Source organism: Tripterygium wilfordii, chromosome 18 (genome assembly GCF_013401445.1).
Source record: "Tripterygium wilfordii isolate XIE 37 chromosome 18, ASM1340144v1, whole genome shotgun sequence".
Taxonomy (NCBI): domain Eukaryota; kingdom Viridiplantae; phylum Streptophyta; class Magnoliopsida; order Celastrales; family Celastraceae; genus Tripterygium; species Tripterygium wilfordii.
The window spans coordinates 3,954,347-4,096,826 of record NC_052249.1 but is presented as its reverse complement, the minus strand read 5'-3'; the positions used below and the strand labels follow the sequence as shown (position 1 = coordinate 4,096,826).

The following is a 142,480-nucleotide window of genomic DNA, read 5'->3' as shown; positions in this document are numbered from 1 at the left end:
CTCCTCCAATGATGGTTTCTTAGATTCAGTTGGGACTTGTTGCGCATTCTGATTATATTGCTTGTTCTGATTCTGATTCTGATTCTGTCCTCCCCAACTGAAATTCGGGTGATTTCTCCATCCCGGATTATAAGTATTCGAGAATGGATTATTATTGGGATGGAAACCACCTTGCCCCGCATAGTTAACATGTTCCTGCTCTGAAAAAGAAGACATGGGGCACATTTCTGTAGTATGACTAGTCTGAGAACAAATTGCACATACCTCAACCGGGATTGTTTGTTGGATGGGTCCAATGTTCTGAGTTGAGAATGCTTTTACCAACATATCAATCTTTTTCTCCATGGACAGCAACTGAGGCTGCTTTTCTGCGTTAGTGTGGACTTCATAAATGCCTCTTGGAAGTTTCAGTCCTTGTTTCCCTCTAGATGAAAATTGTTGAGAATTTTCACTGAGAATCTCGAATAAGTCGAAAGCTTCTTCACTACTCTTTTCCATAAGTACACCTCCACAGGCTGAATCTACAATGTTTGTGTTGTTTGCATCCAATCCTTCATAAAAAGCCTGAACTTGATCATCTTGGGATAAATTATGATGCGGGCACTTGAGAAGCAATTGCTTAAAATCATCCCAGGCTTCATAGAACAAATCACCATCTTTTTGTTGCCAAGTTTGAATTTCTCTTCTCAATTTCTTCGTTTTCTGCGCTGGGAAAAACTTTTTTAGAAATTTTGTGGCCATCTGTTCCCATGTAGTGATTGATCCCGGGGCTAAAGAATTGAACCACAGCTTGGCATTGTCCTTGAGTGAAAAAGGAAATAGTAGAAGCCGAACTTCTTCTGGAGTTAACCCCTGAACATGCTGAGTCTTGCAGAGCTCAAAGAATTCTCTAATGTGTAGATATGGATCATCAGATGATGTGCCTCTAAAGTGAGGTACTGCATTCAGCAAATTGGGAGGGAATGTGACATTGCCCTGAAAGTTTGGTTGAAATGCAATACTGGATGGTTGTTCCAAATTCTGCGGCACAAAGGAGTTCTTCATTGGCCTTCTAACTGGGTCAATAGCAAGAGCAGCTGCAACTCTAGCAAGAGCATTCTCACCATGCTCAATCTCTGGATTCTCTAAATTCGCCATAGTTCCTCTCGCTTTTGCTTCCCTTCTCAATTGTGCAAGAGTCTTCTCAATTTCCAGATCGTAGTCAATTAAATTTCGACCTTGAGATCGACGTCCGAGCATACACTGTAAGACCAAGTTAATGAGGATAATTAATTAACAAATAAAAATCGAGAATAAGAAAGGAAAGATCGAAACTAAATATAAACCAATAATTTCAGTCCCCGGCAACGGCGCCAAAAACTTGATGTGAGATTTCGAACCACTAAATTTATAGCGATTCAAAACTCAGCTTATTACTCGCAAGTGCACGAATCAATAGTAGTATAGCTTAGCAAATACGAGTGTCGAATCCACGAGGACTGAGTATTAGTTTAACTTAATTCCAATGTTCACTAAAAAAAATACCAATTATGTCGCAAGCAACAAATCAAAAGTTGAATGAAAAATCAACGTGATAAAAGGACTAGGGGTTCGATTTCACCATCTCCATTATACTCAACTCTCTCGGTTGTTAACTGCCAATTCAGCCATACTTGTTGACGATCAGGTCCCGTAATTCATGTAGTAGTCATGGCGTCTAACTTACTACATCTATCCTTACTTTGCAACTACCTATGGCGTCTAGATTAGTTTAACAAACAAGGATGCATTCGAATCAATGGTAACCTTTAACACGATCACATAAATCTTAGCATATGGCGTCTATGTCTAGGCAGTTATGATGTTGAATTGCAAGAAGCTAATCTCAAATTGAGCATGGCGTCTACTACAATTTGCATCAAAATAATCAAATCCCAATGGTGATCAATCATCAAGATTCAAATATCGTTCAAGTATAGCAATTAACACTCAACAAAGCATGAATGAATTAACAATCAAACCAAAATCCTTGAGCATAATAGAGTGGCTACATCATTCCCCTAGCAGGAGGATTAGTTCCTCATGCTAGATTCAAACAAAGAAAGCAAAGAAATTGATTCCATCAGGGTTGAGAAAAGCCAACACAATTGCATAAAGTCTTCGACCAAGCTCCTCCTTGCTGCCGATTAGTTTTCCTCCTAGAGAGATAAGTCTCTCCCGTTTTTTTTTCCAACCCTTTTAGGTCTACAGCCTTTTTTGAAGAAATGAAATTGCTGCCCTTGTAATGGGCTGAGCTGATTGGCCTTGAAAAAGTTTTAAAAGAATAGCACAATGATTTGGGCCTAAATCATCTGTGAAATTCCAGCTTGGTATACCAACTTTGTAACTCTATAACTTCGTTAATTGTGAACGAAATTCAATGAACTTGATATCAATACGAAGCTTAAGAAGTCGACCCTTCACCGTCGCTGAAAAATTCCAGATTCGGAGCTTTCTAGCGGAAATTTTGGACATCCGAATATCAGCCTGCCAATTGTCCTATTTTGAACCCATGTTGAAAATATTTGCTCTCGCACCTACAAACGCGCAAAATAGACCAAAATCATAGAGAAAGATCCGAATAGTCATGCAAAAGTCCCTATGAAAACACAATTATATCTATATATTATTTGACTTATCATCCATTCAAGAAAAGAGGCTGTGAAAATTATTTGAACCTTGACATAATTTTTAACATTGGAACAGCCACTGGAGTTTTACATTATGCTTCAACCATGAGTCCTCCGAACATTGATGAAGAGAAGTAGTTGGAGGCTCAATTTAGGCAAACAAGGTTGCACATTAATGTGGATGCTGAGGATGATGAAGACCACTTCCATGCTGGAAAATTGGATCCCAAGACGCGTAGTGGCAAAAGACCGGCCCCGTTGCCCACCAAAAGGTCGAGGAAGGAATCGAAGATGAGTGTTGTAAGCGAAGCACTACACACATTTATCAATGTTAAAATGCAACGGCTGAGAGGTTGAAGACCTCAAGTTGTATGCTTATTCTAAATGACATACAATTCTCAGTGGAGTACCGTGTGAAGGCCATGTCAATGTTCATAAGTTTAGAGTGGAGGAAGATGTTCATGGAGATCTCGGATGAGCTCAGAGAAGCTTGGCTTTTGAGCCTGTAACAAAGGGATTTTGGCTGTGCTATGGGGTCGGCTATGTTGTTGTACATCCACTTGTGATGAAGTTTGATTGTTGTTGTGATCGAATCCAATGTCTTGGCTGCCATGCCAATGTGTTTACTGTTATGTAGGATTTTCCTTGGACTACTAGGTATTAGGTTACTTTGAAATTTTTTTCATGTTTGCTTGAACCATGCCCTTTTTATTTGAACTATCCCTATGTATTTTGTTTGAATTATGTCTGTGAACTATCGATTTGTACTTTGTTTTAATGAAGTTTATGAAGCATGGGTTTGTATTTTGTTTACCTGGGTCTCATCACTCATGTTCTTGATGGAGCATGGCAAGTTGGTTTTGGCACATGATGTCTTTAATCAAAAGGAGCAAGCAACGTCATTAATTCTTCGGTGGATTTGATCTGTTTGTAGTTTTTTTTGTAGTCATTAATTATTCTGTTTTTCTGTAGGAGAGAACATGAAAATATTACCTAGTATAATTTATGTGCAGCTTGCTACAACTGCAATGACAGATTGTAGAATAAACAAGTTTCATCTGAGCATGCCGTCACGTTTAGATTTGCTTAGACTCATCTCATCCCCAAGTACTGCTCATCTCATACCCGTGAACTATGTACACAAGATCATTGCAAAATTGAAATACAAGTGAATATATAGGTGAAGAAATGGACCCATACATGCATCGAATATATGTATATGTAGAGTGCTCGTGATAACTTGCACAGTATTGAAGCTCGTGAGGTATGGTCAGTATTAGCAAATGTGTGAACAAAACTTATTGGTTGCTTTTATCACTAGTAAGTACATGATGATAGATAAGAAAAATTATAATGGGACAAGAAAATACTAGTCATGAAACAATGAATTCCTGACATATTGTAAATAATACAAACACGTCAATATACGACCATGAAGGGTACTTACTCATGCATTATTTTCCCCTGCATATAAATTCGGTAGTGTTTGCATCAAAACCATCATAGAAGTGAATATTGTCCAAGCCCATTCTTTTGCAATTTAATGGGCGACCACGTGGACTCAAGTGACTCAGATGATGAAGACTTACTACAGTTACCTGTTCTTCTTGATATTGTTGAGCAAGAAGATCAGCGTCTTAGTAGAACTCCTATGCGGACTTCATCGTTATCAGGCTGTGAATATGTGTTCGAACTGCTAAATGGATCATCAGTTGTTTGCTACCAACTCTTTCGCTTGTATAAGGTAAATTTCCTACACTTATGTGAGGAACTAAGGTCACGTAATCTTTTGAAAGATTCGAGGGATGTGTTTCTAGAAGAAAATGTGGCTATATTCCTTTAAATAATTGGACATAATGTTCGGTATAGAGTTGCAGGTGATAGATTCCAACATTCTACGGAGACTATATCTACTCATTTCCGTAAAACTTTGAAGGTGGTTTGTAGATACGGGAAGGAACTCATAAAGCAAGGGTCAAACTTTGAAGGTGGTTTGTAGTTGCCTGCTGTGCAATTCATTATTTCTTACGTATACAAACACAACAAGATCTACTTTTTAATATGTGAGAAAATATGGGTCCTTTAGATATCCAACCATCAACTTCAACGGGACAAGCTCAAACAACAATAATAATATGCTCGATTTAACTTATCAAGGAGCTGCAACCATGTTCGCATATCGTGACTATATGGCTAATTTGATGTGGTTGGATCATTGTAACGCACCAAATGTTTAATAAAGCACTCCTTGATATTAATGTTTTAATATATTATGTTTTGTGTTTTAACAAATCATCTATCCAAATAAATTTTCTGCTCTCTTTTTTTGAAATAAGCATCTGCCAAATGAATTTTTTTACTTTTTGTTTCAGAAAATAGTTTTTGAGAAACACAAACCAAATGAATTTTAAAACAGTTTTCTATTAATTAAAACTGTTTTCAAATTCTAAATTCAAAATCGTTTTTAGGAACTAAAAAATAGAGGACTTTCCAAACACATTCTTAAATTATAAGAATTATAAAAAGGATCAAACCTTAGATTTCGATTGTAGGAGTTCATCATATTTTCTTGTTCTTGCAAAAACTCCTAGAACTCTACTCCTTGAGGCATGTCATGGTAGCATGACTAGGAACATGGCATAAGACACATAGCTCTTGTTGAATTACATGCCCATTCATTGCTAGAAGCATGTCCAACTTGCTAGAGATATCATCAACCTGCGATTTTGGTGCAAAAGAATCAGAATCGAAAATTTCATAGACATGAAGTCGCTTACCTCTCGCTTCCGAGTTTTAGGTCTCAATAGCAAGGTTGTCAAACAAAGTTTGACATTCCGCTAGAGTCTTGTTCTTAATTGATCCATCTGCATAATTATTAACTACAACTTTACTAGAAACTGTCAGTGTCTTATAGAAAATACGCATCAACACTAAAATAGCTAAAGAATGACAAGGTCGTTAAGTTAAGAGATTATTAAACCTTTCCCACGGCTCGGAGAATGACTCATCAGTTTGTTAATTGGTCAAATTAAATATTTTGTCTCTTAAAGCGTCAATCTTCTGAGTCGAGAAAAATTTCTCCAAGAACTTGTTCTGAACCTCAGTCCAAGTAATAAGTGATCCTGGTCTCAAACCGTTCAGTCGCATCTTTGCTTTATCCTTCATTGTGTGTGGAAAGACCTTTAATATTAAGTGCTCTTCGTTGACCCCTATAGCTAAAGGTGTAATATCCTGACCCGATTATACACTGTTCATAGTATTTTGACATGTTGATCGAGGTGGAGTGAACCTTGGTGATAGTGAACCAGGATTTGGGGAGAATAAAAAATTAAATTAAGATAAAAATATAAAAATATTCTTAATGAATGGGGGATTTAAAAAAAAATTTTGGCACAAGAATCACTCAAATCGGATTTCAATTGGATTTATTATGAATTTTTGAAGTTAATCGGAATATTTTATTAAGGGGTATTTTTGAAAGATGGGTGTTTTTGAAAGTAAAAGATTGTATAAAAGAAAAATAAAAAAAATTTGCAAAAATACGCTCTCTCTCACACGGGATTCTCTCTCTCTCATATTTCTCTCTCTTACACTGGTTCAACGGCAATCTCTCGTTTTCGGTGACGTCGACCTTGCTACCAAAAGGAGCGTATGGACGAGACAAGCATAATCCAACATGAATAAGGTTGAACGGAGCTTCGGTTTGGGAGAAATCGGGGATTGAAGTTCCGGCCACCGTGAATTTCCATTGGTCGATCCGGTCGATTCCGGCTACGGTTTGGCTTGTTTCAGGTACCTATGAGTTCATCTCTTCGAGCTCTTCAATTTGGTGTAAGATTTGGTAGGTTTGGTTGGTCGGATCACCGGCGATGATGTTGGCTGGGTTTGGGCCGAGTTGACCCGGTTTGACCCATTTGACTCGATTTATCCCGATTTAACCCATTTGACTCGATTTGACCCATTTGACTCGGTTTAACCCAGTTTGACCCATTTGACTTGGTTTGACCCATTTGACTCAGTTTGACCCGGTTTAACCTTGTTTGACACTATTTGACCCTGGTTGACCCTGTTTACCTAATCGTTGACCATAGTTGACTGAAGTATATCATGTTTTTCATATATCGTGTTTTGAAGTTAATCGTATATCGTGTTTTTCGATGTAGACGGTGATTCCGGCTGAGGTTCGGAGCGAGTTGACTTCCAGAGTCAGGGGTTAGTCGGGGACGCGTGCTTGATATTTGCATTCTGATTTCCAGGTAGGGGTTTCCATGTCTCTCGCGTGTGGTTCTAGAGTTCCGGTTTCACGGACTCTTATTATATTGTGGTTTTGACGGTTTTCGGGGGTGGAAATGCGAGTTGTTTGTATGTTTTATACGTATTCTCTCTTGATTATCATTGTTGGTATGTTTTTAGGAGTGAGGTGATTGGAGGTGATTGATGTAGACTGTAGGGCCCATATAGGAGCCCAATATATTGGATTATGATGGATTATACAATAAATCAGGTACGTAGCTGTAGACCGTCTGAGGTGAGGTGCATCACAGGGGACGCTCTCTGATGTAGGCTATGCTATCAGGATATCCGATCCTCATCCAGTTTTGGTGTCGACCTGGACTGGGAGACACCCTACGGGGATTAGGGTGGGTCTAGGGGTGGATTATGGATTTTTGATTATGGATTATCGGAGACTGGTGTTCGTGGTTATGGTGTTGTATAGCCTTATCAGCTGTCATGTTACTTGGTTGGATTACTGATAGTTACATATTTATTATACTTCATATTATGCATCATATTCCTTGATTTCTTATTTTTTGGATATCGCTGTTCCCTTTCTATGCCCTACTGAGCTTCTTGGCTCACCCTTCTTCTTATTTTCCTTTCAGGTGAGTTGGATAGAGGAGACGAAGGTCAGCAGCTGGACGCATGAGCTGGTGTGTAGTCTCGAGCTGTTCTTTAGCTGAGTGTGAGGACTTTGGGTATTGTATTTTGTATATATTACCTATTTACTCAGTCTGAACTCGGGTAGATATGTTTTCTTATTTTCGCTGTTGTATAGATACTCCGATGGTTTCGGTGGGTGTATATATGGTATTTTGGAGGGACTGTTTCCACATCATGTTTCAGGAGTTGTATCACTTTATATGTTTATTTAGATTTATATATTGGATTAAGGGTTGGTACGGGGGATGGAGTCTCCTGCCGGTCACGTTCTTGTGGGTATAGGTACACTTCGGTATACTTTAGGAGAGGGGGGCGTGATAGTTTAGTATCGGAGCTGTAGGTACTTACAGTGATTAGACTACCTAGGTTATTTCTTTGGCTACACATCATGCGCCTCCCAGCTGACCTGGTGAGTTTTTATTTTTGTGTTTCTTACTTTTAGATTTATGTATACGTGTGTTACATTTTATAGATATGGTTGATACACGTAATACTCGGGTGCGAGGACAGGGACAAGGACAGGGCAGGAGACGACACTAGACAGATGAGCCTCAGGGAGTAGTGTGCCCAAGGTGGCTGGCTCCATTAGAGCGTGGGCGAGGACGGAGAGCTAGGGGTGTGAGACGTGGGAGGGGCAGGGGCAGGGGCAGGCGAGGAGCTTATGTAGCTCCAGTAGATGATATTGGGGAGGACCAAGAGGTACCACCGGTACAGCCAGCACCACATGGGGTAGAGGCGGTAGTGACTATTTTACGACAAGAGGTCTGGGATGTTATTGAGTTTATGCGAGCTCTTGGGCAGACTGTTACAAGACTTGTGACACAGATTTTTGCTCCCGCCCCAGCTGCACTACAGGCTCCTGCTGAGGTTCTAGCATAGGTTTCGGCTTTGGGTGGGTTATAGGAGGGTGCAGGACAAATTGTGTAGGCGTAGGTAGCTCCTTTGGCGACTGATACTTCGATCAAGGAGCTAGCTGAGTTATGGAAGACGAATCCTCCGGTTTATAGAGGAGTCATAGATCCGGTGGCAGTAGAGGAGTGGCTTCGCCAGCTACGCAGGAAGATAACTTCCTTGCGGATTCCTAAGGAGAAGAGGACTTTGTTAGCTGCAGAGTTCTTAGAGGGGGATGCTTTTACATGGTGGGAGGTGATGACAGTTAGTTGGGGTAGGAAGGGTATGCCATGGGTAGAGTTTGAGACAGTTTTTCTAGCGCAGTATGTACCACAGACAGTGCGGGTAGCTAAAGCTAAGGAGTTCCTTGAGTTGATTCAGTCCCCGAACATGACAGTGACTCAGTATCAGGCTCGCTTTGAGGAGATAGGGCGATACGGGGAGGAATATATTTCAACAGAGGAGAAGAAGATACTGAGATTTCAGAGAGGATTGTCGCCAAAGATTTCACCTCATTTGGCGGCTTAGGCTATCACCACCTATCGCGAGTGTATTGATAAGGCACTTGGAGTTGAGAAGACATTAGTGGAGATTAAGGATTATTGAGAGATTCATAAGAGAAAGCTTGAGAGTTCTACATCTGCTACTATTGAGAGTAGTCAGTACAGACGGAGGACTGATATCCCGGGGCAGCAGCAGAGTCAGGGGCAGAGTTCTCAAAGTTAGAGATAGAGTTATCGGGGACCTAGGCAGGGACAGTAGGGTCAACAGGGGCAGAGACAGGGTCAACAGGGGTAGAGATTAGACCAGCAGGGACATACTCGGATAGATTACCCACAAGGTGGAGGACCTGCTCCGCCTGCACCTCGAGGTCAGAGAGCTCCAGCTCCAACTCCAGCTCTAGTTTCAACACCAGCACCAGTACCGATTCCAGTACCGAGAGGTCCTGCAGGATGGGGTAGACCATTAGCTCAGTAGCAGCAGCAGGTTTAGAGAGGTGGAGAGTATGAACTCCGCCTTGATGCAGTACCAGCAGAGCGAGATCATTTGGGAGGTAGATTTCTCTTATTCAGTTCTTGGGCACATGTTTTGTTTGGTACTGGTGCTACCATTTATTTATTTCTACATCATTTGCTAAGGCATTGGGTTTAGGGATTATGGGAGTGGCCAGAAGATTTATAATTGATTCGCCCTTAGGATCAAGTACCGTGATTAGTGGTATCTGTAGGGACTGTGTATTTAGTTTCGCAAATAATGAGTTTAGAGCAGATTTGTTTGTGATGTCATTTATTGATTTTGATGTTATTCTCGGATTGGATTGGTTGACTGAGTATGAGGCGATTATAGAGTGTGCTGAGAGGAGGATTACACTAACCACAGGGGAGGGTTAGATTTCGTGGGATGAGACTTCTTCCGTGTCCACAATTTCTAGATAATCCTTAGTACATCGATTGTGTTGTAGTGGGTTTGCTCACTTTAGTGTCTAGGAAGGAGTCTTTGACTCCTATACCTATTGTGGAGCATTATATGGATGTTTTTCCTGATGATTTACCGGGATTGCCACCGTAGAGGGAGATTGACTTTGTGATCTAATTGTATCCGGGTATAGATCCTATTTCTATGCCACCATACAGGATGGCACCAGCAGAGCTGAAGGAGTTAGATACCCAGTTGACAGCTTTATAGAAGTTGGGTTTTATTAGACCGAGCACTTCACTTGGGGAGCACCTGTTCTGTTTGTGAAAAAGAAGGATGCTACGATGCGGATGTGTGTGGACTATCGGCAGTTGAATCGGGTGACAGTGAAGAATAAATATCCGTTGCCGAGGATTAATGATCTGTTTGATCAGTTGAGGGGTAGTCATTATTACTCCAAGATTGATCTCAGATCGGGGTATCACCAATTACGGATCCGGAAGGATGATATACCGAAGACAGCATTTTGCACACGATTTGGTCATTATGAGTATTTGATTATGCCATTTGGGCTAACCAATGCACCTACAGTGTTTATGGATTTGATGCGTAGGGTATTCAGGCCGTATCTGGATCAGTTTGTGATTGTGTTCATTGATGACATATTGATTTATTCAGCCACTAAGGAGGAGCACGTTAGACATTTGGAGATTGTGTTGCAGACGCTCAGAGACCATAGATTGTATGCCAAGCTGAGAAGTGTGAGTTTTGGGTGACTCAGGTGAAATTTTTTGGGCATGCGATTTCCCGTAGCAGTGGATCCAGTTAACGTGGAGGCGGTGATAGCGTGGAGAAGGCCAAAGAATGTAGGAGAGATTCGTAGTTTCCTGGAATTAGCAGGGTACTACCGACGTTTTATTGAGGGGTTCTCACGGATTGCAGCGCCGATGACACAGTTGACTCGAAAGGATGTTCTGTTTGTATGGTCAGACGAGTGTGAGCAGGCTTTTCTGGAGTTAAAAACTCGACTCATGTCGCCACCAGTATTGGTGATACCTGACAGAGAGGTATTGGTTATCAGGTATATTGTGATGCCTCAGGAGTTGGATTGGGTTATGTGTTGATGCAACAGGACAGAGTGGTTAAGTATACTTCACCTCTACTGAAGCCGCATGAGAGGAATTATCCGGTGCATGATTTGGAGTTAGTTGTTGTAGTGTCCACACTTAAGTAGTGGAGATACTATCTTTATGGAGAGAGATTCGAGGTATTCTCAGATCATAGGAGTCTCCGGTATTTGTTTACTCAGAGAGATCTGAACCAGAGACAGCGTAGATGGATGGAGTACCTTGAGGACTTTGATTTTACCCTACAGTATCATCCAGGCAAGGTCAATGTGGTGGCTGACGCCTTGAGTAGGAGATTGGTTGCAGCTCGGTTGGCCATCCATGAATTTGAGTTAGTGGATACTCTTAGTCAGTACCGACTAGATGTTGTGAAATTATTCGCAAGCGGACAAATCGCACAAGTAATAAAGGATGAGTAGAGTATCGTTCCCACGAGGATATTTTGGCAAATTCAAATTCAAAGTCAATTCAAACAACTATTACACTAATTGGCAATGCGAATTGTTGATTATAGTTTATGTAATGCTAACAAGTACTTAAAAGATGACTAAGTAAGTAACAATTTTTAACAATTAACCAACCACAAATAACAATTTAATTTCCAAGAAGGTTAAGCACTAGGGTTCCTAATTTCACCACCTCTCATCCAATTGAACTCCATTGATTCATTAACTCTCAATTCTCAAATTAGTTGTTGACAATCAATTTCCCACTCTATTCAATGTTCTATTCCTAGATACATCGAATGTGTTTTCAACATAAATCCGGGTTATTCCTAACACTCGGATTAGTACATTGTAAACCCATTAAGATCAATGGAAATCACTTAACAATTGCATAAGTCATAAACCTATATTTCTATGGTTCATTCAACTTATGTTTTCTATGGATTCTTGCAACCTTAGGCCTATCCTTCCGGTCTCAACCCAAGCTAAAAATCATTCAAATGGTGATCAAGCATTTGAAAGCAATAAGTGTATCCATAGAAAATCAACAACAATAAGAGAGATTAAAGACTAACAATCTAGTTCATTCAACATTCAAAGAGGGGTTCCATTAGGACCCCTAGTTAGAGGATTAGTTCCTCATAATCATGAAATACAACTTGAAATCCATACTAGCAGTCATTTAATACAAGAAATGAGAAGAAATTAGATGAAACCCCTGAAATTCCAGCTTGAGCTCCCAAATGCTGCCGTCCAAGCTTGAGAGAATTTCCTCCAAAGTTCCAACTCCCCCAAAACCTAGCAACTTATTCCTTTTATACTCCCCACGACCCAGAGTCGTTTATCTCACAAGATTATGTCGTTTTGAGCTGGTCTTCCTTGACTTTAGGTTAATTTCGGACAATTGAAGGCCTAAAAATTCGCGAGACTACTCTGGCCGATCGATCGGTTTTTGGCCCGATCGATCGGAATTTTCCACTGTCCAATTCAGCTCAGTTAATGTCCGATCGATCGGAAATTTGGGCCGATCGATCGGATTTTGCCTCCAAGTCCAATTTCTTGCTCATTCCTATCCATTAAGCTGCTTTTCTTCCATTTATGCTCCGGAACCTGAAATGTGCAAATAACACTCTTTAAGCAGCATATAATTCGAATTAACTCTTTAAACAATGCAAGATTTCATGTAAAAAGATGCACACTTATATGAATATAATTGGCATATCACTAGACATGGAGGAGCATGGAGATTTATTGAGTTTACGGAGTTTGATAGCTTGTCCGACACTTGTACAACAGGTGCTGGATGCACAGTTGGGGGACGCATTATTTGATGACGTTGAGGATATGGAAGGATGGATCAGAGGCACCGATGGTGGAGTTAGTGGTCCCAGAGGATACCGAGTTACTGGAGGAGATACTTCGGAAGGCACATTACTCGCAGTTTGTGATGGATCCTAGTGCTACCAAGATGTATCGAGATTTACAGAGACAGTATTGGTGGAGTGGCATGAAGAGAGATGTTGCACAGACCGCGACTTTATGTCTTACCAGTCAGCAAGTAAAGGCATAGCATCGACGACCAGTAGGATTGTTACAGTCGCTTCCATTATCGGAGTGGAAGTGGGAGCATCTTACTATGGATTTTGTGATGGGTTTACCTATGACTCCTCGAAGACATGATGTAGTTTGGGTTGCTGTAGATCGGTTGACAAAGACAGCTCATTTTATGCCTATTCGTCAGACAAATCCGATAGAGTCGTTGACCAAATTGTATGTACGAGAGATAGTCCGACTGCATGGTGCACCATTGAGTATTATGTCTGATCGGGATCCCAGATTTACTTCACAATTTTGGGGTACTTTTCAAGATGTTCTGGGGATGAAACTGAACTTCGGCACAACTTTTCATCCTCAGACTGTTAGGCAGAGTGAGCATACCACTCAAATTCTAGAGGATATGTTTTGAACTTGTGTGGTGGACTTCCGAGGTGATTGGGAGACTCATATTCCTTTGGTGGAGTTTGTGTACCATAATAGCTACCAGAGTAATATACAGATGACACCATATGAGGCATTATATAGGAGACCTTGTAGATCACCATTGTGCTGGTCAGAGGTTGGTGACAGACCACTATTAGGTTCAGAGATGGTGCAGCAGACTATTGAGGTACTGGCAGTGATACGGCGATGGCTTTTGACATCCCAATCATGTCAGAAGAGTTATGCGGATAAGAGACGTAGACCTCTAGAGTTTCAAGTGGGGGGATCACGTGTTTCAAGTGGGGACAGTAGCTTATCGATTAGCTTTACCCCCACAATTGTCAGGGGTACATGGTGTGTTTCATATGTCTATGTTAAGGAGATACCATAGAGATCCTTCTCATATATTTGATTGGTCTACCTTGGAGATTGGTGAGGACGCTACTTTTGAGACACGTCCTATCAAGATTGCGGATAGACAGGAGAGGCGGTTACGATCGAAGACCATACCCTTAGTCAAGGTGATATGGCAGCACTATGGAGCTGAGGAGGAGACCTTTGACATGCGAGCTAGATATCCAGGGTTATTCACTACCTAGGTATGATTTTAATTTCGGTGACGAAATTTTCTTAAGGGGGAGGATGTAATATCCTGACCCGATTATACACTTTTCATAGTATTTTGACATGTTGATCGAGGTGGCGTGAACCTTGATGATCGTGAATCGAGATTTAGGGAGAATAAAAAATTAATTAAGATAAAAATATGAAAATATTTTTAATAAATGGGGGATTTAAAAAGAAAATTTTTGGCACAAGAATCACTCAAATCGGATTTATTATGAATTTTGGAAGTTAATCGGAACATTTTATTAAAGGGTGTTTTTGAAAGATAGGTGTTTTTGAAAGTAAAAGATTGTATAAAAGAAAAGTAAAAAAATTTTGCAAAAATACCCTCTGTCTCACACGGGATTCTCTCTCTCCCTCCTATTTCTCTCTCTTACACGGGTTCAACGGAGATCTCTCGTTTTCGACGACGGTGACGATCGAGCTTGGTACCAAAAGAAGCATATGGACGAGACTAGCATAACCCAACTTGAATCAGGTTGAACATAGCTCCGGTTTGGTAGAAATCAGGGATTGAAGTTTCGGTCATCGTGAACTTCTTTTGGTCGATCCGGCCGATTTCAACGACGGTTTGGCTTGTTTCAGGTACCTATGAATTCATCGCTTCGAGTTCTTTAATTTGGTGTAGGTTTGGGTGGCCGGATCGCTAGCGGTGATGTTGGCTGGGTTTGGGTCGAGTCTGGCCGAGTTGACCCGGTTTAACCTGGTTTGACACATTTTACTCTGTTTGACCCTGTTTAACCCAGTTTGACTCTGTTTAACCCGGTTTGACCCATTTGATTCGGTTTAACCCTGTTTAACCCGGTTTGACCCATTTGACTCAGTTTGACATTGTTTGACCCTGATTGACCCGGTTTACCACTGTTAACCGTTGACCATAGTTGACCGAATGTATTTTGTGTTTTTCGTATATCGTGCTTTGAAGTTAATTGTATATCATGTTTTTCGATGTAGACGGTGATCCCGACTGAGGTTCGGAGCGGGTTGACTTTCAAAGTCAGGGGTTAGTCGGGGACGCGTGCTTGATATTTGCATCCTGATTTTCAGGTAGGGGTTTCTATGTCTCTCGCGTGTGGTTCTAGAATTCCGATTTCACGGACTCTTATTATATTATGGTTTTGTCGATTTTCGGTGGGAAATGCGACCTGTTTGTATATTTTATACGTATTCTCTGTTGATTATCATTGTTGGTATGTTTTTAGGAGTGAGGTGATTGATGTAGACTGTGGGGCCCATATAGAAGCCCAATATATTGGATTATGATGGATTATACAATAAATCGGGTACTTACCTGTAGACCATCTGAGGTGAGGTGCATCAGAGGGGACGCTATCTAGTGTAGGCTATGCTATCGGGATATCCGATCCTCATCCAGTTTCAGTGTGGATCTGGATTGGGAGACACCCTACGGGAATTAGGGTGGGTCCAGGGGTGGATTATGGATTATCAGAGACTGGTGTTTGTGGTTACGGTGTTGTATAGCCTTATCGGCTGTCATGTTACTTGGTTGGATTACTGATAGTTACATATTTATTGTATTTCATATTATGCATCATATTCTTTGATTTCTTATTTTTTGGATATCGGTGTTCCCTTTCTATGCCCTACTGAGCTTCTTGGCTCACCCCTCTTCTTATTTCCCTTTCAGGTGAGTTGGATAGAGGTGACGACGGTCAGCTGCGGGACGCATGAGCTGGTGTGTAGTCTCGAGCTGTTCTTTAGCTGAGTGTGAGGAGTTTGGGTATTGTATTTTGTATATATTACCTATTTACTCAGTCTGAACTCGGGTAGATATGTTTTCTTATTTCCGTAATTGTATAAATACTCCGATGGTTTCGATGGGTGTATATATGGTATTTTGGAGGGACTGTTTCCACATCATGTTTCAGGAGTTGTATCACTTTATATGTTTATTTAGATTTATATATTGGATTAAGGGTTGGTACGGGGGATGGGATCCCCTATCGGTCACGTTCTTGTGGGTATAGGTACATTTCGATATACCTTAGGAGAGAGGGGCGTGACAAAAGGCATACTAGCATCCATGTTAAAAATCTCACGAATATGATTCCAGGGATCTTTAGAACTTAGACCATGAAAAGGAGGCATCATATTGAAATGGATGGTCTTAAGCTTATAGTTCCTAGATGCCATCGAAAGTGTGATGCATGAGGGAGTTTGCGGAATGGTGGGGATGTGAATATCACCTATTGTCTCAGCTTGCATAATCACCACCATTTCTTACAACCTAATTTTTTTAAAAAAATAAACTATGTACACAATTAAACTAAAACTCGTCCCTGGTAACGACGCCAAAAACTTGATGTAATCATTCTCGCAAATGCATAAGAGTCTATAAATAGCACAATGTATGCAAGTACAAGGTTGGTTTCACAGAGACTAGTCTAATCTAATTATTATACCAAACATGATGGATGATTGAGAATTGGTGAAAGAAGTGAAGTTTGAATAATGAAATCAAAGAGAACTAACAAGAATTAATATTCAGAATTTTGTGTAATCAATATGAGAAAATAACAACTTTCAATTCTGACATGCCAAACTTATCCACGATCCTCCGAAAATAACTACAACGAGACACAAAAAATCTTTTATTGCTTCCTTTCTCGGTCACTTTCCATCCTTCAAATCTTCTGTGTTGTCCCCAAATCCTTCATCTCAAACTCACTACCTTCCTGTGCCTTAAGCTTTCGAATTTCCCCCTTGTCCTTTGTTGCTATCAATATATCGTCAACATACAACAATAGAAAAACTCTCAAGCCTTCTGTAATCCACTTGACACACACGCAACTATTTGGTGGATATCACTATATTGTTAAGGACAATCTTAGAGTGTGAGTGTTCTCTTGCACTCTTGATCTTGTACACTGTCTGAAAATTATAGTAGACTAAAAGCATCATTGTTGGATATAGGATCTCGTATTGAGCCTAAACCAAGATAAATTTTGTGTTATTTTTCTTCCCTTTTTCTCTATTTTGTTTCTATGTTTATTTGGATTCTTGTTTTTTCTTGATCTATTTGGTGGATATCACTACAGTAGATATATACAGAAGAATAGCAACGTGAAGGCCATGGTCAAGCACAATAGTGCCTCCAATAATCTCTCAGTGGGTCCAAACTTTTTTACAAAATCACAGCTTTCTTTATACTCTCTTGCAAACAAATTACAATGAACCAAGTCAATTAGCTTTTAAAGAAGTGATATTGTTCTATGCAATTTGACATAGCGAAGACCCTAAACCGTTAATGACTGTAGACAAACTTTGTAGGCATTGTTGACTAGGGATCAAAAGGGGCTAATATGGTGTTTATGTTGTCCTATACCGGATTACAACAAGAGCTACATTTGGCAAGTTAACAATCCAATGCTAAATTGCATTGTAGTCAATATAGTTTTTCTTTTTTTTTTCCTTGTCCGTTGGAGGAGCTACTTTCTCAATACAAAACCCACAAAAAAGAGTCCACTTTGCTTCATTGAGGGGTTAAGTAAATGTTTGGTCACTGAAAGATACCTAAGATTTCATTTTGGTCATTCAAAGATCAAATGTTTCATGTCAATCACCCAAAAAAAATTTTGCTATGTTTTGGCCACTTAGACAGATTTTGGAGATTCCAGACAGTTAGCTAGCTTAGGTGGCAGATTGACCAGACGAAAATCATTAATATTTGCAAACATGGCATGATGATGATGACAACTTAATTAACGATGCTAAGTGGCCTAAATTATTGTTTAGTATATAATTTGTAATAATAAAAACAACTTAACAAAAATTAAAAAAAAAAAAAAAAAAAAACTCAGACGTCTTCCATCATCGTCTCCTAAGCCAGATCTATGTAAAATGGATGGTGACTAAACCCTTTAGACTTGAGAAATAGAGCTTAAGGGTAACAAGAAGAGCGCAAGCACTTTTTGGATATTTTCAAATTTCGGCAAGTGGATTTTCTTGGGATTGAGTGGGCAAAGTGTAGCAAAAAAATTTTTAGGTGACTAACTTGGAACATTTGATCTTTGGGTAACTATAATGAAATCTTGAGTATCTTTCAGTAACCAAAAGTTTACTTAATCCTTTCATTGAGACATTTAATCAAACATGTGATGGACACTGTATAGTTGAACCAAGTCCGTCCAAACAAAGCTCCTCGACACAATATTCATTCCAATACAGGACTTGCTTTAGAATTTTTGGCAAACAAAATACTATTAAATAAGTCCACTAAATTTTATTTTTTTTCACGTAAGTGCACTAAATTAGCTCTTACAAAAGTATCATCCCAATTGCTGAGGATTTTAAACCATCGATGGCTCTGGACAAACTTTCTTGACATTGCTCCAGCTAGGGAACCAGGGATTCTTGTACCTAATAAGTTGTTATAGTAAACATCAATTAGCTCAACTCGCGGTAGCTTTCCCAGCTCCTTTGGTATAGGCCCATGGAAATTATTGATTGAGATGCTTGGAGAGATTAGGAATGAGAGATTTCCAAGGGTGGAGAGTAGCATTTTCGGTTATGGAAGCCAGATGATTAATGCTTCCGTTTGCACTTAGTAGTTGTTTGTTGACAAAAACAAGACATGCTTAGTCGCTTAAATCTTCTTAAGTCTACAACTTTAGTGGGAGAATGACTTGTATGCTTCTTAATGAATTGCAGTTTGTTCTTAAAATTAGTTTTCTTATCATATAGAAGAAACTTGATGCCATAGTTTAAACATTCTACATATTGTACTCCAACACAACCAATTTCGGAGTTGACGGAGTTCATTGAGGCATTTAATCAAACATGCCATGAACATAACAAAAACAAAAAAAAAAAGTCACAGTAAATTTCACTTTACATAACATTAGCACTACTGGCCAAAGAAACAACTCCTGAAAAGAACATCTCTACCCTAATTGAAGGGGAGCCCATTTCTCAGAAGCTATGACTTATTAATTTAAGAGTCTATGTCCACCCAATGCCCATTGCAGCTATGACTGCCTCCTCATTCTAGCTGCATAAAATAGAAGAATCATGGTTAGAATATTCTTTTCTCCCAAAATGTAGAAGATGCAGCCATTCCATGGTAGTTGGGAGGGGGGATATAAAAGTTGCATATCTAAGATGAAGAAAATTAAAGAAAAGGAACCTCACATCTTGTGTTACACTTTGCTCCAATATCCTTCAACATTTTGTTCTTGATCTTTTTGAGCATAACCAAAGCATCACTCACGATTATCCGATCTTCTGGTGAATCTTCTATGCAAGCCAAAGCCAATTCCATAACAGATGACAGACAATTCAATTTAGCAACAAAATGTTTGTCCTCTCTCTTCAGCAAATTGGAATCAACAACTTTAGTTAATGCATGTACTAGTGACTCTTTCACCCAACTTTTCAAATTCAATTCCCCAACAAACATTTCATCAGTAGGCTTCATTCTCGTGAAGATCTCCATCAGTAGGATACCAAAAGCATAGACATCGCATCTAGTAGAAATAATTCCCTCCGATCCATACTCTGAAAATATTGAAATTATTAGTCTTCTCAAGATTATACCACAATACTCTATATTATGAAGGAATCAAGTTACATAAAATTAGATGAATCATGAACTAAAAAAAAGCCATGCTAAACTCAACCTAAATGATGAATTGAGTGAGTATTATCACTTGGAGCCATATATCCTATGGTTGCCAATGTCATTGTTTGTCTCATATCTTCTCCTTCCCCCAAGAGTTTGGCAATGCCAAAGTCACCAACATGTGCCACCATATCTTCATCCAGTAGGATGTTGCTGGGTTTTAGATCACAATGAACAATTGGTGTTGAATAGCCTTGGTGTAGATATTCCAATGCAGAGGCAATATCTTGCATTATGTTTACCCTTTGGACTATATCCAAGAAATAGTTGTGAGAATACAACCATTTTTGTAGGCTTCCATTGGGCATGAGCTCCAATACCAAGGCTTTGAAATCCATGTTGTTTGTGCAACTGCTAATAATCTTCACAAGATTTCGATGTCGAATGTTATGCATAACTTCACATTCGGCTTCAAAGCTCCCTCTAATTGCAAATTGAACACCTTTATCGCAATTTTCTTTCCATCCGAAAGTATTCCCTCGTATACAGAGCCAAAACTACCAGTGCCTAGAAAGTTGCCTTCACTAAATCCATTTGTTGCCTGTTGAAGTTCCAGATATGAAATTCTTCGCAACGTTGCAAGAGGTATTAGATTATCTTGTATTGGCAAATTTTGTTTCCTTTTTCGGCATCTTAGAAGAATAACTATAACAAGCACCACCATTATTGCACATGCAAATATTGAAGGCAAAATGTATTTCAATAAATGTGTCAAAACTGGCTTGGATCTTTCTGTTCCGATAGCTTTGCATGGTGGGACTTGAAATCGGGGTAAGCCACAAAGCCCATTGTTAGACACAAACCATTGAGCTGAGAAGTTTGCAAACGGTCCAGACCTTGGAATTTCTCCTTGTAACTTGTTGAAAGAGACATTAAAATAATTAAGATATGAAAGTTTCTCCAATGACTATGGAATCGCTCCAGAGAGATTATTGCTAGAGAGATCCAATTTCTCCAAGCTTGTCAAGCCACCAAATGATTCTGGAATTGGACCTTCAAAATCATTTTCAGCAAGTAACAGATACTTCAGATCTTTTGGGACTCCAATGCTATTGGAAATATTACCTGACAGTCGATTTCTTGACAAATCAATTGAGATGAGGACCTTCAAACGTTCAATTTCTAAAGAAAGGGAGCCACTCAAAGAGTTTGAATTTAGGTAAACTTCCAAGATATAAGTAAGGCTCCACAAGGTTGTTGGAATTGCATAACTGAGCCTGTTGGAGCTCAAGTAGAGATATCTAAGACTTGACAGATTGCCAATACATGCAGGTATTGATCTACTTAGCATATTGTCGTCAAATGACAAAATCTCAGTCCTCTGCAATTGACAAAGCTCTGTTGGAATTTGTCCTTGTAATTTATCACTATTCAAATACAACCCCTGGATGTTCTGTAATCCATTGATTGAAATTGGAACTGACCCAGTTAGTTCATTCTCTGAAAGGCTTATAAGTAGTACGCTACTCAAGTTACCAATTTCCATGGGAATGCTCCCTTTAAGCCCGCAACGTTCTAGAAAAACGTTTTCAAGTGCCAAAGAGAAATTGCCAATAGAACTTGGAAGAATACCATTCAATGGATTGTCTGATAAGTCAATATTTCTCAAATTCAAACAATTCGTCAAGGATGAGAGAAACGTCAATACTTGGGAAGATGGTTCACCATCCAAGTCATTAGATGCAAGGCTAATTACTCGGAGGGATCTCAAGTTGCCTAGACTGGTGAGAATATTTCCAGTGAAAGAGTTATTTTCCAATGCTAGTATTGCGAGTTTAGAAGCATTTAAGATAGAGCTTGGGATTGGTCCCCTAAGTTGATTGTTCCAGAGGTAAATTTCCTCAAGATTTGGAAGAGTGTGGCCTATGCTTGATGGAAGATTTCCTCTGAGTTGGTTGTTCGACAGTGAGAGGACTATTAGTGATGAAACATTGAAAATGCTATATGGGATGTCGCCGGTGAGGTTGTTGAACGCAACATTTAGTCTCTCCAAGTTTTGTAGGTGCCCAACCTCAAGGGGGATTGTACGTGTCAGAGATGTGAATCGATATTTCTCCATTCGTCCACAAACTTTTTAAAACGTGAAAAAGTCTAGATGATTAAAATTGTAAGAAAAATATAGAACTTGATAAAAATAAAGTAAGTGGTTACCTTTCAAGTAATTATGATCAACTCGTAACTTCTCAAGTAGAGTACAATTTTCAATACTTTTGGGTATTCCTCCTGTAAGCTTGTTGTCACCAAGATAAAGCGACTGAAGGAGAGGAATATGGTGGCATATATCCACTGGAAGACTCCCAACTAAGTGATTTCTAAACAGATTGGTCTTTCTCAGAGAAGAGGTGTTGAAGATAAAAAATGGAATTGGACCTCCGACTCCCATATTCCTCATGTCAACTATCTCCAATTCAATAAGATTACCCAATTCTTGCAGAATGTCACCTTTAATTTTTATGAACACGAATATTATTTTATTTTAAATTGCCACGAAACAAAATAAATATGCTTTGAGATGAAGTCATGCATACCTCTTAAATAGTTGAAACTTAGATATAACTCCTTGAGCTTAGTCAGGTTCCCGATGCTGCTTGGTATGGATCCAACAAACGTGTTATTTGCAAATGAGAACTTCTCTAGTCTTGGAAGACTTTTATACATATCATCTGGTAAAGATCCTGAAAGCTTGTTGCCTTCCACAGATAGTACTTTCAAGCTGGGAAGTTGGCCTCTCTCAAATGGGATACCCCCTTCAATAAGGTTGTAGCTTAAATCCATGATCTCCAGCTTTGACATGTTGAACAGGGAATGATGGATGATCCCAGAGAAGCTATTATTATTAACAATAATTCGCTTAAGTCGGGGCAGCTTTCCCAACTCCTTTGGTAGAGGGCCATGGAAATTGTTGATTGAGATGTTTAGAGAGATTAGGAAGGAGAGATTTCCAAGGTGTGGAGAGATCGTTCCTTGGAGTGTCATGTTTGAAAGATTCAAGGCGGTGACCCTTCCATGGCGTGCACTGCAAGAGATGCCAACCCATTGACACATGGGAGTGGAGCTCGACCAATATTGTGCTAGGATGTCAGAAGTTATATGGGCTTTGAAATCAAGAAGAGCATATTGATCAGTGGTGATGTTAGTCACAACCTTAGCAGTACTAATCACCATGAACTGAACCAATGATGTGCCAAATATATACATACATTTGTGCATCATTTACACATAAGTTCATTGCATTTTGAGTTGATTAAGAGTTAATATTGCCTAAGAAAGTTATATTTGCATATTGTAGGTGTCAAGGCAAGAAATGGAGGAAAAGAGTGCAAAAGGAAGATTTGGAGCCCAGGACTGATTTCCGATCGATCGGCCATATTCCCGATCGATCGGACCTGCCAAAACACCTAAAAATATCATCGAGACAGATTGTATTTCCGATTGATCGGAGTACTATTCACAACACTGCGCAGTTTCGCGGAAAAGACCCGAATTCACGTGTTTCTAAGCCAAAACGACCCCAACTTGTTTTGGAAACGACATAAGAGTTTGGAGAAGTATAAAAGGGCATAAGATAGGGTTTTGGTGGAGAGCTTGGAGGCTGGGGAGCTGGATTTCGTGCTACCTCCATTGGGAGCTTGGAGGCCACCTTGGAGCTTGGAGAAGAAGAGGATCTACAAGGGGGTTTCCTCTCTCCTTTTCTATCCTAGTTTCTATGGTTGATTTCCTTTGTTTAATGATGTATTTTGCTTCCATGAGTGGCTAGATTTCCTACTAGGGTATTAATGTAACCAAACCTTGAAGATTCAATAAACTTGATTTCCTTATTTCTTAATTTCTCTCTCTCTTGATTGTCTATGGGTGTGATTAATGCTTTTGAGTGTTTGGCCATCATTCAATTGATTTGCTGCCTAGATTGAGACCGGAAGGAGATATCTAGGGTTTGCCTCAAGCCATAGATGACATAGGGTGCATGAACCATAGGAATATAGGTTTGTGACTTATGCAATCGCTAAATGATTTCCATAGTTCGTAATGGGTTTTTGATATATTAATCCGATTGTTAGGAATAACAGGGATTTATATTGAAAATACGTTTGATGCATCTAGGAATAGAACTTGAATAGGTTGGGAAATCGATTGTCATTATTGAGAGATGAATTAGGGATTAAGGAATCAAGGGAATTGAATTGGATAGGTGAGGTGAAGTTAAGTACCCTAGTGCTTTCCATCCTTGATTTCATATTTGTGTTTGATTTGTTTTTGTTCTTTTTAATTAGTTTAGTAAAAATCAAAAACCAATCGCTAATCCTTTTCTCCAATTTACATAATTGTAGCTTGTTTGACATTGATTTCTTTTGCCAACACATCCCTAGTGGAAACGATAATTTACTCATCTTTATATTACTTGTGCGATTTGTGCGCTTGCAATTAAATCCATATCAAGTTTTTGGCGCCGTTGCCGGGGATTGAGGCAATTGTTTTTTGTGTCAAATTAGGTTTTCAATTGTGTTAATTGGTTTTTATTTTTCTGCAGAATTTTTGTTTTCTTCTTGTATGAGCTTGAGAAGACGTTCTATTAATCCGGAATTTGTGCTATTGATTGGAGATTGAAAGGACTCTTCACAATCTTAGACGGGAGCTTATTAATAATCAAATGGAAGGCATGGGAGACAATCAAGGAAGGGGGAATGTTGGTGGAGCTTTAAATGTGAATAATGGTAATGGTGGAGGCGCTAATCGAAGAAATGGTGGTGATGAAGTTGAAGGCCCTCCTAGGCAATTTGACCCTCGCTCTCTTGAGGATTGTGCTAGGCCTACTTGGGACACAAATCCTTCAAGCATCCGCTATCCTCCTATCAATGCTACTAATTTTGAGATCAAGCTGGCTATCATCAACATTATCTCCAATTCGGTTGTTTTCTATGGTCTTCCTAATGAAGAGCCCAATGTTCATCTTCGCTCTTTCTTGCATGTGTGCACTACTTTTGGGATTAACGGAGCTTCTAAGGATGCTATCTTGTTGAGGTTATTCCCATTTTCTTTGAGGGACAAGGCTAAGAGATGGTTGATGTCCTTGCCTCCCAATTCTATCACCACTTGGGATGAGATGGCGGAGCAATTCTTGACGAAATTCTTTCCTCCGGGCAAGGCGGTGCAAATTAGGACGGATATCATGTCTTTTGCCCAAAAGGATTTTGAATCATTTTATGAGGCTTGGGAGCGCTTTAAAGGAATTATTCGAAGTTGTCCAAATCATGGCCTTCCGGAATGGGTAGTGTACCAAGCTTTTTATAATGGGTTGAGCATGCATACTAAGGAGACTATTAATGCGGCTGCAGGTGGTTCATTCATGACCAAGAATCAAGAGGAGGCTAGGGAATTACTGGATAAAGTGGCCAAAACCACTAACTCTTGGTCTTCGGTGAGGGGGAATCCAAGGCAAGGAGGAAGTTTTAGAGATGATGAAGTTATGTCTACCTTGGCTATTATGGCAAAGAAGATTGATGCATTGACACTAAATCAAGCTCAAGGAGTACATGCTATGCAAAGCACACCTTCTCATATGTCTTGTGCTTATTGTTGTGGACGCCATCCTACGAGGGAGTGTCTTATTGCTTCTTCATCTAATCCTAGTGAGCAAGTGAATGTCATTGGTGGAGGTAATTTCAATAAACCCCGCAATGATCCTTATTCCAACTTCTACAATCCAGGATTTAGGAATCACCCCAACTTCTCTTGGAGCAATACTCAAAATGTGCAAAATCCTCAACATCTAGTGCAGCCCCAAGAGAAGAAGAAGGATATTGATGAGATGTTCTCAAAGCTTGCAGGAGGTCTTGATACGCTTACAACGTATACCTCCCAATTTATGACAAGGACGGAGCAATTCATGAGCAAAACCGATGCTACTCTTCAAGCCCAAGCAACTTTAATGCAAGATTATGGAGCTTCCATCCGGAATCTTGAGGTACAATTGGGGCAAATAGCTAACAATTTGTCATCTAGAGAAAGAGGTACCTTGCCAAGCCAACCGGAATTGAATCCAAGAGGGAAGGATAAAGAGCAATGCATGGCAATCACTCTTCGAACTGGTAAGGTAGCTCAAAATGCTGCTGATCTTGATGCCGAAAAGGCAAAAATTTTGCAGGAAAAGGGGGAGTGCAGCAGAACCAGGGAAAACGAAAAGTGTTCAGGGGCTATTTTCGATCGATTGGACCCCATCCCGATCGATCGGCCAGCTGCAGTACATAATGAAAAATGCAGAAATGAGAAAGATATGCGGACTCGGTATGCTGTGGAATTGGATTGGCCTGATAGTTCTCTTCTTGCATCTCCAATCAAACCTTATGTGCCTCCAATTCCATTTCCTCAAAGATTGAAGTGCACTAAGAAGAATAATGATCAATTTTTTAAATTTTTGGAGGTATTCAAGAAGCTTCAAGTGAACATCCCCTTTGCCAAAGCTTTAGAGCAAATTCCTTGCTATGCCAAATTCATGAAGGAGATTTTATCCAAGAAGCGGAGATTGAAGGAGCATGAAAAGATACAATTAACCGAAGAGTGTAGTGCCATTGTGCAAAGGAAGCTCCCAATTAAGCAAGATGATCCGGGAAATTTCACAATCCCGTGTACTATAGGAAACACCTTGATTGAGAGATCTTTGTGTGATCTTGGTGCTAGCATAAATTTGATGCCATTTTCGGTTGCTAAGCAAATTGGAGTGAAAGAGATTAGTCCAACCACGGTGTCCTTGCAAATGGCGGATAGATCTATAAAGTACCCTCTTGGCATAGTGGAGGATGTATTAGTAAAGGTGGGTGAGCTCATGTTCCCGGTTGATTTTCTTATTTTGGATATGGAGGCCAACCCTACTACTCCCATAATCTTGGGAAGGCCATTCTTGAACACCGGGAGAGCTTTGATAGATGTTGAAAAAGGGAAGCTTACTTTAAGAGGTGCGGGAGGTGACCAAATCACTTTTAAAGTGTTTGGAACTAGGAGGCAAGAGGAGATCTCTCAACAATGCCTCCAAGTAGAGCATATTGACATGATCATCCCCGACACTCTTGAGAAGGAAATTCCATATATTCCGGTGGAAGTTCTTTTAGGCAAAAATTCCAAAGTTGAGCATGAAGTTCCTAAGACAGCCTCCCAAGCTGCAATTGAAGTTCAAAAGCCTCAAATTGAAGATCCCAAGGAGAAGAAAAAGAAGAGCAAGAAAAAGAAGAAGAGGAAGACCAAGAAAATGAAGAAAAATGTCTATCCTAAAGAAATGGTGGTGATGAAAGCTTATTCTCCTTGTATGGAACCTAAGCAATCAAATGTCAATCTTAAGAAGCCATCAAGGGGAATCTACACCACAAACTTCAAGGATCCCGGTTGAATTCACAAAGGGAAGTCGGGCTGAAGACTTTAAACCAAGCGCTTTTGGGAGGCAACCCAGGTTTTATTGTTCTATCTCTATCTTTTTATTTCTATTTCCACCTATTCCATGCATTGAGGACATTGCATATTTTAAGTGTGGGGGTGGGAATTTAGGTTTCTAGTTTTTGTTAAATAATAAAATTTTTTACTTCAAATGCCTTATGTCATGTCACTCTTGAGTGTATTTGGATGAATTTTGTGATCCTTGAAGCATTGATGGATCTTGCTATGGACATTCTTTCCAATTGAGTTTTCCTATCTTGAAAATTGTTTTGTCCATTGTGCTTTTGTGAATATGGAACACTTGATTGTGGGGTATGAAATATGACTTGACTTTGGCATTTGTGGTTGTTTGAGATCAATTTGATTCTCAATAGCACTACTTGAGCAATGAAAAATGAAAAGAAAAAAAATAGAAAAGAAAAAAAAAATTTGTTTATGAATAAATGGTTTCTTTCATAAGTTTTCTGCTGAGTAACCGGGCCTCTTGCCTAGCAAGCAATGAGTTTCGCGTAAAAAGGTAGGAAATGAATGTTAGAGTACCTTGGTGACTAGTTTAACCTCGTAGCCTTTTTGACTCGGGTAATTAGATCCGTTGGGGTGTCTTAACACCTAGTGCCCTAAGCCAACTGGATTGGGAGTCATTGGTCGAAAGCTCGTTACATGGGTCATGTAGAAAGCTTAAGGAGGTTGAGCATTGCACAAGTCACCTTTGAGAAGAAAAAGAAAGAAAAAAAATGTGAATAAGAATGAAGTTTGAATAAATGCTCATTGTATTTGCTTTTTGATTCTTATTGTTCTTGGGAGACTTCATGGTCATTGTTTATGTCACTTTGAAGCCAAATATCAAGTGAAATCCATTATGTGCATCATTTCTTGAATTTATAAGCAAAGTGGATGAGATAAGATTCTTGAAGGAATGCTTTTATTGGTTTGAATGCCCTAATGTTTGGTTTGTTAGTATGGAAAGGGTTGCAATTGTGAGTTCATTTTATACTCTTGTTGATGGCGTTAAATTTGGCATTGAAGTTGTTTAGTGTTTGTGGGTATCATTCTGGTAAACCCTCAGGAGACACAACTCCTCCTACTAGGGGCACCTAGGGGTTTAAAGGCTTGTGGCACATGCTAAGTGTCATCGTGAGCCCTACGAAAGTGGCATAGATTAGTTGCTTATTTGGAGTAGGTCTTTGTTGTTTTATTTTTCATTTGAGCTTAACAGAAAATACTCTTTCCCTCCTTTATTCATTCTCAACTTGCTCGAGGACGAGCAAAGGTTAAGTGTGGGGGTGTTTGATGTGCCAAATATATACATACATTTGTGCATCATTTACACATAAGTTCATTGCATTTTGAGTTGATTAAGAGTTAATATTGCCTAAGAAAGTTATATTTGCATATTGTAGGTGTCAAGGCAAGAAAGGGAGGAAAAGAGTGCAAAAGGAAGATTTGGAGCCCAGGACTGATTTTCGATCGATCGGCCATATTCCCGATCGATCGGACCTGCCAAAACACCTAAAAATATCATCGAGACAGATTGTATTTCCGATCGAGACAGATTTGGAGACCCGAATTCACGTGTTTCTAAGCCAAAACGACCCCAACTTGTTTTGGAAACGACATAAGAATTTGGAGAAGTATAAAAGGGCATAAGATAGGGTTTTGGTGGAGAGCTTGGAGGCTGGGGAGCTGGATTTCGTGCTACCTCCATTGGGAGCTTGGAGGCCACCTTGGAGCTTGGAGAAGAAGAGGATCTACAAGGGGGTTTCCTCTCTCCTTTTCTATCATTGTTTCTATGGTTGATTTCCTTTGTTTAATGATGTATTTTGCTTCCATGAGTGGCTAGATTTCCAACTAGGGTCCTAATGTAACCAAACCTTGAAGATTCAATAAACTTGATTTCCTTATTTCTTAATTTCTCTCTCTCTTGATTGTCTATGGGTGTGATTAATGCTTTTGAGTGTTTGGCCATCATTCAATTGATTTGCTGCCTAGATTGAGACCGGAAGGAGATATCTAGGGTTTGCCTCAAGCCATAGATGACATAGGGTGTATGAACCATAGGAATATAGGTTTGTGACTTATGCAATCGCTAAATGATTTCCATAGTTCGTAATGGGTTTTTGATATATTAATCCGATTGTTAGGAATAACAGGGATTTATATTGAAAATACGTTTGATGTATCTAGGAATAGAACATTGAATAGGTTGGGAAATCGATTGTCATTATTGAGAGATAAATTAGGGATTAAGGAATCAAGGGAATTGAATTGGATAGGTGAGGTGAAGTTAAGTACTCTAGTGCTTTCCATCATTGATTTCATATTTGTGTTTGATTTGTTTTTGTTCTTTTTAATTAGTTTAGTAAAAATCAAAAACCAATCGCTAATCCTTTTCTCTAATTTACATAATTGTAGCTTGTTTGACTTTGATTTCTTTTGCCAACACATCCCTAGTGGAAACGATAATTTACTCATCTTTATATTACTTGTGCGATTTGTGCGCTTGCAATTAAATCCATATCAACCAACAACAGTGCAACCAAATGGAAAAGAATACTCTCCATGAATGAAAATTATATATGTCAAGCACAATATATGTAGTAAAGCTAACTATATATAGAAGAATAGGAATAGCAAGGCCAAGGCCAAGCATAACAATGGCTCCATTATTTGCAGTGGTAGACTCATCCACGTTGTACCCACTAAAGATTTCCATAACACGTTTTTCCAAGTTATCATCACCTCAGCTGACTCTAGACAAATGAAGACCTTAAACCGTCAATGACTCTAGACAAACTTTATAGTCATTGTTGACTCGGGGTCAATAGCGGCTAAATGCATGCATCTACTACTCTCTCATACCTTAGCCAGTGTTTAGTGGGGCAGAACCGCAAGCGGCGGCTCCGCCCCACCAAACGTGGTGAATACGCTCACTTTTTTATTTTAAAAAAATAATTTATTAATTCTACAACATTTCTTTATTACTGTTACTTTTAAAAATAATTTATTAATGTATTCTACTTAACCATTTTTACTTAATATTTTTTAATTATTGTACTTAACAATTTTTACTTAATAATTTCTAATTATTGTACTTAATAATTTCTAATTAGTTTTGCATAAAAAATTAAAAATATTTTTAATTTATACTATATTTATTAGATTAAATTTAATAGTATAATACTTTAATTCAATAGCTTTTAGTTCATCGAACATCCTCACAGCATTTTACACAGCTTTAAGCTTAACTTTTTTTCCACAACTTTTCCGTTAACATTAAAAATCAGTCTTTCCACTCTATCAAACGGGCACTTAGTCTCGTAGTACTGAATTGCCGAATGGCACTGCACAAACATGTGAAGAACAACAAATAGCCACAATCAAGTTTACCCCACGGAACGCTACTTGGCAACGAAACCAACCTTACCGCTCCAATCTTACTCTTTTTTTTCGTAAGAGAATATCAAACATTAACAGTGCTGCACAAAACAACACCAAATCAATTCTCGAGAGTACCAAAATGCTACCGATTAAAACTTAACACTTCACTATGATGCTGCTTTGCATCCTTTCAAGTTATGGGTTGGGCCTTTCTTGCTTCCTTACCAACCTTTTTAATTAATTGAGCCTGAGGTTATCATGGGCTGTGACAGAGCTAATATATATATATATATGTTCATATTTTACATGTTTTTATACTATACGTCACTCTATATTAGCTTTCGTCTCTTTTGATTGAATTAAGCATGGTTTCTGCCTATGATCTCATTATTATTATTTTTTTAATTTTCAGGACTTTAGTTGAGAATTGGTGGAAAAGTGTTGTTTGAGTAAAAATGCAGAACGATGCAGAAAAGGATAGCTGATTGAGGGCGCTGGAGCAGAAACACTACTATCCACTGACGAATCTAAGGTGCTGAATTTGTGGAGCACGAGTCTTATTAGAATAGGATTCTATAGGTGCCGAAAATGGTATGGCCCCACATGGTCACATAACGACAAAACAAGCTGGACTGTCTAGATCCACAGGTTAACTATCACAGTTAGGCCCAAACCTAAAAGCCTATCTTTGGGTCCATATACAATCTTTACATCATTGCTAAGTAATATAAACAGTATTATGACACCAAAACTGTCATATTCTCTGACACTTGTCTACAGGATCTTTATAGCTTTATAGACTGGTCACTTTATTATGATCATTCCTTAGCATGATGGAACTAGGTGTTAAGACATCCGCAGGTATTGGCGACCGGGTACAATCGCCAGAACATAGTAATGGCGACAGCACATATGAGCGTCATTACTCGGACTACCTCACTCATAAAGCAGTCCTTATCAGTCTAATCTACAGCTGATATTTATAGGTGTGACTGGCTCACATCCTTAGGTATGACTTTCTTTCATATATGTATCTATTCATTAAATACCGCCTACAATTCTTCCATACTTTCATCGACACCTGTCTTAATCATGACACATTGTTACTTTATCGCTTACCTAGACACAACCAGGATAGTAGACTTTTTATACACCTCTTTCATACAAGTTGGTCTAATGGTATAACTGGAATGTACACACAATTCCCGAGGTCGATCCTTGTTCTCTATAAATACACCCCTCTTTTCATATGCGGGGGATCGAGCATTTTTCTGAACAAACTAGACAATACAAAAAACACTTTCTACCAACTCTACATAATACCCATTCAGACAAAACACCTAAGAGATAGCTGGTCTTCCATCTCCGACAAGTACTAACTTGATCGTCAGAGCCTCCACGACCGGCACCCCTCAAGCCGGTTAAGGAGCTTTCACGGTTTGCCTTGTTGTAAAACTTGCAGGATCGAAAGCTGTAAACGGACCCCACAAGAAGAAAAGTTGACCTTTCAACGATTGTAGAAATCTGCTCCTACAATTTGACGCACCAGATAGGGGGACTTTTGCAAGTATTTGGCAGAAAAGATTTCACGACAACCTCTCATTATGGCTGATACCAGTGAAGTTACTAACAACCAGCTGTTGGAACTCATGCAAGCCATGAGAGAAGACATGTCAACGAACAAACAGCAGACGGATGTGCGGTTAGAATCAATGTCAATCGATAATGCAGCACTCCGTGAAGAGGTTTCGCAGCTGAGAAGCCAAAGCACTTCCCAAGGCCATGATCCTACTTCAGTCCGAATTCCACCTTTTCCTCGCCTTGAACAAACACCACCCCCTAGAGACCCTTTGCCTTATCCTTTAAGTGCCCAGTTTGTCCCCGGGAGCACCCCCGGGGGATATGATACCTCTACTTCGAGGGGTAAGGATCCTGCGACAGAAGAAATTTAGCAAAATGTCAATAGGGATGCCTCTGTAGATTTGACCGGTTCTCCAAGAGGTAGGCTTCCACAGCCACCGCGTTTTCCTGCTGCACCTTTCGCAGGACCCACTATCGCTTCAGTCGCCCAGGCGGCGATGGCCAAGCAGATTCTCGAACTGCGGGGAGATATAGATAAATTGACTAAAGCACCTCCTGCTTTGGCCAAAATTAATGCCAATTGCTATACGGGGTCACCGTTTGTGGACAATATATACCAAACGGATCTGTCGCACAAGTTCAACGTCCCGAGCATGAAGTTATATAATGGGACTGATGACCCCGAGGATCACGTGGCTCACTACAAGTTAAAGATGGGTGCTATCGCCATACCGTACGGCATGCACGAGACGTGCATGTGCAAAGGTTTTGGATCGACTCTTACCGGTCCGGCTCTGCGTTGGTACATCAACTTACCCAACGACAGTATTGCTTCTTTCGAGAAGCTAATCGAGACGTTCATGGTGCAATTCTCGAGTAGTCGAAAGATTCATGAGTGCTCTGATGATTTATACCGACTGCCCCAACGAGTGGGAGAATCCCTCCATGACTTCCTGTCAAGATTCAATGCGGAGAAAGTATCCATACCCTATTGTGACCCAGGAACAACTATTCAAGCGCTCCGGAGTTGTTTACTCCCAGATGGGGAGTTTTATGAAGAACTCACAAAATGTGATGTTAGGAGCTACGAAGAAGCTCTAATGAAAGCTACCGTATTTGTTCGGTGGGAGGAGGATGCGAGGAGAAAGCTAGTTAATCCTCCTAAGGAAGAGAAACGAGAGGACAAACGTCCTAGGAAGGATCAATCCACCTTTGGCGAGCCTAGCAGTAACTGGCGCTCCCGCAAGTCTGGAGCATCAGATTATGCAAAAAACTGTCCAGAGTACCCTTTTAAGATACACCAAGTCGAGGCTGTACAAGTCTTGAAGAAGATGGGCAAAAAGGTGAAGTGGCCGCCTAAGAAAGAGACTGAAGGATGGAAAGACCCCAAGAAGTGGTGTGAGTTTCATCAGGACATTGGCCACACTACTCCTGATTGCAGAGGCTTTAGATACGAAGTGGATTACCTGTTGAAAAGAGGTCACCTCAGAGAGTTGCTCTCTGAGCACGGTAGAGCAATTTGGGAAAAGAGGAAAGTCGATGACCCAGAAGCATTGCCACCGCCGCCACCAGTTACTCAAACTTACTGTGTGATTTCTGGGGGATCAGAGATCAGTGGATTGTCCCACACCTCTGCCAAGAAGCACGAGAAGGAAGCAGCAAACCCCCCCGTTAGAATGGCACGATCCCTGGGAACTTTCACTAACCAGGTGATGGTCTTCACGGACGATGAAGCTACCCAACTGTTACACCCGCACCATGATGCTCTGGTGCTCACGCTTCAGGTTGCAAACATTAACCTGAAGCGAATTTTAATTGACAATGGGAGTTCCGCCAACGTGTTGTTCTTGGCTGCCTACAAAGGAATGGGTCTAGATGAGACCTTGATATTACGAAAGTCAACGGCTCTTATCGGGTTCAATGGTGAGGTGAGCCACTCGGTGGGAGAAGTTGTGTTACCCATATATGCTCCAGGGTTGAACAAGCAGACTCGGTTTTCCATCGTAGATTCACCTTCTGCTTATAATGCTATTTTAGGACGACCTTGGTTGCATGCGATAAGGGCCGTACTTTCCACGTATCATCAAATCCTGCGCTATCCCACCAATAATGGCGTTAGGGAGATCTTGGGAGATCAACACTCTTCTAGGAGTTGTTATAAAACCACCATGAGGAGCAAGGGAGAATCCTCATAGCAGCTACAGAACCAGGCACCCGGTCTGGAGCCAGATGAGCCAGGAATGGAGAAGCTTGACGAAGTGCAGATCCATCCTGACTTTCCAGATCATAAAGCCCTGATTGGAGCGCAGCTGCCTGTTCATCTACGACAGAGACTGATCCAGTTCTTGTCACAACATCATAATTGTTTTGCTTGGAGCCATGTAGATATGACTGGGATAGACCCTGATGTCGTGATGCATCAGCTCCAGGTTAATCCTGAGTATCCTCCTGTCAAGCAGAAGCAGAGGAAGTTTGCTCTTGAACGGAATTTAGTGATTAATGAAGAAGTTCAGAAGCTGATAGATAATGGGTCTGTAGTAGAGGTACAGTACCCTGACTGGTTAGCCAACGTTGTGGTTGTAAAGAAAAAGAATGGCAAGTGGAGAGTCTGTATTGATTTTACGGATTTGAGTAAAGCTTGCCCGAAAGATCCCTTTCCGCTGCCGCACATAGACATGATGGTTGATGCAACAGCTGGCCACGAATTGTTGAGCTTTATGGATGCTTTTTCGGGGTACAATCAGATTTTAATGCATCCGGAAGATCAGGAGAAAACAGCTTTCATAACCGAGAGAGGAATTTATTGCTATAAGGTGATGCCCTTTGGGTTGAAGAATGTCGGAGCCACATACCAGCGATTGGTGAATAAGATGTTCTCAAAGTATTTAGGGGACACCATGGAAGTGTATATTGACGATATGCTGGTAAAATCCTTAGTTGCCGATCAACATCTAGAGCACCTTCAGCAGGCTTTTGATTTGCTGATTAAGTATAATATGAAGTTGAATCCTACTAAGTGTTCCTTTGGAGTGGCATCTGGGAAGTTTCTTGGGTATATGGTCACGAAGTGAGGAATTGAGGCTAATCCCGATCAGATTCGATCCATACTTAACATTCCCTCTCCAACTTGTGTCAAGGATATTCAGAGGCTCAACGGGAGAGTGGCGGCCCTTAGTCGTTTTATCTCCAGATCATCCGACAAGGTCTATCATTTTTTCTCTACCTTGAGGAAGTCTGTTAGCTACAAGTGGACACCTGAGTGTGAAGATGCTTTAAACCAGTTGAAAGCCTATCTTACCTCCCCTCCACTATTGTTCAAGCCCAGCACTGGAGAGCAGCTGTACATGTATTTGGCTGTCTCTGGGGTAGCAGTAAGCGCGGTTCTGGTCAGAGAAGAAGATAAGAGGCAGTTGCCAGTATACTATATGAGTAAGAGTTTACTGGATGCGGAAACCCGGTATAGTTTACTGGAGAAGCTAGCTTTAGCTTTGGTGGTTGCAGCCAGAAAACTGAGGTCGTACTTTCAATGCCATTCGGTTGCTGTGGTGACAAATTTCCCGTTGAGGAGTATACTCCATAGACCCGAGTTGTCGGGAAGGACAATCAAGTGGGCGGTGGAGCTTAGTGAATACGATATTACGTATCAACCTAGAACCGCAATCAAGTCACAAGTCCTGGCTGATTTCATTGATGACTTTGCTCCGTCAATACAGCTAGAGGCAGATAAAGAGTTGCTTTGCATGGTAGATCAAGCCCCAAAGGTATGGACCTTATATGTTGATGGTTCTTGTAACGTCAGAGGCAGTGGTCTGGGAAATGTGTTGATCTCTCCAGAAGGGAGTGTAATTCAACGGGCAGTCCGATGCAGTTTCCATGCAACCAATAATGAAGCGGAGTATGAAGCTTTGATTATTGGTCTAATGCTGGCCAAAGAACTGGGAGTCACAAGTTTGAAGGTTTACTCGGATTCGCAGTTGATAGTAAACCAGTTTATTGGTTCTTATCAGGCCAAAGATCCGAAGATGACTTGTTATCTAGAGCTAGTGAAAGAACTGCAACTGGCTTTCGTGGAGTTTTCCATAACTCAGATTCCACGAGCAGAGAATTCATATGCGGATGCACTGGCCCATCTCGGGTCGTCAATCCAATCTAACCAGGAGCAGACAATTCCTCTGGTACACCTGAAGTGGCCGTCAATCAGCAATCAGAAAGAAGTAGAGAAGCAAAATGACTGTGAGGTTCTTCCTGTTAGTTCAGACCAGACATGGATGACACCGTTTGTTCAATACTTGGTTGATGGTGTTCTGCCAGCAGAAAAGAATGAGTCTAGACGTTTGGTCACCAAAGCTGCTCGGTATACAGTACATGGTGGGCAGCTATATAGAAGATCTTATTCAGGTCCTTTATTGCGATGCGTAAATTTAGAACAAGCCCAGTATGTGTTGGCAGAATTGCATGAAGGAGAGTGTGGTAATCATTCTGGAGGAAGGAGTTTAACTCATCATGCACTAACCACTGGGTATTATTGGCCGACAATGAGATCAGACGCAATTAACTATGTAAGGAGGTGCGATAAATGCCAGAGATTTGCTCAGATTCCACACATGCCACCAGAAAAACTTACTCCTATCGTGGCACCTTGGCCCTTCATGAAATGGGGAATGGATATAGTTGGTCCCTTGCCCAAGGCATCCGGTCAACGACAATACTTTCTGGCCATGACTGATTATTTCACCAAATGGATTGAGGCTGAGTCCTATTCACTGATCAAAGACCTGGATGTGAAGAAGTTCATCTGGAAGAACATTATATGTAGGTTTGGAGTACCTACAGAGATTGTGACAGATAACGGCCCACAGTTTGCAAGTCATAAATTTCAGGAGTTCTGTGCGAATTGGGGAATCAAGGTAGATTTTGCGACGCCAAGACATCCCCAATGTAATGGCCAAGCTGAAGCTTCCAATAAAACCTCGATCAAAACCCTGGAGAAGCGTCTGGAGAAAGCTAAAGGTGCTTGGGCTGATGAATTACCTGGAGTGTTGTGCTCCTACAGGACAACTTCACGAACGCCTATGGGGGAAACTCCTTTCTCTCTTGCATTTGGGTCTGAGGCCGTCATACCAGTTGAAGCTGGACTCCCATCTGCTAGGTTTCAGTGGACAAATGAACAAAGGAATTGGCAGGAGTTGAATGATCAGCTGGATACTATTGATGAACTCAGAGATCAGGCGCTCACACGAACAGCTGCATACCATGATAAAGTCTCAAAGTACTTCAACAAAAATGTTCGAACTCGAGCATTTCAAGAGGGAGATTATGTGCTCAGGAGAGTCTTTGAAAATACCAGAGAGCTGAACGCTGGGAAGCTGGGTCCGAACTGGGAAGACCCATATTTGATCGACAGGGTACTAGGAAACGGCGCCTATAGACTACATAGGGAAAATGGAGAAGCAATCTTGCATCCTTGGAACGCCGTTCATCTAAAGTTGTACCATTTCTAAACACACATGATTTTTTGTCTTTATATTGCTGTAATTGTAGTTTAAATATTTCCTTTAGTATCTTTACATATTTAAACTTCTGTAGTTCATTATGTGTGTCATTATGTGAACTAATTTAAGCTTCGAAGTGTCAATGGGAGTCCCATCGACTACCTTTGATTATTCTTTTGAGCGCAGGGATTGTAAAGTACGGAAAAACTAAAGACAGTCGTCTGTTCGGACGCCAAAGCATGGGGACGCCAGCATACTAGATAAGTTTTCATGCTTTTTCAATTTTTACTGTTTTTACGAGTTTTATTACTTCAGTTTTTGCAATGTACTTTATTTGCAAAGTATTTGAAAACTTTATTAAAGGAAATATTAATTTTATTAATAAAACTCAATACATATAAAACATAAGGTCTTTACGACCAAATGTTTAAACTTTCGCTCATTTTATTTCTCGCTTCCTTAATCAAAACAGAAAGATTAAGGAGCGAGTCTTGAAGCTTGGCTATGTTCTGCTCCATGGCTCGCGTTTCCGCAAGCTCCCCCAGTTGGAGCATGGCACAGCCTGCGGTTTGCAGAGCTTTGGTCAGCTCTGTGATCTGCTCTTCCTGGTCCTTCATGTCCTTTTCCATCTCTTTCATGTCCTTTTCCATCTCTTTCATCGCCTCCTTCAGGTCTATGATGTACTGTGTAGGATTTCGGTAATCGAGGGGAAGGAACGAACTCACATCCCTATTGTCGTCAGAGTCAGATGGAGAGTTTACAGAGCTCTGAGAAGCAGCCATTTTCTGTAAAGACTAGGTGTAGTTATCTTGTCTGTAGGATAATTCCATTGCCAAAAGAGAATTAGCCTTTATATAGTTGTAAACCTTACCTTTTCATCTTCTCGAGAACAGCCAAAATTAACTCTGCAATTAATTCTTTGTGGTAATCAAAGAGTCAAGATAAACTTTACAACCGAAAAAATCTACACGAACATTTAATATAGACAAAGAAGTCTAAACGTATTTAAAATTCTAAAATCTCTAAATTCAATTAATCTTGAAAGACTATAAGAGGTTCTTAGAACTATATTTGCTATAGTCAAAATGGTATTAAATGCCAGTCTAAGTTATTCCAATCAGCGTATGCCATTAAACGCACTTATTATTGGGGGACAAAGGTTCATCCAGTATTAAAAATATAGAAACATTGAGTACATATTATTACCGACGCCAAGACGTGACGACGCCAAGAAGTGCCATCGCCAAAGCGGCGCCAAGACCTTTTGTGTTTCCTGACCAGAACAATGATATAAGGCACGACTGATCAGACTCACCCTCAGTACTAAGCAACCCACATGGGCTTCGCCTGAACTGACAGTGTAGCCTGATCATCGGTACCAATATCACCAAATTCTCTTACCAACTTATCTTCAACCTTTACTTTTCGATTTGTTCTATTCTTCTTATATAGAGTGTAATAGTCTCGTGGATTTAATTCTCTATTAAGTCCACCGATGGTGTTCTGGGACACTTGTTGATTTTTGTAAATTTTTGCCTGCCACTTGGCATACCTATCCAGTTCTTGGAGTTTTCTCAGTCAAGATTTTGTTACTCTGTTCTGAGATTCACCTTGCTATATTCTTTCCAGATGGAAATAATTGAGGCAAAACGTCCCACCTTGTTAGTTTTAGTTTCTTTACACGTAATTCTTCGTAGTTTCAATTGGACTTTTAGAGTTACGTTCTAACAATCCAACTTAAACTGGGGGAGAGAGTAAGGTTACTTACTGTAGATTGCTACCAGAGTAAGGTTACTTACTGTAGATTGCTATGTTAGGGCATTTAAACTAAAAGGAAATTGGAAATACTAAATTGTTCGAACAATTATTACAAATAACCAAAATTCAAAACCAACAAGTTCAAATATTTTCTGTTGTCGCTTCAATCTCGATGGCCTCCGAGGTAATGGGAGGATCCGCACGTGGGATATCCTCATCTGCATTTTCAGGCTCAGAAATTGAAGCTTCAATCCTAGGAGTCGGAGGTACTTCAGCTGGAGGATCTTCTGTGACAGTACCAGGTATTGGCGATTCACTGGCCTCAGTAGGCAGTTGTTCAACAGTGGGGATATCACTCTCTGGAGGCGCCAGGTCTTTTTCGATGTTAGGTTCTCCAATTGTTTCTTCATCCACAACCCATCTTTGATTAGGCTGGTAGTTTTCAAGTACTATCATAACCTTCTTGAGCATCAAGTCCACATCCCATTTCTGATGCTTATTCTTCTTGTACTGGGTTAGCAATCTGAACCTCTCTGCAGCTTGACCAACACCTCCCATGGCCCCTATTTTGATAAGGTAGTTTTCCTCCATTTTCTTGGCCATTTCAACCTTTTCTGCTGTCTTTATTGTCTGCGCCGCCAACGCTTTGTTTAATTGGTCCCTCTCTTTCGAAACATCACCAAGTTGGTTAGCCTTGTGGTGTATTTGGGATTCCAGTGTTTTCACTTTGGCCTCTGCACTCTCCAGTTGTTTGGCGGCTCCCTCCCAACAATCCTTGAAATATTGAGCATCTCTGATTGCTTGATGGATCCTTGACTCGAATTGGGTGGCTTTGTATGCATCGTCATGCATTTTCTTTTCCAATGCACTCAACGATTCAGTTGACTGCAGGAGCTGCTCATCTGCTTCTTTCAATTTCTCTTCCAACCTTGAGATTTGAGCAGACATTTGAGTATTCTTGTTCTTCTCCCCAATTAGTTGATGCTCTAAATCTTTTTGTGTGGACATGACATTGGCCAAGTTGTCTTCCAGCTCCTTAACCACGCCCTCTAGTCTCTCCTTTTCAGTCCTCTCTTTGCTCAAACTGCCAATAGCGTTCTCTCCAGACCTGAGTACCCCTTGCAGTGCCTGTTAAGAACACAACAAAGGTGGTATTAGTCATGTAAACTAATGACAATATACTGATACGTTCCTGAAACACTCACAGTAAAGCAATGAGCCACTGAGTAGTTGAACTGGCTAGGAAGAGGCATAGCATCCAATTTTCTGGCGTCCTCAGGGAAGACCAGTTTCCTAATCCCAACGGGTGGAAGTACGGGAGCAGAAGAGACGGTCAAAGATTTAGGAATTCATATTGATATTTCTTCCATTTCACTTCCCGTGACGTTCAACCTTAGCCTAGGCTGAATATTCTCCCCTCCTTGGGCAGTGTCTTCCACTTCTTGGTTGCCCGCTGTCGCCAACTCAGTCCTAGATCCACTTGCCATAGCTTCACTCCTGGCAACTTCTGATACCACGTTCGCATCAACATAGTTGTCAGTTGTTGGGTCAAACTCTCCACGATCTTCGGTAACCCGTGTCTCCACTGGTTTAGCAGTCTCTATCCTGGCTGTCTTAATGCTTGGTAACCTCCTAGTTAAAGGCATTGTGTCCCCTTCATCGTTGTCTGAATCATCATCCAGAACAATGGCAGCCGACGCACCCGTAGTGGTACTGATGAGACCACCACCCTTACCTCTGGGTCCCGAGGCAATGGCGTCGTGAAGGAGTTTTCTGGGCATTTCTGTCCCTTCGCTGACGTTAGCAGTCGCCTTTTCAGTTGCTTTCTTACCGCTGGTCCCAGTGCTTTTTGATTTTCCTTTACCAGTGGGATCTTCTCTTTGTTTCATCCTTCTTTCAGGTACTTCCTCAGTTGATTTTCGTTTCTCTCCCACTTTCTTGGCCTTGGACGCTTCTGCAGCACGCATGGCTGCCTCGAAACCTCCACCCACTGTTTCCTGGCCTTGTTGATTTCTTTCAGCATCCTGCATCAGAGCCTCATACAGGTCGTCTGCATTGGTTATATCAGCAAACACCTTCTCAAACATTTCGTCACCTACACATATGATAAAGTAAGATGAATACTTTGAGCATGTTTGTTTGTTCGTTTGGGCAGTTAAAATGCACTTACTTATATATCTCCAAAGAGATGTTTTCTCCAATTTGCGTGCTATTAGAATGTTTTTTCTGGATCTTTTATGTGCCCCAAGATTGTAAAACTTTTCTACTCTTTGAAGCACTTCAGGGCTGCTTTTCCACTTGCTTAGCAAATTCTTTGATGCTGCAAAGAAACGGTGCATAAGATTCAGTAACAGGTATAAACAGATAAAGAAGGAACGGAACTTACTATTTCCTTCAACCCAGTTTAAAGGCAGATCCCCATGAAGCCCATATACCAGGGCGCCCCTAGCAAAGATATATCTATCTTTCCAGTCACCAATATGGTCGTTGGAGACGGTGTCAAGAATTAGCTCCTCCCTGTTTCTCCGACGAACCAGGCAATACCTTCCTGGACCACTTTCTTTAGCGTAATAAACCACCGCCAATTCGTTGATCCCGAATTCGAGGTTTTCTAGTTCAGCCAAGCACTGAATGCTCAACAAAATTCTGAGGCTGTTAGGCATCCATTGACTTGGGCATATTTGCCAAACCCTACAAGCATCGGCAAGCAACCTTGGTATGGGGAATCTCAATCCTATGCTGAAAGACAATAGATAAAACGGTGTCCATCCAGGGACTTGAAAATCGACTCCCTCTGTGTCAGCTCCAGGTGTAATCTCAATGGATGAATGGATTCTATATTTCTTTCGGTAGAAGTACATATCACTTGCCGCCAAGGTCGATTTAGGGTTTAACCCTTTCGGTATCAACGGCCCTTCAATATGGCCATTTCTCTCTGATCTTTCTTCTTCATTAACTGGTTCACTAGTTCCGACTCTATCATCACCAGGTTCCTGACTCCCCGACCCAGACCATGAATAGTTTACACTGGGTTCTTGTTCATCTCTGTTCTGGTCGGCGGGAGTTCTACCGCTGCCAGATACTCTTTCATTCTCCGATTCTTGATCATGAGGTCACATCATTCTATTAAATACAAACTCAGGGCAAGAGAAAGTGAGAGTTACCTTCAATTGGTACGGTACGAGCGTCAATCGATGCCTTCCTCTCTTCCGTCTTCAACAAATCTGAGCAATTTCTGTGAATTTCGGTTGAAAGTTTTTCTGAAAAACTAAAACCACGATCTTTGAGTTTTAGTATTGTACGATTGTCCATAATACCCTTGTGTTCATCATGGTGCACGGTTACCGAAACTTGCTCCCCAAGGAATGATAGCGGTAGCAATTCAAAATTTCACTGTGCACGTCAGGTGCATTAAATGCTTGTCGTGTCACGATTGACACGTGTTACGACCTCTATCTGTAACATTTTGATCTTAGCATAGTGGCATTCATACAGTATTACTATCACTATAACTACTGTTCATATAACTGATATTCTTTGGATTTATTACAAATGACAGTTTCAGAATAATAGTTCATGTTCTTTCACTTTCCGTTTACATATACTCTCGTACTACATTGGGTAAAGCTGGTACTCACGAAGTCGCCATCAAGTGTTCTTTTTACAGGTGTTAGTAATCGCCTCTGAATACAAATCGGTTACATCAAATGGCTAACATGCTAGCGCCAATTCAGGCCACGACAATAGCTTCACTTCAGTCATTATGCTAGCGCCAATACAGGCCACAGCTGTGACTCCAAAATAGCTTCTACGCTAACACCCACGCTGGCTATGTGCAACCTCAAACAAACGAGGTTGTATACATTGTCACCCTCAAACAAACAAGGGTGTCCCCCATACAGCTTCGAACAAAGAAGTTGTATCTCACCAGCATCAGTGAATAACATTGTACTAGGTTACACACGCCTCTTCACAACATGCTCCATCAGGATCTTCTCAGAGACCCAGCATCTTGGATCGCCTCTGCTATACATTTCATCTTCAGTTATACTCATTCCTTTGTTTCTTGTTCGTTGTAGGAAATTCATTATGCATACTCTCCAAGATGAATTTGTTTTCATGATTAGAGAGTGGGGGACAATTGTAGGTGCCAAAAATGGTATGGCCCCATCTGGTCACATAACGACAAGACAAGCTGGACTGTCTAGGACCACAGGTTAACTATCACAGTTAGGCCCAAACCTAAAAGCCTATCTTTGGGTCTATATACAATCTTTATATCATTGCTAAGTAATATAAACAGTATTCTGACACCAAAACTGTCATATTCTCTGACACTTGTCTACAGGATCTTTATAGCTTTATAGACTGGTCACTTTATTATGATCCTTCCTTAGCATGATGGAACTAGGTGTCAAGACATCCGCAGGTATTGGCGACCGGGTACAGTCGCCAGAACATAGTAATGGCGACGGCACATATGAGCGCCATTACTCGGACTACCTCACTCATAAAGCAGTCCTTATCAGTCTAATCTACAGCCGATATTTATAGGTGTGACTGGCTCACCTCCTTAGGTATGACTTTCTTTCATATACGTATCTATTCATTAAATACCGCCTACAATTCTTCCATCCTTTCATCGACACCTGTCTTAATCCTGACACATTGTTACTTTATCGCTTACCCTGACACAACCGGGATAGTAGATTTTTTATACACCTCTTTCATACAAGTTGGTCCAATGGTATAACTGGAATGTACACACAATTCCCGAGGTCGATCCTTGTTCTCTATAAATACCCCCCTCTTTTCATATGCGGGGGATCGAGCATTTTTCTGAACAAACTAGACAATACAAAAAACGCTTTCTACCAACTCTACATAATACTCATTCAGACAAAACACCTAAGAGATAGCTGGTCTTCCATCTCCGACAAGTACTAACTTGATTGTCGGAGCCTCCACGATCGGCAACCCCCAAGCCGGTTAAGGAGCTTTCACGGTTTGCCTTGTTGTGAAACTTGCAGGATCCAAAGCTGTAAACAGACCCCACAGGAAGAAAAGTTGACCTTTCAACGATTGTAGAAATCTGCTCCTACAGATTCCTTTTTGATTTAATTGTACTCGATTTAGGAAATAATTTTAATAGGTTTTGATCTAAGGAAACCTAAAAGTGGAGCTACAAGGAGGATAGTCGGAGACATAGACCTAGAAAGATAAGAGTTTCTATTGCTTTTGTTTTTATGAGTTTCGATATATGCTTCTTCTATCTTATTGTTCTTTTGCTGGATCAAACGTCCTACACTTTAATTTTAATGATCCAATGTCATTGTGCTATTTGATTAAATGTTTGATGTGATGAATTTATATATATGCAATAAGATTGAATTTGACGTGGACCATATGTTACTTAATAATTCGGTAACTAGGAATCCTAATTGGCTGCAATTCCTATTTTTCAATAAAATGACATTCGATTGACATAATGATAAATCTAAATCATCATGCATTTAAATTAACTTTTCACATTGAATTTATATTTGACTAGCCCATGTGCAAAGTATGAAACTCCTTTGAGCTTACAAGTTAATATGGTGTAGTACACCATTTATATTTTTCAGGGTTAAACCAAAGAAATGTCGAAGTTGTCTAAAATATACGGTAGCTCAACATTGACGTTTCTATAGTTGAGATGAGATTACATAGAGCTTATCTTATTTACGTCAAGCAAAACCTTGTCAAATACAAAATATAACAACTACATATCGAAGTGAATCAAGAAAGAAACATAAATATTACATCAGATTACAACCTTTTCTGAACTAACCACCATGCAGCGACAATTGGCGTCATGTATGGGAAATGAAGAGTTTCTCTATAAAGCATCAAGTTTCAAGTTCCAAAAGGATCTAGGAGGGAAGAATTACCTCTTGACGATGTTCAAATCCGTAGGGATCAGCATGAAGAAGACGTGGGGAGGCAAGTTCCTTTACGAAGTGGAATTAGAGGAAGCTCTCATTCTGGCAGAAAAAGACATCCAGTGGAAGCAGAAGCATGTTAAGTCCCTGAGGGAGAAGGTTCAATCCATCAGAAGGAAGGGTAAATGCTTGGCAAGTGAAATTCGAAGTGTTGCGCAAGAAGACGAGAATGATATTCTTAAGCGTGTCTGGGAGTGAGAAAGCAAGACTACTGGAAGGTCTCACAGGAGGAGAGGTCTAGCCACAGAAAGAAGAAGATGCACTCCATCCCTTCGGAGCATGAGGCACAGATCCCCATTGCATCTGAGAAGGACAAGGCTTCGAAGCCTTTCCCAAGACCGACTAAGAGCAAATTTGAAGAAAAACGTCGGGGAAGTCCTATGGAGTTCTCAGAAGAAGGTTGAACAAACTCTTAAGAAAATGACCTCTACGTCATAAAGATCCCCCAAGTAAATTCTCTCCTCCGACATTTGCCATTTACGATGGAAAGACATATCCTGTGGCGCATATATCCGCGTACTCGCACAAGATGACTTTGTGGGCAAGTCGAGATGGAGTTATGTGCAAAATGTTCCCATCAAGTCTGAGGACCACAACAATGAAGTGGTTTCATCAGCTTCCAAAAAACTCAGTGTCATCCTGGAAGGAGTTGGCATGGATCTTTGTGGCTAGGTTCATAGCTTACAGTAGGGATCCATAAACTTTGGATACATTGTTTTCCTTGCATCTAAGGAAGGGAGAGTCTCTCAGAGCCTACTTATCAAGGTATTCAGATACCTATACAGACATTGAAGACTGCGATGAGAAAACTGCCATAGTGACCTTTCTTTTGGGGTTGCCTCGAGATCATAAGTTACGGGAGAGCTTGACCATAGCACCACCAAGAAGTATGGCTGCTTTCCAAGATAGAATAAAGTAGTATGTCAAGCTGGAGGAAAATAAGCAAGGAGATCATCAGTTCTCCAACACTCAGGAAGGATCCCAGAGGAAAGATAACAAAAGACTAGAGAAAAATGGACGAGAGAAGAATCGTCCAAGGCTCCTAAACCCAATTCATATGAAGCGGTGAAGACAATATTTAAAGATCCCATATATCGAATCGTTCCTCAGATTGTTGACAAGCCATTCTTTAAGCGACTCAACAAGATGACTAGAGATCCGTCGGTCCAAAATCAATCCAAATGGTGTTCTTACCATAGGGACAAGGGTCATAGAATGGAGGAGTGCAGCGAGTTTAAGAGGTGCTTGAAGGATCTGGTGCGACAAAGGCATCTCAAAGAATTCATTGACAGAGAGAAGATTGTTCGAGAGAAGAAGGCATAACCCAATCCAAAATAGCACATGGTCAATTTCATTGACACATTGATGCCCAAGGTTTATGTCAATGAAGGATTGAAGCGAACGGAGTATAGAAGGGTCCGTCACCAACTGGAGGTCATGTGTAGCACACATCCCTTTCACTGCCCATGCCACCACTTCTCCTTTTGGAATCTTAGAGTTGCATCAAAGTCTGGCTTTCTTGAATCTGGTAATAAATGACTCAATTAGCTCTCCTAAAAATTGAGTGATTCTTGACAAATCCGCTACCGTGACTTCTGGTTCTTTTTTGTAGAATTGTTTATGAAAAACCTCCTCCATTTCTATCCATGTATCAACAGAGTTAGCAGATATCTTGATATACTAAGAGAAGGTTATACCCGTGAGAGAGTTCCCATACAATTTGAGCTTGTAATTGTCCTCCGAGCCAACTTCACCACATTGAATAATAAAGCGAGCTATATGTTCCACAGTTGACTGGGCATCTTTTTTAGATAACAAAGAGAAATCAGGAGGTCAAAATCCCCTAGGAAGTGGAATACGATCTACTCTCTCAGTAAAAGGCCTGCGGTACATGGGTCTCCCTAAGCGCCTAAGGCCTAGCATGTCCTAAACTATTTTCATGACTTAATCCCTGTTCACCGTCTACTGAGGTTGTCGTTGAATCATCTACGGTTGGCGATAATGCTATTGAAAGCCAAACAAACCCTGCCCCCAAGGTCTGCCTGGAGGTAAGATTGGTGTTGCTATTGTTGTGGTTGGAAATGTTGCTCTCTTCAAAGATCTACATGAGGTATCACCTGAGGAGGCATCTGGTTTGTCTCGTTCATATCCATCTGCTCATTCACCATTGTTCCTAATGGAACATCTATTCTGTTAATGATAGGAATGACAGTAAGTGGAGTTAAAGAAGTAGAGCCTAAAGGCATCACTTCAAAACTCTTATCTTGCGTTCTAAGATTCTAAATATTATGTATTGGAGCTAGAGGAATAGCTACAGAAACTAAAGCTAGGTTGGTTACAACAGGGTGACCATTGCTGCTACTACTGAGATTTGATGATGATTGGCTGACCTTCAATATGGTGGTTAGCTTTGTTAGGAATTGTTGTGATCGCTGAGGTAGAGCTGGCTGTTGAATGGTCTGCATCGACTACTAAGGAACAGGTGCTGAAGATGCAACTTGTTGTGAGCCTTGCTGCATTGATTGAAGAACTTGCTGGAACTCCTAGAATTCCATCAAACAGCCTCATGATTTTGTAAGAGTGTCTGCTGACAAGCTTGCTGCATGTTCTTGGCTATCTGCTCCATAGACTATATCAAACTACGATTTGTTGAGGAGATTTCCCAGCTCAGGAATTTGACGAGTACATGACTCACATTACCTTCTTCTTCACCTTTGCCGGAACGAGTAGGCTGGAAGATGTTGTGTGATTCCCTTGGTGAAAGTCATGGAGACAGGTCTCCAACTGTTTCACCTATTGCTACTTGTCTAGTTCTCTTTGTCATAACTGCAAGTTACTGATACTTCAAGTTCTATTGGGTGTGCCAAAAATATGTTTATCGTCTTTTGTGCTGGATAGGAGATCTCTCAATTCTGGCTGTTGGGAACAAAATTTTTATGGATATGGATGTTGGATTTGCATGTGTGTCAGGGCTTACTGTCAGCCCAAAGGATTTGATCGAATTGTTGTAGGATTCTGCACTGAATCTGACCTCTACATCAAACGGATTGCGCGTAGTAAGAGAACACAAGTTGCTGGCTCAAGGTTTGCCTTTTGAGAAAAGGACTTAAAATGCCTAGAGTATCAATTTGGAAAAAAGTAGGAAAATAGAAGACTAATCACCATAATGGAAAGAACTCCTATTGGAATGAAATGAAAAATAACGCATTGCTGGATGCATCAGGATCTTCATTGACAAGGGATACATCATGGGATATAGGCATGGTTTACAAGCTTAAACTAAAACATAGCCGAAGCCATGCTAAATAAAAAGATAAATGGTCGGAGTCATGCCTAAGAAAGCAATAAAGAAATTGAAGACGCTGGGTCTTCTTTTTCTTCTTCTTTTATAGTGCTAAGAAATGAGCACTTCTTCTATTCTTCTTCAAATGTTATGTCATGGAACATCATGGGAATCATGGTAAGACCACTCTCTTGCTGCTTGCTGAAGTGACTGGGTTAGTAGGCTTCATAACCGCAACCTTCTCCTAGATTTGAGAATGATGGCAACATCCCTCTAGTTTTGCTTCTTCTTTATGGAGGTAATAGACTCTCTTTCAAGTCATGATAGTCTCTGCTTCGCGAGTCTTCAAGCTTCATAGCCAAAAATAGGTGAACATGGCTTATGGCGGTCATTTCGTTTCTACTTCTGCACGAAAGATCGTGTAATGTTGTGAACTTCTGAGTTGTGCAACACGTACGTGGTTTGAGCCTCGTGTAGTCGTATTTTAACTGGAAACATGTTTGAGAGAAAACTGGGTTGTTCAGCTAACAGAATTCCATTTCTCCAGGATTCTCTTTGATGTAATCCTACTAAAATCTCGGTAGTTATCCAACAAATCACGTTTGAAAAGAATCTATCCACTAGGACTAAGACTTCTTGAATTGTAGCCTTTTGGATAGCAAATCTTGGACAGTCATGATTTATAGGAACTAATCCCTGGATTTCAAGCTAGCAACCAATTAGAAACCTACAAAATGAACACTGATTAGTAACCAATCCCTGGATTTCTTTTTGCCTTTGCCACTTGTCACCAGGAGATTGACCTCTTTTTGTGCATTGTGGATTTCGTCTCGCCACGTGTCAACTTACTTGTAGGATTTAGTTTTGATACAAACACAAGCTCAAATTTCAAGATTTGGGCCCGGTAAGAATTAAAGTCAAATAAATGCAAACAAATCAAAGTGAAAGACTTTTGATAAATTATAGAAATGGGACAATTCGCCCACCAAAGAAAGATATGGGCCCGGTAAGAATCAAAGTCAAATAAATGCAAACAAATCAAAGTGAAAGACTTTTGATAAATTATAGAAATGGGTCGCCCACCAAAGAAAATAAAGAGAGAAGCAACCGTGTGGGGTACCGGGGAGAAAAGTAAGTGTATGTTTGGATTGAGAGATTTGGGAGAAGGGAAGAAAAAGAACAGAGAATGAAGAAAAGGGAAGAGAATAGAAGGGAGAGTACATTTTCCTCTCTCATGTTTAAATATATAAAAAAGAAGTGAAGGAAAGAAAAGTGGTTTAATTTACTAATTTATCCTTACTTTTTATGTTTAGGTATTATGTACAAGAGTAAAATATGTTTTTAACTTATAAATAACTTAATTAGTCATCCATTCTCTCAAATCCTCCCAAATCCCTCTCCTTAATGTTTATAAACTATCCAAACAAGAGAATTGGAAGGAAACTCTCTTTTCCTTCTCTTCTCTTCCCCCAAAATCCCTCAATCCAAACACACTCTAAGAAAACAAATGAGGGGAGAAGGAGCATCATGAGTGTAGAGAAGATTAATTCTCTGCATTTGTTTTGATTTTCTTAACTCTTATGGATTTAATTACTTCTATTTATTTGTGTAATTCTAGTATGATGAATTAATCATCTTACTAGGGTGATGATGTAGCCACTCTTTGGTTTTGAATCTTTGATTGTTAGTATATTCATGTTTTGTGAAAGTGTTAATTTATGTGTTTGATTGATAGTTAAATCTTGATGATTGATCACCATTAGGGATTTATTATTGTGATGCAAATTGTACTAGACATCATGCTCAATTTGAGATTAGCTTCTTGCAAATTAACATCATAATTGTCTAGACATACACGCCATATAGTAGAACTTATGTGATCGTGAAAAAGTTACGATCGATTTGAATGCATCCTTGTTTGTCAAATAATCTAGAAGTCATGTATAGTTACAAATTAAGGATATACGTAGTAATTTGGACGCCATAACTACTATACGAATTAGGAGATTTGATCTTCGACGTGCATAAATGAATTGATAGTTAAATAACCAAAGGAATTGAGTACAATGGAGTTGGCGAAATCATTACCCTAGTTCCTTGTTATTGTGTTTGAAAATCCTCAACAAGTGTTGAATTTCACTTATTGTCTCGGTTACTTTTCTTGATACATTTCATTTACTTTGCTGGATTTGTTTAGACTAAGTAACACAATTGAACTATACTCGTTTTCGTGGAATTCGATCTTGTAATTGCATTCATTGTATTACTATATTCGATTCGTGCACTTACGAGAAATAACACATCAACTGCTATAACCTAGCTAATTCATGATTTATACTACCACCGTTGAAGTTTCAAGCAAAACAAAAAAACTTCAAAGGAGGTACAGTGAAAAAAGAAATGGAACAAAGATCTAGCAGCTGACTACACAAACTTAACAATGAAAAACAAAATAATTCCTCCGGGACTTTAATCCAAATTTCTACTCGGTGATGATGACCCTACACAACCACCATAGTCTCAATATCCAAAAGGATAAATGGCACCTCCACCCGAACCATCCCAACTCCCCAGTAGAGGGTTGGACAAAGTCAAGCTAGTGTAACCTCGAGGACTAGTGTTAGTATAGATAACCCTAGCACAATTAACACGTACAAGAGACCTAGGAAAAGTTGGGTATGGGATCACTTTGAAGAAGAAACAACATCAAGTAGTAGTGCGGTGATAGAAATTAAAGAAAAGGTGTGCAAATAAAAATATAGTTTTCCCACCGATGGTGGTACCGGTCACTTGGCTAGACATACAAAAAATGTGTACCTAAACACACCGGATCAAGTTTAAGATAAACTACTTACTCTCACAAAATAACGATAGGAGTCTATCATTGTCCAATTATAATCATATAAAAACTAAACGTGGTGGTACCGGTCACTTAGAAATGCTTTAACTTTCATAAAATATTTAAAGGCATTTAAAGTTTAATGTAAATCGCATGGGACTAGGGGAAGAAAATTTATAAAGGATGTATCACATAGGTGGAATTCCACTTATGAAATGTTAGTTGATTGTTTGTAATACAAGGATGAGATTAGTGAATTTATTACAATATATAATGATGGGTGGAGGAGAAATAAGCCTAAACGAACTAGATTGGGCATTGGCTAAAATATTAAAAGGAATTTTTAGGTGTTTTTTTGATGTCACAAACATTCTTCGTGGCACTGGTTATCCTACGTCTTATATAGCAATAAGATAAATTTGTCTAATAAGCATAGCAATTGTTAGGTATAGAGATGTACCACACTTTACAGATTCTGTTGTTGACATGTAGACAAAAATTTAAAAATATTGGGGTACAGTTCCAATGATGTTTTGTTTGACAGGAATCTTTGATTCTATGCTAAAAGCTAATTGTGGTGGAACAATAATTGAGGAATTTGGGAGAAATATAAATATTGATGTTTCAAGCGATATAACTAAAAATATAAACTAATTTAAATTTGATATATAACGAGTATGTAAAATTTAGTGTTTTTAGTCGACAAAATATTATTACTTCTAATACTTCTAGATCTTTTAGAGATCCAATTATGTCACTAATTAATACACATGAATACCTTATTTTTAGCATTTTTTTCCGATTACAAAATACACATGAATTATTGATAAAAAGGTGCTAACCTAGTTGAAATGTTTTCAACCAATAATAATGCAAAAATCAAGAGATCTTTGTCGGTGCTGACCTGGATCTCGGGAGGCAGGCGTTAGCCCCCATACATGGTCTTACGACTTTGTAAAGACCTATGTTTTAGGTAAATAGTCGCCCAGACCTGTCACTACGACCCCTTTTGTGAAAAGACACCTTATAGATGAGGGAAATTTTATCTACACACTACTAATCTACTAAGTCTACATCACTTTTTGAACATAATAAGTTTACACCAAAAACTTATTAGTTTACACATAATTTTGTAGTGAAAATACCAAATTAGCCTTATTTTATACAATATTAGAAATATGTGTTAAGTTTACACACATTTAACTCACAAAAAATCTTTCCTCTCTGTCGTTTTCATCACAATCAAACGACCGGGTCTACCGATTCTACACATCCACCATCTCCTCGCCCCTGCCATGTCTTCATTTTAGTTTCGTCGTCACTTTCCGACCTAGAAAAGGCCAACATCAAGCTCAAACCGTAAATTTAAGCTGGTAAGGCCTTGATTCGAATTTTTCTTAGAATGCCTTATGAAATCTATCAAATCGAACATTATGGGTTTGTTAATTGTTACATAGCATGAGTGGGTGTAGGTAATTGTGAAATGGGGAGTTTTTTGGGTTTGAATCGGTTTGCAAAAAAATGGCAGACCAGATCCATTTTTGTATGTATAAAACGACAGGGTCAGACCTTTTTTTTACCTGGAAAACGACTGAGCTTGCCAATTTCCTTGATGGAAAACGACAAGCCCTGTCATTTTTCTTCAACAAAAACGACAGATTCTATCGTTTTGCATTGAAAAAATGACAGGTTGTGCCGTTTCTCATAAATATAAACGGCATGATATGTTGTTTTTTAAAATGGAAAACGACAAAATCTTCTAATTATGTTGTTTATGCATAAAATGCAGCAATTTATACTAACCTGTATTATTTCCCCTTTTCAGGAATAGAGGTATACACGCGCAAACATAATAGACCTACAGCTTTCGCTCGTAGAGCGCGTTCTCAACAAATTCAAGGAGAGACAAGTGGATCTCATGATGATAATAATCCACCATTAGAGGATGTTGTTACATATGAGCACATATAGATGCCACCTTTGCAGGCTGATGCAAGTCATAGTACGAATGTTCCTGAGCAGTCTACTTTTAAGAACGATCATTAGATATTAGATGTTATCCCGAATTTTAGTCATTACGTTGCGTGTAGAATATCGGAAGGAAATGTAAGTAATATCTTTTAGTATAAAAACTATTTTATTTATTTAAATTTAATGTTTCATTAACTTAATCATCTATTTTAGGAACGTGATTCTATCCTTATGCATTCTCACGGATCTAAGCTATTGGGGTGGAAGATCCTCGTGATAGCCACTCGATTCAGAGCGCTTATTGATAGCAGCGGTCTGAGTGTCCTTGTATCTTGCACGTTTGCATAGTGCAATCGATGGTTGATATCTGCACTTTTGGAGCGTTGGTACCTAGATACCAACACAGTCCACTTCAGCTTTGGTGAGATGACTGTGACTTTAGATGATGTGTCTTCTTTATAACATATAACTGAATTGGAACATCATCTCGCATGTATCGAGCGAGATCATGAGAGAGCATGGAATACCGTATGTGTGTCTACCCACACAATTACACAAGTCTGATGATGCACATGAACTATCTACAAACTTTAATTGCTTATTGATGAGATCAAGTGCAGAGCTGCAAACAAATCCTTGGATTTCTTTGAAAAGTGCTGGTCCGAAAATATGTTGTACTACAATATTGCTCTGTTCGAACGAGGCATATATCTCAGTAAAATGCAATTGAATGAGTGAATGAATCTTCAACCATGAAGATATGAAGCTATCTTGGGAAGAACCCAATTGTCTTTTAAGCTTCGCATGTGCACTTTCAACTCTGCAAAGAAAGATGTAAAACATAGTTAGTTCTAACATAAAATGTATGTAAATGAACAAGATGATAGTTTCATTACCTATTTGTCGTCATATTGGCAAAAAACATATAGTTATTTGTGAATGCAGCAACGAACCTCTCCTTATAAGGATTGAACCATGTATTGAAGACATATTCAACAAGAGTGAGATCCTTATTAAATGTGGTCATGAGATCATTCACTCTACGAACATAGTCAACCTCATTATTTGCCAAAACAACAGTATTCCATCTACTGTCAAACAATTCCCATGAGTCCTTTGGCCACGCCAAATTTTTAGACATGTCTATCAATAACTCTGTTTACTCATATGTCAATCTCCCAACATAACTATGCCCATCAAAATACTCAGCTAAATGATGATTGTGCATTCCATTTACAACTTCCAGAATCCAACTATCCCCTGTTTATTTTTCTTTCCCTTAAGTAAGAATGGACAACAACACTTTTTTGGTACCGGTAGCTAGACGTTAATTGGCATTCTTTGAGTCAACAACCGTGGGTTTATATGAACCAAACCTTTCGCAAGCAAGCAACACTCGCGGCTTCTTACCATTTCCATCGCAATCATAGGCTCTGATCGTAAGGGCATGTCCACTTTGTATAGCAACCCTCGAGCCCAAGAAATCAAATGATCTTTACTTTTGTATATCTGTCAAATAAACACAAAATTAGTGTATAAAAATTAACGAGGAAAATAAATATGAAAAATTATAGTCATACTCACATCATATATGATAAATTTACTGGTATAATCAGCCTTCATTAATTCGTGACTTGTTTTCGTAATCTCTTTCGAAGCCTGGTAGGAAGAAAAATTGATGAGTGGTGGATTTTCTCCTAAACAGTCGACATGACTTTCCATTTTTTGCCAATAAAAATGACATAGACTGTCGTTTTTTCCAACTAAAACGGTACGCCCCGTCGTTTTATGTAAGCAAAAATGACATCTCTTGCCGTTTTGTATAAACTAAAACGGTCATGGGTCCCGATTTTGTGTAATTAAAATGGCGCATTCTGACGTTTATTTAGCATTCAAACAGCATATTATGTCGACAGTATGGTAAAAAAACAACACGATTCTGTGGATCGTACATAAAACTATTACAAACCCTAAAATACTCACCTCTTCACCATGATCATTATTCTTATTGTCGACAATGTTGTTGTCAAGATGTTGTAACTGATTTGAATTTATATAATCTTTATGTAACTTGTCATCTTCCATCTTCTACGATTTCGATCTCCTCTACAACGTTTCTTGGCATGAAAACTAGTTTCTTTTTTTTGGGAATACTGGTGTAAACTTAGTAATCACTAAAGCAACCGACATGAAAGATGATGAAGTCGCCACCAATTGATTTTTAGGATGCAATTGGATACCCGTTCTGGTCTACGAAAAAGAAAATGAGTAAGGGGGTCTATTGAGTATGGGGAAAGTGTTAGGGCACCCCACAACTCTCGAAAACAGTTGCCTTAAAAATGTTTTCCTATTTGGCTCTAATTTGTTTTAAGAAAATGATTGTATGTCCCAATTATTTTATTGAGCTTCTATATTTGCTAGAAGTCAATGTTTCAATTGAGTGGGACTTGACCCATTAATAGTGTGACAATTGGATTTTGAAAAAGTAGTGGTGCACGGGATCATTGGGGTCATTCCTGGCTTGGTCAAAAATGTTTAAGAGTGGATGAAAAATCCCACTTGGAGTAGTTTTTGATAATTTTGAAAAAGGATGCACGGGATCATTGGGGTCATTCCTGGCTTGGCCAAAAATGTTTAAGAGTGGATGAAAAATCCCACTTGGTGTAGTTTTTGATAATTTTGAAAAAGGATGCACGGGATCATTGTGGTCATTCCTAGCTTGGCCAAAAATATTTATGAGTGGATGAAAAATCCTACTTGAAGTGGTTTTTGATAATCTTGAAAAAGGATGCATGAGATCATTGGGGTCATTCCTGACTTGACCAAAAAATGTTTTAGAAATGGATAAAAATCCCACTTGGAGTGGTTTTTAATAATTTTGAAAAAAAAGTATTAACGTGAATTTTGGGGTTTTTGTTGATGCAACAAAGGAATCCACAATCAATGAAGAAATCCGTTTCAAGCCATACTTACAACCATGTTCTTTATGAGAAAATAAAGAATTCATTTAGGACTCATTAGATGGGCCAAATATCTTTAAACCCTCATTTGGGACCCCAAATAAATTCTCCTAATCCCTAAAAACATGTTTGTATTTTGGTTCCACTAAAACCAAGTATTCTGAATGAATCACAGTGGAACCCCAATATCTTAAAGGTTCCTTGGTATTTAAACAGAATACAAGGATTCCATAATTAGTCTTGGTGCATTTATTAGGGTTGAACGGCTTGGATTAATCCTAAAACTAGCACGCTGTATTTTTGTTTTCATGACATACGATAAACAATCCTAACATGCACCTATAAATCATGGCATAATATGAAAATTAAAATCTTAAGCACGCGATCTATGCATTCATCATCCACGAAATCAAACCGTAAATGCCTATATGCTTCTAACACCCTAAAAATATTATGTATGCATTTTGACTATTCTACATCCACTATTATAAAGTTTACCTGGGGTTGAGCCCAATACGTATGAAATATAACAAAAACCCAAAAAGTCCTAAATTAATATACAAAAAGGGTCCAAATACAAAACCCCAATAATATAACAAAGGCCCATAAATATACAACACAAAATCATTGTTGCCCTAAAACACACTTAAACCTAAAGCCCAATATCACTAACACCCGGCCCACTTTCTCCTTCTTCTCCAACAAACCAAAGGCTAAACCATACTTTCTATCCCTGAAGTTTCCCTGAATTATCTATTCTATCCTTAAAGTTTAAATTTTATCGATTCTGTCCTCAAAGTTTGAAAAATATATCCATTTCTGTCCAGACTTGATGTTTCCGGTGAGATGGTGCCAGTTTTTGCTGACATGGTAGCCGGAGTGCTTACATGGCTTTTATAATTAATTTTGAGATTTATATATATTGCCACATCAGAATATGAATTTTCAAAAATATTAAATATAAATCCTTTGTAAAATGTAAACACGAAAGACCACAAAATCCTAACTTTCTAATCTTATTCTAGAACTTTCGTTTGAAACCCATTTGCGAGTGAGCTTAGAAAGATTTGAAGATGAACGAAAGGGATGTGCGCAGCTTTTGTCGTCAAATCGTCTAGTCGGTATATATCTCTTTCTTGATTTCATTTTATTTGTAGTCTGGTGATTTTGTGTTACTATTGATATACTGAGAATGAGTGGCGTCAATGTTGAAGACTTTGTCGTTGATGAGGGTGCCATTGTTGAAGGAGATAATGTAACTGATTTTTCAGACGACAGTGATGCTAAATTTGACGTTGACGAATTGGCAATTGAGGATGTTGATGATGAACTTGAGGCTGATAGATACATCGACGTTTGTGTTGAGGCAGAGCCAATGCCGAATGACAACTCTTTTGATGAAGATGGAGATGTTGAAGGCTGGGATCCTATCATCGATTCAGTTAGAGGATTGAGTGATGATGAATCAGATGAAGATGATTTATATAGTTTACCTTCTGAGAATGAAGATGATGAAGAGGTGGTGGAGAAAGCCCATTCTTTCCTGAATATAGGCCTATGAATGACATGACCAATTTCAATTGGGAAATTGGCATGAAATTTACCACTAGGGAGAAATTTGTTGAAACTGTGTCATCATATGCAGTTTATTGTGGAAGGAAAATGAAGTGGGAGAAGTTGGACCATATTAGGGCCAGAGTAATTTGTCATTCATCATGTAAGTTTATGTTGTATGCTTCGAGGATCACAAATGAGGGAACTTGGCAGTTGAAATCTGTCAATCTTCTGCACAGTTGCACAAGGAGTCAAAAAGTTAGAATGTTGAATGTGAAATGGTTGGCTACTAAATTAGTTCCGAAGTTAAGTGTTGGACCTATGGTCCTATATGTCTAATTTTGATGATATTAAATCATTTATAAATGATAATGAAACATTAAAGCAATATTTGATTTATATGAATTGAATTTAAATGACTATATATTTTTGAGATAGAGCTGAAAATTAAGTTTTGAAAACAAACATACATGGACTAAGTTAGAGCATCAATTTTCCAATTATCATATCTTAACCAACTTAGGTCCAAATGACTTGAAACTTGAACCACATGCACATGAAGGTTTAATATATGTTCTAGGACTATAATCATGAGAAATTAAGTGCATCACATATATATTTGGTCATATGCTTAAATTCCGCCAAAACTAGATTTTACCCAATTTTGTGCATATGTGTTCTTTGTGAACGTGGTGAACTAAATGAACTCCGATTTAAATGAAATTTCGTGTGCATCTTAGTTTCATCACTATGAACATATTTGATTTAGTAAAGTTCAAGAGAAAATGTCATTTACACTGAGTTTGCAAAATGACTTTGAATTTACACTTAGAATTTATCGGTTTCACTATTAGTGATCTAATTGCTTGGTTGAGTGACCAAACGATTTCCGATTGTTATGAAATTTTACATGGACATTCTAATACATATAAAATGATTTATCATGCAGTAATATGAATTTTCTGGGTTGTTTTTCTAATGTAATTAACCTATGCGCTCTATATGAAGCTCTTTGAGCTTACATGCAATTGGGGAGTTCTACCTCCTATTTCCTTGTAGGTTAATCATCATTGTGGTCTCATATGTCTCAGAATTCAGTATGTTCAAGAGTGGTCGAAGTCCTGTTTCTAAGAATGAGCTTGGAACTACTATAAATCGCTGTGTTGATTTCTAAGAATCTAGGTAGTAGACGTAGGAGAATCTAGGTAGTAGACGTAGGAGAAGGGTCTCCGAACTACTATAAATCGCTGTGTTGATTTCTCTGTTTACTTGTTTATATTTACTACTTGTTTCAAACTACAGGATTTTCAAAACCCTAATTTGTCCGAGATTAGCAGACTTACTTAAACTTCGAATTTTGATCTGAAATTTTGATATAGTGTTTATTAAGGTGTTGTGACATTGAATATAAAATTTTGTTGCATTTCGACATCATTTAATAGGTGAAACCTGAGTTGAAAAATCTGTGCGCAGTGTGTTGTTTGAAAATCTGTTTTGTGCAAATCTTGATTATTTGATATTTGGTCATTCACTATATTGTATCACATCTTGCATTGGATTGAATATTGATTAGGATAATCATTAGAGTCCAAATTTGTGTGCTATGTGTTAATTGTCATTAATTTGTTTAAATTTAAAAAGGGATTCCAATTGGAATTTGGGGACACAATTCACCCCCCCTCTTGTGTTAAACTCGATCCGTCAATTGGTATCGGAGCAGGTTAGCTAAAACTAGGAGTCATATCCTATTTGGCATATTTATGGCAAATATTAATTCTTATGGTGAGGCCGAAGGCCTATCCATGAATAGACCACCATTTTTCAATGGCTTGCAATATGGTTTTTGGAAAAATAGGATGAAAATTTTTATAAATTCCATTGATTATGATTTGTGGGAAGTTGTAGAGAATGGTCCTTATGTTCCTAAAAAACTTTTGGGTGATGAGATGGTAGATAAGGAAAAGAGTGAGTTTACTAAGGAAGATAAGAGATTACTTAGCCTAAATAATAAGGCAATCAACACTTTGCACATTGCACTTATTAGGAGTGAGTTTGATTACATAGCTCAATGTAAGAGTGCAAAGGAGATTTGGGATATGTTAGAATTGAAGCATGAAGGAACAAGTCAAGTGAAGGACTCTAAGATAAACATGCTAGTCACCGAGTTTGAGACCTTTAGAATGAAGAAGGGTGAGAGCATTAGGGAGATGTTTTCTAGACGTACTTGCATATGTAATGAATTAGAAGCCTTGAACAAACCATATGAGGAAGTTGATAAGGTCCAAAAGATCCTTAGGAGTTTACCTAGGATTTGGAAAGATAAGGTAGTAGCCATTAAAGAGGCTAAAGACCTTAGGAAGCTTAAGATAGAGGAATTAATAGGAAGTCTAATGACACATGAGTTGGAGATGTCAAGATTAGATGAGGAAGATGCACCACCTAAGAAAAATGGCTTAGCTCTTAGGATCAATAGTGACACTAGTTCGGATTCTAGTGATGATGATAGTGAAATTGGGGCAGCCCTATTAGCTAAGCATTTCAAGAAGTTCTTGAAGATGAACAAACGTGGAGGATTCAAGAATAGAAAGGCTTTTAAAGAAAAGAGAGAGGAGAAAGAGAAAGAAAAGAGTACTTGCTTTAAGTGTGGCAAAGTAGGTCACTTTATGGCCGATTGCCCTAAGCTTCAAAAGAAGAAGCATAAGGAATATAGAGAGAAAGAGAAGAAGAAGGAAAAAGGGAAGAAGGAGAAGAAGGCATTCAAGGCCACTTGGGATGATTCTTCATCATCATCTTCAAGTGATAGTGAAGAGGAACTCCAAGCCAACTTGTGTCTCATGGCAAATGAGGAAGAGGAAGTGTCCTCATCAAATTCGGATGAGATGGTAACATCTTCTAAACCTTCTTATGATGAGCTCTCATGTGTTTATGATGAACTTTATATTGCTTATGAGAAATTGATGCATAAACACAAGCATGCTAAGAAAGAAGTTAGTAGACTTTCTAAAGTAGAAAAAATGCATCTAAATGAGTGTTGTGATTTGAAATCTAAATATGATGATGTATGTTTTTCACTTGATGCATTAGTTCAAGAAAATGAGGATTTAAAAGCTCAATTGAAAACATGTGTTAATTCTAGTAACATTGCATCATCTAGCAATTCACATGACTTAGATGCTTTGCATGCTAGGATTCATGAGCTAGAAGGTGAGTTAGATACATGGGATGATCATGAGTGCATTATTATGCCTAACTCTTCTTCTCTACAAAAAGAGCTTGATATGGCCAATGAGAAATACAATATGCTTGAAAAACAATTTTCAAAATTTTCTATGAGTTCTTCTAAATTAGATGAACTTCTTGCATCTCAAAGACATTATCTTGACAAGAGTGGATTAGGATATGATCCTATGAAACTTAAGGACACCCTAGAGGCTAAGGAGGCCACGGTCAATATTGGAAACGTGAACAAAAATGGTACCTACCCCAAGGGTAAGGCTAATGTTCCTAAGGGAACTACACCTAGGAAGAGGAAAATTTATGTGAAGAAGGTTTGGGTGCCTAAAGGGTTGAATGACTTTGAAAAGAAAGCATATGTGATGAGAACTTTCAAAATTGATGCATATGCCTTTATTGCTACTAACCCCAAAGGATCCAAAGTTTGGATACCTAAGGTATATTAAACATGTGTTTATCTAGGTGTGCTTAAAATCCAAATCCGAGTCATGCAAATGGTATTTGGATAGTGGTTGTTCTAGACACATGACGGGAGATGCTTCATTATTCACATCCTTTGAAGCAAGGAAGAATGGAGGATTTGTGACCTTTGGAGACAAGGTCAAAGGTAAGATCCTAGGCAACTCTTCTTTCTCCCTTAGTGAAGTAAGATTGGTTGAAAATTTATCTTTTAATTTATTGAGTGTTAGTCATTTAGCCGATAAAGACTTTGATATTCTTTTCAAAAATGATAAATGTTATGTGTTTGATGTTTATGGTAATGTTGTGAAATTAGGAAGTAGAAGTGGTGATATGTACATAATGCATTTTGATGCTATGAAAGATTCTAAAATATCTTGCTTGCTTGCTAAGAATGATGATGCTTTGCATTGGCATAGAAGATTAGGTCATATCGGAATGTCTACATTGAAAAAGTTGTGTGCCAATGAACTTATTAGAGGATTGCCTAAGTTAAATTTCAATGTTGAACATGTTTGTGATGTTTGTGTTAGGGGTAAACAAACTAAAGATCTTTTAAGCCTAAACTTGATATTAGTACTTCTAGGCCTCTAGAATTGTTACATATGGATTTATTTGGTCCTAGTAGAGTTAGGAGTCTAGGTGGAAAATACTATGCATTTGTTATTGTGGATGATTATACTAGATTTACATGGTGTTTGTTTCTTGTGCATAAAAGTGGTGCATTACATGCTTTTGAAAACTTACTTAGGAGATTGCAAAATGAGCATAACTTAAAGGTTTCAAAAATTAGAAGTGACCATGGAGGTGAATTTGAAAATGCTAATTTTGATTCTTTGTGTGCTTCTTTTGGTATTAAACACGAGTTTAGTGCTCTTAAGACACCTCAACAAAATGGGGTTGTAGAAAGGAAGAATAGAACTTTACAAGAACTAGGAAGAACCATGCTTCTAAAATATAATCTTCCTAAATATTTTTGGGCCGAAGCTACTAGTAATGCATGTTATGTGAGTAATAGACTTAGCATTAGAAAAGGATTAAAGAAAACTCCTTATGAACTCTTGTATGGCAAGAAACCTAAAGTAGATTACTTTAAGGTTTTTGGTGCTAAATGTTTTATTTTAAATACCAAAGACAATTTGGATAAATTTGATGCAAAGAGTGACATTGAAATATTTTTAGGATATTCATCATCATCTAAAGCATATAGAGTATTTAACTCTAGAACTAAAATTATGGAAGAAAGTGTAAATGTTAAATTCGATGATATGACCACACTTGCTCCAAATGTGCGTGTAGAAAATAAATTTTCAGATTTGGAACATCCTTTGAAGCACAAAAATGAAGGTACACATGGAGTACAATTGCTAGAAGAAGATGAAGATGATGTCCCTTTGGTGGAGAACTTAAGGGAGATGAATATCTCAAATGAAGAAACACCACCAAATGAAGAAAGTGAAGGTGAATCCGAGGGAAATGAAGAACAAAATGAAGCTGAAAATGCTATGGAACAACCGGGTGTTCACAAATACAAGGTGATGAAGTCTCATCCAAAAGAACTAATTATTGGAGACTTGCATCAAGGAATGCAACTAAGAGCCAAAAGGGACTCTACGGTCAATTCTAATCCTTTAAACTCTTTTGCCATGCTTTCTTTAGTAGAGCCTAAAAATGTACGTGATGCTTTGCATGATGATGATTGGGTGTATGCCATGCAAGAGGAGTTAGAACAATTTGAGAGAAGTAAGGTTTGGACTCTTTGTCCTAAACCTAAAGACCACACCATTATAGGAACAAAATGGGTCTATAGGAATAAGATGGATGAAAATGGTAATGTAACTAGGAACAAAGCTAGATTAGTGGCCCAAGGATATTGCCAAGAAGAGGGTGACCGACACCAAAGTGTGTGTGTGTACTTACCCCAAGTGTAGGGTATCGTCAAGTAATAAACCGGTGAGTCCGGTATCGATCCACGAGGAAGCAATGCAAATTTGAAGTGAATGATATGCAAATGACTAGCTAACACTAATAAACACAATGAATATCAAATTAAAGCAAGTAACTGAAATGGGCCGAAAGACTCGGTAGCATGAGCGATTTTGTAATCAAAGTAAGCACAAATTGGATTTAAAACAATTAATTAAAAATCTAGTCTCTAATCCGTCCCGGTGACTACTCGGTTCTCATACTCAAGGTATCATTGCAAACACACACAACCATACACAATGCATTGTGTGATACTATCAATCATGCATATGCAAAGAGAATTGGGTTATAAGACTTCAATTCATACATGTAGGCCATCGGGTCTCTTAATCTACGATGAACGCAAAGGGATAAGCACCTAATATTATGAATTAATATTCCCCCTTGGGGCTTGGCTTGGCTAACACCCTAGTTTCACACTCAAAGATCAATTAACCATAACTCTCCCATGCACATTCCTAATTTAACCCAAAACCCCATCATCAATACACATAATTAATAGCTATGCAATGAAAAACTCAATTAATTAAGGAAATCATGCAATGGGTTTAACAATTCTCAATCGAACGCATTAGATGCAATCCCTAGACTAGACAATCCGAGAATACAAGCAAATATGTCATTCCCATAGATCCAATCACACAACTATCACGAAATTAAAAGAGAGAAATCGAAGCTACGATTCTTTGAGCATACCTTAAGTAATCGAAACCGAGCACCCACCGTTTGGGACTAGAAACTAGAAAGAGAACTTAGCCACTCATCATAATGGACATAAACATCAATTTTATAGATGAAAATCAATGTCTACACACGAAGTCACAAGAAACCAAGAAAAACTTAGAGAGAGAAATAGAGAGAAAAAACAATACTCCTATGGTGGCTTCCTCTTGGAGAAATCAATGAATAAAAAATGGAAGCCAACCAAATCTTAGGGTTTTCTTCTCTTTTTACAATAGAAAATACCTAACTACCCTTATAAAATCGTTTCCCATTGGTTACATACATGATTTACCCCAAATGCCCTTGAAATTTCGGTGCAGAAAATTGCAGATTCGCCGTAGGTGTCCGGACGGGTGTCCGGACGCTTCATGCCTCCAACTTTGTGCGAACAAGGTCTGATTCCAAGCTCTTGTGATTTCCACCATTGGATCTTTTTCCATCTTCAAATCTCGACCTTCAATTACATGTGCAAATCTTGGCCATTGAATGAATAGATCATTAAATCTCAACCTTGCAATATGTAGCCGTTGCACTTGCATTATTTTCCAAGTCTAGCTTTGCAAGATTTGAGTTGTCATGTGCACTTGCAGCCATCTTTGACCATTTGATTAAACTTGCACCAAATCTTGACCTTGGTATCTCCAACAATTTTGTCATCTTTGACCATTTGATCAAACTTGCACCAAATCTTGGCATTGGTATCTCCAACAATTTCCTTTTAAATGTGTAGCAACTTGCAGCCATCTTTGACTCCAAAAATCAAGTAAGATCTTCTTTTAAGTCAAAAATTGCAAGCAAGAATGTTGTCTTATGCACAACCATTGGATTCACCTTTAAATGATCATCTTAACCCTTCAAGTCTTGTTGTAATCTAATCCATTCATAATTCAAAACAATTCAATCTCGGCCATAGATTAGTGTACCGTTGGAGCTTGTAGTCTTCAAGAATATCTTCATAATCTAAGTCCTGACACCTCACAGCAAAAAGTGCCCAAAAAGTGCTCCAACTTGCCCGAACAAGGTCCGATTCCTACAAAACCAAGGGGAAACATTTGTAAGTGTAAAATTAAGCTAAAATGCAATCAAATACATTAACTAAGTGCTAGAACATCCTAATTAAAGGACATTAGAACCTCAAAATAGAGGTCCAATCAGAGGGCATTGACTTTGATGAAACCTTTGCACCGGTTGCAAGGTTAGAGGCTATTAGATTATTGCTTGCATTTGCATGTTACAAAAATATCAAACTTTTTCAAATGGATGTGAAAAGTGCATTTTTAAATGGTGTGATAAATGAGGAAGTTTATGTTAAACAACCTCCCGGATTTGAAAGTAAGAAATTTCCAAACCATGTTTACAAACTAGACAAGGCTTTATATGGTTTAAAACAAGCTCCTAGAGCTTGGTATGAAAGATTGTCTAAGTTCTTGCTTGAAAATGGTTTTCAATGTGGTAGTATTGATGATACTTTGTTTATTAAATACAAAGGTCTTGATATGCTAATTGTGCAAATATATGTTGATGATATTGTGTTTGGTGCTACATTAGAATCTATGTGTGAAGATTTTGCATTATGCATGAAGAATGAATTTGAAATGAGTATGATGGTTGAGTTGACTTACTTTCTAGGTTTACAAATTAAACAAACCCCACTTGGCACTCACATTAGTCAAACTAAGTATACAAATGAGATATTAAAAAGGTTTGGCATGGATATTTCTAAAGGTTCATCCACACCTATGGGAGTGGGAACCAAATTAGAACCCGACCTAGATGGTAATGATGTTGATCAAAAGAGATATAGGTCAATGATTGGTAGTTTACTTTACTTGACCGCATCTAGGCCCGATATTATGTTTAGTGTTTGTATGTGTGCAAGATTTCAATCTAATCCTAAGCAAACACATCTCATGGCCATAAAGAAGATTCTTAGGTACTTAAAGGACACACCTTCCCTAGGGTTGTGGTATGATAAGAAATCTTCATTTGACTTGCATTCATTTGTAGATGCCGACTTTGCGGGTTACAAAATAAATAGGAAAAGTACTAGTCGTACTTGTCAATACCTAGGAAATATGCTCATATCTTGGTTCTCCAAGAAGCAAACATGTGTTGCTTTGAGCACTACCGAAGCCGAATATATGGCTATTGGTAGTTGTACTTGCCAATTGCTTTCGATTAAACAACAAATGCTTGATTTTAATATGGAATTTTCAAACATTCCAATTCTTTGTGATAACATAAGTGCCATACATTTGTCTAAGAATCCTAGATATCATGGTAAAGCTAAGCATATAGACATTAGACATCATTTCATTAGAGATCATGTTGCTAAAAAGAACATTGTGCTTGAACATGTAGAAGGGGAACATAATATTGCCGATTTGTTCACTAAGCCTTTAGCTAAGGATAGATTCATAAAACTAAGAAATGCATTGGGTTTGTGTGAAGCACCTTGAGTGCATATTACTTGAATGCATATCCTTGTTTGATTGATATCCCAAGTTTGAACTTGAATGCTTATTATATTTTCTTGGTGATATGTGCTTATAAGCTAAATGTATAAATTGGTATGCATGATTGAAGGGGGAGTAACTTAGTGTCATTAGGAGGCCATGGGTCACTTAGTGTGATAGGCTCCAAATTGGGTCACTTGGGTTCTATTAGTTCAATTGGTGTGTTGCCATGACTATTTGTTGATGAGAACTAGTTTTGATATTATTTGAAGCATGTTTATGGTCTTAAATCACTTTTGTGATAAAATCTCAAAAATGCTTATAAATCTTTTACAAAACTTGCATCAACCCCTTAGTTCTCCACTTTTTGAATTATTACAAAAAGGGGGAGAGACATGATGATAAATTTGATGATAAATTGCATTAAAATCATTTGCCAAAATGCATATATAGGCATAACTTAAGGGGGAGTGTATATGCCATGATTGGGAGAGAATAGATGTTAAAGTAAGGGGGAGCTAAGCTTACTTAACTAAAGTTGTATATGAGTTTCAAAATTGTTTTAAATTGATATCATTAAACTTTTTAATGCACTTTGAATTGATATTAAATTCAATTACAATCAAATAGACATTTATATCATGCATGTTTTGTAATCATCAAAAAGGGGGAGATTGTTGGACCTATGGTCCTATATGTCTAATTTTGATGATATTAAATCATTTATAAATGATAATGAAACATTAAAGCAATATTTGATTTATATGAATTGAATTTAAATGACTATATATTTTTGAGATAGTGCTGGAAATTAAGTTTTGAAAACAAACATACATGGACTAAGTTAGTGCATCAATTTTCCAATTATCATATCTTAACCAACTTAGGTCCAAATGACTTGAAACTTGAACCACATGCACATGAAGGTTTAATATATGTTCTAGGACTATAATCATGAGAAATTAAGTGCATCACATATATATTTGGTCATATGCTTAAATTCCGCCAAAACTAGGTTTTACCTAATTTTGTGCATATGTGTTCTTTGTGAACGTGGTGAACCAAATGAACTCCGATTTAAATGAAATTTCGTGTGCATCTTAGTTTCATCACTATGAACATATTTGATTTAGTAAAGTTCAAGAGAAAATGTCATTTACACTGAGTTTGCAAAATGACTTTGAATTTACACTTAGAATTTATCGGTTTCACTATTAGTGATCTAATTGCTTGGTTGAGTGACCAAACGATTTCCGATTGTTATGAAATTTTACATGGACATTCTAATACATATAAAATGATTTATCATGCAGTAATATGAATTTTCTGGGTTGTTTTTCTAATGTAATTAACCTATGCGCTCTATATGAAGCTCTTTGAGCTTACATGCAATTGGGGAGTTCTACCTCCTATTTCCTTGTAGGTTAATCATCATTGTGGTCTCATATGGCTCAGAATTCAGTATGTTCAAGAGTGGTCGAAGTCCTGTTTCTAAGAATGAGCTTGGAGCTCTAGGAAACTATGAAAAATCCTATATTTGCCAACTTTCCACTAAGGCATTTAATCAAGTTGAATTAATCCGACATTGAGGCTATTGGTTGTGGTCTTCATGGAGATACAACTCTTTTCAAACATGTGGGACAAACCTTGTCCTCTCTATCATTAGTGATATATTCTTGTTTGACATTTTCACTCAAGACATGTGCTATCAAGAAAGTTAGGTTGGTGCAATCAAACAAGATCCTTGACATTTTCACTCAAGACATGTGCTACCAAGAAAGTTAGGTTGGTGCAATCAAACAAGATCCTTGACTAAGAGATCACTTTTGAAGTCTTTGATTCAAAATGAAGGGACAAGATGGCATAGTACAATCTACATCCATGGTCGAGAATTAAAGAGAGTTTGAATGGTCAAGATTTGAAGACATACATTGATCAAAGGGTTGTGCTTGTGACAACATTTATGGAAGAAAGGTACAACTTGACTTCTCTCAAGCTTCCAACGTCTATATGCTCTATGGTGGAGATTTGTTTGCTCAAATCATCAATGACCAAGATTAGGAGCTACAATGGATGGTAGAGATCAACTCTTGAAGTTTGATCCAATGGCTGCAAGCATAGGAGGGAATTGCCTTTAAAAGAGGATCTTCCCTTTCATACAAACTTGGAGAAGCAAATTGAAAATTATCCTTGAGAGAAACTTCTTGCTATCAAGTTCATCAATCATCAAGCTTTCTTGCTATTTGCTACAACAATCTTCTCCAATACAAGCCTCTACAATCAAGGACTTCTCACTACTCTTGCTTTTACAAAAGGAAAGTTCCTATATCCTTTAGGCTTTGTTTACTTACAATCTAAACCTCTCTTGTTCTTAAAATCCTATCTTTGAGAGTGTTGCTGTAATCTTGAGAGTTCCACACCAAATACCTTTAAGGTAACCTGTGAGAACCTTGGCTGAAAATCCCATTGAGAAATTCCCTTTGTTAGGGGAAATTGTAAACATTGAAGTTTGAGGGAGTTCTTAGAAACCCTTGGTGTAAGGAGTTTTGTGGGTCTCTTAAAACCACACCTTAGTGGAGTTGGGAAAATCCTAGGTTGGTGAATCTAGGTAGTAGACGTAGGAGAAGGGTCTCCGAACTACTATAAATCGCTGTGTTGATTTCTTTGTTTACTTGTTTATATTTACTACTTGTTTCAAACTGCAAGATTTTCAAAACCCTAATCTGTCCGAGATTAGCAAACTTACTTAAACTTTGAATTTTGATCTGAAATTTTGATATAGTGTTTATTAAGGTGTTGTGACATTGCATATAAAATTTTGTTGCATTTCGACATCATTTAATAGGTGAAACCTGAGTTGAAAAATCTGTGCGCAGTGTGTTGTTTGAAAATCTGTTTTGTGCAAATCTTGATTATTTGATATTTGGTCATTCACTATATTGTATCACATCTTGCATTGGATTGAATATTGATTAGGATAATCATTAGAGTCCAAATTTGTGTGCTATGTGTTAATTGTCATTAATTTGTTTAAATTTAAAAAGGGATTCCAATTGGAATTTGGGGACACAATTCACCCCCCCTCTTGTGTTAAACTCGATCCGTCATTAAGAAGGAACCCTAGAATGAAGCTGAGAGAGATAATTCTTGAGGTGCAAGACAAATATGTGGCCACTATTAGTGTTGGTCTTGCTGCTAGAGCCAAAAAAAGGCTATGGAGGTAGTTCAAGGGAGTCATAAACTACAATTCAAGAGGCTGCATGATTTTTGTTTTGAGGTGTTGAGATCAAATCCTGGAAGCAGTTGTAGTGTATCTGCAATCTTACCTTCGTCAGAAGGACCATCAAGAAGTTTGATGCCTGTTTTTGATAATATTTACATATGTCTTGAAGCATGCAAGAAATCATTTGCTACATGTAGACCAATAATTGGAATTGATGGTTACTTTCTCAAAGGAATTTACGGTGGACAACTACTAACAGCAGTAGGAAGGGACCCTAATGACCAAATGCTCCCCATTGCATTCGCTGTTGCTGACAAGGAAACAAGGGCAACATGGAGATGGTTCCTTCAGAGACTCCTCGAAGATATTGGTTCACACAGAGATCATAGATGGACATTTGTTAGTGACCAACAAAAGGTATGTTATTCATTATAATTGCTCATCCTTAGTAGTGTATATATAATTATTTACTGATGCAGTGCTATATAATGCAGGGACTAGGTTTAGTTCTGGATGAAGACTTGCAGGGTGTGGACCATAGATTCTGCGTAAGACATGTATCAAAATTTCAAAAAAGTTTTCCCAGGGATGTAGTTGAAGGAACTAATGTGGAAGGCTGCAAAAGCAACATATCCACAAGAATGGCTAAGGGTAATGAGAGAAATTGAACAGGTCAACACTAGTGCTTTTGCTATACTAATGGGTATTGAACCCAGATTCTGGACTAGGTCCCATTTCAATGGTTATCCTAAATGTGATACATTGGTTAATAACATGTCGGAGACATTCAATAGTGTTATTTTGGGTGCTAGGGAGCTTCCTATAGCTTCAATGTTGGAAGCAATCATAAACTATTTAATGAGCAGATGGGCAGACAACAGAGAAAAGATTCATAAATTTGAAGGCAATGTCCTTCCAAGGAACTAGAAAGGGTTGATAGGAACTGGACAATGAGTGGAAAATGGGTAGCTAGGTGGGTTGGGAACTCTAAGTTTGGGGTTTCATCAATGCAAGACACTTTCACAGTTGATCTCGATGCCAAAGAGTGTAGTTGTAGGCTGTGGGACTTGACTGGTATTCCCTGCAGCCATGCTATTAGTTGTATCAATTTCAAAGAAGAAATTGTCGAGAGTTATATACCTGATTGCTTCAAGAAAGAGGCATATGTTGAATGTTACGCACCACTGGTTTTGCCTATGAATGGTCCAAAGTTGTGGCAAGACACCAGAATGCCTGATATATTGCCTCCACCAATAATCAAGAGACCTAGAAGGCCAAAAAAAAAGAGGAGATTAGCTGAAGATGAAGTCACACCTTTTGGTAGGTTGAGGAGGTTATCTAACCACATGAGGTGTGGTAGATGTGGGATACTTGGGCACAATAGGAGAGGTTGCAGATCAGATTTATCAAAAACAAATGCAATAGGGAATATTGAGGGCACAAGTGCAGGCAGAGATAGGGGAGCTTCAAGTGCAGGCATAAATATGGGAGTTTCAAGTGCAGGTTTAAATATAGGAGTTTCAAGTGCGAGCAGAGATGGAGTGCATGTTCAAAGAACACAAGCAAGTCAAAGAGGCAGAGGTAGGGGTGCAGTAAGAGGAGGAAGGACTACTTTAAGTAGAGGTGGTTCAGGTAGATCACTAAGAGGAGGAAGGGTAAACAGAGGTGGGACTGCCTCGACTAGTGCGACACTACCCAATATGAGTGGTCAATTTAGTGGAGCTTCAAGTGCAGGTGGTTCACATGTTCTCGGGTGTAGTCCAAATCAAGCTAACAATCCAAGAAGATTAAAGGTATATTTTTAGTAATCTCCATTGTCACTTTATGTATCATGCTTTTTCATTGATATATTTTAATGTTCATCAGCTACTTTCAAGAAGAATTCAGCCCCACATGTAGAGTTATCTAGATTCCAACATTAACAATCTATCTGGTGGACCAAATGAGGCTGCAAGTTCAAGTTACAATGATACCAGCAATGTCACTTTTTTCAGAGGTGAAAATAACACTTTTGATGAAGACATTGGTTTCTCTCTGTCATTCCCAGGGGTGGTGGATGTGGACCCTTTTGAGCAAGCAGCGGGACAACCATCCTAACAATCTGTTGTTAGGGATTAGCTGTATCAATACTATATTCAGGATTGTTTAAACTATATTTTGGAATCATTATATCTATCGAGGCATTTGACTATATCTATGTAGCATGCTATGGACATGCATATTTTGGATGTTTAATATTATGCATACCAGTCATGGCATCAACTATTTGTCAATAACGTGTGATAGAAAACAGAGTATATAACTCCTCAAAAGTGTGAAAATCATATATGAACACAAAGGATAGGTAAGTACAAAAGGGTGATACAGAACATGTCTATAACCACCATAACTAAACATACCAAACTAAACATATAAGTTTACCACAAAACAAAGACATTGAGTGATCTAGATTCCTATTTCTTGAATGAGTGGGGTAGTTAAGCACAAAAGGGTGATGTAGAATCCTATTTCTTGGAAACTTCTTTCTTCTCCTTTGCTTTATCAGATTCTCCAGCAGAAAAAGAATCATCATCAATCTCGATAAACTTCATTTTCTCCTTTTTTTCTTCTTCTCCATAACAAACTTATGGTGCTTGTTCATCCTGCCAAACACAAACCCGACATAATATATACCACAATTTACCCATATATACTCAAACATCTATGACCCAATCATATGTCAAATACCCAAATCGTCGATGACAATAGTGAAATAGATAGAGCTTAGTAGCTAATCTAACCTGTTTGACGACTTCTCGTTAACCCTATAACAGTCAAATACTCAAATCGTTGAATCATCGTTCGCTGTAGAAGATTTTCGGTCGCAGCATCGAAGAGGAAGATGAAGTTTGACGCGATAGTGCCCTAATTTGGTGATCTTTCGTGTTTACGTTTTACAAAAGATTTATTTTTAATATTTTTAAAATTTTATTTTCTGATGTGGCAATATATATAAATCTCAAAATTAATTATAAAAGCCATGTAAGCACTCCAGCTGCCATGTCAGCAAAAACCGGCACCATCTCACCAGAAACATCAAGTCTGGACAGAAATGGATATATTTTTCAAACTTTGATGACAGAATCGATAAAATTTAAACTTTGAGGACAAAATCGATAATTCGGGGAAACTTCAGGGATAGAAAGTATGGTTTTGCCACAAACCAAATGAACATCTAAGCTACATTTTTCTCATCATTTTCTTGCTCAAACCCAATGAATCCCTAAGCTACCTTTTTCCTTTTTCTTCAACAATCATCAATTTTCTGCCTTCAAAACCTCGGATAAAAACAATAAGAACACAAGCAAAGAGATATACAATAGAAGAATCTTGAAACAAAACCAAAACTAAATGGAAATTGAAATAAAGTACTTGAACAACTAAACCTAAACCCTAAATCATAGTCAAGCAAAAACAAATGGAAATAAAAGAATAAGTAAAAGTAGAGATGAGGAAGAAGAACAAGAAAATTACCACCTCTTAACAATGGTGTTGAAGACCCAAATATTAAAGCCAAATCTCCTCTTTACTCACTATCTTTTTTCCTCCTTCCCTCTCTCTTTTCCTTATTTTTTCTTCTTCTCCTTCCCTCTCTCTCTCCTTTTCTCCCCTTTTTCTTCTCTGCAGCCTCCCACTCCTTTTTTTTCTTCAGTCACCAAACCGTCCTCTCTTCCTTTTTAAACCAAAAAAACCCCCTTTTTTGTCTTTTTCTTTCCCTTTTACATGCCACACACCACACTTTTTCTTTTTCTTTTTTTATATTATTGTTTATTCCCTAGATATTTTTTAGGGTTTTAACTTTGGTGTATAATTAAGCCCAAGATTTAGGCTTATTTGAATAGAAAAGAGGCTTTGAATTTTGGGTATTAGTGGGCTCATGCATCTTAAACAAAGAAATGAGTTTTTGGGTTTGAGTTTGGTTTTTTTTATTTTTGTTTTTGTATTCTTTTTTTATTTTATATATTTTATTTATTATTATTTTAAAATTCAGTCGGACGAAAACCGGTTACTACAATCACTAATAAAATATATTAAACAATATTTCTTTGAAATTTTTAGGTTAATGGTTTATATGTCATTATTTACTAAGATATTTTTGGAAACTACAAAAATTTGAAAAGTGATGTAGACTTAATAGATTAGTAGTGTATAAATAAAATTTCTCTATAGATAATTATATATTATTGTTATATTGACGGCCAAAGCAGCTCTAGGATCATTGTGGGCCGGCCTCATGTTTTGTTCTTTGGGGATCGGCCCAACATACAAAATTACGCATGGGCCGGCCTGTACCATCAAGGCAGAGGGCCACCAGTGGGCCGTGCCGGCCCACACAGACCTCTACCAAGTACAAACAACTACATATTTTTTTATTCCATTCATGTCCTGCATTTCTTTGTTAATTACCAATTTACCACCGCCCTCTCTGATCTGCTGGAACCGAACATATTCAAATTTTATTTTCCATGGCCGTCCTCTGCTCTTCTTTTGCTCCTGCATTGAACTTTCCCTCTCATTGTTTTTTTTTTTTCCATCAGTTTTTCTCTGTCGCTTGCCTTACAGCCATTTTCTCTCACGGAAAACTAAGGAAATCCAGTAGGCTGCAGCAACCCAGCATCCTCTTTCCTGTGACACTGAAATCGATTTAGGGTTTAGTTGGTTGGGTACTATTTTGTTTGAAATTGAAATAAGCCATTTTGATTCAATACAGGAAGTAGGAGGTGAAGTCAGAGGAAGCTTTGAGAACAGATTTTTCAAGAAAAAATCGATTTAGGGTTTAAGAAATATTGAAGAAGTAGAAGAGAGTGGGAAGTGCAGACATGGGAATCAGCAGATGGAGAATGGCGGGGATAGAAGTCCCAATCAGCGGGAGTGACTCCCTCAAGTGGATAGAAGTGAGTGTTCCAATCCCATACTGTTCTGATGCTGATGGTGATACTGCCATGGAAGTGCCTCCTCTGGGTCTCCCTCAGCTTTCCGCCTCTTGTTTGTCTTCTTGTTCGGTCATTGGAGATTCTCCGCATACTAGCTGCCTCATCTCCAGAATTGACGACTCCCGTCCTCACGCTATCGAGTTACTCCAGCTCTCTGCTTCTCGCCAACAACAAGGACTTCGCATCTCCTTCCCGCACGTCCTCTCCCCTTTTGTGTTCATCTGCAACAATGAGGTTTTTTTTTTCCCTCCTAATATGATTACAACTTATTATAAAGTGATCTGATATAGATATTCAGTGGCAATGCAATGGTTTTAATATGCATAATAACAATCATATATATGTATTTGCAGATTGAATCGTCTTCGAGGACCCCCTACTTGCTTTATGCTGTGACTGTCTCTGGAATTGTGTTCCTTCTGAAACTCGCAGACCTTTCTTCCTATGTATCTCATTCTGTCCTTTCTAGAGATCATTTCGTAGAGTTTAACCTGCATACTCATTCACATTCACATAATATAAATAATGCAACAATTACAAGCATAGCCGCTGCCGCCGGATGTCTTGTTGTTGGCAGAGATGATGGTTCCATTACTTCTTTCCGACTTGGCTCACTCCACCAGAGTGCTCCTGGTAATGCTTTTATCTGCTTGTTTTCTTCATCTTTTCATAATGCTACAAGTTCACAGTGTGTAATGCCACGGCTGATTGTATTTCAACAATGTTCATAACCTCCGTTAGGGTTTTCCCATGAGCTGAGGGATGAATCTGGGATCAATCGTTTGTGGGGCTTCATGTCAAGGTATTTATGTCTCAAATGAGCTTTTGAAACTGTTGTGTGTTCTTCATCCTGTTCTCTTCTCCTCCTATTTCTTTAAAGCTAGGGGTGTAGAATTGATTGCATTTGGAACTTGAATTGTGGCGAGATGCTAGGGGCTGCACAGAATTCTGTGCTACTGTAGATTCTATTGAAATTTTGCTTAAATTAGTGTTTCTGTGAAGTACTTTTGATATAGCTTGGAATTTCATGGTCTGAATTTATGAAGATGATCTCATGCTATATCAACTTCCAAAAAGGTGTTTCTTGTACTTCCAAGGATAAGTAGATCAAAGGGCTTGTCAGTACGGTAAATGTTTGCTTGCGAGTTTACATGCAACCTGCTTTGCCTTCTATGTTCTTTGATGCACTTTGAAACTGCTTCACCTAGCAGAGTTTCAAACTCCTTAATAAACAGAGCAATATTCTTAGAAACTGCTCCTTTCCACTGTTCTATATTTCAAAATGTGTCATTATATTTGTTTATCATTTCTTGTTGCCGTGGAAGATGTACAACAACAACCTAAAATGAGTTTAAGTTGCTCCATTTTTACTATTAAAATCAATACCTATTAACCAAAATAAAACCTAGCCTAGAATAAGAGATATCATTACTGTTGTCGTAAAGGTTGCTCCTAAAAAAATGAAACAAAACAAGGGGAGTATCATTCTATAATTATGTAGATTGTGTATATCAATTAGAATCATATAAATGCCTACACCTCTTTGTACTGTTACAAGATAATATATCTATCAAATAAAGAGAGTACTCTTATTTTTGGTACACTCGCTAAGTTTTTGATCTTTTGAATTCTGAGACATTATATTTAAATTGGTTATGAAAGGTGAAGTCTGATTTCTTTTAATTATTGATGTAATGTATGCTATTTTTTCTTGGCTTTTCTCCTTACACTTGAATGCATGTTTCCTAAACATGCAATGCAGGGGTAAGATTGCAGGGGCTGTTCAGGATTTGGTAATATCGGATATGCAAGGCAAAAAATATTTGTTTGTGCTTCATTCTTGTGGGAACATACGAGTTTGGGATCTTTCTTCTTATAGCAAGATATTTAGTCATTCCACAAGCGCTCCAACATCAGAAGGCAACTTCTTTAACTTCTGGCTTTTTTTATTCTCCCTTTTTCAATTTCTGGACTTGTTTGCAACTGTATATTTGTCTCCATATTTCTGCATCATTAGTAAAACTTTGCTATAGGCTTTGAACCAAAAGTTCTGAGCTGGCTTATCCTGTGAACCTTATACTATTCTTGCTTTTAGGATTGGCTTCTCTTAATCAGTTGACTCAATAAAGTACAATTCAATACTAATAGCCCATATGATTCTTAAGTATTCTGCTATAATAGTATTTCTCTATCTTTTTCCCTCTATCTTAAAGCACCTCTGAACCATTTGATTGTTAACTCCACATAGAAATCTGGAATTCTGGATTAGTTGCTGTCTGGATTCGGTAGCTGGTCTCCACACTTTATGTGGAAATTGTTTGGTGAAAATAATAGAATTAAATGAACAGGTTGGATTAAGTGCAATTTTCTTCTAGATTCCTCCCATGCTACTCTCTTCTGCATGGATTGGCATTCTTATTCACTGGTCGTTTGAAATTTTGTACTCATATTCATTGTTTTCTCGTGTATGGACATTCTGATGTCAAAGCATACTGATCCCATTTCCCAGTCCATTTGACCGGTGTCTATTTATAATCTTGATATTTATTTTTAGTTTCTTATGTGTTTCTTGCCCTATTTTTCTTTTCAGGAGCTACACCTGTAAGGTTCTGGATAGGTGAAACTAATCGTGATTCTGGCTTTATTCCCATGGCTGTCCTTTATAAAATGGCTTCGGTATGTATTCCTGAAAAGTTTGAGTTTTTTATTTTTCTTTTGAAGCATAAAATGCTGCGGTTTTTAATCAGTTCATCTGGTTTCTATTATGGATAGCAATTTATACACAAGTTCTCTTTACTCTCATTTTGTTATTGTAGGGGATCTCAGTAATTGTGATTAAGTTAAGCATGCGACTGGATGTATTATTTTCTCTCGCTGAGAGTACCTAAAAGAGTAGACTTTTTGGTTTTATTACCTTCTTGGCAGGAATTTCCGGTTTATATATTTTCTTTTACATGGGGGAGGGTCGAATAATGAATGCTGTTATTCATCGTGTAAATGGGCAATGAGTCTTTGGAACTTTTTCCATTATAGTTGACATGTCTTGGGCAGTGGCAGGTTGCTTGAGAAGTAATTTGATTGTTTGGAATTCAACTCCTAGGAAGGAGAAAAAAGGATTCTTGATTCCATATCCTTGGGTATTTGTGAATGTTTGGAATGAGGAATTGGGGAGCATTTGAGGGAAAAGAATTACTATTGTGGAGATTAAATTAGCATAGTGGGGTAATAAAATAATGTCGACGAGAGTTTGTTATTGGGCTAATCTACTGTCTTTTAGGTGCTTGTAATTGGGTGGCATCTCTTTGGTACCTTCTTTGGATTGAATTTCTACTTTTATCTCATAAAAAAGTTCAATCTTCATGTAGAGTGAGAAAGTTGTAAATTTGTGGATAATCTTTTTATCTAAGAATGATCCCAGTTGAGTGATGTTTTGATACTCAATTAGTTTGTGCTTAAGCTTTTAAATTTAGTTGATTACATTTGTTGATACTTATCTATATAAAGCTGAAGGAAAAAAGTAGTTTAATCGTGGAACATACAACATGTTGGTAATGATTTTATGTCGTGCTTTTGTAACTCTGTTGGCTATTGCCTATTGATTTCTGATCCTGAATCTGCCTTTTGTTTTTAATTTCCCTATGTGATATGTGGTAATACTTACTAATGTTTTGTCACAACTGTGAAGGACGTTAGCGTGGAGGTTATATATGTCTATAGCTTCTCTTGTGGTTCAGGGGACAGGATCATTATGTCACTTGAGTCATCCGTGCAAAATATCCCTCTTGAGGAGGTAAAGAAACTGATTATCCCTTTCTTTCCCTTCTTGTTTACGTTTATTTGAGGCTCAGATTTTTTTAATTGCCCTGAATTTGTGTCTTTTTTTAAAATTTTAACAGGGGAAATGCATTGATGTACAACTTACCTCAGACAAGATTTGGATATTGAAGGATAATGGATTAGTTTCACAGAACTTACATCATTCAAATAGTAATGTGTAAGACAGAACTTACTTCATTCAAATAGTAATGTGTAAGCTTGTCTATTCTTATAGTTTTTGTTTGACTACCTTCCTTTTAAGGTACAATTTTACCACAGCTCTTTTGCATGCTCAGCCTAAATGCAAGTCACAGAATTGGGAAATGGTTTAATTTATCTGCTTCTCTCTGTCAGACTTTGTTTTTCTTTGCTATCACTTATTAGCACTAGTATGCATTTTCCATTGTTATCCAATACCAGCTGCAGTATTAAGAATGCTATTAGCAGACTTTTGCCCCCTTTTTCAATCTGCTAATGGAAACAAAGCAATTCATTTAAGAATTTTTCATTGTTTGAATATTTTTTTTCGTCTTGTTTCCCTATCTCTGTATTTATTATGTCATGTAGGGGGTTGCATATTTGTTAAAGGCTTATCATACCATTTGTATCGGCAAGGAAAAATTTAAACTACTCATACACATGCTATATTGAATTGGAACCAAAAAGCTTACAGTGAAGATGCTTGTATCGTGTGTATCAATCATTGATAAACTTATGATATACCAACAGTGGTCTGACAGGCTACTAAAATTTGAACAAATACCTAATGAAATGCATTGACATATGTAACCCTTCAAACTACTGGCGTTTTTGTCACAGTACAATACCAAACGATGTGAAAAAATTTAGAATGGGTGTTATATTTGATCAGTAGATGACATTTGCAATTCCTCTTCATCAAGCTTAAACATATATTTCAGGGAAGAACAATGTTATTATGCTCTAGGAGAGGAATTTGTTGCGGAGCAGCTATTTCAGTGTTCTGAACATTCTCCAGATGATCTTCTTTGTATTGCCCATACAGCATTATCGTCTACTAAGGTACTATGCCTACAAATCTAAGTTTCTATATATTGATTTTTTTTTTCTGTAAACCAGGGTAATGAGGGTTCCTCAGATGGTCATATGAAACAGTCATCCATTCATTGGACATTTCCACATTGAGTCGATTACAAGTTACAACAGCTATGAAAAACTCTCTTTTAATTTTAAAATATCAATGGCTATAGAACAGGAAGGGTTAGAAATCAAAAACTTCTGTTTTCCAATTTAATAGTCTGTGTGTTTACTTTATTTTTGAATAGCAAAAATAGTCAAATATATTAAATATGCACCTAGGGGGTACCACCTTGGTACAGCAAAGGGGAGAACTAGTTGCAAGAAATAAGGTCTATGATGTCACACAGGAGATTTCATTTGTATCATGAATGCCATTGATCCAGTTACTTAAAGAATGAGAAAATCTATTCTTGAAGTTTTGATGAGGGATTTCAATGCCTTTGATTAAGGATTGTGATACGATCCCACATTGCTTAGGTGGGATGGTACTGGGCTGTTTATTAGTAACTTGGGCACTATGGGCTAGTATTTTGGTGTAGAATGGGCTTGGGCCTTATCAGATTTATTCTAACTTCTTACTGGCAAATAACCCTCTGCAAAAGCTCATGAACTTAGTTCATCTTATTTCTTGATTCTAACTTTCTAGAGCAATATGTCAAATATGTATTCATAATCATATTTTTTTTCTAAATGACTATAGTTATATAATTAATTATTTTGAACAAGATAATTTTATATGTACTTGCATCTCCATAATCAATATGTTCGCACATATATACTACCTGTATACCTATAGACAAGAATCAAGGACTATAGGATTAGGTAAAAGTGTAGCTTTTGATAGGAATGCATGGCGAAGGAGAATTCATGCAATGACTTTCTCTGGGCCGAAAACAAAAGGACAACTTAATCCGATAGCAATAGTATTTAGCATGACTAATCTCAAATTTTTAGCGAACCTGGAACTTAAGACAATACCTGTACTCCTAAAAGTTAAAAACAACTCAATAAAACAGACCCAACAGTTATCTTAACTTAATCATAAACTAGCGCATAACTCTTGCTAGAAAAGGCTCTATAAAGTTCCAATCAGCTATGGATCTTAAATTTCTTTGATTTTAGCTTTCAATCTTCTCGATAGCTCTGTTACCCACATCAAAATGACACCCCCATACTCATGATGTGGAATTACTCAAGGATAATTTCATAATAGTTGTCGGAAGTGTCTTGACCATAATAATTACCATAGGATTGTTACCAAATGGGATTTGCTTAGAAAATAATAAAATATTAATCTTGGTTCCATTTACTTCACGTCATTTTGGGAGGGCGGACATCCAACTTCAGTTTTGCAAGCTTTCTAAAGGTACATGGATGGTGTTTTAAAAAGGTGCATGGCAGCTCATGCTAAAAAGAGTTGTGGAAATTACTAAGTTAGTGCTCATATTCACTTTTTCCCTTGACAAGTAGCTGTTATTATTTCCAAATTGAGTGATTACTGCCACCATTCTTTTCTGTTTCCAACTTCTTCCATGCTGGCATGTAGTGATTTTCTCTATATCAAACAAGCACTGTGTGAATCAATACTGTTCCATTTTGCATAATTTTTTTTCCATACATCTGGCTTGAAGGCATCTGGCAATCTCCATCCACACATCTAGATAGTTGAAGGTACTCCAGAAAATGGCTGTATTTTAAAAAAGTTACATTGCTTTTTTGTGTTTTTCTTCCTCTCTTTCCTGTTGCTTATGGTTGATGTTGTGAATTGGTGTAGCTTACAATGTTTTTTCTTGATGCAGGATGACATTATGCATTTCGTGTCATCAATTTTCTTACGTAGACTGCTTCATCCCGGGGTTCATCATAATAACGTCTTGCGTGCAGCTTTCCTGGATTTTAACAGGCATTGGACTGATATTGAGTTCCAGTCATTAACTCTTAATGGACTAAAAAAGGAAATCCTTTCACTAATGGAGCATGAGGTTTTGTCACAGTTCTTTTTTTTTGTTTTTTAGTTTGGTAATTTAAGATTTTAAGGAGGCTATCTGAGAATTGCAAGCAAAGCTTAAATACATTGTGTATTTCGTGCTAGGGTGTCAATGACAGTCCAATTTCAATACTTTATCGCTTGAAAAACTTCTGTACCCGATATTTCCATCATTGGTGCAAGCACAATGCAGCATCTGGTTTGCTTGTTCAATCCCCTGCAGGTGCTGTTTGTTTAGTCAGAAAGAATTCGGTGTCACTGTTTCGTGCCTTAGAAAATATTGAGTTGCTCATTGATGGTATGTTGGTTGATTCTTGCTTTTTCTGAAAAGAATTTTGTTTTTGTGCATTTAAGGATCTACTTTTTTCTAGAGTTCCTTCACCCCCCCCCCCCCCCCACCCTTTTGCTTTCCAACTGCTTCTAAATGTCTTTTACATGCTTATTTTGCTAGGTTCTTCTGATGAAGTTGGTGGTCTTGTTAGCTTTGAACACAATTTATCTCACAATGACTCAAAATGCGAGATTCTTTTTGAAGTTCTTAGATGTGTTATTAGTATCAGTCAACAATTGGGCAAAACAGCTTCTTCAATATATTATGAGTCACTAATTACACCAGATATTTCATCTGAAGAGATCATTGCTCGGCTAATTAAGATTCTTGAAATTGGATACAGTTCATCAGTGGCATCATCACTTTCATCAGGCCTGGGTGCTGATATTGTTTGGGATAAGGAGATGGCAGATCACAAAAACCTGAGGAAATTCTCCACCGACATGTTATTATCTCTTCAAGCTTTGTGCAAAAAAGCTACCTCATGGGGAAATGTTTTGAATGTTATTGAGAGCTATCTACAATTTCTTGTCCCTCAAAAGGTCTTTCAGAGCTATGATACAGTGACAGAATTTAACATCAAAGCTTCAATTCTGGTCCAGGCTACTTCTCAAATTGCAAAAGTTATGTTTGAGTCTACTTTTGACATTCTTCTGTTTGTAACCTATTTGGTGAACATCAGTGGCCGGGTAAACAGTTCTCTACCTAATTACCTTTTTCTCGACAAAATGTTATGATTGTAACTACTCAACTCTATTAGTCGTTTGTACACAAGTGTCGTGATTATGTTAGAACTTAGTAGCCACATGTAGAATTTAAATGTGTGCTATATCGCATTTGTATGCTGTATTACATGGTCTTCGTGGAGTCTCTGGTGTCATTCTCTAGAATTTTGGTTCAGATGGAATGCATGATTGACCTGTTCATGTCATTTGCTCGTCTACCACCACATGAAAATTTTGTTTGTTCTTTTACGCTATCTCGTGATGTCATGGTGGATGTGTGGCTGTACTAGAAAAGATAGGATAAGAGAGAAGACTATTTGATGTAGCCTAAACATCTTTCTCAATCTTATATGAGACTTTTAGGTATCAGGTTGTCATTGTTTTAGCTCTGATGCGTTGAGCAATATCCTGGTTACTGAAAATGTTATTTCATATGCCAACTGGAGGAGGATTGGCAAATGGTTTAACTTCTATTACTTGAAGGCATTAGGGTCTCTTTTGCCTCAGTCTGGGATAATATAGCGATCTGCTTGTCGTGTCCACATATGTATTCTTTCGGAGAATTGATCTGTTCTTTTGGTTATGGTGTCTTTTTTCCTTTTTGGGGCAAACTTTTATGGAGTTATCTTCTATTACTTTATTCTCAAAGTCTGGTGCTTGCCTGCAGATTTTTTCTTGATCATTAATATGGCTGATTATTGGGTCCATTAGCCCTAGTCTCTCCTATCTGTGTAGTGGAAGCAAAAAGTTAATGAATTACAACCTTTATTTTTGTTTTTCTTTTGGTTATTGAATAAATAAATCATGTTATTGTCTCTCCAGTTTTCTCATAACTATAATTTGGAAAGTGTTTATGACACAACAGTATTTGGTGCATGTTATGTAAAGGATACAAGGGTCATCTTGGAGCTCGAACTATTACTTGATTGACATTCAAGATTTCTTATTCTTTTACATTGCCTGTATATTTATGTGTGTGCATGCACTCATGCTTGTGTGTGAGTGCCATGTATTTGTGTAAGCTATACCTGGATGGGTAATGTTGTTCCAAGGCACATGAAAATTTTAACATGTAGAACTTTATTGTACTTTGGTATGCAGATCAATATGTTGCGTGATGATATATCCAGAATACAACTTGAATTATTGCCGTTGATTGAAGAGACTGTGTCCCAGTGGCTTATCATTTATTTCTTTGCCACTACACCGTCCGAATCGCCTGCAATTGAAGATTTCAGTTCTCAACTTTCGTCGTTAAAAATTGGTAAGTATGTGCTATTGTTTTTTGACTGAATACATACTGCTAGCCTGATTCTTGCAATTGCTAGAAGGCAGAGGGACATTTCTATGTATTTCATAATTCATAATTTGACGAACCTTTTATTACTTTTTCTAATTTATTATTGTTTGCAATGTTTGAGCTCCACTCCAGAGGAGTATTCATTGCAAATACATTTGTAACCTAACCTTTTGACAAACAAGGAAAGTGTCATCGATTTCATCTTTTATTATTGATCTTGCTCTACAAAGTTCCTGCCGAGAGAGATGCTTTCCCATTGTTATGTAGAAGTTCCTTCTAAAACTATTGTGCCATGGAGATTTTACCCCTAATAGGTAAACAACTTCAGTGCACAAGGCTCCCGCAGTAGGTGGGGTCGGGGACATGGAGGATATACAACAGACATTACTCCCACATATGTGGAGAGACTGTTTCTAGAAATTGAACTTTTGAACTCTATCGAGCCATTGAAGCAGCGCGTCGGGCTAGAGGTTGCACCACTGCAACTCTAGTGTTGGGCCACATGTTCGCGTGTTCAATCTTACCACTGATATTGTTTTAAATTGATGACTATTTTATTTTTGCTGTTTTCCTAGATGGCAAGACTGATAAGAGATCATGGAGTGAAAATCTTGGCAAATGTGATTATACCTTGGGTTTAGTGCTTCTACTTACTGTTCAAAGTAGTTCTAGAGATCCAAGCCACCTTTCTTCAAGATGTCTCCCTTCTCCGCAAGACATTGTTTGTTCAGTGCGAGATTTTACAAGCTGGATTATTTGGGGCAAAACTGGCCAAGAATCTTGTAATTTCTTGAGGCGTGCGACTGAGCTTGCATTGATCCTGCTTAGGCATGGCCAATATAATGCTGTTGAGGTTATTTTTGTTTCTCCCCTTTCCTACAATTATATTTCTTTATTGATAGTTTAAGAAAGGTTAGCTGAAAGTTCTCATTGTTGTTTTCTTTTGTTTAGACAATTCTCAATATTGAGAAGGAAGATCTACGAAGGGAGAAGATATCTAGGAGTATTCAAGATCTTTCTGGCGATTGGTGCGTACTTCAACATCTTTTGGGATGTTGCTTTCTTATTCAGGCGCAATGTAAATTGCGTGGAATGCTGAAAGACAGGAAAGTTTGTGAAGCTATATGCTGTTTCTTCAGGTATTTGATCTACGTTGTTTTTTGTTCGTTAGGTTGTGTACCATATATTGGTCGTCTCGTTGATTGGAAGAAACTTTTAAGCCCCTATGGTGATAACCATGGGAAAGAAGGAGATGACATGAATGAATTTCTTAATCCACGTTCACCAATAATATCCAATTCCCGTCCTGTTGATCGAGTAAGAAGAAAATTCTAATTCACATGGTTGTAAGCTTTCTCCATGTCAAATTTACATTGACTTTTTTTCCCCTTTTTCTTCAATGACCCACTGCCTCATTAGTTATCAAGGAAGTTTACAGATTCTTCTTTCGTCAACCAAGGTATTTTTGAGACATCTGTGCCACTGTCTTAATAAACTTCCTTATGTCAACACCTTTCGGAATCACATTATATGCACCTCCAAAAGGCTTATGACCTAAAATATGGAGGCACCTGGTCCTGGTGCTTTATTTCGTTTGCACTCGCTTGCAACTTGCAAGCATGATTTTATCTTGTTAAAATGTCTATCCAGCCACAATGTTGACTCACTCCACTATCTTCAAAACTGATTCATAAACAAGCGGCCTCCAAGGATTTAGGCTCTTTGCAAGGATTCATGTACCAAACTAGAGGCTTCAGTTTTCATTTTTTCTGAATGAACAAATTTTACCTTTTAATGTCTCACCTATATCAACTATCATCCTATTTAATCTCTACTTTTTTGGAATTGTACCTTCTGTCAAGAATAATATTGCATTTGCATTTCTTTCTTTGGCCACATTGCCCTTTTTCCCGCTCCTGGAGATTTCTTTTATTTAAATGAGTTTTCCTATGCTGATTCAAAAGTGGTTCTGCATTTCCTCACACCATGTCCAAGCCTCCTTTTTCTTTCTTTTATATTATAGAAACTATTGCTAGAATAGAATTGAGATTGATGACATTCTCTGTGAACCATGAGAGGCACGGGGCTCCTAGTGCCATGGGGATTGAGATGAGAAAAGGGATATGGTATAATCTTGTTAATGACTTAAGAAAATAATTTCATAGATTTTTAAGGCTGTGAATTATACAAGGAAAAGAGGAATATTAAAGACTCTTGAATGGTGGAACTTGATATTGTTTGTATGAAGGATACTAATGTGGAAATTTTGAATTAGAGAACAGTTATTATGGTAGAACTGGTTCATTTGCATTCTTTTCAGTGAGGTTGAGATTATCGCTGTTACTGTTCTATTCAGAGCTTCATCTGGACAAGGAGCATCCCAGGCTTTGCAGAGTTTGCCCCGGGAAGCTGGATTGCCGCATCTTGGTTTTGGTAAGTTTTTCCCAGTACCTTATGATTTCCTTCAAAATAAATTGTTTATCTTTTACAAAACAAATAGATGGCTTCAATCTACTAATTTTCCTTCCAGATGGTTGCGTGTCACCCGCTGCATGGAAGCTTCATTATTATCTTTGGGCAATGCAGATATTTGAGCAGTACAACATTAGCATAGGTGCTAGCCAATTCGCTCTTGCTGCACTTGAGCAAGTTGATGATGCTCTTAGCTTGAAAGATGAATCCTGTGATCAAGATCTAATCAATGAATCAGCAACTAGTATAAAAGGAAGACTCTGGGCAAATGTCTTCAAGTTTACTTTAGATCTTAATCTCCTGCATGATGCATATTGTGCCATAATTTCAAATCCAGATGAAGAGAATAAAGACATCTGCTTGAGGCGTTTTATAATAGTTCTTTGTGAGCATGGAGCAGCGAAGGTTTCTGCCAAATCAAAACCTTGCTTTTTCTTTAATGTACTTTCTACCTTAAAACGCATGGTCAAGAAACTTCAAATCTAACATGTGTTTCTTGGGTGGAAGAATATAGGTGTCGGTATACTTGATAGTGAATGAATGTGAACATTGGATCTTTCATAAAATACCTATTTATGATAATTTCTTCTATTATATGCTGCAGAGTCTTTGTGACGGTCAACTACCCTTCATTGGTTTAACAGAGAAGGTAGAGAGAGAGCTTGCCTGGAAGGTAATGTCTGGAGAAGCAAATAGACGACTTTTGTTTTTTTACTATATTTTCTTGCCAAGTAATGTCACTGACACATATTGTACTTAAAATTGTAGGCAGAGCGTTCTGATATCTTGGCCAAGCCAAACTCCTATAAATTACTTTATGCATTTGAAATGCACCGGCATAACTGGAGAAATGCAGCAAGTTACATATACAAATATTCAGCTCGTTTGAGGACTGAAGCAGTTCTGAAGGATTCCCAGGATATGTCACTAGTGCTACAAGAGAGGCTTAATGGCCTTTCTGCTACTATCAATGCTCTGCATCTTGTTAATCCTACATTTGCTTGGATCGATACTCCGCTTGAGGAAAGTCCTCATCACAACGAGCATTATTCAAGTAAAAAGGCTAAAAAGATAACAAACGAACAATGTAATTGTCGAACAGTTCCATCTCTCTTTCTCTTTTGTAAATTATGAATCATGTCCTTGTATGAGGCAATAACATTTTCTGTTTTTGGTGAAGTTTCTCGTGATGATGTTGAGCCTCAGAGGCTGCAATCGTACGTTGACATCAAGACACTTGAAAGTGAGTTTGTATTAACCTCGGCGCAGTATCTGCTCTCTTTGGCAAATTTAAAATGGAAATTTACCGGTAAGGGCATCTTTTTTGTAATATATCCAGAGGCCTTTTTGTTTACTTGATGCTGATGATGCATTGAACATTAGACCAAAATCATGTGTATTCCAATTGAAGGTTGAGTTGAGTGGAACCATTAATTGAATTTTCACAATGTTAAAGTCCGAGTCAATTTTGCACCTTAATAGATTGACCAGGAATACAATTATGGGTGTAAATGAAGTTGTTAATTGGGTTTGAATAAAAATGTTAGATATCCAAACGGTATTTGGTGTGTTCGTAAGTATTAACTTGAAAAGTTTAACTTCTTTCTTTAAGGAACAACTACTGATGGGAGGTAGTATGAAAACTGGGGATGGTATTCGGGGGTAATCTTTCACCCCATCATACCACACCAAACACACCCAGGGAGTTATAAACTATATCATTTGAGAGGAGACGTCACCATTTTAAAATTTTCTGAGGATCCAAACACCACCCCTTTTGAGAATTTTTAGACCTGCCTCTTTTTGATCTAGTTTCAATGGCAAGATTAAGTCAGTTTCTCTTCTTTGTTTGCACTCTCTTTTTTCCCCCCTTCCCTTTGTGATATGCTCATCATTTTGTTTTCTTGTCAGGGATGCATAAAGCTCCATCAGATTTGGTTGAACTTTTGATCCAGGCAAATTTGTATGACATGGCATTTACAGTTCTTTTAAAATTTTGGAAGGGCTCAGCATTGAATAGGTATAATTTTGGCACTTAACTTGTGTATGTGGTAATAAAAAAGCATCCTAGTTCACTTTTTCATTTAACTTGTTTCCACTTTTATTTCAGGGAATTGGAAAGAGTTTTCTCTGCTATGTCACTGAAATGTTGTCCACATAAAGAAAGTTCCACATGGGCTGGGTAAGAAAATTTTGTTATTAATGCATAAGTACGTCAAGTGTTGCTTCTGCTTTTATATTTTCTGTTGCTCAATTCTTTAACTTATAGATATATTATAATCAATTTCCGTTATGGCTGGCTGATCTCATTATAAATGATGTCCCTTGCACTTTCAGGAATGATTCGGGAATGCATGGTCTTTTACTGACATCCTCAATGGATGAATTGATTCTCCATAGTGCCCCTGACTTGGGTCCTACAACTCAGCAACCTAAAGGGAAGACTCACTGGGAAATTCTTGAGCATTATCTGGTCCGTATTTTCTGCACTTTTTTGTTTTAATTGTTATAGTCAATTTTGTTCTTCTCTTGGATATTCTTTGTTTGAAAAGAGATAAAAGGTGGCAAAGAAGAACGGTCTGTATGTTTGGTAAATTGGTATGCATTAGTATTTTATTTCACTGAACTAATTGATAATATTTTGTTGCTTTTTGCAATATTGTCAACCCAAAACTGGACACTGTTGAAGATTGCATTGTTCATACAAAAGAACGTGTTAATCCCAAAATATATGGGTCAACTTTTCTTTTTAAAAAAAATATGGGTCAGTTTTAACGTCATTGGATTGGATACAAGTGTTACGTTGGCTATCAACGTACTGCTGGCTCTTCTACTTTGTCTGGGCTTGGGATAAGTTGGAGTTAATGTTTACTTGTAGAATTCTCATCAGCTATCAAAGTTTAGGTATGCTGTGGGTTTGTTAGTTCAGAGTTTTCAATAAAATCTATGAAATTTTGTTCCTAGCGTCTTTCCTTCATGGGTGGAACATATGAAGTGCAGGGGGTTAATAGGTTCTAGTGATAAAAGCTTGTATACTGTGGGCATAGCAATGGAACCACATTCGAGATTATGGGCCCCGGCTATATGGAGAATGTGTCTTGCTTTTCCCTGCTGAAGGGGCAATAATTAAGATCTTTCCAGTTCCACTGTTTCTACTATGCCTTTGTATATTTATGGGAGGAGCCCGTGTTGTAACAGTATATCAGAGTAGTTTCTCTTAAGAAAACTTAAGAGGTGATGGTTGATATGATGTAAACATTGTTAAAAGAAGTATTAGATTGGGAGGCTCATTATTTGGTTTCATGTAGACATGTACACTGTCAACCAGACTTTGCCAAACATTCCCAAACTTTCCGAACACATTCCCAAATGAGGTTTTATTTGGGCATCCTTTACTTGTGACGTACTGGGGCGCACGGGGAATGATTGGCAACAAAGAATTTATGTGGTAGATTCCCACTGGCTTATTGTATGGATTCATGAAACCAAGTAACCAACTCCATAATTGTTTGGGATAAAGGGAATATGATGATGTGTATTTGAAGGGGAAGGTGGTTAAAGTGCATCTCAACTATAATAACTCATCCCAAAGAAGAGAAAAAAGATCCTTGTGTGGATATTGTATGCATATTTCTGTGTGTCTGTGCTATCATTCTACTTTTCCACATAATATTCTTCTTACCATCTTGTTTCCTCACGGAATATTTCCTTTTTTTTTTTTTTTTTTGCAGGAAAAATACAAAAATTTTCATGCTAGATTACCAGTGACAGTGGCTGAAACGCTTCTTCGTTCTGATCCTCATATTGAATTACCTTTGTGGCTGGTACATATCTTCAAGGTAGTTACTCACATACATCTGGCTGCTCTTATTCATAAAATGAATCCACCTTTCTGTCTGGACTTTTAGTTTGTTGGCCATTACAAGACCTTAATCTCTTGTACTTAGTACTTAACTAATTATATATTAATATCTAATTGTTTATTAATACATAATATATAATTATTACATAATTAGATAGAATATCTTTATTCTTATTTAATTATTCTTTTTAAAATTTTCTTATTCGTTATAAAAAATAAAATAAAAATAAAAAGTTTCTTAAACTTCTGTTTATTATATTGGAATCTATTTATTATATTAGAAAATGATATTCATTAGAGTATCAAAGAATATAAATATTTTATTCTAAAACCAAAAATCAAAAGAATATTTATAACATTATTAATACTAAAATAAAAAGGAATATTAAAAAAAGGATTATTAATATTATATGTATAATAACATATATAGAATACTAAAAATATATAGAATTAGAGTGTTCTATATTTATCATGTTTTCTGGTACAATTTGATAAGAAGATTTCTTGACCCCTCCCTGTAATTTTTGGCCATGAAGCCGTCTCCCAAACCCCCTTCCCCATCCTAAATCGAGGAGAGAAGGTATAAATGTAAAAGAGTCATCATTGAAGCCTTTATCCCAAACTAAGCCGCTATTACTCAGATTAAGCTTTGCATTCTTCTACATATTGTTGTGCAGTTATCTCCCCTAGAGTATAATAATATGTGAGTTTTCATCTGGATAGGATAATTTATCTTCATTTTATTTTTTAAGTACTAAAGTTCCCTCTCCCCCCTCCCTGATGTAGTGTTGTAGCCTGATATTACTTTGCCAATCTGCTTTTATTTTCTTTTCCTGCTGCGTTATTAGTGTTGTGCTTTCCGTTATGCAAAATCCATTATGTTAAAGCCTTTTTTTAACTCTGTATCTCAAAAAATCATTTATTCATATAGATATAAGTATTAAAAGGTCATAATTTCTAAGAAACTATAAAAATTATTACTTAAAAATTAATTCAATAAATTGAAAATGATGCGAAATAGGTCCTGATAAGAATAGTACAATATACTTTATCTGCAACAATTAGTTTCAGTTTTCCTTTTTTTATGAATTACGTTTGCATTGTCAATTTATTTTGTATTAGTTTAAATATTTGCGTTAAGTAGTTAAATAAAATAACATTGGAAATGACAAGGCGGCAGAGATAACAAAGAGAAAACTGGATCACAAAGTAAAAACAACCTATACCACTTTTTTTTTTTTTAAATTTCCCATTTCTCTTATTTTCTCCTTTATGTAGTGTAATAGAAACTGTTGCTCATCCACCTTAATTTTATTGCCATGGGTTGACAGGGTGGTCGAAAAGAAAGGACTTGGGGTATGACGGGCCAAGAATCAAGTCCTGCATCTTTGCTTAAACTCTATGTTGATTATGGTCGGTATACTGAAGCTACAAATTTGTTGCTCGAGTACTTGGAAGCATTTGCATCAGTGGTAAGTTGTAACACGCATTTACTCAACTTCTTTCAAGAACAAGAAACCAGTGGCATTCATACTAGTTTTGTTTGTCCTGAAATATCAACTCTTTGTGACAGAGGCGAAGCCTCTTTATAATGAGTACCCCCCTCAATTTTTTTTAAATAACCCTATAGACATAGTAAATTATAGAAAAGACCCCCCTAAGTATATGGTAAATTACAAAAAAGACCCTAAATTTGTCCCACCCCACTCCACAGCCTTTGGATCCCCAAAGACTATTACTGACCATTGGATTTGTCTACCAAAAATAAGGTTAATTGACCACTTCACAGTCTCCCATTCATATATGAATCTCTCGAGTTTCGAATCATAATACAATCTTTTGTTGTCATTTAGTTTTCTCTTCTTCGAACCCGATTTCTCTAAGAGTCTAAGCTGACCTTTTGCTGAATCTGAGTCAAGCTCAAGGGTATTGCCGGTCTTGCGAAAAAAATGGTTGAAACAAGAAGACATGTGACAATTATTACTTATCCTATTTTATAAATTTTTATTTTTAGTGTTATTTTTGTATTTTAGAATGTATAATTAATAGATAACCCAAAAAAAATTCCGGAGGCAGCCTCCACTTCGTTTTGCTCACCCTGACATAAAATTCTACCTCCACCCCTGCTGACCCTAAATCATCAAAACCTGTGTCCCGAACAGTTTGGGGTAAGCTACATGATTCCAAAAGAGAGCAATTGAAAATTTGAAACCATCAAACAATGGCCTTATCTTCATCTGGAAATTATTTTCTGTCAACATTGGTTGACGCTTAGCAAAAGGGTGAACCTTGGCCTAGTTTTAGATTTTGGCTTAATTGCTACCTAGGATCAGAAGTTCAAATCATACACTCTTTTTTTCCGATGCACAGGTAGAGCTGCATGTGTCCTTTCTTACTGGACTCCGCCACGACTGAGCGAGCCTTGTCCACTGGGTGTTGTTTCTTTTTTACTTTTATTCGTTTATGGTCTGTCATTTGTGTCAGTAGCCTGTTTGATGGTAAACTTGGATCTTCGAATGCTTTTTTTATGGTATTATGCTCCCTGTTTACTGAAAATTCGTGCCACTGTCTTTTTTGCAGAGACCAGCATACCTAATTAATCGGAAAAAGCCATTTTCAGTATGGTTTCCGTACACAATAATAGAGCGTCTATGGTGCCAACTGGAGGAAATGATCAGTTTGGGCCATATGGTTGATCAATATGCTAAGCTCAAAAACTTGTTACACGGAGCTTTGCTGAAACATCTCCAGCTGGTAATGCTGTTTTTGCGCTAGCTCTTTTTTTAAAATCCGAAATTTATTTGCCTACTAAGATACCACTGTCTCTTTTATTCAGCTGAAGGTGGACTCCGACGATGCCATATCTGCTGCTCTCTGTTAAGCAATGCCATCTTCCGGGGCTGGTAAATTATGTTTGTTGGTGTATGATGTCCAGTTAACAAGCTGTTCGGATGAATTGCCAGATGAGAAGATTTGATCTAGTAGTAGTTCCACAGTTACAGGGCAACAATGCCAAGGTGTGGATCTATGATTCACGGAGTCCAAGTTATAGGACACCAGAGAAGGCACTTCCTGGGCATGCTTACATATGGTAGGTTAACGATGCTTGTGCACCAAAAATGATGAACTACAGCGACGATAAGGTGGGAGAAGACAAGTTTCTCAGGAAAGTGGTTTAGAATTAGATTTAATACCTGTGCACCCAAGTTTTTGGCGAGGTTGAATTGTATGAGAAGATATATAAGTATATAACAGTTGTTGTTTGATATATATCAGATATTATTCTCTCATTCCTAGATGTCATATTGCGTCCTATGGTAAACAGAGAATCCAGCCATCCTTGATTGTTCTCTTACATGAGATCTTGGAAACTACGATCCTAAGGTTGGATTACCCGCCGATAAACAGAAACCACATTAGTTGTCGATGTAACTAATAAAACGTTTAATTTGACAATGACATCTATGTAATTCTGAAACATGAAATGACAAGAATGATGCCAATGCAGTGACAGCATATCGTCAGAATCAAAACCATTATGCTCTGGCGATAAAAGCCAGAGGAAGGTACACTCAATCACCATAAAACCATATGGTAATTGTTCTACAGATTCACTAAGCTTTTTTTCCTACAGAACCAGAAGATGAATAACACAACAGCACCCTTTGCTCTGCCTATGAATCTAAACATTGATCAAGCAAGCCCTGTATGGATGAACAAAGGCGACAATGCATGGCAGCTGACAGCGGCAACGTTGGTCGGTCTCCAGAGCGTTCCGGGGCTTATTATCTTATACGGTGGTGCAGTGAAGAAGAAATGGGCAGTGAATTCAGCATTCATGGCCCTTTATGCTTTTGCTTGTGTTCTTGTTTGTTGGGCTATCTGGGGTTATAGAATGTCCTTTGGGAATGAGTTGGTTCCATTCTGGGGAAAGGCCAATATTGCACTTGACCAGAAGTTTCTGCTTGATCCGGCATTCTCTGGAAAGTTTCCCAGTGCTACAATGGTGTATTTTCAGTCTGTTTTTGCAGCAATCACTTTGATTCTGATTGCTGGAGCAGTACTCGGACGGATGAACTTCTACGCCTGGATGATCTTTGTGCCTCTCTGGCTAACCTTCTCATATACTTTTTCTGCCTTTAGTATTTGGTGTCCACAAGGGTTTTTCTTCAAGAAGGGACTTATTGATTATTCTGGAGGATATGTGATCCATTTGTCCTCTGGAGTTGCTGGTTTCACAGCCGCGTTTTGGGTACGTATATAGTGAACTTCTCTCCTCCTTGCCAAATACTATATGACATCCTCCGGACTATCAATTGTTTCAGGTCGGTCCTCGCCTGACCAAGGACAGGGAAAGGTTTCCTCCAAACAATATTCTACTCATGTTAATGGGTGCAGGACTACTTTGGATGGGATGGACAGGATTTAATGGGGGAGACCCTTATGTTGTAAGCACTGATGCTTCCTTGGCAGTCTTGAACACCCACATATGCACTGCTACAAGCTTGCTCACCTGGATTTGTTTGGACATCTTGTTCTTCAAGAAAGCTTCTGTCATTGGTGCAGTCCAAGGCATGATCACTGGCTTGGTTTGCATCACTCCTGCCGCCGGTAACTCTACTTTTATCCATTAATAATACACCCGTAATTGATTAAACTAGTCGTTATGTATCATCCATAGCTACTTCTTGTTTGCTTTCTCGAATCTAAACATAACAAAATAAATTAAGAAACCATGTACAAACTCTAGCTAGGATTTTATTTTTGTCTTAATTGGTGAGAGTCATTATTGATTGAAATTCTGGATGGATTGAAATAGGGGTTGTGCAAGGATGGGCAGCAATAATAATGGGGATATGTTCAGGGTCAATTCCCTGGTTCACCATGATGGTTGTTCACAAGAATTCTGAGATCCTTCAAAAGGTTGATGACACAATGGCTGTTTTCCACACTCATGCCGTTGCAGGTACCCTCGGCGGGATCCTAACCGGACTCTTCGCAGAGCCAAGGCTGAGCTATCTATTTTATGGTTCATATGGTGACTATGTGGGATTGTTTTATGGTATCCAAATGGGGATAGTTCGAAAGGGTCTAAGGCAAATTGGGATTCAAATCCAGGGGATTCTGTTTGTGGTGATGCTCAATATTTTGAGCACAAGCATTATATGTCTTGTGATTAGGATGTTCATTCCTCTAAGGATGTCGGATGCGGATATGGAGATTGGAGATGAAGCTGCTCATGGTGAAGAAGCTTATGCTTTGTGGGGTGAAGATGACAAGATTTGAGAATTTTGACAAGTTGGTTCATAGCAATGTGGAAGGAATTGACTGATAAGTAGGAATTTGTTGTGGGAGATAATGCTTGTGAGGGTTTTGCATTTGCATTTGCATTTGCTTTTGCATGGGAGAAGGAAAAGACAAATTGTTGTGAGAAATAAAAGCTTCTTCACTTTACTTTTCTTTTTTTGCATTGTAAAAATGTAAAAAAAAAAAAATAGAGAAAAAAAGCTATTTATAAATTTCAAGGTAAGAAAAATTAATGATCAATAAATCACTCATGCAAGTTTTACAGACCAATAAAGACTTCACTAAAAGTATTATATCATTCAATCCTTAGGCTAAATATTAAAATTCCATCAGATGACTGGCTACTCTTGCATGTATATTATACGCCGTCTTTTCTTCTATGATTTCATGTTGACATCATCAGCTTACTTTTTCCTTTAAACAAATTTCAAAATATTTTCTCTCAAAATATATGTTGGATTAAAAAAATCATATATTTAGAATCAGCGCAAAAAGTTATTTTTTAAAATCATAAAATAAAATTACAATGAATTATACCATTCTCATTTTTTTTTTTATGTAGATTTTATTTTATCTTTAAACTATACTTAAATAGATTTCTTCAGAGCTTATAAGCTAGTATCAACTATACATTTCACTACATACTTGACAACTTATTTTACAGCTTATAAGGTATAGTTTATTTTTCTCACCTTATAAACTAGCTTATTTTGACAACTAATAAATTCTACCAAATAGAGAAATAACTTATGATTAAGATTAATTAAATTATTTCTATAAACGAAAAGGGCACCGTGATTCTTAAATTTTACTGCTTTTAAGTGATTATTTGTTTAATAAGTTTTGTTTTTGACCGCTAACATATTTTAATTAATATGTGAATGCATTAAAATAAAATATTGACATGGTATTGGAGAAAAATAAAATTTGCCAATAACTTGGTAAATTGAGTTTTGTGTGATAATTATGGATGACATAAATTCATTAACGTTTTACTAATTGGCATTTTTTCTTGAGTAGTATGAAGTTATGAACAAAAAGTTGTAATTAGAGTAAACAACAAGCAAAGGAAAGTCTGGGATTTGAGTATTTTTTCTTACCCTTTCTTTCTTCTTTTTTTCCCTGTTCTTTCCCAACAATTGGAAGGAAAGAATCTGCAAAAGATCATAAGTAATTTTTTTTTTTTTTAAAAAGGAATGTCAAAAGTCTGAATTGCCCTTGAAAATTAATATTCATAGCGGACTTCGGACTTGGTATTGGTAGAGGTATACGGTATACGTCTCTGTATAAATAAAAGCGAGACGAAGAAGTAAAGTCAGTCTACTGTATTTAGTCGCGTTTCTCTCAAAGTTATTTCTCTCCCCTTTTGAGTTCCTCTCTGTATTATTCTAGGGACTTACTTCTGTGGAACTTGGTGCGTCTTCCCCGATGGCATCCGATCTTGAGAAGAAAGCGAAGGAGGCCTTCATTGACGACCACTTCGAGCTCGCTGTCGAAATATACTCTCAGGCCATCGCCATTAACCCTGATAACGCCGAGCTCTTCGCCGACCGTGCTCAGGCCAATATTAAACTCAACAATTTTACTGGTTTTCCTCCTCTACTTTTTTCTTCTTGTTTTTTCTATGATTTTCGTTCTTACTGTTGCTTTCTCTTGGTTTTTTCCTTTTATTGTTTGTTTGTGGAGATATTTGAGTCAGGTAATTGTAAAGGAAAGCATAAATTTTATGAGGATTCGCTTGAATGCCTGTAGGAGAAAAATCTAGTGGAAAAGTAAACAAATTTCACGTATTTAATTGATTTATTCTCATATAATGATCATATGAACTGTTTTCTTGTGAAAAACACTGTCGCTGTGACGGTGATCTAATAGGCTAATTCGGTGTTCTGGAAATTATGTGGGTGCTTTTTGGATATCTTATTATTTGATATGTTTCGACTTCAATTGGACTCTTTGATTGTATTTTTTTTTCCTTTGGTTTTTCTTATGGTTATATGGAAATCGATGCTGACGGTTTTTTTTTTAATATGTAGAGGCTGTTGCTGATACGAACAGAGCCATAGAATTGGACCCTTCAATGTACAAAGCCTACATGCGGAAAGGGTGAGTATAAGGCACTGGTTTTTCTTTCGTTCTGGTTCATAGAAGAAGATGCCTTGGATGTCTTTTTCGTTTTCAATCAACTTTTTCATTTGCGTATGCATACAGCAGCAGCATTGAACTAATGGTTCATCATATCTATCAATTCTGATTGAAATTGTTAATACTGTGTTGTTGTGTTTCCCAATCTCTGCAAGACATCTTATAGTGTTTTTCCGTGTGAACATTATCTCTCCTTTAGTAGAAGGAAGACCTTAACCATGGCTAGCCCTAGAAAGCATGGTTGTGTTATTCCTTGTGACACGAAACCAATTTTGAGAACATTGTTTCTGCAATAGAATGCTATGTTTTCGAAATATTTTTATGTTCCTTGTTAGCAACTGGGCAGAGAAAATTTAGATGCACTGTTGTGATAATCTAAGTGTGGTGTAATGGTTATTGTGCTTTCTGGTGGCTGAATTTTTTCGTTCGAGTCACTGTGCCTAGGCTCTGTGCAGCGTGATTTAATTGTATTAGAAAAGGATTTGTGTGACATAGGTTCTTTTAAGGCTTTGTGTCTTTGCTGTGGATTATGTGTTGCATTGCTATCTTTATTTGAGTAGTGTAACTTTATCAGAAAGCTATTTCTTTTCCAGTTTCCCAAACCATGACATGATCTCTCATGTGTTTGGTTTGCTGCATATTTGTCCCTTATGGTTACAGCAATGCATGCATGAAGCTTGAGGAGTATCAGACTGCTAAAGCTGCATTGGAAGCAGGTGCTACTTTGGCTCCTGGAGATTCAAGATTTACTAATTTGATCAAAGAGTGTGATGAACGCATTGCTGGTATGTATGCAAATTTTGTATGCTTGCCTTCCCATTTTCTTAATAAGGTTGTTATTGAACCCTTTTTAGTGATGGGATGATTTATTTAGTTATTTATCTCCATTGAAGCTGAACTTTGTGTTGTAGATGAATTTTGTACGAAATTTCACCTGTGGTATCATTAATATTGGATTTGGGATATTTGTTCAGATGAAATAGGTTCTTTACCAAACCAGTCACCGGAGAAAGCTGCAACACATGTCGTATCTCCCAAAGATTTTCAGCCAGAAAATGACTTTCCCAATCACTCAGTGGTAGCACCTGTCAAGCCAAAATACAGGTTAGTGGAACTTCTCTGTTTCCAGCTCTTTGAAATTGTGGAATTAGTATTCGTACATGGAGGGTTTGATTTAGTTTTTTGCACTGTAGGTGTTTGGCTGGAGATTTTCCTTCTATGACCTCTTAAGACTTTGTTTTTGAATGTAGAGTATGTCCTTAGCTAGTGGCGGGGGTCTGCTGTAAATGCATTTACAGCGGGGTCTACAGCGGACCCCGCTGTAAATGCATTACACAATGTTATGATTTTTTATAAATTCCAAAAAAATTATGATTGTATTTTGATTGAAATTACGAGTTTAACGGTATATTTTTTGTTTCAAAAAAAATCAAATTGAACGCGAATAGGGAATGAAAATTTTGGACCGTTGAATATAAAACAGAAACATTCAATCTCTTTTTGACATGAATTTGATTTTTGTTTGAAACAAAAAAAAAATATCATTGAACTCGTAATCCCAATCAAAACATAATCATGATTTTTTTGAGATTTATAAAAAATTATCAAGTGATGAAAATGAATTTACAGCGAGGTCCGCTGTAAAAAATTTACAGCAGACCCCCGGCTTCCGTCCTTAGCATGTAACTAATCTGTTGAACAAAAAATGCAGGCATGAATTCTATCAGAAAGCAGAGGAGGTGGTTGTGACCATATTTGCAAAGAAAGTACCTCCAGTCTGTGTCACGATTGACTATGGGGAACAAATAGTATGATGCACACGAATCAAATGCTTTCTTTATCCTTTTGTAATGTTTATTTACTTCAATTGACATACGAATACTTAACTAATACCTTCTTTTATTGGTTGTACTGCAGTTAAGTATTAACATTGAGATTCCTGGTGAAGATGCTTACTATTTTCAACCCCGCTTATTTGGAAAGGTATTGCATGAGATTCTTCTTATTGAATAACTCCTTTTGAAAATATTACAAATTAGGCAATATGGAAATGTAGTATTTATTTATGTCTAGATTTTAAGGGTCAACTTCGCCTAGTGGTGGTGAAGTTGCTTCACTGCACCACAATTTGGAGGTCATAGGTTTAAATCACGGAAGCAGCTTCCGTGCAATGAGAGTGGGCCTGCATATGTACTCTTGGCCCTGGCTCCATTGTTGGAGTCTTTTGCATGGTAATTGTTTAATAATGAAGTTTTAAGTCTTTTTCACAAAAAATAAAAATTATGATTGTGAATTTTGAGTATAAGTATCAATGTCCTTTTGCTTTATCTCTTATCATCCTTTTGTAAAACTATTTGGTCGTGGTTCTTTGATCATGGTAATTAGCTAATAGTGGTGTTTTTTATTTCCCCCTTAGAACACAATGCATAATTGCATATGTTATTCCTTACAGTTTTTGAATTGGTGTTTCCTTGTTTGCAAACAGATAATTCCTGACAAGTGCAGGTTTGAAGTGTTGGCTACCAAAATTGAAATTCGCCTTGCAAAAGCTGAGCCCATACACTGGTCATCACTTGAATTCACCAAGGAAAGTACAGTTGCACGAAAGGTTGATCTATCATCAGGTGGGTTGATGTGTTATTTGTGTGGTATACCAACCTTGGGGTTCTGTTTCTGCCATCCATCGATATCTTCCTCATTCTCCATCTCTCTATGTAATCATTACAAGCAATTGATAGTTGAAATGATTTGCTTAGAAAAAGTAGTTGATTCCTTTGGAGCTACCTAAAAAAGTCATTTAGTTAAATGCACCTATAGGCTGTCTGGGTTGCTTGTCAACTACTTGTCTCAGAGATGGGTGTTTTGGGTACTAGCCGCCATGGTTTAGCTTGAATATTGGATGTACTTTCAGTAATTGATTTGCAGATGTGTTCTGAAACTTTTGGTCTCTGTGCTGTCCAATATTTGTGTATTTGATAGCATAATATGCTCTCGGCATTTTATTTTAGGCAAGAAAAATTATTTTGGGGATATGTGACATTTTGGGATCGTAACATGTAATTCACTAGAAACTAGTTGTATATTGTGGGTATGCACCAGTAATTGGTAGCTTGATCACTACTTATTGAATCATATGGTTTGTTTGCTCCTTTATTTCTTATTTTGATATGGTTGATTCCGGTAATATTTGACAGTTGGTGGATCTCAAAGGCCTACATACCCATCCTCCAAGCCAAAGCACACAGATTGGGACAAACTCGAGGCTGAAGTGAAGAAGGAGGTGCATATCATCTTCCTGATTGTTGTTATTACTGTACTTACATATCCAAGGCATTTAGCTGTTGTTACTTGATTGTTACTTTGAGTTTCAGGAAAAGGAAGAAAAACTTGATGGCGATGCTGCCTTGAACAAATTTTTCCGTGACATATATCAAGATGCTGATGAGGACACCAGAAAAGCAATGAGAAAATCTTTTGTAAGACCTCTGTCATGATCTTGGTGTTAAATGCCTATATGTGATGCTAGGATCCGTATGTGTTTAATTGGGTTTCTAGTCCATACTTCAAAGATCATAATAACGAAAAGATGTCTAGTGCACAAAGTAATTGTGTTATGTATTACAGGTGGAGTCCAACGGAACAGTGCTGTCGACTAATTGGAAAGAAGTTGGGGCAAAGAAGGTGGAGGGAAGTCCTCCGGATGGAATGGAGATGCGGAAATGGGAGTACTAAGCTCCCAAATCAGTCAGTGGATGTATTTCATCTTTAATGAGATGTGCTCCATGGACATTTTGTAATTTATCTTCTGGCTTTTGTGTCGTTTTATGTTGGGTATATCCTCGAGTACTGAAATCACTGGTTTTACATTAATTAGCAAATACATTGTCAGTCTTTATTTTGTTCTGGTGATGTGTATACTTCGGCAGGTTTGGAACAGCTCCGTTCATGTTTTTTCTTGGATTTGAATGCAATGTCCTTATTGGTTTTTAAAATGTTTTGCTATTTGTTTCAAGTGATGAATGCATGTTTGCAGAGTGTTTTTTTCTGGGGTTTGAAAATTATTGTTCTGTTTTAAGAGAGAAAAGGACACGAAGAATGAATGCAGACCAAGTAAACTTGATTTGCATACCATCATTATGTGTTTTGGTCAAACTTTATTTTTAGTACTATTTTTAAAACATTTATTATTATTTATGTGCTAAATATATGTGATACAGGTGGTGGATAAAACTGAATCTAATCGAGTCATTCAAATCATAGTTTAAACCCAGATCGGCCCGCCGATCTGACCGCGAAATCTATGAACTGGTGGCCTGCATGGGCTGATTCATGTAGTTGGACAGTTTATGCATTGAATGGTGGTAACTCGCGATTTATTTCGTCAAAACCGTCTACTTGTTGGACCGTTTATGCATTGAATCGTGACAACCCGTGATTTATTTCGTCAAAACCGTCAACCCGTGAACCGGCGGGTTTGACAAAAAATAGCTGGGTAGTCGTGGGTGACCATGACTCCACGATTTTAGACCCGTTGTTTGACAAGGAGCAGAGACGCAGTCACCTCTCATTCGACAGACAAATTCGATGAATTTATATAGATCCGTCGCCTCTCACAGTTCATTTGATTTGTCTAGAAATCTCTTTCCATTTAAAGTAAGGAGATGTAGCAGGTTTACGAAGAAGAAGATCCGGGAGTCCCGCGTGAAAGAGCTCCACTCTCGCTCAAGAATCTAAGGCTAATGTACTTGACTGATGGCACATCTCTGGACTGATGAACCGATGAACATATGGTCCTATCTAGAAGGTATTAGAAAGTGAGAAACAGTTGAGTGTGCTCAGGTCCATGTTATGGATCACTAGACACCAATTCTCAATTTACCTTTGGAATTCGAACCCATCACAAGTATTCTAGAGTCCTTTTATGGGCTTTTGAGAAAACAATTAGTAACAAATATGAAGCAATTTTTTAAAGCATATCTGGGCTCTTTGGGCCTATTGTTCACCTTATTATTTTTAGCCCATTAGACTAAATCCATTAGTTTAATTTTGTATTTCTAACATTTTACAATTCTACCTAGATATATACTACATAACTAAGTATCTATTAAAAACATGCAGTTCAACCTTCATTGTAACGATTGAATCTCGAAACCTTCCACCTTGACGGGTCGATGCACGGATCGGTTTTAAAAATTATGATTCAAATACTATAGATTTCAAATACTATAGATTCAAATACTATAGATTTCAAGGAAAACCTATTATTGAATTTCAATCATTTAGTGGGATTCTCAATTCTAAACCATTGAATTTCCCTGCGAGAAGCCCATGGGGTGGAGCTTAAGGCTTGGGTTTATTTGGTTGGGATAGGATGTGAGTTTATTTGCCTCTGGTGTCTTTACCTAAACGGAAAATGTCATTTAACTATCCACATGACAAATGTTGGACACATAGATCCAATTAAAATTCGCTTCCATATAAGTACCTCTTTTACAAATTAATAACTACATAATTCGACATTTGTCATTCTTCTTCAATAGGTAGGGATATAAGAAATGTCTAGATCTAAGACACCTACCCTCCATCTCCACCACTGTCACCGTCCGCCTCCATCTCCACCTTTGCCACCGTCGCTCCTCCACCACTGTCGCACCTCCACCATCATCTTCTTCGTTTTCTTATTCTTCTCATTCTTCTTATTTTTATGTTTCTTCGTCTTCGTCTTCGTCTTGTTAGATCTGAGATGTAATATGATATCTGATATCGTAATCTCAAATTTAATATGTAATATTAGTTCAGATATGAGATGTTACTGTTTCAATGTTAATGTTTGAAACAATAACATCATCATGTTGCTGTTTTATAAAAATTAATATTAGACTAATATTTACCTATCTTATAAGGTTAATGTATTGGCATTGTCTTTTTTAAGGTCATTGCTTGGGTAAGAATTATGACATGGGTTTTGTTTATTATGTTACTATTTGAAACAATAACAGGAACATGTATGCATGATTTGGCATAACTTGACGGATTGTTTCAGATCAAACACTCATAAATTCAAGAAAATCCTGAACGAAAATCATGTACTAACATCTACACCTAAATCAAAGTAAAGAATATTAGAAACAATAGATTTAAAGCTTTTTAAGCTTCAAATTATGGAAAAAAAACCAAATCTAGAGAGAGAGAGAGAGAGATGAGAAGAAATCACTTGTGTAGATATTTTTCAGATCCAACAGAGACGAAGAAGAAAGGAGGAAGAAGAAAGAAAAGACGAATGAGATTGGAGGAAGAAGAAAGAGATTTGTGGGAGATAGAATGTTAGGGGGTAGAAAGGTAATTGAACATTTAATGGGTACTTCTATGTCTATGTATTTTGTTATTGGACCTAGATGTCTAAAAGTGCTTGAGTGGGTACCGGCTTGACATTTTTCCTTACATAAAAGAAGAAGAAATAACAAGAAATTCTTGGTATAGTAGTAGCCACAATTTAAGATTTCGAATACATTAAAAGTTTGATTCATCCCACACGCTAAAAACAACTGACATTAGTTATTAAAAAATAAAAAATAAGAAAACAAAGATTAAAAATTAAATGATGTTTAATATAAAACATAAAAACATATGTGAAATAATAATATTTTACATATATACATGTATTTATAGGGGTCAAGTCCTCAAACGTATATATTCAAGTTGATACGCACATTGCCTAATATCCATCGTTTACAGTTAAGACTACTGGAGTATATAATCTCATTCGCTCCCCCAACTTTGGTCTCTTAGTGTCTCGAGAGCATGCATTAAAGCCAGAAGCAAAGTCCGGGTACAAACTCGACTCATTGATAAGCCTAAATTGTTGTGCTTGCCGTTTTTTTAGCATTCGAAGAGTAGGATTTAAAGTTTGACCTTCTTAACAAGTATGTAGCACTTGAGACAAAAACCAAAAATATAAATATAAATTTTGAAATAAGTTTATTAATGCGGTGAACGTGAATCAAACATGTGACCTCTCCTACCTGTTGTTAACAATTATTTTATAAATGTTTTACATAATCGTTATCCACTCTACTTTCAACTATATATATAATTATCGTTGATGCGATTTTCTACACGACCTACATGTCAATAACTCGGGTTTAGGCAGTGACATAGAAGGTGAACATTGGAACCTACTGGAGCAAAGGGAGAGCGGCCCGGGGACACTCCGACACTCAAATCAATTATTTCTTAGGAGTAAATCAAGAATATACGTTTCTTATTTCAGACTCCATGTATATTTAAGACGGAGTATTCTTTTTATAGTGGTTGAGGCATGGGTATTGGGATAATTTTAACGTGAAAAACCTTCTCGGTGTGAGAAGGAAAAACCATGGGACCGTAATCCACCCAAAATCTCCACTATCAATCAAATAATGGGTATACAACAATTCTTTCTAGTAACAACTTGAAGCATACAATCAACAATAATCTCAAGAAACAACTTTCTTGAAAACCCAACAAATCCTAAAGGATTATGGAGAAATCTCATCCAAAAACAACTATTGTTCACGTCACCAGAACACAGCTATAGCTAGCTCCAAATCCAATCTTCATTGTTCAGATTATAGAGCTGTGTGTCTTGAATCTGCCCTCCAAATTTCAACTCAATCGCATGTCGAACACCTGCCGAACGGACTAATTGGCGAAAACTAGACCGTTTGCTCACCACCAAAAGAACTGGTTCTTCTCTCTCTATTTTCAGCAGCTTTTTTTGGAGGTTGAGTTTTCTTGAACTTTTAATGTATTTTTGTAACTCATATGAGTGGAGTGTTAAATGTAGAAGAACATCCTTGACAGAAATTCTTCTGTATAAGTGTGGGAATGGGTCCGCATCTAATGGGAATTTTAGGCAAATTTTCAGAAAGTACTTATGACAGCTGGGATCAGTCTAAGGCCGTAATGTGTTGGCTGTCGAAACCTATGTCTACGCTTGGATTTTAATGTACTTCCTCATAGCAATTATAGTTCAAGTCCGATACCACTATTGGCTCTAGAGTAGAGGTTGCTGGTTTATTAAGTGGAGGTTCAATGCAGAATGACACTTCTATGATGTATAATTATTCTCTCTGTATAGGTCTATTCGTTTCTTTTTATTTAAAATAGGTGAGAGAATGTTGCTATAATTTAATTATAGAGAATAAAAATATATTTGTTAATATAATTGATTGGTTAACATAATCAAATTATTAAATGTAATCTATCAAATCTAATGAGAAACTTAAAATCTCACATTGAATTTGTATTTGTGAATTTGTGTTTTGAAGAACTTTTCATATGATTATCATGTTGATCTTGAGAGATGAAAGTAGACCTTCTTTGATTCGATTGTTTTACCTTTCTAGCCTACCGTTATATATGTGTATCGCTAGTACCCTTTTTGAGCCTAAACGCAAACTTTTTTTTGTTCATATCCAATCAACCTTACCCTATTTGATTTGAAGTTCATTTTACTCAATGAAAACTGAATTCTCTATCTTCTTTTGAGAACCATTGGGTTGAATGAAAAATTAAATGAGGATTGGTTGTTGATGTGCTTTGGTGAGACTAATGGAAGTTGTATTTTGGGGGTGATGAAAGGAAGTTGAATTCGGGGTATGTGAAAGAAAAATAAGAAAGAAAGAAAGAAGAGAATCAACGAAAAGAAAAAGAAAGACCGTGTGTTGGAAAGGGAAAAAAAATGTATCGTTTTGCTCTCTTAATGTTAATGTAAGGCGAAGAGTCTAAAAGTTAAAAAGTGTGAGTTTATTATTGTAAAGTGGTCGGATGTTTAAAATCCAAGAAGTACTTAAATTGTTAAATGAAAACTTGATGGTTATCTTTGAAATTTTATGTTTCCCCTTACCTTCTTTTACCTATATAATACCTTTAACCTTACGTTAGAGTACGTCCAACCTTGTACCCTATTTTGGATACAAAATTTCTCCTATTTTAAGTTATCAATTTTTTAACACCACTTCAACCACATACTCCATTTTAACATCACATCGAATATTTTAATATTTTTCAATATAACTTCTTTTAACTACATTCAACTTTTACTAACGTCATGCCCGCGGTTTGCTGCGGGTAGGTGGGTATGGTGGTCGTTGTCGTTGCTATTTACATGGTAGAGTGCCGACGTCGTTTTACTGAGAATAAAGAACGGGGTTGATTTGATGGTTAAAATTATTGTTTTATTAGGTTTACGTGAAACGATTGAAGAGCATTAAAGGTGAAAATTTTTTGGGCTGATGTCGAACGAAGGAAGGAAATTTTTAGTGGGCCTCAACCCATTATTTGTTTTTAGGCAATGGGCCTGGGTTTAAATTTTTTGGTGTTCCTTAACGGAAATATTAAACCTTGGTTTGTCCTTTTCTAATTTGACTGTTGAGGTAATTGGCGGACATATTCATTTAATAATTCGTGTTATTGCTTTCATTGGGCAGTTATGTTTTTATTGATGTGTTAATTAGGCAGGTTACCTACCTTATTAAATTATAGTCGAGGGTGGAGTAGTTATCTTCTTATTCGGCGTCTTGTTCTTCCGATTTGGCTATTTGTCGATGGTGAGGTTCGTCTGATCGTCATTATTCTGTCAATGTTCTTTTTTGCTCTGATTGTAAAAACTGTGCATAATATTTAATGGTGTTGAACACTGTGAGTTGGTAAAAATGTCGCGTCTTTAATTTGTTGTTTATTTTTTATTGTTTGGTGGGTAAAAGAAATTAAGGAAAATGCGTTGATTTCTTAGCCGATGATTTTACCCATGCACTGGCTATATAGGGTGATTAGATATTTCTTGTCCGACTCAGATCCTGTGTCGTTAAAGAGAATTTCTCTGGTGAAAATGCTTTGATTTTTTTAGCGGATGATTTTACCCATGCATTCGTTATACAGGCTGATCAGATATTTCTTGTCCGACTTAGATCGTGTGTCGTTAAAGGGGTTTTCTGTGGTGAAAATGCGTTGATTTCTTAGACGATGATTTTACCCATGCACTTTGTTATACATGCTGATGAGATATTTGTTGTCCTACTCAGATCCTGTGTGGTTAAAGTAACTTTCTCTGGTGAAATTATGTTTTCCTAATATTTTATTTCTTGACGATTAATACGGAGTTCTCTTTATTTGGTTTGTAGAATGGAGTTTAAGGGCTGTTTCAGGATCAATGTCCACCATGGTGGGATTTTTTCCAATGACTATGGGAAATACGTTGCTGGGACAATCACGGTTCTCGCTAATGTGTCCATTGAAAGTTGGTCTAAGGAACACTGCATTCGTATGCTTAAACATTACTTATCAATTGACGCTGAGTACGTTTATCTTAGATATCTGAGCAATTCATCTTTGTTTTCTAATGGTCTATTGGATGTTAAAGATGAAAAGGATTATATGGAAATGTGAATCACCGGTCTTATGAAAGGGGCTGTTGAGTTATACGTGTCTCATCCTATTGTTGATTTGTCATCGTGTAATGATTCAGAGGAACATGGTTCATATACTGCGGTATATGTTTTTAATTAGTTGATTTAATCTTTCCGTGTTAAATTTTTTTGGTAATTCATTTTAATTAACGATTTTATTTTGCTTGTGGAAGTGTTCTTCGGGAAGTTCAATTTCGGCCTATTTTAGACGTGGAAGTCTAGATCGAGTGAGGCCGAGATTCTCATTGAGGTTGGCTTCACTGAGAGGTAGATCAGGTTTTATATTACATGATTATCCAGGTGCTTGTGACAATACTGGTTTCTACGTATTGCACACAAGGATGTATGAGGTACAGATGTATAATTTTTTGTTACTGACTGGGTAATATTTATGTTTCATAGTTCTAATATTGTGTGGTTTGCAATGTTTGTTGTAGATGAGCCAAATAGTTATTAGTGATGGCAATGGTGGTGGTAGTGATGGATAGTGTTCCACAGTTTGTTGAAGAAATTTCGTCGTGGAGTGTATTACAGTTATCACAGGTATTATATCATGAGATGATATTCCCTTCCATTTGTTTGAAGGAATAGACAATTAAATAGAAACATTTTGTCTAAGGCTCAAAACATATTGCAATGTCCCATGGATTAGTGGAATGTATTGCACATTAAAATGACAACACAGAAACTGCAAGAGTTTTTTGGCATGCTACCTTAAGTGTGACATCTTTGAAGCAAATGCTTGTTCTGTTAATTTTAGTATTTACCAATCTTCTTAATATTATTATTTTGCATTGTTTGTTTTCTATCTTTCTTTTATGGAATATTTTGTATGTTTTATATGATTTGTATTTGTTTTATTATGTTCATGATTTTGTTTGTTTGCATTTATTTAGATTGTTAGATAGTTGATTTGTTGTAGAGGCTGGAAAATGATAATTGTACCATTGCATATTTACATACATATGTTGTCAAGCCATTTACCCTAATATAGTGAAAAACAAAATAAGCTTTTTGCAATTTCCTTTGTTGTACATTGTCCTTTCCTTTGCTCCATTTGTTGCTTCAGCAGTGCTGTCCATCTTCAACGCAACTTTCATGTTTTCATTAATATACACCTTCAAGTTCATAATTTATGTTGATTATTTTCTAAAATATTACGGAGATCTATATAAGGAAATTTTTTTAAGAAATCTGACCTGTCAAAAGTTTCTTCTTCTCAAGTCAAAAGTAGGCAGTGGCATTCCTCACATGTTGATGCTGATGATGTCTTGTTGTTTTTTGCTGTGCGTATGTTCTGACTCTCTATCCTTTGTGCTTCATCTTCTAATGTTGATCTTGTCAAGTCCATGCTACCTGCAATATCATTGACCAAACCTCTGATATCAAAAATCTCAGCTATGAGGGGTATGAATATTTCCCCATTGTAGTTTGTTGGGATAAAAGTTTCATGCTCTGTCTTTTCGTCCACTTCGTTTTTTTGTGTTTCTTCATTTGAAATTTTGGGTGGCTCCTCGTCTATGATCTCAGAATATTTCAGGGTCTCCTTGAGAGTAGTCAATGCATTTAGAGTTATTTTTTCCATCTGAACTCTGCACCAATCCATCTTTGATATTATGTCTATCAGTTGATTTGGGCATTTATGCTGCTTGACAATGCTACATCCTTCTTCCAGATTGTCTGCTGTTTCATACTTCAATCCATTCCTACTGTATTGGAGAATCTTCTTATATAATGTCCATGTCTGGGAGTACAATTCTTTTACAGCAGGCATGAAATACTTCTTCTTCTTATCTTCATCTGTACTTGTGAGGATCTTGAGATGATGCAGTATTATTTTCCTCATCAGTATATCCATTTGTTTTTCCTCGTCGCTCTTTATCAGAACATCGCCTTTGCAAGAGTCAGACAAATTTTTGAAATATTCAGAGTATTGCATTTCCCATTGGAGAGATGTTTGTAACGTGTTTTTTTCCATGCATACTTCCTCGATACTCTGAATCAAGAAGTTCATTTCTTTTTTCGATAAATTTCCCTCATCTGTTGCTACAGATTCTAGCTGGATAACAATCCAATCCAAGGCATCTATTGCTTCCTGATGTTTGGTTCCAGATAAATTTTGAGCTTGTAGCTTTCGTTGCATAGTTGATGTAAACATTTGTGTGAAATCCTGGGATAAAGTTCACGAAAATTAGAGTGAGTTACATATGGAAATGCTCAACTTGAAAGGAAAACAATGATAACTAAATGTTATTCTTATAGTTCATATTTTCAATTTTTTTTATATGCACTGCAGTATATATGATTAATATATGAGAAAAGGAGTTTGTATTTCTCATTTTTTACAAATGTTATTCATCTTAGTAGATTTGATAGAAGAAGCTACGAGGCAGTTCATATAGCAATCATTTCTCATTTGTAGGAAGTTGTAATAATTTTTCATGATACTTGTTTGGCGTAATGGAAATTTTAACTGGTCGACATACCTTATAAAAGGAGCTCAAAGCTGTTGTTTTACTTTTTGCAGGATCTTTACTCCATCGAACGTAGCCCACTCCTGCTAATTTGAGAAATTTTGATATTTTGTTGTGTCTTTGCATAGGAGGATGAGCGATTTTTAAACACTATGATGTTGTACTTTGTTTTTTTCGCTTTAATGTCTTGAAATCCTGACCTTTCATTTTGCACTGGCTTTCGTGAGATGCGTGTAGGTGGTTTGTTCTTTCTGGCGGCGATTGTGTATGAAGCAGTTATTGTGTTTGATGTGTGTGACTATCCGTAGTGGGTTTTAATTAGCAGAGTGGACGTTTGATGATGTTTAGTTGGATAAAGTTGTTTTGCATCCTCTTTAGTTTATCATTTAGTTGAGATTGAGTTGATGTTTATGGTTCATGGTAATGTAATATTTTCGTAGTGTTTTGAATATTATTTGCTCAATGGGGTAATATGGCTCAATACGTATACATACAGTATAACTTATTTTCGGAGCTTAAATGCAACAAAATTATCTCAAATGATATTAAAGGTTAAATGCAGTAATTTTATTATGAAATAGGTGCGTTCGTTATGAAGTTATTTGTCCAACTTTAGGAGAAATTTATAAATAAGTTGTTTTAAAAAAAATCATAAAATGAATTGCAAATGTGACGCTGATAGAAGATTAGAAGTTGAAGCAAAAAATATTATAAATAAGTTGTTTTAAAAAAAAATCATAAAATGAATTGCAAATGTGACGCTGATACAAGATTAGAAGTTGAAGCAAAAAATATTAATATTTGAAAATATATGTTCCTTAAATGAATAATTGATCGATGGAGATATAGATAGAAGAAAATTTAAATAATATGAGGTGGATGCGGTTCTATGTACACTTTATATTTACATAAGCTGATTAAAATGTACATTAGTTTAAGCAAATATTGTGAATCGTGTTTTTTACCAGTGTAGAGGACAGTTGTTATCTATCCCCAACTTTCCTGTTGAGCATTGTTTTTTCTCATTGCATTCTATTTGCTATGTACTTAATTGTAAACAGGTATGAAATAGACGATGATTAGGAAATTATGTAGAGGTAAAGCGATTAATCCACAATGAAAGGGGGTTGTGTTCAGGCATCGATTACATTATTTAGGCGTCAAACACCCACCGAAGATACAAGATTACTTTCACCATGAGGTCTCTTCATATAAACTGGAACGCTTCCTGTGAGCAACTCTAAAACCACAACCATATAGCTTACACATCTGATTTTGTTGTTAGATGCGTAGTTAAAGAATATATGGTGTGCAGTGAAAAAAATGAATCACTCTTCATTCGTTAATCTTTATCACCATCTAAAAAGCACTATATGGTATAGATATACACTTAATGCACGCAACACAATATTTTCTTCAAATGTCAAAAAGATAAAATAAATATTAAGGTTTTAAATATAAATGGAGCATACAGTTAATTCATACTCAGGAGCAACATATCCCTGAGTGCCCAACACTCGAGTTGAAACGGGTCCACCTGCTTTTTCTAATCCAAGCTTTGTCAGTCCAAAATTAGAGATTTTGGCATGGAAGTCTTTGTCCAAGAGGATGCTGTTGTTTTTAAAATCTCTATGAATTAGTGGGGGTTAAGATGTTCATGGAGATATTCCAAACCCTTTGCAGCTTCAAGAGCTACTCGTAACCTTGTTTCCCAGTTGAGTTTTGAAGTGAGCGAATTGGAACTTGCATATTTACAATGAAGATGAAATTCACCTATCTAGCACAGATTGTGTGTAGAACATGATTTATTAAAGTATTCAGCTCTCGGAATGTATAACATAATTTATTAAAGTATTTATCAAAGGAATAAGAAATGAGAAGCTCATTGTGAATGACATACCGCTTACAAGATATAAATGTTCTTGCAAACCACCATTTGTCATGAACTGATATACCAGTAATTTATGATTACTATCTGAACAATACCCAACCAACGCCAAGAAATACAGACAACGCGACCAGTATAGTAGTTCCACCTACAAAGACATATACTGATGACCAAAATTTTAAAAAAAAAAAGTACAAAGTACAAAGCAAGAGCAGTAATGAATAAATTGATTGAGGAACTAAACCACATGATTTAATTTTACATGCAATGAAATATAGCCCAAAACAAAATGTAAAATCAAATGGTGAGATTAGACCTCAATTTTGAATTCCTATTCTCCTTTCTTCCCAGGTTGATGCAAAAGTTTTGAGTGGTTGTTAAGGTGCACAACAAGAGTTTGCAGCAAAGTCGATGTCCAAAACTGAAACATGAAAAGTGTTTGAATTATCGAAAAGGAAATTGTTATCATGAAAGAACTCCAATTTTGAAAATGCAATATAGAATCATCAGTTATAGTGAAAAAAAAGGCTCAATTCTCTGTTGCAAAGCGCAATGAGAATGATAGCTATAGTTTCGATGATGCAACATAGAGAGTTCCACATGAATCCAAAAACTTCAAAAACTTATTTTCGTAGAAAACCCAAAATCACATCTTTCCCCAAGTTTAATCAGTTAATGACAGGGAGAAAATGCTAAAAATAACAGAATGTTCATCAAAATGAATATATTGACTGCCTGGACACTATATTTATTCTTCCTGATATTAAATACACATTATTTGTGACACTAAAACATAAAAGATGATAAAGACATAGAAAAATGGGTGTACCTAGAAATCATGAGACCAGTCATTTGTTGCTAGAAACGATGTTTACGTTTCTGCTTTGGTTGTAATTGAAATAAGGGTGTATAGAAATTTATGAATAAATTATATTAATTTCGTGTTTTAGCAAATAAACCCCATGGCATTTCCAAGTCCTCCTTATTTTTAAAGTCTCCCTGCAATCAAATGAAATTTACAAAATGTTATACCTATATATCTTTATGAACTATAGTGAAGATAATAGTTAGAGTGTGAAACTGCAAAAATGAATTAAGTGAAATGGAAATATGCAAAAGAAACAAATAGATATATTTTCTAATTGTGAGCATGTGAAAAACTAAATGAGGGGAGATTTTAATACCTGTTCGAGGTTGTAGATATAGCCTAAAATCATTTGTAACGTTGTCATGTACAATCATTGATCAATCACTGAAAAAATAGTCCAAGTTTTAGTTTATTGAATTAAATTGTAGTGATAATGCACAAACCTTGTTGAAGATCTTCAAAGATTTCATGATATACAATATTTTTTGTGTACATGAAATTTTCTTCGTCTTCTCCTGCTATCAAAATCTTTAGTCCTTTATAGCATGTAACCCTTGATGCGGCAACGTATAATTGACCATGCGAAAAAACTGGTCTAGGAAGATATAATCCAACTCTCTCTAGAGTTTGTCCTTGGCTTTTGTTTATAGTCATTGCATAGGATAATTGCAAAGGAAATTGCCTACGCCTTATTGTGAAAGGCCATTTATTTTCGGTTGCAGACATTATTATTCTTGGAATACATACTCTGTCACCCACATTACTACCTGTGATAACTGTTGCCTGGATGACCTTTTCTCCCAGTCTTGTAATCATCAGTCTAGTTCCATTACATAAACCGCTGCTTTGATTTAAATTTCGTAATAGCATAACAGGTGTATTAACCTTCAAGTGAAGCTCATGGTTGGGAATGCCATTGAATGAAAGTGAATTTAGAAATTCAGTTGGGTAAAGCAAGTCATCATCATCTGAGGCGCCAGCGAGTTTGTATATTGAGTCAAAACTGAGATAGGTTTTCTGTTCAGTGGGTATCAACTTCAAAACATGTGTGTTTATCATATCAACTGCCTCATTCGTCCCTGTTATGATGGCTCTTTCTTTCAAATACTCAAAGTCATTGTATGAACACAACAAACCATTATATGTTTCTCTAATCAAATCGTCAATGTCCCCTTTTGCAGACTTAACTAATAAGGAGCTGGGTATTTTGATCCAGGTTGGGCATTCTTCGTCGTCCTTCATTTTGATTGCTTGAGCCCTACCTTCGCCAATGTTAATAAGCCACTGATTAAAGTCACTGAGATCTGAATTTTCTTCAATTGTTAAACCCACATCTTTCAGCCTTATATTTTGCTTCAGAACATAGATTTTGCAATATTGCTACAATGATGATTGTGTTATACAAGCTTTGATAGTGTCATTCCTTGAACCCTTGACAACTAGTGGAAGAATTTGCCTAAAATCTCCACCAAGCAGAACTGTTTTTCCTCCAAAACATTGATTAACGTCTGTTTCATCATCATAGTCAAGTATATCACTAAGAGATATGTGTAATGCTTCGAAACAGTGGCGATGGGTCATTGGTGCCTCGTCCCAGACAATAAGACATGCTTTATTTATAAGGTCTGCTAGTTGAGTACCCTTTTTAATGTGACTGCTTGATTCAGCATGTATGTCAATTGGTATTTTGAACCTTGAGTGCGCGGTTCTTCCCCCAGGCAATAGTAGCGATGCTATTCCAGAAGATGCCACAGCAAGGACAATTTACCCTGTGAGCGTAAGTTGGTTATAATTGCATTATAAAGAAATGTTTTTTCGGTTCCCCCATGACCATAAATGAAGAATAACCCTCCCATGTTTTTCTCGACTGCATCTGTAACTGCGTTGTACACTGTCTTTTGATCGTCATTCATCTGCTCTATGAAGTGAAGACTTTGATACCGAAGTTCACCTATGTTATGAGATAGTTCTTCTGTTAATATAGTATTACCCAAATCTTGGACAATTTTATTTGTTGGCTGTGGAAGTCTGTTCTCAGCAAGTGATGAGCCACTTCTCTTTAGCAACTTTTCAACCTCTATAAGCACTGCATCTGTGATATGTTCTTGTGAAACATTTATTTCTGGCATCTGAAATTGTTTTCTAAGCCTGTACAGTATATCTTCTTGCAAGTATGCTACATTATCAGCAAACAACTTTGTGGCATCTGCAACCTCGCAATACAGTAGCATTGTGACAAACAAATCCCTAATTTCATGTGTGGTTGCCCATTCTGCAGCTTCTTTGATAGCTTCGTTCCACTCCCGATCATTGCCAATTAAACCCATTGCATTACAAGCTTCTTTGAAAGTTTCATAAACAGCTCCATTAATTGTTTTAATATCAATAAAGTTTCTGGCTCCTTTTGTGTGGCACAGCAGCATACCTAAATAATAAACCTCTCCCGCTGATGGATGTACATATGAAATTCTGCCTATGCAATGTCCCCTTTTTCTTCGAAACCATATTTTGTCTGTGTTATCCCACCTCCAAAAAGCTGGGAACTCAACATATGTTAGGTGTCTAGCATCTTCAAAATTGGAGTTTATAAACATCCACTCTGTTAACATAGTTTTCTCGATTCCAGGTTGCTGTAATACTCTACCAACTTCAATATTTCCTCTGAAAACTACATTGTTCATCAGAGGCATGTGAATGGTTAAGCTAAGAACATTTGGAAATTTGTGATGTATGTGAAATTCAAAAGCCCTCCACACTGATTCATATGCAGTTAAATACCTACAATCAATATAATTCTTTATCTCGTCAATAACTTCGGTATCAGTAGGTGTATTTTCAGCAGTTTTGTGTGGCCTTTCTTGTAGGAAAGCTCTTGTTCGATCTGGGCCTTTGTTCACGTATTTGAAGAGATACTTTATTGACCTAGAACGATTGCACCATTCAACATTGATATGTGCATCATATTTCAGGAGCAAATTTTTATTGTAGGGCACAACATATCGATTGTCCATTTCTACGCCGCATTTAATAACCACATTGCTATCTGCTCTTCTTCTATAAATGGCAAAACCATCTTCACCAATGGTCGTGTTTGTGTAAGTCTTTCTTGGAAAATGTTTGATACATTTACCATTTTTCATGCATGGTGCTCTAGGGTTCGCATTTACACATGGTCCATGGATCATAAATTTAGAAACAACTCTGTGCAAATCAGGTTCTGTTTCTTTGTTTGGTATCTCTGCACATATAATTTTGTCGATGTCATCTGGTGTTGGATGTTTATTACTTTGGTGCAACCAGATTATTATGTGAACATGAGGTAATCCTCTCTTTTGGAATTCAACAGTGTAAATAGCACCCACAACATTTCCAAAGTGGCTTCCTTTCTGAATATCTTTCATAAACACATCAAGTTTCATATGAAACACTCTTGCAATTATGTCAGGTATGTCTTCTGGTTTTTGACCTGGCATAAGAGCCAATGTATCCTGTATTTCTACCCATTGAACATTGCATGTAAAAGTGATGAATAAATCCGGGTTTCCTCTAGACCTACATATTGCCATCGCATCATGGTAGTTTTGAATCATATAGCGAGGACTTCCAGTAAAACTTGATGGTAAAATGACTCGTTTTCCAACAGAATTTGCTCTGACATCACCTAGAAGAAATGCATCTTGAATACCCTTATATATCTCACATCTATAATGGTCTTGTTGATGCTTAAAATGAATATACCGTAATCTCTCATCTTCTATACACATAAATGCATCAACGATATATTGTTGAAATAATTTTCCCCCATTAATTAATAAGCGACCCCCAACCGTTCTCTGTTGTATCATGTAGGCATAGAATTCACGTCTTGTAACATTTCCTCGTTTCAAATTAGGGGAGCTGGCATTATGTTGATACGGTATATTCAGCATATATCCATCTTCTCCAAAAGGAAACAATAGAGGATATTGCATTGCCATGAAAGAAGGATGCAGATCATTTATACGTTGTAATCCGTGTCCCTGTTGCTCAACAATAATGTCCCGTCCCTCACCTGTACTGCCAATGTCGCCTACTATTAATCCTGCCATTTCTGGTAGTGTTGGAGCATTATACTGTGAGTTGTCTCCATGTCGTCTAGCTGATAAGCACAACGAGAAACCTGCTGTTAAATCTATCTCTGGCCATTCTAAAAGCTTTGACCAACTGATTTACCTCATCAAACATTTGTATCAATTGATTAACAATATCATTCTGTACCCCAACATTGTTACCATAACTTGAAAGAGCTGCTACTCTATTAGAGACTTCATTCTCTGTGTCGTAAACATAAAGTTGAGCAAATTGCTTAACTATCGACATGAAAAATAATTCCTTGCCATTGAAAAGAACAGAATTCTTAAGCTTGGTAATATGTATTTTTTTGTTTGGTAGAGAAAAATATTTTTTATTCTAAATCTATGCAGAAAAATGCAGAATGCCTAGCTACTGTTAGAGAGAGGATTCGATAGACAGCTGTGCCTATATGAATATTGATGGGTTTTTTTGTTGATAACATACAGGGCAAAGATGTAAATAAAAGAAGAGAACGAAAACATTTGCAATTTTAAGATTGTAAATCCTGGGTGAAGAAGAACATAAAAAGGGCAAGCAATGAGGAATAATCGATATACCTATTTGAGCTCACAACAGCCAATGGAAGTAAAATTGAGCTTAAGAGGATGAAGAAATTCATGCCTATTAAAAGGATGTTAACAAAACCCAAGGGATTTTGGAGGGCGTATGAAATCCACTACCATACGAGGATTCTAGAGAATATTGAAGAACGGTAATTGAATTTTATATGACAGCGTCTGCAATGGTTAGGTCGTAATAAGCTCCGTCGATGAACTCCGTAGCTATAGCTTCATATGAAGTCTTGAGATCTGCGTGATCTTTGAGTTGACGATTGTCAAACATTAATTAAGACAAATGGAAGCAGTTGTTGTTTTAATGAAAGGCCAATTTATTAGTTTGCAATTTGCTGGCATTTATAAGCCCAATTAAATTGGCCCATTTTAGATACGGGCTTCAATCAATTACAATAAATAAAGATCATTTAAGAATGAACATTATTAGAAAATGACACAAAGTATTATATTGAAATTTAGAATATGTATTATATACAATTAGCCATATTTAGCGATAATTATTCACGACAAAATAGACTTCATATACTGTAATTCATGAATAATGATTATTTAGTGATAATTATTACAGTCATTAATAATCAAAGTTATTTTGTAAATGATAATTATTAGAATCTGTTTCATGTTATTTTTTAAGTTTGTCTTTAATAATCTTGTTCTCAATGTCTGATTGTGCAGTGAAGAACTACGAACAAAAAGTCTTTCAAATCTACGATGGATAAACTTATTGTAATTGTTATTGATGTTTTTGAAAAAGTTTATTGTATTGACTTGGTTACGTTTGTAAAAAAATTAATAGACAGGAAGGCAAGTTCCATCATCGTGGTGTTCATATTTAAATAATGTCAATTAGCTTGTGTTGGGTCGTTGATCGTGACGTTGAAAAACTAAACTATTAAAAATCCAAGTAGGAAAAGGAAAAACTGTACTTGAGGAACCTTGAATGTTTAGTAGAAACACATACGAAATGTTAGAAAATAAAGGAAATCTTGTGAGACAGTAAATAGAAAGATTAGGGCCCAAGCAGCCATCATAATATCCTAATATTGAACGACATTGATGGTCTATTACAACATCCATAACATAAGTTAGTACCCAAGCTAAGGTAATAAGAATATTTCCAGGATTACATTTAACTTGAAGGATGCCATCGTTTCTTTGATAAGGTAGTTGCTTTTCATGCCTGGAGTACCTCCTCTACAGAGAAAAGAAGTTTTTAATAAATGAATATGAACATCAAGCAAAATGAAAATAAAGTTATTGTAAAATATATAACAGGATGAAAACTTTTTTTCTGACTAATTTTAATTTTTTTAGCAGAACTTACTTTGAATAAGAAATGTTGGTCTCACACCATTGTCAAGCAGTTTCATGACAAAAGAATTTCCTTTTTTCAAGTCATTATCAGCCATGAATCTTGTCCATCCAATTCCGATATAGACAACTGGTCGTGATCTCTTCTTTTTAAGATGTGCGGTCCAATGTTGTCCCTTTTCATTCATCAGAATTACTTCAGTGTTGTCGAATTTTGTCTGCTAGGTTAGTTGATCTTGCAAAAGCTATTGGGATGAGCTGCAGAGAAAGATATTAGGTTTAAAAAAGTAATAATATAATGAAGATGCATAATATATGAGATTAAATGTATTTGCTTTGTATTATTTATTGGTAATGACCAATCTGTTGTCTCTCAGAGTTGAAGGTGTTATAATGGCTTTGAACTTTGGCTTATTCGCTTCTTCTGGGATGTCTTCATCTGCATTGTAAATTTTGTAAGTGTTGTTTGAAATGAAAAGGACTTAAATGTGTCATGCAAATACAAAGTGTTATCCAGAGTTAAAGGAGCAAATATTGTAATGTGATGGACATTGCTTACCTGGTTGTCGAAATTCCTTTGCAAGACCATCTGAATCGAAAACCATTAATTTGAATACCATATTGTCTGTGTATTCGAACATCAGAATGTCATGTAGATGAAGATCATGGTCCACTGCAAATTGTGCCCAATTGTTTTCAATCTTTCTCCCGTCAATCCTGACATAATAGTTCTTTGATGTTGGACTTCTTATCAGTGCAGTTAGATCATTTGTTGGTTCCAAGTGGCGCATGAACTTCAAAGGAATAAGCTATGAGGAAAATATTATATTGTTAAACTATGAGTTTCTATTCGAATAGCATATGTAAAATCAATGAGTTAGATGATCTTACAAATTCTTTCCCAAAATCGTCGTTAATGGGCTTTATGAAATGCGGACGGTCTTGGTTGATCATCCTGACATTAATTTTTTTCTTAGTCTGGGATCGGCAAGTGCAGAAATAAAGGACAACATGGAGTAACTAAACCAAAAAAAAATCATCGAAAATGTAAACCCCGGATAAAGTGAATAGATAACGGATAGGCAACAACATGATACAAAATAAAATTGATAGCAAAAAGTTTGGCACAATACATCATTGTAAGAGAGAAACGAAACGATTCGAAATTCAACTACTAACAACACGAATAACTATGCTGCGTTTTCTATTTGCATTACGAATATTTAAGGAAGGTTTTTAATTTTTCCTTTACCTTCAAAGATTTTATTTTTAGCACTTACGCATACATGTTTATATTGAGTTTTAAGTTTTTATCGATTTTCCATACATTTATCACTTTCTTCCATTTGAACAAAAAAGATGGAAATATACATAAACGGATCTGTGAAATGGATGCGTCGAAATCAAGTAGATTATTGACACTAACTTTATCTAAAAATATAAATGTATATTATCTGGTAAAGAAAGTATAGATGAATAAATCTGACCTGGTATGCCGATGAAGTATCTTAAATTATGCAGTTTTGTCCTTTTTTGGTAGATCTGAAGAAGATAAGAAGTAGATGAAGGAGTTTTGTGGCCAGGGTTTAAAGGTTGGATCATGTTATTTACTATGTGGTTGAGTCTATTTAACCGTGGTTAATTGTTTGGCTTTGAAATCTGTGATTCAGTTGTTTACGTTATTGGATTGGATTGATTTTCATCCAATCGTAATACAGATTGATTGGTCAGCTAGTCAGATGGGTTAGTTTCTTGTTTTGTGTGGCTGGTTACATCCACAAAGCTATTTATTACCATCGTTGCCTAGAGAATAGTTCACTCATAATTATTGTACAGCACCATTTAGGAATGTATTTGCTCAGTTACATATTTTGGAAAATCATACTATTTCAATTTACAAAGCGATTTATTGTGGCATATAAATTATTTTCCATGCTTTTTGTTTTGATATATCTCATATTACAAAGATATAAAAATATAGTATAGTGGTTTTTTCCCAAAAATCATGTAAAAGTAGTCATAGAAAAGGGACCAAGAAATAAAACTTATTTGCACTGGAGAAATGGAAAAGTAGTGGGAAACGTAATCTTTACTAATTGTAATTGGTGTTGCCGTAAAGGGTTTAGGGTGTTGCTATATGTGTGTGTAAGAACAATTGAGGTGCATATATGCAAAGACGCAGATGCAAACATACACACATATGCCTCCAGCTATCAAATATATTAAACTTTGACAATTCCTTAAAATTCAAATTATTTTAAGAAACCAAGTTATTGGAAGGATGGATTATAATTTACAATTCGTTTAAAATTCAGACTATATGAATTATCAGAATGCTTTATAGAAGTTATAACAACTATTATGAACAACTATTATAATAATTGTCAAGTATATACATGGAGAAGTTCATTAAACAAGTTAGAAGTTAATATAACCAAAAACAACTGTCTTTCACAAAAGCTCTGTGCAGAATTCCAGGCAGGACATAGCAATATAAGTTTTTTCTTCAGCAGACCAAATATTTGCCTACTTGGCCATTTTTGGAAGTCTATATACAACAAAAACAAAAGTGGAATCATGGCTTACTAAACATGTTCAATTTTTAAGATTCCCTTTTTGCAGCGATGGTCTTCAAAGATCTGCACGATGTTTATTTTTTGCAAGGAAGTTTTCCTTCTCCTCTTTCACGACATCTTTGTGTTGTGAACAATATTAAGAAATGTTATCACAAATTAAAGTTAGGGAGATCCCTTTTCACAGCATTTAATGTAGAAAAAATCAAGGCAAATACATAGATGAATAGGAAAACATGTAATTGTTCGATAGTGTATAACTTCATTGTATTTTTCTGAGTAAAAAATGCGACTGACCTTTTTCGCTTGTTCTTTGCAGCATTGTGCAAAAAGTTATTCCCCATAGCATTATCCCCATCAGTTTCCAAAATTTGGCACTGTGAAGGTTCCAGAAGTGCCTTCTTTTTCATCGCATCATTTGTCATTAGCTTTTCATCTTCATAAACTTGAGAGACATTAAATGTTAAGATATCAGAGTTGTTGTCCCTCTCATTAATGGATACAGTGAAGTTGTATGTTTTGGCATACAAATTTTGCATGATTTCCGGAACTTCTGTTCTAACAGAAGTTGGAAGTTCAGACAAAGTGGCCGCTGGTATGTTGATTAGTCTCTCAAAATGTTTCCCGAAGAGGAGAAATTTAGCACCATGTATTCCGTCTGTGACATTGACATTTACTTTGTACCTAGTTTCAAAGATCAAATAATGACGTTTTTAAGGTTGAATAAACATTAAATTTGATAATTTATGGTCACAACAATAAATTTTTACCATGGGATTGCCATTTTCTCTGTCGGTCCACACTTGTTGCAGGACAATTTTCCTTGATAGTTGCTGATACCGACCTTACATTTTGGACATGCATTATACCACCAGCCCTTTGATGCGTCTATCTCTACTATCGATGCGACAGTAATGAATTTTTTGCCCTGTCATCAATGAGATATTATATATACTTAGTATGACATTATTAATAACAGAAGTAGTAGTCGATTTAACCATATTTGTTTTTTTATCGAGAGAGAGCAGTTCTGAAATTGTCTTGTGATCATTATGTGTGCTGGGTGTTTCAAAGGCATGTGAATCATCTAGAATTGTTACCTCATTTGGATAAGAAAGACTTCACGAAGAACTTATTGTTAGTTGTTGAAGCAAGTGTGCAAGTCAAATTCTCTATTTTTTTAAATGGATTTTGAATAAATAATGCATTGAACTTACTTGCTGCGGAATTTGTGAACTTCTTCTATATCCAGATTAAGGTAAATTTTGGTGGCTGATGTACTTGACAGTGTTGTGTCACCTGCATTAAGAAACATAGTCATTAGAGTACACATATTTACTCAGTTTATTCAATAGACTGAACACTTAAATATGAAAACTTTTTAAAATTACCTCGAAATGATTTCACAGTCATTCCTGTAAGGACAATTATTATAGGATGTTTTTTAGGGATCTTTCATATATTGTCTTCAATAAATTCATCAGCTACTCTACCCCATAAGGTGACTGGAATAGTCTTGCAGTTGGATTTAGTACTTTATTATCAGTGCATGTAGTGTGTGTCAAATTGTTAGATAAATTAAAACATTTGCAGATATCAAAAATCTTACTTAAGAGTTTGGATAAGTAGGTTTTTTTTACCAACCATCCTTCCATTAGCAAAAGTTGTTGTAAGCCTTAAAACAGAAGTTAAGTGACCCATCACATCTGCAGGTATGCAAAGTTAGTTCAGTCTATTTAGGACAACATTATTTATAATATATGATATATTTTACAGACTCATATCTACTTACCAGTAAGCTCAACATCATTGTATAATCTTGATTCTAATACCTGGTCGTCCACAAAATTAAAACAATTCATTGGAATGTCATCTTTGGTATCAGACATTTCTGATATGATGGTCCATGTTCCAATTCGGATAATGTGCTCGTGCTTTGAAACTTTAAAAGTCTTTCTTGCAGCTCCAACAAAGAAATTTGATATTTTATAGATATGTCCCTCCAGCAAAAATTCCGTTATCCTGTCTGCATATTCTTTTCTAATGGAGCCTTGTATTGTTGTTCCCTAAAGGTATCATAAACATAAAGATGGGAATGATATATTCATAAATGTACATTCCTATTTGCATTTTTGCAAAAAAAAATTAACATTCGTTAATTTTGATAGATACTAACCTGTTCATCAACAAAGAGGAGGTCAACACTCATCAGCTGGTCTTGTTGTGATGGGTTTGTAGAATCCCACATCCTTGCAACACGGACAATTATCGTGCTCCCGCGCTGACCCATTTCCAAGTTTCTTAATGGTGTATAATCCATTGTTGAGGCCTGGTATTCTGCAATAAAATGGGAATAAATGTAGATGACAATGAAGTTTTTTATGATTATTGTGGATAGTCAAAGATGAGATATTGAGTTTAAATCATCACAAGCGAAATATGATAATCACTGGGTTATAGTTTTAGAGCAATAATTGAATCAATGAAGAAATCAATAGGGAAATTTTGCAATAACAATGAAGAAAAGGCGTGAAGAACTTACCTGAGAACAAATTTTTAGACGATCGTATCTGAAGCTGCAAGAGCGACGGAAACAGGGAACAAAAGACTACAACAGAAACTTGAGGACGAAAACTATATAATAAAAATTGGCGAACAAAGTCGGCTAACCTGAGACGATCTATTCTCCAGCTTGAAGAGGAAGAACAACTGCGAACCTAGCATACGCGAGAACCTAAGATTATCAATCGTAGAAAGGAGGTAACAAATGAAGTTGACGAAGAAAAGAGATAACAAACGAAGTTGCCCAAGGCGAGGAAGTGATGCAAACATACAGTAAAAAATAGCTCGCACGGAGAAAATGCAGAAAACGAAGATTGATGAGTCGTAGCCAAGATCGATGAACAAACTGTAATGGAAGGATGGAACTAATGACTGCTTGATGTAGACCCAGCTGACTGTGAAGCAATTAATTGAAGCCATCAGTATAAAATTGATATATTGAGGCGCTCGATGCATCAGATGCATGAACCACAGTGCTTCAAAGGAAATTGTGACAGACGATGTCGTTTTGGCTTCAATGCAATGACAAACGACGTCGTATTGCGAGCGTAGGTGGAAAAGTAGTACCAGCTGCAAAGCAATGTGAAAAGTAGTAGCAGTTGCAAAGACAATCATTGTAACGTGTGCCATGACGCGCGAGTGCAATACAGTCGAACCAACAAACAAAAGAGGCATGGAAAAACGACGCCGTTTTGCGTATCAACTTGCACCACAAAACGAAGAGCAATCGAGAGAGTATAGAAAAGATGCTCAACTCGCCGCGAGAACACGCCAATTCTATGAACTTTATATATAGTAATAGTAATAATAGATTTTAAGAAAGAGAGAGAAATAATGAATAAAAATTTGTTAAAATTGATTTGGGTAGTATGAGCCATACCCTGGTAATTTATTATAGTTCAATGATTTTTTTTCCCTAATTCTTGTGTTTAAAGTTTAATGTTTATTTGATTACTTGATCACCAATTTAATTTTCATATAGATTCATCTAGGTAAGACTAAGAAATATATTTACATGTCTTAGTGGAATTGAAATTTGGAAGATCAATTGTCGAATGCTGAGAACATAGTTTAAGAGATTGATTGGTTGTTATAATTCTTTATATCTTATTAAGTCATTAGCTTTGGGTTAATAACTACGAACGAATATGATTAACTCGTTTATTTAGTGATATTTGTTGGCACCACGAATGAACAAACCAACATAATTGAGAAAGAATTATCCCTTGAATTAGAACTATTAATTGTGTGCTTGTTAATTGACTATTTGTGATAAGATTGTTAGGTGAAATCATCACCACAGTCTTCTTCTCATATTGGTATCCAAAATATCACAAAAATCTGAATTTTACTTCTTTGCTAATTTAGTTTATTCTCATGAATCATTCTTCCATTCCCTTAATTTCATTCATATTAATTGTTAAGTTAGGTACAATAATTAGGCTAAACTTGTCTCCGTGGGATTGACTTTATACTTATATGTACTTGCATACATTGTATTATTCATAGTCAATTGGCACTTGCTAAAATTATTATGTCATCTACCCAGTGAAATAGGATTATGCATTACAGATGATTGCGTGAGTTAATGGTGGAGGCCCATTATGACTGTTACTAGGTGATAAATGTTCAAATATACATTTTAATTGAAAATTTATCATGGATATTTGTCATACAATTAGGGCTTGAAGTGATTATTACATAATTAAAGTACAAATATCGTTTTTAATCACTTTCTATTTATTTCTATATTTTTAGGCCTAAAAACTTATAACCCATTTTTTAGTTCAGGTCTTATTCCATAAACATACCATATGAAGTCTAGTTTTGTTCAACCATGTGTCATCATACTAAGTGTAAAATAAAGCCCTTGCATCATCTGTATATTTACATATCACCATTTCATTTAAGCATTCTATCATATAGATAAATATATATACATATGTATATATGCTTACCTCACATCATTTATAACTATCTACACATGGTACCGAAAGTCCATATATATATATATAGTAGTCTATATATATAGTTGTGTGTACATATATATATATATATATATATATATATATATATATATATATATATATATATATATATATATATATATATATATATATATATATATACACACACACACACACATTGGGCACCAAAAGTCCACGTAATAGTTATATATATATATGTATGTGTGTATATATATATATGTATATGTATATAATTGTCTTACATCAATAAATGTAATCTCACCAATTGCATTGGTTTCACGTATGCATGCAGTTAATATTGCAGTTCATTTTCCTCTAAAGTCTTCAAAATACAGCGCTGAAAGGAATCATATGAAGACTATCATCAGTATTCTCGATCTCATCGGTAGATTTTCACTACTATAAATTGAGACACTGAGACAATTCGAGGAGGATATATTTTTTCTGGAGAAACAAAGAGCAAGAGGAGAAAAAAATCAGAGAGTGAGAGATAAAATCAGAGAACGAGTTCTTAAGTTTTATTCTCTTTTACAGTAATTCTCTCACATATTGTTTCCAGAATTTTGTGAGATTAATTACTGGTTGTGTAAACCTAGTATGAGGAACTAATCTTCTTACTAGGGTGATGATGAATCCACTTTATTATGTTTAAATAAATTTGGTTTGATTAATTGTTAGTTTTTTATGTTATGTCAAGTGTTAATTAACTATTCTTTATTGATAATTAAATCCAGATGTTTAGCTACCATCCAGGGTTGATTACCATGATGCAAAGTGAGGCATATGCCCATGTCCAATTTGAGATCAGCTTCTTGCAGTTAACACCGGAGTTACTTAGACATAAATGTCATATGCTAGGGTCTTTGTGATCGCTATATAAGCTACCATAGGTTCTACTGCGTTCCTGATTGTCCTAACCAATCCATATACCCATGGATGGTTGCAATTGAGAATAGATGTTGTAAGTCAGATGCCCATGACTATTACATAAATTAGAAGACTTGATCTTTGACATGCATGAATGAAATGATAATTGTCGGCTAAATAATTTAAATACAATAGAGTTGGTGAAATCGGATCCCTAGTGTTTGTCTACTCGTGTTAATTCTTATTCATTTTGTTTCCACTGATAATTACGAAAAGTTGGAATTGTAGATATTTAATATTCAGTTCTTGTGGTTACGACACTCATATTTACCACTTCTATACTACAATTGATTTGTGCACTTGCCAGTATAATTTGGGTTTAGAATTACTATATTTTTAACGGGTCTTAAATATCACATCACTAGGTCATTCATTAACACATACATATTCTTTCGACCGTTACAAATGTTTTAGCTCATTACGCATGGAGTTATATGTTGGGTCATTATAATGGAAACTCATCTCATTATGTTATAAATGTTGTGCCGTTACAAATGTTACAACGCGTTACATTTTAACTGCACAAGCCCATTAACTCCAACCCACCTATATAAAGCCCTCTCATCCTATCCACAACACATACTTCACTACACAACGGTTAGCTCTCTTTTTCTCTCAGAATGTCTCCCTAGAATACTCTTAACATAGATAGTTGATGTTTCTTATGGAGTTTCAGATTAACCATCCAACTGCAGGTTCGAATTAACTATATGATTGAGTCATACTGTTGTATCCCAAAAGAGTTGAATCACAAGAATTATGGTGCACCAATTATGAAGAAAAGAAGAACTGTAAAGGGCTTGAATTTCCTTGAATAGAGTGAGAGACTCATGCCTTAATCTACTACGGTAGAATTTTTCTTTGTAATTTCATTGTAATTTTGATATTATTGTACATTCTACACTACCATTTAGTTCCCTAATTTATGTGGATTTAGATTCTTATTATGTTTCTTTATTTATAAATTTACTTAGTCTCTAGGTTTGGCTTTGACTTTGTTTCCCTATATGCGGACTGTCTTTATATTATGCAAGATATTAAATTATTGTTTTCAATATTTTATTTTAGCAAGGTGAACAAATTTCACTTACGGAATATGAGTTCGGTTTACAACAAATTCTTTTATAACTAATATGCCTGCACCAGTCTAATTATCATACCGGTAACGTAGATTGTATTTGATTGTAGTTTTCAAAACACTTTTCTGTTTTTGAAAAGAAAAATGATTGTGAAAATTTGTTTGGCACATGTTTTAAAAAATGATGAAAACTACCTTTTGTTTTAAAAAAGCAAAAAACCAAAACAACAAAATCATGTTTTGTAAATTTTTGGATCAAAGACCAGTGGCATTATTGTAAGTAAGTCAAAGGCTCAGTGATAATTTTGTAAATAAAATGAACTTCCATCATCTCTCTACTCTCTCTCCCCTCGCAACATCACCTCCTCCACACCACATCATTGTCTGTGCACTGGACCACCGAAATGAAGCTATGTACTTCCACCATCCATTTCCGACCAAGCCCAGCCGTCAAAAGTGATCATAGTCGCTGGAAATTCCTTCACAAGGCCACGAAAATTGTAGCTTCAAATGCTCGATCCGGACACTAGATGAGTCATTAATGGTCGTCACCACACTAGAAAGGTTGCTCGGTCAAAGCACTACAGATCCCATGCCTTGATCGGCCGAGACGCCCATCGGAGGCCAAAGATTCAATGTTTGCCCTATTTGGGCCATTTTGACCCAAATTGGTGTGTATCAATGGATCTTTTAGAATGGGCTTGGTCAACATCAATGGACCCTTTTAGAATGGGCTTGATCAACAACAATGGGCTTGGTCATAACAAAATGAGCCTTTTTTGTTTCAAAATTTGTTTAAGAATCCTTTTTAGAAACTAAAAAAGGAAACTAATTTCCAAACACACTTTCACATTCTTGTTTTCAAGTTGCATTCATTTTTAACATCAGGAAAATGTCCTGCAATGAAGTGCCAAATAAATAAGTGGCGAGACTTCAATCATAAATTAAAGAACAAGTGTTTTTAGAAATCAGATTGGACGAGCTGGTTCAACCGGCTACCGGCCAGTCTATCAGTATGATTAGACTAAAGAATCGAGGATACATCAGATCAGTCAAAAATCAGCTTGAACTGGTTTGAAACCGGTATTGGTGTTTACCCAATTTTATATCGATTTTTATACAAACATAATTTTTTAACTAAAATTAATTTATTAGTATTTAGATGCATAAATATAAAAATCATATACATTATATGATTACTGAATAAGAAAATGATTTTGGTGCAGCCACATCAACTTTTAGATAAATTCTACAATTGCCACGTGGATTAATGAAAATGATTAAAAGGCATATTATTATATGATTACTGAATAAGAAAATGATTTTGGTGCAGCCACATCAGCTTTTAGATAAATTCTACAATTGCCACGTGGATTAATGAAAATGATTAAAAGGCATATTAATTATTTTATTCCAACACACAAATAATATGTATTAATTATTTTTCCAAATTTTTAATCAATTTAATGTGATTAATTAATTGTGTTACCTTTTATAAACAATAAAAGTGTGTGTCTTTAATTAGAAGAAATCATGCCGTTGACACATATAATTTATCAATTGATTTTCTTTCCTTTCTCACTTTATTGTTTAACGTCTATCATATAATTTAATCTATTAATTGAGTCATTATTCCATATACATTCACACTCATTTATAACACTAAACGGCCATATTTGATATACCAACCTCATCTGTAACTGTTATTTTTCAAAAGTAGTGCCATGTTTAATTCTTTGAGGTTGGTAATTTCTAATTATTTGAATTTATGATGTTTAATAAAAAATATTTATTAATTTTTATGACTGCATAACCTATATAAATTAGAAAATCTTTGTGCTCTCTTCAACTTTCTCAACGCCTAAACTAATTCTTTCTTATACAACGTATCATTATGTCTGATACACTGAAAAAAATTGATGGTTCAAGAATGAATTGGGAGGTGATTGCCCGCATCAATCGGCTATGGAATTCTAAGAACGTCCAAAATAACAATGACTTCCTGAGTTTGGATATGCTTCTCTTGGATGCAGAGGTGATGATAGACTCTTCTATTTTTCCGTAAAATTCATACCATATCATCATGATTTTGATTTTATTTTATTAAACCTAAAACCCTTTTTTTGATGCATCAATTTTTAACTTTGACTATGCAGAGAACAAAAATCCATGGAAAAATTCGAAAGCATCAGGTCGAAATGTTTCGCAATAAAATCAAAGAGGGATTAGAAATTTCAGGGTTGTTGATAGTGATAATACATGCAAGCTTGTAGCGGGAGACGTATCAATTAATTTTTTGCCCATTTCTTCCTTCAAAGAGCTATCGGGATATGATGATCCTCCCATTGAACATTACAAATTTCATTTTCAAAATCAAGATGAGATAATCAAACGGCTAAACAACCACACATATTTGACAGGTTTTCATTTTCCATACTCTATTATCTATGTCATTTGTCTTTGTTTCGCTATTGTCTATGACTATCTATCACAAATGTTAATGCAGATGTTATTGGGTTGCTCATTGGAATGGGTAAAATTGACAAAATAACCGTGAATGACTCTTTGGTTGAAAAGTTAGACTTGGAGATAGAGATTGAAGGGTAATACATTATCCGTCTGATTTTGTATTTTCTTAGTTTAATTGGATTAATGTTTTTTCCCTCATTAATTTTCTATTGAATTTTCCCGATTTTGTTTTGCTTTTCATTTTGTATAGAATGGTGACACTCTTAGCATTATTTATAATTTTGTTTTTTTATTGATTTCTTTATTTTTTATTTAAACTGTATGTCTATGTTCTTGGTAAGTTAATTACATTTTATTTTAAACTGATATTGGTTTTAAAATGTTTCATTCCCTGCATATATTCTACAGTTAACATGTATTACTTTTTCCATGATAAAACTGTCAGGCAGTTCAAGTTGAAAACTACATTATGGGCTGAGAAGGCTATGGAATTTGAAGAGTCGATGACTGATAAGAACAGAGGCCCTTTTGTTGTTATCATCACTTCCACAATTGTTAAAAGACTTTATGGTACGTTTTATGAACACCAACATTGTTTCGTCGCTTATACCAAAAAAATAAACCATATTAACCTTGTGGTTCTATTTGTAGGGGATATTTGTATTTCATCAACACCAGCAACCAAAACATTTGTCAACTTGGATCATCCAACTACAAAACTATTGCTAGCTGCAAAGCATTTGTTGCTAATGTTTGTCATGGTTAAAATTACTAAAAAAGGAAACAATTTCTTTAAAAAAAACAATCACGATTGCATATGCTTCCATCCACAATCTAAAAATGCACAAATAAAAAAACGAAAATTAAAAATAAACACTATATTTACGTAACAATATAATTACAAAAAAAAAAAACATTTCCATCAGTAACCTAAATTTGATAAAATTTGCAACCATATATTGAAAAACAAACACAACAAATTATGCTACATTATAATTAAAAAGTAAAATTACATACCGCGCAAAGCGCGGGCATGCCACCTAGTTTAACTAATTTTTGAAATCTCTAAAGGGAGTTCTCAATTAGATTTTTTAATAATGACTTTTATAAGAAACTATGATTTTATTTATAAGAGTTATGGTTGTAAAATTTTCGGTATAAGATGTTTGTTGTATAAGTTAAAAGATATGTTAAAAGTACTATTAGCGAGAATTGAAATTGGACATTTAAATAGAAAATCCTGAGCCTTAACCATCAAAATAAAATAATTTTTATTACTCTAGTCTTTCATCTGATATAATAATAATAATAATAATAATAATAATAATAATAATGGTAGTAGGAATCCTCTCATAGGACTTAGAAAAGAACCTAAAATAAAGCTCACTTTTTGATCATTGATTTAAGAGCATTCTCACATGTAGTGGTGCAGCCACTTCCAGATGGGGGTTAGCTGACCCTCACAAATTTTTAAAAAGACACATATATCCTAAATAACAAAAAAGACCCCTTGAATTTTCAATTTTTACCCTTTGTTATAAAAAATTATGCTCATGGTTGAGGTAATAAGACATGTTATAATTAATAGACAACTGAAAAAAATTCCAAAGATGCTATCCCTGAACTCCGTTTAACTTTATCCACAATGACATAAAGTCATTTGTCCGGACCTAAGACCGCTCACATTTTATCTTGGTTTCGCCCCTACTCACATGGGGACATTGTTTATGAAATTTATTTACAGACTCCGCAGTGTGGTGGTAATAAAAAAAAAGACATCATTTGATTTTTTTTTTTTTAAATTTCAGAGTTCAAGTGGGTCCAATTCCGGCTCATCCCATATTTTATTGCAATAATTATCATCTAATTGACAAATCAATTAATTGAATTGCTAGAGTCATCTCGACATCAACCCCCACTTTGGAGTTTTAACATGTTTTGACTTAAGCAAGATAAAGCCACTTTTTTTAATATTAAAAAAACATTATACTTTTAAATGGGAAGGTTAGTGTTGGTGGGTGCTGCCGTTGCTGATCCACATGTTTCTGGAGGATGGAGAGAGAGAGTAGAGACAAAAACATCAACACCAGCAAGTGGACGGTGACGATAAGCACCCACCACCACATGTGAAGATAAGAAGCTTAATTGTTATTAAATTTGAGAAGGCAAGCTCTGTCTGATCCTGTTGTTACTAAGAGAATATAAAAATGGATTTGTCGGTGGATTCATGGATCTTTTTTAGAAGGTAAGGTCGTATTTGCTGCAGAAATACCAGAGCTTATCCTCTTGAGTCTTGCCTGCCTGCCTTTTCTAGAGAAAGAAGAGACCATGAGCACTGCTGATACGTTTGCTGCAATGGAGTCTCAGTACATACGGAGCCACCACAGTCACCAGCTCAGAGACGATCAGTGCTCTTCGGTTCTTGTCAAGCATATTAAGGCTCCTGTTCATCTGGTGAGTCAGTTTCTCTCTCTCTCTCTCTCTTTTTTCTCTTTGTGGTCGAGCCGGTCGATCAATTTGTATACTGTATACCGATCTGTATTTCTGCTCGATCTGGACTTTTGAGTTTCACTTTTGCTTTTTCTCAATTGTTCTTGTTTATTTCGAATCGAATTTGGATAATTTTTTTGGCCCTTTTGGGACATTGATTTGTGGGTTTTCATAAATTTGAAGTTTTGATGGTTGATTCAAGTGAAATTTGGGGATAAGAAAGAATTTGGTTACCAAAAGACGGTTCAGGAATATAAAACTATATCGGCTGCTTGTATTGCATTATTGATATGTAGTTATCATCTTCATCCCTCCTTTAGGCAAGGTTAAAGATGATTCTAGAGGCATGAAGTATTTGGTTTTGTCTATCCTCTGTTTAATTCATTTTAATAAAATTTGCCTCATCTTTTTCTGTAATCTATCCTCTGTCTAATTTCTGCGGAATCATGGAGAAGGAAGCAAATCCTGATTTTGTACCTTTCTATGGCACATGAAAGCTCAAAATCCATGAACATCTGAATGGGCAACAATTATTAGCAGAAATTTGTAGTGAATTTTTCCTCCAGTTATCCGAATATTTGTGCAACTGTTTTCATTTTTGGGTTAGGTTTGGTCATTGGTAAGGCGATTTGATCAGCCACAGAAGTACAAGCCATTTGTTAGCAGGTGTGTTATGAAGGGGGACCTTGGGATTGGGAGTGTAAGAGAAGTCAATGTCAAGTCCGGACTTCCTGCTACGACTAGCACAGAGAGATTGGAACTTCTAAATGATGAAGAGCATATTCTTGGTATCAGAATAGTTGGCGGTGATCACAGGCTAAGGGTACGATACTCTCTCGCTTCTGAATGCTGATATACAACTGTATCATGTACTGTGCTAGTATAGGTTATCGTGAACTGGCATGGGAGACTGCTTTGGCATAAACGTATGCTACATTGCAATATATGTATGATTTCTCTCGTGGAATGATAAGCTATTACCGCAGAAGAAATTTGCTCTATATCTGTTTTCTAATCTTGTTTTGCTTCCATGTGTTTCATGGTTTATTTGCTGCAACCATAAGAGATATGTTGAAGAATTCATATCCAAATTGGAGATTTTTTTTAGTGTTGAGTTATATGGAAGTTGACAAACGACAAGTACTTCAGCATTTTGCCATACGCTACTTATTTACATATGTTGAAGGATAATCAACATTTAAATCTTATAAAAACTTTGGCAGTTTGGGAAAATGTCTATTAAAGTTGGATTGCATCTTGTGTGCCCTTTGGTTTTATTTTATAGCTATATCTCAATATACATATCGAAGGGCAATAGAAGCTTGACCATCTAGGATGCTTTACCAGTATTTATAAAAATAATTAATGCATACATGTATTTACAGTTGTGCCTTAAAAAGATTGTTCTATGGAACGAGGTTACAAGTAACACAGGTACCTTATTCCACTCCTTATTTGAATAAAGTGAGCAGGTGTTGAAATGGAGTCTTGGTTGGATACCGATGAATTCAGTGGCACTTGTAATTTGCATGATGTCTTGAATTACATGTGTATTTTACTTTGCCACGTTAATTACTTATCCCTAACTGCTAATCCTGATCTTTTGTGTTTATTGATTTGGCAGAATTATTCTTCTATTATCACTGTCCATCCTGAGGTTATTGATGGGAGACCAGGAACACTGGTAGTAGAATCATTTGTGGTGGATATACCAGATGGGAACACCAAGGATGAGACATGTTACTTTGTTGAAGCTCTCATCAGGTGCAATCTCAAATCTTTGGCTGATGTATCGGAGAGGATGGCAGTGCAAGATCAGACCGAATCCATCGCCCGATACTGATTAGGGATGGGTGTACGTTTTCTAGGATTATATCATCTGATAATTCTAGATTCCAGAATCTGTATAGAGATTTGTAGGAGAAGCCATTTATACTCTCAGGAGTTTTGGATTTGGTTTACACCTTGCTTTCCTTCTCATGGAGACCCTTTCACTCCCTTTCTGCTTCTGCTTCTGCTTGTTGTCATGTCCCTCAACAATACCCTTGTTTTCGTATCCAGGAGATAAGGTTCGTAGGTGCGATGCTGTGAACTTGTCATCTACAAGAAACGATTCAACCTCTCTTATTGTTACATTTATGGGCTTCAGGTCATGGTAAGATGTATGCAGTCATGGTCATGTCTGTAAATATTAACGTCAAGGAGCTGTTGCCTTCATACTAGAGAATTTCCTGTTGTTGCAGCTTCTGTATGCAAGCCTGACACGGGAACTTAGCTAAAATGACTGTTTCTTATGTGATTATGGTTGGATGCATGCACTGATTATTTTCTGTGAAAGTTTATAGTAGGGTAAAGCTTCTTTAGACCGTTTGTTTACAGGTATTGTCTAATTATTGAATTATTCATTTTAAGGCAGCTTCTGATGATACTAACTACTTAAGGTGCCAAGACAATAATGGAGCAAAATGTGAAGATACAACTGCTCATTGGTAACGCAGCAGATTTCAGCATGAGGAAGAAAAAACTTTTGTAAGCTGTGAAAGGAAAAGCTCTAAAATGACCATCTTGGCAAATTTATAAAACAGTTCATGCAGGAACACTTCCCAGCCTTGAAATGATGAAACCGAGTCATCCCTAAGGACATCTGACATTCTTTCACCCTTGAGCATCCATCATATCTTCTAGATGCTCTCTGTCTTCCCATCTTCCTGCCATTGGAAGAATTACATGGTTCTATTTCAAAAAGCTTCTTTGCAGCAATCTACCCTAAGTCCACATTCTGGTTCTATTTTGAAGGATCCAAGGAAAGAACCCCAAATGATAGAATCTGGATTTGTTGGTATTTTTTGAATGAAAACCCATGCTTCATCAAGATAACTCAGCTCTTCCAAGAAGCTCGACCATGCAAGTGTAATGCTCAATTGTTGGCTCTATATTGTACTGTTAAAGTATTTCCATCCTCAACTAAACTCTAAACATGAGCTTTTGCAGCCACAGAGAATAGCAGTGAAGGTTATAGCATCAGGAAGGATGCCTGTTTCAAGCATTTTGTTGGTGCAAATTCGCAAGTATACGAAATCGCGCAGGTAATAAAGAGAGTAGAGTATTGTCCCATAGAGATTTTGACAATTTGATTTAATATAAAACAAAACTAAAATTATGCTAAAATGGATAAGCAAATTGGTTTGGATTTGGTTTGTTCTAAACTAAAGCAAATAAGTAAAAGTGATTAATTAAAGCAATTAAAACAAGCACAACCCAAACACAAGTTTAGATCAAGTATGAAAAGCACTAGGGTACTTAATTTCACATTCCTTTATCCGATTCAACTCCCTTGGTTCTTTAATCCCTTAATTACTACCTCTTAATTGACAATCGGTCTCCTTATCCTTTCCAATGTTCCATTCCTTGTTACACCGAAAGTGTCTCTATCTCTAACCCCTGTTATTCCTAACATTCGGGTTCAAGAGATAAAGACCCATTAAGATTTGTGGATTAATCGTGTAGCGATTGCATAGGTCATGCCCCCATATTCCTGTGGTTCATGCAACCTATGATGTCTATGGTAAGAGGCAAATCATAGATATCTCCTTCCGGTCTCAATCTAGGCAGCAAATCAATTAGATGATGGCTAAACACCCAAAAATATTAAGAATACCCATAGACAATCAATAAGAGATAGAAATAAAGAAATAAGGAAACCAAGTTTATCGAATCATCAAAGTTAGGCTACATTAAGACCCTAGCAAGAGAATCTAGCCACTCATGGAGTCAATATACATCATCAAGTAATAAAAATCAACCATAAAAGCAAAGATAGAAGAAACCCCCTCGTGACCCCTCTTCTTCTCCAAACTCCAATGGTAGCCTTCAAGGTAGAGAATGAATCCTAGCTCCAAACACACCCCCAAAACCCTATTTTATGCCCTTCTATACTTCCCAAAACTCTTATGTCGTTTTCCTAACAAGTTGAGGTCATTTTGACTGAAAAATGAGTGAATTCGAAATTTTTTCGCGAAACTGCGCGTGTTGTAAATAGTAACTCCGATCGATCGGAAATTATTCCGATCGATTGGAAATGACTTCTATCTTTACAAATTAAATGATATTTTGGCAGGTCCGATCGATCGATCGGGGGTTCCTTCCGATCGATCGGAATTCGCTTCTGGAATAAAAATCTTCATTTTGCATTATTTTCCTCCATTTCTTGCATTGACACCTACAATATGCAAATATAACTGTCTTAGGCAATATCAACTCTTAATCAACTCAAAATGAGATGAACTTATGTGTAAAAGATGCATAAATGTATGTATATATTTGCACATCATATTTCATCAAAAAGAGAAACCGTCTCTTTCCCAAGATTGTAAGTGGCAAACCCCATGATCATACAATTCCATGATGCTAATGTTTTGTTAGTATTTTCTCAATTTCTTACGACGGTGATATCACTTCAAGGCAGGCATAGAATTGTCCTAAGATATAATGTTTCCGAACATATTTTCTCTGGTTATATTATTATGGTAAGTCTTTGAGACCTGTACTATGCAACCATAATACTTGATACACACAGTAATCAGTTGGTAGGAAAGTAGACAGAATTATCAGTTAACCAAAAAAAAAACAACCATTGGAGATCTAAATTAACGTAAAGAATGACTCAAAATACAAATATACCGACTCTGATAGGAACAGTTATCCTTAATAACCTTCTGTTCTTGTTATAAACAAGAAACGTTTCCCTTAGTGCATATATATATATATATATCCAGCAGAGCAGAAGGTCTTGCAGGAATGGTGAAAAGTACAAGCTTGTTGAGACTGCAAGGTTGATTGATATAGGGAATTGAAAACTTCAGGGAGAGTGAAAAATGGCAACTTTGCTTGTGCAAGGCACAACTTGTTCACCCCCCAACAAAGGTTCCCAGCCTGCCTTACAAATATGTTTTAGTTGGCAAACTGGAAGCCCTTGAGGGGGAGTGAGCAAACAGTGACTTGGAACATATATTACTTTACCCTTGCTATCTCGCTACACTAATAGCAAGGATCGATCACAACCCTTTTATAGGCACAAATTAAATCTGCGCATTGCCAAACGAATGGCCTCACTTTAGTCTCAAGTGTGAGCTGACATTTTAGAGAGAGAGAGAGAGAGAGAGAGAGAGAGAGAGAGAGAGAGAGAGAGAGAGAATATATACCAATTGGGTTCATCCATATCTGTGGCACTTGACATTAGGCACATTATCTGATCCCTTCACATTCCTGGAAGGCTGTTTTCCAAATCCAACCAACAGAGAACAGTGGAATAAAGCAAGCGCAAGCATTTCAACGATACCCATATCCGTTAAAGTCCAAGCAGGATCAATTATTCCTAATTTCCTATATCCCACAAGTTGAAGCAGGTGATCTACATTAATGTGAATGCCACTAAATCTCTAAATAAGATGATGTCTTATTTATGAAGATTCTCAACTGGGTCTATCTCAGTTTATGACTGTATGGATGGATCAGGTAGGCTAAATCATTCCACTACAAATATTTTCTTTTCATGTTTTACCTTGTTCTTATCCTCTGACAAATAATATTCAAAACTACTTTCATGCAGATTTTAAGACAAGTAGATATGGATATATTTGTTAGAAAAAGAAACAAGAACCAAGTATTCATAAGCTGCAGCAACAGAAATCAATTTCACAGATATCCACTAGATTACATGATCTAGGGTTAAGAGTTCTTCTTACACAGACAACTACTGTGTAACAGCTTCATCGAGAAGTTGAATACTTCATTTAATGTAAATTAGGATAAGACCAAAATACCCCTCAACACAAGGGCAAACTAGACAAGCACAAATATAACATAACGTAGCAACTGAAATGTAAGTCAATCAACACTCCCCCTGACTTGCATTTGTGGTATAACTCCAAGCAGGGTTCTCAGATAACTTAATGTAGTAATATCCACCCAAGCAGATTAAGAAAAACAAGAACCAAGCAATAATAACTACAAAGTAAAGAATAAGGAAGAAGAACAACACATAAATTTACCTTAGTTCGGACTCAATATGAGATCCTACGTCTATCAATGGTGCTTTCAGTCTACTATGAATTTTCAAGAGATTACAAGATGAGTTTACAAGGAATTCTCTCTTTTTCACTCTCTCTTTCTCTCTTGTTTGCAAATCTGGCGTCTGTCAATAATACTAGATTTTTATACAGTTTCTAAACCTAATTCGAATCGCATAGGCGTCTGTCACGATTCCGCTCGAGCTCCTGCTTGAGGAAGACCTCTTTGGTCAAGTCAAAGCTCTTTTGCGCTCGAGCGCTCTTTCTTGCGCTCACATATGCATTTGACAGTTTCCAAGTAGTTTCAACTTGAGCCACTTCATCATACGGAACCTATACCTTGGCAGAGCTTTCGTGAGGATGTTTACCCATTGTTTTTTAGACCTACAGAATTCTAATTTGATCACCCCTTGTTCAATAACGTCCCTCACAAATTGGTATTTGGTGACAATGTGCTTGGTTTAATTGTGCTCCACTAAATTCTTTGCTATGGCTATGCCTATGACAAATTTGCTATCACAATGAATTTCAGTAGGACTGTCTTAGATTACCACAATGTCCTCCAATACCCTCCTAATCCAAACACCCTGAGATGCTGCCTTGGATGCTGCTACATACTCTACTTCAGTAGAGGACAATGTAACACTTTTACGCTTTTTAGAAATCTAGGTACACTCCAGTTTCTAACCCAAACAAGAAACAAGCTTGTAATAGTACCAAGCCCTTGGTGACTATTACAGTCTTTCTAAGCCTGTGCACATTTCTTATCCCCTTTTCACTGAGAACTTTTCTGGTTGAGCTACATAAACCTCCTCAAGTTTGTCATTCAAACATGTTGACCTGACATCCAACTAGTTAACCTTCCATACATTCTGAGCAATTACAAACAACAAAAGCCTTAAAGTCCTAGTCTAGCCACAAGAGTAAGAGTCTCGTGAAAGTGTACTCTGGGTTTCTGTGTAAAACCTCTGACCACTAGACGAGCCTTGTACCATTGAACATTGACATCAGGATTTAGCTTGGCTTTGTACACCCTCAGGGGCGGAACTAGCTTTGGACATTAGGGGGGTGGAAGTTAGTTGCGGGTTCGGGGGCAACACCCATGGAAATTTGTTTTTGGGTTCTTTATATACCGCTTGTTAACATTAAGATAAAAATAAAGAATCATATTTATAAATTTGATAAAACGTTTACAATTGCTTTCTTCGAGTTTTCATGTTTTGATAATATTGCATAATAACCTCATTGGAAATTCGATCAAACTCTTCTTTCTCAATGTATGTAACTAGACAATCATTGAGTCATTCAACTCCAATTCGATTTCGCAATCGCTGCTTCACAATCTTTATAGCTGAAAATGTCCTCTCTACGATTGCAGTTGCCACAGGTAACGTCAATGCTAGTGTTATTAGTCTATATACAAGTAGATACACCAAGTTATACCTTATGACAAACATTTTCTCTACAAGACCAGCAATCCTATGAACCCTTATAAATGCATCGTTACTTCGCATATAAAAAATGTAACTATCCAACTGATTCCCAAGTGTCACGAGCTCTATTGTAGAGAAATCTTTTGGATAGAATTGAGCAAAGTGAAGTAGCTTTTCCTTGTTAAAAGCAGAGAAAAAGTTATTTGGATTGAGAGCTCCCAAACAAAGAAGTAAGTCTGTGCTTGTCTCAGAAAAATGGTCATTCAACTCCATGAGTTGTAAATTTAATAGAGTATTAAACAACTCAACACGATAATGATATAAATTTTTCTTTTCTTCAGCTCTTCATTTTGGCCGTCCACGAGGTTTGAAGGTATCATCCATATTTGGAATATCAACATCTAGTTCAGTGCAAAATGATGCAACTTCACCCAATAAGGATTCACATGCTTCTTCATCTCCCCTCATCATTTCTAGCCTTCGCTTAGCTAATCCCACTAACCTCATAGCATTCTCAATATCTTGATCTTTTCTTTGTAAAGCCTACGACAACTCATTAGAAACATCCAGAATTTTTATCATCACATGCATGTTAACTATGAACTCGAAAGACTGCATAATATCTATCAAGACACTTGCTTCCACTGATTGGGGGTCATTTACTCCATGTTGCATTACAATGTCAAGTATTCCAAGCATAGAAGAGTACATATGTCTGAGACTAATTAATGTCATATAATGTGAACCCCAACAAGTATCGCCATGCTGTTGCAAGCTTGTTTCTTGATTCAAGTCTCGTCAGCTAAACAACTCTCTACTCTTCAATTCTTCAAGAATTTTGTCATGTTGAATGGCTTTTAGAGCATTACTCCTTTTACAAGATGCACTTGCAGTGTTTAGAATTCTTGAAACAAATTCAAAAGGCGCCTTCACTTGGAAATTTTTTTGCAACACCCATCAAAGCCAACTAAAGTTGATGAGCAAAGCAATGCACATAGAAAGCATATGGATTATTGATTGGACCTCTATTTTGAGGTTCTAATGTCCTTTAATTAGGATGTTCTAGCACTTAGTTAATGTATTTGATTGCATTTTAGCTTAATTTTACACTTACAAATGTTTCCCCTTGGTTTTGTAGGAATCGGACCTTGTTCGGGCAAGTTGGAGCACTTTTTGGGCACTTTTTGTTGTGAGGTGTCGGGACAGTTCCCAGGGTGTCCGGAC

At 37.0% G+C, this 142,480-nt stretch overlaps 13 protein-coding genes, 1 long non-coding RNA gene and 2 other non-coding genes across 18 annotated transcripts; 11 read left to right on the top strand and 5 right to left on the bottom strand.

Moving 5' to 3' along the window:
* Positions 1–586: 586 nt before the first annotated feature.
* Positions 587–693, top strand: LOC119984899. The gene has a single exon (XR_005464997.1). It is a non-coding gene; the product is annotated as a small nucleolar RNA R71 (small nucleolar RNA).
* Positions 694–10,693: 10,000 nt separating this feature from the next.
* Positions 10,694–11,130, top strand: LOC119983404 (uncharacterized mitochondrial protein AtMg00860-like). The gene is made up of 2 exons (XM_038827092.1): positions 10,694–10,963; positions 11,029–11,130. The coding sequence occupies exons 1-2, from the start codon at positions 10,694–10,696 to the stop codon at positions 11,128–11,130; spliced, it is 372 nt and encodes a 123-aa protein (XP_038683020.1).
* A 1,669-nt stretch (positions 11,131–12,799) lies between these two features.
* Positions 12,800–15,768, top strand: LOC119983403. Its single transcript, XM_038827091.1, has 7 exons — positions 12,800–12,939; positions 13,144–13,397; positions 13,584–13,636; positions 14,705–14,782; positions 15,031–15,048; positions 15,124–15,223; positions 15,725–15,768. The coding sequence occupies exons 1-7, from the start codon at positions 12,800–12,802 to the stop codon at positions 15,766–15,768; spliced, it is 687 nt and encodes a 228-aa protein (XP_038683019.1).
* Positions 15,769–18,777: 3,009 nt separating this feature from the next.
* On the bottom strand, positions 18,778–29,767 carry LOC119983881 (putative receptor-like protein kinase At3g47110). Its single transcript, XM_038827611.1, has 5 exons — positions 29,662–29,767; positions 22,246–22,891; positions 21,869–22,159; positions 19,228–19,593; positions 18,778–19,087 (listed from the first exon to the last, which is right to left on the bottom strand). The coding sequence occupies exons 1-5, from the start codon at positions 29,698–29,700 to the stop codon at positions 19,065–19,067; spliced, it is 1,365 nt and encodes a 454-aa protein (XP_038683539.1). The 5' UTR covers positions 29,701–29,767; the 3' UTR covers positions 18,778–19,064.
* Positions 24,868–24,973, bottom strand: LOC119984902. Its single transcript, XR_005465000.1, has one exon. It is a non-coding gene; the product is annotated as a small nucleolar RNA R71 (small nucleolar RNA).
* Positions 29,768–32,121: 2,354 nt separating the features above from the next.
* On the top strand, positions 32,122–34,293 carry LOC119983402. The gene is made up of 2 exons (XM_038827090.1): positions 32,122–32,440; positions 32,498–34,293. The coding sequence occupies exons 1-2, from the start codon at positions 32,122–32,124 to the stop codon at positions 34,291–34,293; spliced, it is 2,115 nt and encodes a 704-aa protein (XP_038683018.1).
* Positions 34,294–57,948: 23,655 nt separating this feature from the next.
* On the top strand, positions 57,949–70,944 carry LOC119983401. The gene is made up of 3 exons (XM_038827089.1): positions 57,949–58,080; positions 69,994–70,434; positions 70,612–70,944. Exons 1-3 carry the CDS (start codon positions 57,949–57,951, stop codon positions 70,942–70,944), a joined length of 906 nt encoding a protein of 301 aa, XP_038683017.1.
* On the top strand, positions 69,921–72,163 carry LOC119983905. Its single transcript, XM_038827645.1, has 2 exons — positions 69,921–71,810; positions 71,884–72,163. The coding sequence occupies exons 1-2, from the start codon at positions 70,968–70,970 to the stop codon at positions 71,914–71,916; spliced, it is 876 nt and encodes a 291-aa protein (XP_038683573.1). The 5' UTR covers positions 69,921–70,967; the 3' UTR covers positions 71,917–72,163.
* A 153-nt stretch (positions 72,164–72,316) lies between these two features.
* LOC119983906 lies at positions 72,317–73,695 on the bottom strand. Its single transcript, XR_005464779.1, has 2 exons — positions 73,534–73,695; positions 72,317–72,659 (listed from the first exon to the last, which is right to left on the bottom strand). It is a non-coding gene; the product is annotated as an uncharacterized LOC119983906 (long non-coding RNA).
* A 778-nt stretch (positions 73,696–74,473) lies between these two features.
* On the top strand, positions 74,474–93,832 carry LOC119984131 (nuclear pore complex protein NUP160). Its single transcript, XM_038827943.1, has 26 exons — positions 74,474–75,224; positions 75,344–75,623; positions 75,732–75,792; positions 76,753–76,910; positions 77,581–77,666; positions 78,676–78,780; positions 78,887–78,984; positions 79,727–79,847; positions 81,665–81,847; positions 81,958–82,150; positions 82,304–82,872; positions 84,010–84,172; positions 84,784–85,061; positions 85,160–85,347; positions 86,565–86,641; positions 86,739–87,085; positions 87,285–87,353; positions 87,449–87,767; positions 87,861–87,989; positions 88,592–88,700; positions 88,791–88,862; positions 89,018–89,153; positions 90,412–90,519; positions 91,874–92,014; positions 93,123–93,296; positions 93,379–93,832. The coding sequence occupies exons 1-26, from the start codon at positions 74,877–74,879 to the stop codon at positions 93,421–93,423; spliced, it is 4,557 nt and encodes a 1,518-aa protein (XP_038683871.1). The 5' UTR covers positions 74,474–74,876; the 3' UTR covers positions 93,424–93,832.
* A 352-nt stretch (positions 93,833–94,184) lies between these two features.
* LOC119984133 (ammonium transporter 2 member 5-like) lies at positions 94,185–95,909 on the top strand. Its single transcript, XM_038827944.1, has 3 exons — positions 94,185–94,794; positions 94,868–95,153; positions 95,362–95,909. Exons 1-3 carry the CDS (start codon positions 94,186–94,188, stop codon positions 95,826–95,828), a joined length of 1,362 nt encoding a protein of 453 aa, XP_038683872.1. The 5' UTR covers position 94,185; the 3' UTR covers positions 95,829–95,909.
* A 1,258-nt stretch (positions 95,910–97,167) lies between these two features.
* On the top strand, positions 97,168–101,983 carry LOC119983562 (protein SGT1 homolog). Its single transcript, XM_038827232.1, has 10 exons — positions 97,168–97,437; positions 97,883–97,952; positions 98,652–98,776; positions 98,966–99,095; positions 99,703–99,799; positions 99,909–99,974; positions 100,477–100,615; positions 101,186–101,271; positions 101,363–101,467; positions 101,616–101,983. The coding sequence occupies exons 1-10, from the start codon at positions 97,278–97,280 to the stop codon at positions 101,721–101,723; spliced, it is 1,086 nt and encodes a 361-aa protein (XP_038683160.1). The 5' UTR covers positions 97,168–97,277; the 3' UTR covers positions 101,724–101,983.
* A 5,445-nt stretch (positions 101,984–107,428) lies between these two features.
* LOC119984600 lies at positions 107,429–111,260 on the top strand. Of its 3 annotated transcripts, none has more exons than XM_038828622.1 (5): positions 107,429–107,581; positions 108,155–108,521; positions 108,613–108,789; positions 108,877–108,982; positions 110,115–110,214. In XM_038828622.1, the coding sequence occupies exons 2-4, from the start codon at positions 108,432–108,434 to the stop codon at positions 108,925–108,927; spliced, it is 318 nt and encodes a 105-aa protein (XP_038684550.1). In that variant the 5' UTR covers positions 107,429–107,581; positions 108,155–108,431; the 3' UTR covers positions 108,928–108,982; positions 110,115–110,214. The 3 variants fall into 3 exon arrangements, with proteins under 3 accessions (XP_038684550.1, XP_038684547.1, XP_038684548.1); XM_038828619.1 differs by lacking the exon at positions 110,115–110,214 and adding an exon at positions 110,967–111,260 and having other exon boundaries at positions 107,434–107,581; XM_038828620.1 differs by lacking the exon at positions 110,115–110,214 and adding an exon at positions 110,967–111,260 and having other exon boundaries at positions 107,434–107,586.
* An 8,120-nt stretch (positions 111,261–119,380) lies between these two features.
* On the bottom strand, positions 119,381–121,222 carry LOC119983309 (B3 domain-containing protein REM14-like). Its single transcript, XM_038826975.1, has 6 exons — positions 121,156–121,222; positions 120,560–120,623; positions 120,228–120,477; positions 120,028–120,107; positions 119,682–119,926; positions 119,381–119,551 (listed from the first exon to the last, which is right to left on the bottom strand). Exons 2-5 carry the CDS (start codon positions 120,620–120,622, stop codon positions 119,867–119,869), a joined length of 453 nt encoding a protein of 150 aa, XP_038682903.1. The 5' UTR covers position 120,623; positions 121,156–121,222; the 3' UTR covers positions 119,381–119,551; positions 119,682–119,866.
* A 1,405-nt stretch (positions 121,223–122,627) lies between these two features.
* On the bottom strand, positions 122,628–125,418 carry LOC119983400. Its single transcript, XM_038827088.1, has 8 exons — positions 125,076–125,418; positions 124,912–124,958; positions 124,784–124,817; positions 124,418–124,578; positions 124,034–124,307; positions 123,459–123,947; positions 123,012–123,169; positions 122,628–122,925 (listed from the first exon to the last, which is right to left on the bottom strand). Exons 1-6 carry the CDS (start codon positions 125,416–125,418, stop codon positions 123,847–123,849), a joined length of 960 nt encoding a protein of 319 aa, XP_038683016.1. The 3' UTR covers positions 122,628–122,925; positions 123,012–123,169; positions 123,459–123,846.
* Positions 125,419–133,318: 7,900 nt separating this feature from the next.
* Positions 133,319–136,131, top strand: LOC119984357 (abscisic acid receptor PYL9-like). Its single transcript, XM_038828267.1, has 3 exons — positions 133,319–133,719; positions 134,363–134,578; positions 135,380–136,131. Exons 1-3 carry the CDS (start codon positions 133,594–133,596, stop codon positions 135,596–135,598), a joined length of 561 nt encoding a protein of 186 aa, XP_038684195.1. The 5' UTR covers positions 133,319–133,593; the 3' UTR covers positions 135,599–136,131.
* Positions 136,132–142,480: the final 6,349 nt, after the last annotated feature.

Coding starts and splice junctions, on each gene's coding strand:
- LOC119983402 (XM_038827090.1), top strand. CDS start 32,122: ATGGCTGATACCAGTGAAGTTACTAACAACCAGCTGTTGGAACTCATG. Junction 32,441..32,497: donor TGATACCTCTACTTCGAGGG/GTAAGGATCCTG, acceptor ATGCCTCTGTAG/ATTTGACCGGTTCTCCAAGA.
- LOC119984131 (XM_038827943.1), top strand. CDS start 74,877: ATGGGAATCAGCAGATGGAGAATGGCGGGGATAGAAGTCCCAATCAGC. Junction 85,062..85,159: donor GCCAATATAATGCTGTTGAG/GTTATTTTTGTT, acceptor TCTTTTGTTTAG/ACAATTCTCAATATTGAGAA. Junction 86,642..86,738: donor ATTGCCGCATCTTGGTTTTG/GTAAGTTTTTCC, acceptor TTTTCCTTCCAG/ATGGTTGCGTGTCACCCGCT.
- LOC119983404 (XM_038827092.1), top strand. CDS start 10,694: ATGCGATTTCCCGTAGCAGTGGATCCAGTTAACGTGGAGGCGGTGATA. Junction 10,964..11,028: donor TGGTGATACCTGACAGAGAG/GTATTGGTTATC, acceptor TTGATGCAACAG/GACAGAGTGGTTAAGTATAC.
- LOC119983400 (XM_038827088.1), bottom strand. CDS start 125,418: ATGATTGTCTTTGCAACTGCTACTACTTTTCACATTGCTTTGCAGCTG. Junction 124,959..125,075: donor CGTGCGAGCTATTTTTTACT/GTATGTTTGCAT, acceptor CGCGTATGCTAG/GTTCGCAGTTGTTCTTCCTC. Junction 124,579..124,783: donor GTCTAAAAATTTGTTCTCAG/GTAAGTTCTTCA, acceptor ATTTTATTGCAG/AATACCAGGCCTCAACAATG.
- LOC119983905 (XM_038827645.1), top strand. CDS start 70,968: ATGAGTGGAAAATGGGTAGCTAGGTGGGTTGGGAACTCTAAGTTTGGG. Junction 71,811..71,883: donor ACAATCCAAGAAGATTAAAG/GTATATTTTTAG, acceptor AATGTTCATCAG/CTACTTTCAAGAAGAATTCA.
- LOC119984133 (XM_038827944.1), top strand. CDS start 94,186: ATGAATAACACAACAGCACCCTTTGCTCTGCCTATGAATCTAAACATT. Junction 94,795..94,867: donor GTTTCACAGCCGCGTTTTGG/GTACGTATATAG, acceptor CAATTGTTTCAG/GTCGGTCCTCGCCTGACCAA. Junction 95,154..95,361: donor TTGCATCACTCCTGCCGCCG/GTAACTCTACTT, acceptor GGATTGAAATAG/GGGTTGTGCAAGGATGGGCA.
- LOC119983403 (XM_038827091.1), top strand. CDS start 12,800: ATGACGTTGAGGATATGGAAGGATGGATCAGAGGCACCGATGGTGGAG. Junction 12,940..13,143: donor GATCCTAGTGCTACCAAGAT/GTATCGAGATTT, acceptor GACTCCTCGAAG/ACATGATGTAGTTTGGGTTG. Junction 13,398..13,583: donor TCCTCAGACTGTTAGGCAGA/GTGAGCATACCA, acceptor TGTGCTGGTCAG/AGGTTGGTGACAGACCACTA.
- LOC119983881 (XM_038827611.1), bottom strand. CDS start 29,700: ATGGAGAGTATTCTTTTCCATTTGGTTGCACTGTTGTTG. Junction 22,892..29,661: donor ATTTGGTTGCACTGTTGTTG/GTTGATATGGAT, acceptor GGCACATCATTG/GTTCAGTTCATGGTGATTAG. Junction 22,160..22,245: donor AAGTTTCAACTATTTAAGAG/GTATGCATGACT, acceptor TAAAAATTAAAG/GTGACATTCTGCAAGAATTG.
- LOC119983401 (XM_038827089.1), top strand. CDS start 57,949: ATGACCAATTTCAATTGGGAAATTGGCATGAAATTTACCACTAGGGAG. Junction 58,081..69,993: donor TGGACCATATTAGGGCCAGA/GTAATTTGTCAT, acceptor TCTTGCTGCTAG/AGCCAAAAAAAGGCTATGGA. Junction 70,435..70,611: donor TTGTTAGTGACCAACAAAAG/GTATGTTATTCA, acceptor CCAGGGATGTAG/TTGAAGGAACTAATGTGGAA.
- LOC119984357 (XM_038828267.1), top strand. CDS start 133,594: ATGAGCACTGCTGATACGTTTGCTGCAATGGAGTCTCAGTACATACGG. Junction 133,720..134,362: donor TTAAGGCTCCTGTTCATCTG/GTGAGTCAGTTT, acceptor TTTTTGGGTTAG/GTTTGGTCATTGGTAAGGCG. Junction 134,579..135,379: donor GCGGTGATCACAGGCTAAGG/GTACGATACTCT, acceptor TTGATTTGGCAG/AATTATTCTTCTATTATCAC.
- LOC119983562 (XM_038827232.1), top strand. CDS start 97,278: ATGGCATCCGATCTTGAGAAGAAAGCGAAGGAGGCCTTCATTGACGAC. Junction 97,953..98,651: donor AAAGCCTACATGCGGAAAGG/GTGAGTATAAGG, acceptor TTATGGTTACAG/CAATGCATGCATGAAGCTTG. Junction 99,975..100,476: donor AACCCCGCTTATTTGGAAAG/GTATTGCATGAG, acceptor GTTTGCAAACAG/ATAATTCCTGACAAGTGCAG.
- LOC119984600 (XM_038828619.1), top strand. CDS start 108,432: ATGAAAGGGGCTGTTGAGTTATACGTGTCTCATCCTATTGTTGATTTG. Junction 108,522..108,612: donor AACATGGTTCATATACTGCG/GTATATGTTTTT, acceptor TGCTTGTGGAAG/TGTTCTTCGGGAAGTTCAAT. Junction 108,790..108,876: donor TGCACACAAGGATGTATGAG/GTACAGATGTAT, acceptor TGTTTGTTGTAG/ATGAGCCAAATAGTTATTAG.
- LOC119983309 (XM_038826975.1), bottom strand. CDS start 120,622: ATGATCAACCAAGACCGTCCGCATTTCATAAAGCCCATTAACGACGAT. Junction 120,478..120,559: donor ACGATTTTGGGAAAGAATTT/GTAAGATCATCT, acceptor TTTTCCTCATAG/CTTATTCCTTTGAAGTTCAT. Junction 120,108..120,227: donor AAAGGAATTTCGACAACCAG/GTAAGCAATGTC, acceptor TTTACAATGCAG/ATGAAGACATCCCAGAAGAA.